This window comes from Plectrocnemia conspersa, unplaced genomic scaffold, assembly GCF_051122295.1.
Source record: "Plectrocnemia conspersa isolate PC_06_02 unplaced genomic scaffold, ASM5112229v1 ptg000008l, whole genome shotgun sequence".
Classification (NCBI taxonomy): Eukaryota; Metazoa; Arthropoda; class Insecta; order Trichoptera; family Polycentropodidae; genus Plectrocnemia; species Plectrocnemia conspersa.
This window is the reverse complement of record NW_028277172.1, coordinates 7565328-7687223: the sequence shown is the minus strand read 5'-3', so window position 1 is coordinate 7687223 and position 121896 is coordinate 7565328. Positions and strand designations below refer to the sequence as shown.

The window sequence follows — 121896 nt, the reverse complement described above, 5'->3', positions numbered from 1 at the left end:
CACGATGGCGGCGGAGGGCAGTACATTCTTTTTGTGGACCTCGGCGGGAAAACAACGGCTGGTGGAGCCTCGTCCACCGTTCACTCACATATATTTTAATATCAAAAAACGTAACTATATACTTTCAATAAAATCCTACTGCAGCGGCTCAATCTGTGTATAAATGTCACCCGTCACCATCCTCGACGCCTAAAAAACGTTTTCCTGTGTTTTTTATACTAAATCTACCGATTCTGTCATTTTGTCTGCCGTCTGTTCTATTATAAAAATAAATTACGAATTTTTTGCTGCCTTCATTATTGGTGCTAAAATTTTTTGTACTGAGCGACAAAACCTTGTGATTTTTTTTAAAACAAGACGCCAAGCACATGTTATCAGCAAAACCAAACATACTAAATACTATACAGTTCTTTAAACTTCGAGCTTGTTGGCTTTCAATGTATCGATAAGAAATATAATAATATAATTATTTTTTGTGTATTATTTTAAATATATATATTTTTGTGTATTTAAATAATACAATTATTGCTTTTCACCATCGTGACGCATTGGAGTAACCTAGTAAGTTACGATGGTTTTAATTTAATTTAAATAAATTAATATTTGTAATTAATTGTAATTTAGACGATGGCCGTCAATCGCCGCGTTACGGTCGAATGTTAGAGGTTAACGCCTACTGTCACTTTTAGATTTAAAATGGATTGGCATTCATGAGTGTTTCTCGCCCAGTTGTACCCCCGAGCGTATGTCCGCATACATCCCGGTCAATAAATAGGTTAGGTTAGGCTGGGCACCCTCGCCATTTTGTAATGTTGGCGCTCGCGGAACTGTTCGTCGCCGGCGTTATACGATATTGGCTGATAACTTCGGACTATCAGCAAATAATCGCCAACAGAGTCGAGCTGTCGACACCCCTCAACTCCTGGAAGCGACTTGTGGAAGGCGTTTACCTGTACGAAGAGCGGATCGACCCTTACCAGGGAGACATGTTCCACGAAACGCCGCTCATGTTGATAACCTTCTATAGAATAACGAAATCGATTCCGCAACTGCTGCCGTTGATATTCACGCTGTGCGATCTGTCGGTGGCGTGCTGCCTGTACTTGACCACCAAGAAGTTCATGTCTCTGACGGAGCAGAGTCAAAACGCGAACGGCTACACTATGCTGCTGTTGCGCAAAGACGATTTCGCGGTCGCTCCCATGTACGTTCTCACGTTCTACCTGTTCAATCCGTATTCGGTGTTGAACTGCGCCGCCATGACCACCACCGTCATAAGCAACATGTGGACGTCTCTGGCTCTCGTCTCCATGATCCACGGACACCGGATAATTTGTTGCGTGGCCATAGCGACGGCGGCCAACCAAGCCTTGTATCCCTGCCTTTTGATCGTGCCCGCCGCCATCTTCATCGAAAACAGTTCCAAAGGTTGCGCAAAATGCTCCTACCTCAGAACGCTCACCGTGTTCGTCTTTACGTGGGCCGGAGAGATATTCCTTTCGGCCTATCTGATGGACGGATCGTACAAGTTCTTGGAGAACACGTACGGCTTCATGTATGTGTGACGTTTCATATCCAAAGCTTACCTTTTTCTATACTTACTCACTTCTATCTTACAGATTGAACGTTCCGGATCTGAAGCCCAACGTCGGACTCTTCTGGTACTTCTTCACCGAGATGTTCGAGCACTTTCGGCTGCTGTTCATATGCGCCTTTCAAATCAACGCCACTCTGCTTTACGTGATACCGCTCACGCTGCGGTTCAGAAACGAACCTCTGCTCCTGGCGACGACGCTCATCACTCTGACGACTATATTCAAGTCATATCCGAGTCTGGGAGACGTCGCGCTATATTTGGCGATGCTGCCTATGTGGAGACATCTATTCACATGTTAGTATCGTGTCATTTTCATCCATCTTACTAAATTTACACTATTAAAAGAGCTCTGCAAAACTGTAAACATATACTATATCAGGTTTTTAATAATGAATTTTAAGCAAAAATACAGCACTTAATTTTTCTGGCTTAATTGATGCACCCAAATATCGAAAAAATTACCCGAAGTCTGTAATATGGTTTATATTTCATAAAACACAAGAATAATAAGTTTTTTGTAATTTCCTTTATATAATATAAAAATTATACTACAAATAATATAATAAAACAAGACTTAATTATCAATCGATTCTTCCAGCAGTATCGCCGTACATATACGGTGGTCGAGCATTCACTGTTTTCAAGTACCCTAGATAGTTATATACAGTAAATTGGTATTTGGGTGTGTGTAGTTGGAAGACTAGAAAATACTCATACATTTTTCTTCAATACGTACGTACGAATCAGACGCTTGTGGTGAGATTTCTTCCCTTTGGCTCACTCACACATACAGTAACAGATGCGAGTGAGACAGAAGTGCATGATCTTATACGGGTGACCAGACGTCCATTCTGTACCAAATCATTCTTAGCGAGCGAGTGTGACGTAGTTCGTGATCTCGATTATTGGGAAATTTGCTGTTGAGGGTATGGTCGCAAATTTTTTCTTTCATATATAACTGAAGAAATTTGATGATTTCATAGAAAATAATGCCAATAAATTAAAAAGTACGAAATAAATTAACATAACAAAAAATAAGCATTTAAGGCTTTATTTATTTATAGTTATATATTTTTTTTATTGAATATTTGTAATGTAGATAAAACACTCTTGATTTTGCAATATTTATAGTTTTATAGTGGTGACTAATTAAGTTCCTAAAGGAGTGGGTATTTTTTTAGTCAGTATCTTTATTGTATTGTAAAGCACCTCGCCATATCTGAAATTTTGCACCATGTAAACATATTCCAATTTCGTAACATTATAATCATTTTTGTGCTTGTTCTTCTAACATAATTTGAGTGTAAAATTATTTGTATTTTAACTTTTAGTCGAGTACATCGTTTGAATAGGTATGAAACATAATTAAAATTATTTTAGACATCTTAGTGAAATTCTGTTTATTGAAAATATTTTTGGAAAGCGCGTTTTTTCACTTAAAATGATTAAACAATTTAACACATCAAATTTTGACATTTTCTATAAAACAATTTTTTATTTCAACTAAGCAATCTTAATATTACTTATATCCCATAGTTTTTTATTAAAAGAAAAAGCAAACTTTAATTACATTGAAATTAATTAAATGGGGTAAAAATGAAAAAATATAAATATTGGTAGTTTGTCTAAAAATATGGAAAGCTACTATATTTTCTGGACTATAATCATAATACTAGAACTATATTTTTATATAATTTAATAATAAAATCATTCTAATATTTTTATATTTTATTCTCAATGCTAAAACCAGGCCTCGGCAACCTTTTTTAGCTGCGGGTCAAAAAAATTAAAATATGACTATTAAAAAGACTATTCGGGTCAGTGAATATTTTTGGTCCTAACAATCATATATGTGGTCTAGTCGTGACATCGTAAGACGTTAAAAAAATTATATTTGCAGAACTGAAATGGGTCACTTCAAATCATCAAACGGGTCACTTGGTGACCCGCGGGTCATAGGTTGCCGAGCCCTGCTATAAACGATGGAATATGTAACTGGATACAATTTTTTTAAATTAATTTTTACCAATATTCTAATTAAAAAAGGCAAAATTTGACTTAAACAGTATTAACCGATTTTTTTAATACTGATTCTAATATTGAAAACTGGTTTTCAAAACATACGACAATTTGGGGTGAAAACAGACTACGTTGTTGTCTGTTACTTTTCTTATAAGAATGGCCTTTTGTGTAACGGTCATAATTTAATCAGCTGGAGTTTTGGCAATGCTGTCACTGGGCACTTTCCACCGATTTGTACTTGTATAAATTCCGACTATCCTTTGTTTAGGTTCATTCGAGATATGTATATTCAAGTGTCCCTAATCCATCCGAGTTTTCGATTGTCACGTGTGCTTGTATAACAACTGCATGACAAATAAACTTGTCCTGCAAGTTCAAAATATTTATAGCAATTACTATTAATTATCCTTTTAACGAGTAATTGTGACAAATTTTAGTCTCATTTAAAATAAAGTAAATTCATACCCAAAAAAACTAAATATATTTCAAAAATAGTATTTATAAAAAAAATTTAAATTGTTTTCTTTAGGTTTATTTATATGTATTTATATAATAACAGATATTGTTTTATTATTACTTCGCAAAATAAATATTTTTTCAGACATGCAGCAGAAGTTCATCGTCGGGTGTTTCATCCTGGTGACTTCGGCGTTGGGTCCGACTGTGTGGCATCTTTGGATCTATTCCAGATCGGCCAACGCCAACTTCTTCTTCGGAGTGACGTTAGCGTTTGCCACGGCGCAAATATTCTTAATTACGGACTTGCTGTTCGCGTACATAAAGCGCGAGCACGACATGAAATACGGGTTGGGAAGAGAGATAGACGGAAAGCCCGCAAAGCTAGTCTTGCGGTAGTTGAACAATTTAAACTTAAACGAAACTCCGTCACTTAGTGTTTATGTACGCCATGATTTTTGTTATAAGACTAGATTCTTTAATAAAGTCTAGTTCGTATCGCATTCCAGGCTTTCGAAGTTTACCTACGCACGTGTTTTGTAAACTATATTTTTTGTATTCGTTTTTGATTTTCCGAAAGAATATTTACATGTACTATATTTTTATGTGAAATAGTTATCGATCAAAAATTTGGATACATCTCATACTACAGACCTATTTATAATGTATACTTTTAATAATAAAAAAAGATTAAACTATTTAATTTCGTTTTTTATAACTATATTAAATAAAAGACATGATGTATTTTTGTATATAATTACAATTTTGTATGGAATTTCGTGCTATTTTTATTTTAAAATATTATTATATACTTGTATAAATCATGTTTTGTTAAAATAAGTTCACACTGAAAATCTTAACAAAAATAAGTGCCTCTTTGCACCCAATTTTAATAAATTATATCGTTATGACTTAGTGATTTTGTACGTGAGATTCTTGGCTCAGTTTATTTTCGTCAATAGTTATGATTCAATTTTATTCAGAAAGACATTTATAAATAATCGCCTAGTTTTCATGGAACTTTCCCGATTCGGCATTTTTATCTTCCTTCAGTCAGATGATTATGAAATAACGATTTGTTTCGAGAGTATCTTTTCATCCACTCTTTGGAGTGGATGAAGAAATACTCTTATCGCCTATATAATATCAGCGACTTAAACGTCTGTGATGGTAAATCGTTTGTATACACAATACTATCGCATTAACATTTATTTATTAATAGGTTTTTATAACAACACACAATTACATCTGATTAATTACACCTACTTGAATTGAAATTAAAACGCGATTAGCCACAGCCATAGATGAGTTGGCACGTGGGGACATCCCATCAAAAGAGGACGCGATTGTGATTCACGAAGATGTTCTGGAACCCAAAACTGGAACCCCTCGAGCATAGCTGGATTGTCGACAATACCCTTTAGTAGTTTGAAGAAATGCTTAACTATATACAACTTTCTGCGAGAACTCGGCGAATCGTATCCCAACAGTTAAAAGAAAGGTGCTGAGATTTAAGAACGAATAGTAACCAAATATCCTTTAATAAAGGTATCTTAAAAACCATTTTTCAATCAATTCGACTTCTAGAAAATATTTGGTTATTCAGGGATTCCAAATTATAGATCCCAAATCAAGAATGCTACGAACTAAAGTGTCAGAAGATGAGAATAACTGACGGATCGTCAAAGTGAAAGGTGTTCCTCATAATAAAGACAAGCATCTTGGAAGAATTATCACATATGTCGTGTATGTGTAGAGAGACCTCCAGTTGCTCTCAAAAGTGATTCCGAGAGCTTTAGTGAAAGTTTCTCTAGCCAAAATGTTCCCACCGAGATCGTATGAATAGACTGATGGCGAACTGGTAAACGGTGTAATAAAACACATGACATTGAGGTTGATGAATATGCAAGAAGTAAATTTAAAATATCGAAATAATTATAAGTTTCCTAATAAGAAAATGTACGATCTATACAACTTTTTAACCAACTACCGGGAATTATATAAAACTAGCATAAAAAATATTAAAATTTAAAGTGAAATATTAATATTGGTAATATCATAAGAAATAATAACAAAGATCTTCCTGAAACGTTCAGAAAAGCTAAAATCATTTTCAATACAATTGCAGTAAGCTTTGTCACGAGCGGAACGAAAATTTTCGCTCATGAATACTATTTGCTCAGAATATATGGCAACTTTAAGTATTACACACGTATCGGACCTAATGACTATTAATTTGATAGGTTTGCCGCTGTCTTCATGGAACCCTCACCATATGTTCAATCATGGCTCTGAAGGCAACTTCATTCAGCTAATGATAAACGTGTGAGACCCAGCCTATAGCCAGCCGATTAATTAATAATGTAAGTTGGTGATGAAAAATACCTGAAAGACCTAAGTACAGAATTAGTGGTATAATATAATTATGCTTCCGAGCGATCATTACAGATATGGTTTTCCTAGATTTTCCTAATCTCAGGTTGAAAAAATAATATGTCAGCGCCGTCACAGTAGGAACACTCGTTACTGAGCGTTCCTACTGCGACGGCCCCGATACGATTTTATTGCTTTTGCCTTCTGAGAAGTGATAATTGTTTTTGCACCCTCCCATTGACCAAAATTCGGTTTAAATATATTTACTTTGACCAATACTTTCATATCAGAAGTCCATAGTAATATCGGTAAGAATAACTATCTTATTTTTAAAACATAGTGTAATATCGAAGTGCAGACTAACTATGGAACAATATGCGAGATGCGACGTCTTATAAATAAATAAAATAGTTGACACTGATTTCGGTCTAGTGTATCACTTGATATCCCATTGTAACGATTTGGGCTAACACATGTAATGTTGAAATGGAAGGGTCATAATAAATATATTACTACAAACCCTTTTCTTAATGTTTCGAGAAACGGCGAACAAAATATTAATGACCTCGTATTGAATAAATATGGTTTGAACTATCCTTTCTAATTATCTGACTGTTTCCCAACGCAGATGATACCTAAAAGCTAAAGCTTTTACAGAGGGTTGGATTTAGATATAGAGCTAAACACTAGCGCGATTGCTTTTTAATTTACTTATTCGAAGACGCATTATAAAATATCACATTACGAATTTCAAACTCAAACACAGTTAAACATCTCAATACACTACTTTTTGATGGGAGAATATTATGCAGAAAATCAGGTATAATTTGGAACAGATTATTTTATTAATTTATCTACTTCAACATTACAATATCTGTTCCATTAGAATTTTATGTTTCACTTTTAGTGATGATTTTCAGTGTAATCGCAAAAACACACTGTATGCTCAAAAATATGAATTAATTGCCAAATGTTGAACGTATTAAAAAAAATATGTACATAAATTACTATCATAAGAATTAACATTCATTTGCTTTTGTAAATATTTTTTTAAATAATTTTAAAGTGTTTCTGATGCAGCAGAAGAGTAAAACATCTATGAAAAATACTGCTCCGTGCTCCGTTATAGAGTTCTGGTAATATGCACTAGTTATTACATATTTATAAACCCAGAGGGAGGAGCATGTTATTGCATTTACATATACATATGTAGCTTAAAGATTTTAGGAAATATGCAAATTAGCCTGTATTTTTGTTATTTATTACAAAAATGCAAAGAATAATTGGAACGTTAGAAAAACAAATGGATATGTTAAAAATATACTTATTATAAATATGTATTTAAATTTTTCATGTAAACAAGTACCTTAATCCAAAATTACTTAATTACCTTAAACATACTCTAAATTTGGTTTTGTGAGATTTAATGTAGGCTTTTTATTTTAAACACTTATAAAATAATATCTAAAACAAGATTAAAAATACAGGATAGGGACAAACAAATATATTTTCTCTGTAAGCATAGAATTTTGAGTAACATCAAAAATGATAATCTTTGTACTGAACATTCTTCGGTGGAATCAACAGCAATTATGTTTAAAATTATCTTAGCTCTCAAAGTAATAGTTGAAATCTATTTATGTTATATATCTCTGCCATCGATAAAATCTCAAAAATTTATAAAAGTATAATATAAAAAAATGATAATGTGGAAAAAGCTAAAAGAAGTTCAGAAAGTCAAAATTGTATTACTATATTTTTTAAATGGTCAATTAGACTTCTACACCAAAACTCATCGAGCATCAAAGAGACAAACAATTTTCTATTTTTATAAAATTACATTCAATTTGTATCTTAAGTTATACCACTTTACTCAGCTTTTCTTGAAAGCGGTAGCCAAAAAATGTTGACGTTCTATAATAATGCATTCATTAAGATATAAATGGCCCAAGATTGGAAACAGATAACGACACAATGTGCTCAAGTTGAGTTTGTTATCTAATCTATGTCACAATCTATATTAGTTTAGTTGAATATGTTATTCATTATAGGTTACTCGTCTGCCATTTGCATGTCTCTCCCAGTTTTCTACAAATAATCGATAAACATGAATTTACTTAAAATATTGATTCTGCTTGTGACAATCTACATTAATAGTAAGTGTGACATATATTTGTGTGGATTACTTTTAATCAATATTAGATATGAATCATTCATAGATAATATTTGTTTTTTCAGTTAACAGCTGCATTAGTTCTAGACAAATTCCAGATTATTTGTTACATTGCTATAAAAATGGAGGAGTGACTATTACCGCTCCAAATAACGTCCAATTGTTGGTGGAATTGCTAACGAAAATCGAGAAAAACAACACAAATTATAACATACGAAGCATAAGCAAATCACTTTTGCATAAGTATGATTAATATAAAAGGGTGAGGCTTGAATATCGCTACAAAAATAAATGTAAATATCTCTTATTATAGCTTTTCTTCTATATCAATATTTATAGACATCTTGCTTACAATTTCCCATTATATAAAAATCAGGAGCAATTGAATCTTGCAGTGTATGTGTTTTACGGTGGCGTTTTTTTATAATAAAAACATATTTGAACAAACTTTCAGCAGAAATCAAACACAAAATGCTGAATATTTTTGATTGATAAGTCGCAAGATCATTGCTGTAAAGAAATAAATTAATATTTTGAATTAATTTAGTGCTGTTGTTAGCACGACTAAAAGTGGGAGACGAGGACGATTTTTTTTTTGTATTGCAATGTTAGGATTTACTACTTTTGAAATTATTTTAGTTTACATCTAACCATGGCTATTGAAATTAGCATAGTGTTAAATATATTTTTGTATATGGAGCTGTTTTTTTTAATATTAGAACAAAAATCACATAATTTAGAATCAAACTGTCCTATTTGCCAATACCTAGTTACTAGATAGGGACAAGGTATGAGATAAAACCCTTATTTTTATTGGTTCCTGTCTTATATAATGCATGTATTTTATTTTTTAAAGTACAGTCTATAATTATATAATATTTCAAAATCACAACAATATCTTCCGTGGTAGTGCATTATGTAGTATTTAAGTCGTCTCGAAGATTGAGTTAAACCTTCAGATATAAGTGACTGTTTAGCTGGATCTGATTAGTAGAGACGTTATTAGGGGAGGGGGGGGGAAGCGGTTACTAGCGTTCCCACTACGACAGTCGTAATATTGTTATAAAATGATAACAGCAAGTTTTCATTGCTTTTGATGTGAATTTTTGACTTCTGAGAGGAGATAATTGTTTTTAGCGCTCTCATATTGGTCAAAATTCGGTTTAGATCTGCTTCATTCGATTCTCGATTAGTATAAATCGTATTATTGTTATAAAAAGTCCAGCTTCCCTTTTCAGTTATGCCATATTCAGGGAAAGAACTAGATTCTTTTATGAATATTGATTCGAAATTTGATAAAATCAGCAGAAATACGAAACCGGTGGACGCTTTTTCGAGATATGCTTTGGCCCTACCTTTTTATTTGTCTCTCAGATACGCAATGATTTGTTTTACGGCCACAAAAATTTTTAATACTAATAAATAGCAAATAATTAAATTTTATAAGCTTTTATTTAACAAATCTTTGTGACTAATTTTGTTGCAACAATTACAAATTTTTAATAGTTTTTGCTGTTTTTCCTATATGTAAAAATAGTAAAATTTCTGACAAAAAAATTAGAGTGCGAATTAACAGTATGTGCATTAAAATAAATACTTTGATCCACAAAACGAATTGTTTGTGCATTAATGCAAGGTAAATATTCGGAAAGGGATTCATTGCAGAGAGTTATTCATAAGATGTTCACCGGTATGAGTAATCTATCTAACAGTAATGCACAAACAATTCGTTTTATGGAACAATTATTTTATATATTTCTCATTTAAATTGTCCTCAAATTATAATCGAATACATTTTCATCGGTAGATATATATTTCTACTAGCAAAAATATAAATATAACTGATAGGCGCTAGTGAAATTATATGCTGCTCTAAAATGTCAATAAAAAAAAAAATTTCAGTTACAAAATGTCCGTTTGCTATTCAAAACCCAAACCAAACCTAATCAAAATATCAAAATAACTCTTGATTTCAATACAATATTTTTTAAAGCACAATGGATAAGTTATATTTTAATTTGTGTAACTAAAAAATACAATTGCTATTAAAAAACATACTCAAATTGCCACAATTGATTGCTGAATGTAATTATATAGAAATGTATTAAAATAGATAAAATAACTGCAATTGTGTACAAGAGATGTCTCTAATTTAAAAACTTTCATCTTTACATATTTTAGCAATAAATCTGGTTTAGATGGCATGCATTATGCATACACATTTTTTTATGCAAGAAATCTTTTATATATTCATAAAGAACAATTTTTAATTTAATTATGTACGAGGAATTACTTATATGTACTATTTATTTTTGTAACAATATTCATACCTCATCATTATTTTATTAAATTTATTTGCGAGTTACGACTACTAATGATTTATGTACAGTTTAAGGCAAGATGGCATTGAAAGAGCGCCAAAAATTGTCGAATCAGATAACGTTATTCCATATAGAGCCTCGGCCTATCAATATTACAAATTTGATTTTGTATTCAAGCATTTGATACCTTCCAAAGACGTAATGAAGATTTACGACTCTCTAACGCCTAACGAAATATGCACTCTACATTTCCTAATTTCGTCTACCGTCGATCATAGGCAGAGGGGAGACGAGCATAATATTTGTCCGATGAATATGGAGAAAGGAGGAAATGGCTTGTAGGTAGTATTTATGTATATCTGTTTTATTATAACTTAAAATTAATTTTTTTTTGTAGTTCCGATCAAACAAATTCTACGAGGGGAAGTAAAACTACGGGAGTGAATAGTTGTCCGATTGAAAAAGGCGTTATTCAAACCCACTGGGGAGACGTTTCTCCTGGTGTTTTGATTGCCGGAATAGCAGCAGGATTGGAGCCTCAGAAAGTTAAATATAATGATTTGCTGCACGATGCTCTTTTATCTAAAAAATTAGATAGAAGCAATTTTGACAATGAGTTCAATGAGTTCAACGAGTTCAATGAAGATTCAAAAGTTATCAAGTTCACGAATGAAATTATGAAGAAAGCTTCGTCTGAAAAGTTTGTGTCGAACGTGCTGGCGGCTACGTTGACAGGTTAGTATTTATCTCGAGCACTGCAAACATCGTATAAAAAAAGGGTATTTACTTATGCAATTATCACACTCATCTCGGAAAGTTCTTAGAAGGTATTTAAATAATATTTTATTTTGAAGCTGTCTATTTAGTTTTTTATTTCTCCTGTTAAGTCAAATATGGAGTTAGCAGTTAGCGATATGATAAAATATATTTATCCTTCAAAATTCAAGCAGTGATACTCGTACTTTTTTTAAGATTTTTGAAATTTTAGCTAAGTTTAAAACCTACTTTTTTAATTTTATCATTGCTATTTATTGTCTTCCATTTAATTTCACAGAGATATAAAAAAATAGATTGTCTTTCTAAAAAATCTAAAATAATAGTCATTGATAAGAATTAAAACTATTTTAATCATATGTAAACAATACATAGAACTTTTATTTGTGGGGATGGTGTAATTTAATGTATCTCTGATTATTTTATGTACATTTGTATAATAATAAATTAGATAATAGAACAATTACATACATAACAAAAATTTGTTTAAAAATGCAAAAACTGTTTCCGCCCGGGATCGAACCGGGGACCTTGTGCGTGTGAAGCACACGTGATAACCACTACACTACGGAAACGCTATGATTGAAGTCGCAAAATGAGCTTTAAGCGCAAATTTTATACTTTATTTATTTTCAGGTGATTTAGCTGAATTGACCATAAGACAAGGTCCGTTGGTAAAATCTGACCAACAAAATTATACTTTTGGACCCCCCGGAAAATGGAACGATTCAATTATACCCAGAGATTACTATTTGTTACAAAAGCCTCCTCTGCGATGGGAGATGACTAATGCTGAGATCCTAGGGGGAATGGACGGTATAAAATAAATTGTTAATTATGCTAATTAATTAATAATTTTATTATTAATTTAATAACTTTGAATCTGTTTGTCCATCACATACAAAATATTATAACTCTGAAAGTACAAATCAAATATATATTTACAGGTTATATAATTGCTAATTACATTAGAAATTGGACCGAATTTCGATCTGAAATCCGACTTTCTCAGATAATCGAGATGTATTATTCGAGTTACGGAATAGCTTTCGACGATAACATCAGAGCCTGCCACCGGAAGAGGAACATTGTGAAAATCCTAAAAATCGACGAGATAAACGAACAAACGCTAAGCTTAGTCAATCTGCTTTGGTTGAGCCTTTCGAACCTTTACATGGACCCGAAAGAAATCGAGTACATAACGAAAGATGCCGTCAAAGCTTTTTCAGAATACTGGCGTATGATTTTTATTTTCATGTTAATTATATTGAATTATATGAAATTATATTACACACCATTTTCAGCGAAATTGGTCGAGAGTTTGCCTGGATGTGACGTCGGAAGCGATACAAGTCCCATGAATACTATTTTAGTTACTGATCAAACCTGGGACAAGTATAAAACTCAGCAATTAGTATCGTGCGTATTCATTTTTGTGTTGTTTGATGCACATTCTTTCGTTCACTGTTGATCTCGTGCGGACATGCATAACAAACCGATCATAAATGATTACAGAATTCTATCGGAAACTTTAGACGTATCGAATCAGGGCAGCTCTTTGAGTCTCATCCATGGAAATACAGGAGAATGGATATTTCATCCAACCAATAGTATTTTCGAAGTCTTCTCCAATATGACCAATTCTACTGACATATGTAAATATTTTAATAATTTATCATATGATATTCAATAATTAATCTTCGTCGATTTAGGGGTAGATCGATTGGATTTAGAGAACGTCTTAACAACGGTCGTTCAATACCTGGAATCTGAAAACCAATTAGAGAACACGACTATTAAAACTGCCGATCTTCCGAGGGTCGTGATTATCGCAGCACCCAGCTCCAAATTGACTCAATCTGAGCTGTCCAGATCGAATACCATAATGCAGACTTTGAGAAAGAATTATGTTGATGTTTACTTCGTTTATTATATACCGGACGTTCAAGGATTCGAAATATTATCCAATGATCCTTATCAATTCTCTAACGTACACATCCAGGGTTCAGATTTAGGCGTTTTAGAAGTAGCCGAGAAGATCAGGATGAACTTTATTGAAAAAGCTATGCCGAAGAGATTACTACCCAAGCCCTGTGCAAATATGAGTACTAAGAGTTTTTACGAAGATTACATAAGCGTCGGACAGAAGATAATTTATAGGATTCATCCTACGTATTTGATTGACTCTGATATGGTAAAAGTTGAGGTATGTTATAGATGATAATTGCTATGTTAGTATATTTGTGTAGCGTTATTATTTGCGCACGAACGGGAACGGAGTGTTGGCATAGTATTTCAAGCTCTGGCGTTGAGAACGTTTTTTTTTATATTATTTTTCAGTTTATGGGAACAGGTCAAGGGGAAATTTCTGTCTGTATTTCCAGACAGTATTCAGAAGATGCAGCTGAATCGTGCCGAATTATAAACGGAGATACAGAATCCAAATTTCAAGTGGTGTCTCCTTGCAACGACAAAGAATTTTGCAGACCTATATATTTCATAGTGAGAGCTAGAAGCTCATATATAAATTGTGGAGGTAAAATATCTGCATCATTATACTCTTAATATTTTTTTTTGTGTTTTTGAAGCCCCCCTTTCTTAAAACATCAGGGACGTAATTTAGAAAAGGGGGCAGGTAAGGCAATTTGCCCCCCTTGAAATTGGCTAGAAAAATTAATGGCATTTATTGAAATACTATTAATTTTAATTAAATCAAAATATTAAAAGAAACGACCACTGACTAGCAAACTCCTCCCCCCCCCCTCTTTGGAAAAAGCTGAACTGACATCCCTGATTCTAAACCAGAAATTCTTGGGTTATCCCTGAAAAAAATCTAATGAAAAACAGTCTCGAATCTATCCCGATTTTTTTTAAATATGTCATTACAGTAAAATTATATTAGAATACATTTTCATTGGTAGATATATATTTTTACCAGTGAAAATATAATTTATCCGGCAGGTGCTTACATATAGATAAGTACCATTATTTATTCACATGCGATGTATAAATGTTAAAGTGAATGGCTATTATTACAAGTTATATTTTCACTAGTGAAGTTCAAATACATTTAGATATATATTTCTACTAGCGAAAATATCATTTAACTGATAGGCGCTAGTGAAATTATATGCTGCTTGAAAATGTTAATAAAACTCAATTTAACAGTTGGCAAATGTGTTCATTTTCTGTTCTAATCCAAACCTAATGAAAGTTCTAAAACAGAATTTTCATTATGTCAAAGCCAAAATTTATACTAAGACATCTCATCTCTCACGAGTGCAGAAAGAGTACAGATAGATGTCGCGTCTCTTATGTTGTTCTATAGTTAGTGTTTGCACTTTGATATTACACTATGTTTTAAATATATTATCTTATAAGACTTCTGATATAAGAGTATTGATTAAAGTATATCCAAACCAAATTTTGCCCAATAGGAGAGCGCAAAATATGTCGGCGCCGCCACGATTTTTTTGCTTTTGACGTGAATTTTTGACTTCTGAAAATGGATACTTCTTTTTTCATCATTAAATTAAAGTACATCTAAACCGAAATTCGGTTTAGATGTACTTTATTCGATTTTCACTCATTGTAACTCATAATATTGTTACAAAAAGTCGTAGCCCTTTGATTAGTGAGTTAATTTAAGCGCATTTGCTTAAATTAACGTACTTTTCCATGGTTATTTATGGTGGAAGCTATTATTTTATATCGCAGCTATAGTAAAAATAGAAATAATCATTGATTCTCAATGTTTTGATTTATTTTACTCGTTACCGAGTGTTAACACTGCAACGGCGCCGACACAATTTTAATGCTTTTGACGTGAGTTTTTGACTTCTGAGAAGGGATAATTTTTATTTGCGCTTTGCTATTGGTCAACATTTAGTTTAGAAATGCTTTATCTTACTCTAACAAAATTTCGATTATAAAAAGTCCTAACATGAACACTTGATAACCGAACGTTTAAGCTGCGATGGAACAATTTTTTGCTTTTGACATGGAGCAGGGACATCATTTGGGGGGGCAGGTATAATTTGTCTAGAAAAATGTATGTCATTTAATAAAATATTATGCTTAAGCTTAATGAAATACTAAAAAAACAACCACTGACTGGCCAACTTTTGCCCCCCCTCCCCTATAAAAATCCAAAGTGTCGTCCCTGCTTAGCATTTGTTAGTAGAACCAAATTTTAAATGAATAGTTTATGAAGTTGTTTGTGTTGGATGTTTTCATGATTATATGCAGTGGTGGAACTATTAATCTCCTGAAAATTAATATTCTTCATATGAATTCGTTACAAAACTTTTAAACGGCGAAAATTAATTTAATATATTAGTTTTTTATAATATTTTGTAGTATAATAATAATATCAAAAAAATGTATAACCCAAGGCCCCGGCGAGATTCGAACTCGCGATCTCCTGTTTACTAGACAGGCGCTTTAACCAACTAAGCCACGGCGCCGATGTGCGGCGCTTCTAAAAATATCTATATGAGTATCAAAGGTACGATAAAAAAAATAACAATATTATCTTCTTTTTAGATAAAGATTGCAGATATCCCAATCAAATCAGGTACACAATAAAACACAGCGGTTTGAGATGCATCGGCGAAAGATCGTCGAGCGATACTTTGATTCCTCTGCAGAATGTAATAATTATATTATTGATGTCTTACATATTGTTGAGATAAATAATAAATGCTAATAATAATTCCATGTTTTATTCATTATTAAAAATACAGATCATTTGATATTTATAATTATTTCCCGGTCCTCTGAATGAACCAATCTTGCTGACACAGAGGGCACCGTTTGTTCTTTTTGATCCATTGTGACATGCAACAGTTATGGAAGCTGTGGTTGCATTCGCCCCATACGACTACGCAGTCTTGCTTTGTGGAGTCTTTCTTCGTTTCGCCCTGACAGCGTAGGCAGGCATCTGAAAGAAATAACGAAAAAAATATGAATGTGTGTCAAGTTACGTGACGTAATTGCGTTTGGGTACTTTAGTATGGTCGATTGATAATACGATCTCACGGACTCCGTGGCGCAACGGTAGCGCGTCTGACTCCAGATCAGAAGGTTGCGTGTTCAAATCACGTCGGGGTCAAGTCACTTTTTTGCTTTTTTTATTTTTATGGAATAGTTATAACAAGGAGTCAATTCTACGATTCTTTAATATCTTTTTATGCATGTAGAACCGACTGATTCTACGGAAGATATGTTTTATAAGTATGGGTTAAAAATATTCTCTCCGGCAAAAGCAGCCAGAATTAGTAGATTTCTGTATATAAAAGTATGTTAAAAAAGGTTGATTTTAAAATTAATTTATTAATTAGTAATATGTGTAGAGCATTTATGACGTATTTAATTTTTTCACTTTGACTTTTATAAGCGGAAAATAAAATTAACAAAAAAAATATATTTTTAATTTATACTTCTAATGTTATGAATACTCGCCATTTTGAAACAATATAGCGGATCAAAGCTGATGGTGAATCTTACAAGAGCTATTTTTAAAACATATTTCATATCGATATGAATAATCTTTCTTTTTTAATTGTATTGAATAGCCGCCATTTTGAAACAAGATGGCGGATCAGACTGACTAGCAATCTTAGTGGTATTATTTATAATATATTTTTTAGAACAAGTTTTAAGTTATTATGATTAAATTACGGAAGCTATCGTGTCGTTAAAAAATAGCATAAAAATATTTGTATTAATTTTTATTATATTTTCATTTATATTTTAACATAATTTTGATCTTTTTACTTTTCTATCTTGGATTTCTTTGACGGAGTTCGAATTTCTTAATTTATTTTAATAGCAGTTATTTTGAAACAATTTGTGTTATGGGTCTCTCTATAATATCTATATTAATAAACCATCAAAATATTATACTTTTTATCGATCAAACTAATAATATTATAATTTATAATAGCAATTGCTTTACACTATCTATTTATCTAAATTAAACATAAATTTATTGATTTTATTTTAATAAATAATTTCTGTTTCACTTTGCTCTTCTGAAATTTATTTAAATAAGAAATTGGTTTGCAACTTCGATAAGCATTTTGACAGAAGAGGAAAAACTGTATAAATTTCGTTTTTGAATTATAAAATGTTAAAACCATTATTCCCTACGCCTTCCTCGTCGATTTATTTTTTTATGAATTCATAATTATTGATTATGATAATTATTATATTTAAATATTAGATTAAAATAAAGTTTTTTGTAGAAAAACATGAAATTTCTTCCAAAATATGTATTAGGTAGATTTCTATAGTAATATTACATATTTTTGTTATACTCGATTTTATTGTTTTTACAGATACTTGTGACGCGTAATTTTTGTACATAAAGAATAAATTACCTGATTTTAGCACACAAATTATATCTGTATAAAACATAATATTCACTACATAAAAAATATACATTTAGCAATCTTTTCATTTAATATATCTTGTGAAAAATATATTTATTTATTTTTATTCCATTAAAATAAGTCACGCTTATTCATAAAAAGTATATACGTTAGTATATCTTCACAAAAGTATTTTATTTTGTGGTGAGAAATACATTTTAAGTAAGTTTAAAATGTATTTCTCACCACAGTAAATTATAAACTTTTAGTATTTATTCAAAGCAAAGGAAAAAAAAGTAAATCGACTAATTCCTGAAGAAACTGTAATTGAGGATAAATGTACACAAGTCATCTTGTCATTTTGACAAATATTCTATATTTTAGCTGCTTAGCGAGCATATTTTAAATTTATTTATTTATTGTAAATCTTTCGTGACATGTCCAATGCGTTACAACAATGTAAACACAATCAACAATCACTAAATAAATAGTGAGACACTAAACTAAAATCAAAGCTTGTAATCAGTCATTTTATTAATTATAAACTATTGTTACAGCTTAAAATGAATATGCACGACCTACTTTGATTTTGTTTTAATTATTCATTCGCGAGATGAAGAAAATATATGAAACCTAATTAAGTTATGATCAATGGGAATTATAATTACATAAAAATCACTAATTTACATTTCCCAGATACAATATAAATTGAAAAACTTTGTTATATGTGGAATTCGAACCCAGATCTTTCAATTATCAATCACTAATCTAGTGCAACTAAGAAATGCTTACCCAAGTTGCACACCATTTAAGACGAAATTTAATATTTTTAGTGTAGAGCCTGCAAACATGCTGTTATAAGTATTTTAAACTGAAATTAATTAAACTATGTATTATATATACACAATAATTAATCAGATTGATAATGCATTTTTGCAATAATACGTTTCACATATATTATAAATCTGCATTAAAACGCCCACAAATATAGCTCAAATTACAACTGATTTATTGTATTAATTACTCCCCTTAATTCGTAATTATTTACACCATATAACCCAACGAAAATAATTCAAAATTTTAGAAAAACATTCTCATGATAATTATTTTTAATTTATATATTATTTTAATTTTAATTATTCTATATAAAACTATTATTACGTGAATGGTTCTATTTTTATAGATCAACTATCGAGTTGATTTCACCTGTCTAAGGGCATTTCGCTCTTGGATACACAGGTAGGTCTAGGTACAAAAAGCTGCTAGAATGGTCAATGGAAAATCCCCACAATGTATAATAAGGTACTAGAACACACGATGGCGATTGTCAAACTGTTTCGGATTAAATATTTTTCGCATTGAACTATAATTGATAACACGATTTAAAATAAGTTCGTTCCATTCTTCTTAATCCTCTGAGTATCGAGAAAAATGTCTATTTAAAAATGGATCAGCAGTTTGAGAAGCTGACTATCAGACAGTTAATCGCACAGAGTGCAAGGTGATCTGTGCATTATGAGAATCGATTTGCATAATCGATTGTAATATGACATATTTATGTATTGTATATATAATAACAATATTTAATTAGGTACAATAGTTTATTTTTTAATTAAATTTAACGCAGTGAATTGCCACGTTGCACAATTTGATCGAGAAGGTGAGTTGTATTCTTGGAGACACACCTTCTTGGAACGGCTACATCAGGCAAAGCATTTTTAATGAAATTCGCGTCAGCAATGACGAAACGAGGCGCAGCAGAAAGTCGTTGGCCATGACAACATGGAAGCGCCAAGAAGCAGTAGAATTATTAAATTTAAAAAAAATATAGTAAAAAGTTTTCGCTGCGCGGTCTAGTGTATAGTATAAATTATTATTGATGAGTTTTACATAGTAAACAATTTCAGTACATTTACATTTTGAATCTAAATAAAATTTTAAGGGATAACTGGGCGATAACAGTTGTATAAACAAAGCGTTAGTCTTAACATTGTGTTTAATAAGTTTGGTGGTAATTACACACAGATTAGTTACACGTTGGAATATTCTAATAAAAGAAATCGACGGACGAGGCGCCGGCGGTCGTAGTCTTCCCGTCGAGACCCGCCAAAAGAACGCGCTGCCCTCCGCTGCTGTCACATCAGTGTTAGCAAAGTGCCGCCTAGTTTTAGCCATAATAATTAAATAAGCCCCCATAGGGTGAACGGTGTTTTATTTAGCTTTGGTAATTCTAAGAACTATATTAATAATCAGATAAGAAGAAACTGTTCCGCAGATTGCAAAAATGTACGGGGTACTTTTTTTCCACTGAAAATTTTTTAACAAAAAATATGATTCTATAAATAAAAAATCTGTTTCCGCCCCGAATTTTTGCATTGGTCAAAATGTCAAGAGTAGGAAGTACCTCCCTTATTTAAAAAATAGTATGCACATTTTTATGTAATCTGGGTCATTAGCTTGCTTTGTCTCGTCACCGCAGTAAACCTGCCTCTGCATTTTTGCACGATTTCATGCGATCTGCATCCGTTCGTTTCTTTAGCGGCCTCGACTAGTTAGGTCATGTTTTTTTTATTCGTGCGGAGGCACGTCGGTCTCGACCAATCGCCAGCGCCAAGACGAGGGCTCGGCTTGAGAGACGAACGTATGCCACAACGGAAAAGTGCGATAGAGAAGCATAAATGAAAAGTCAGTGATGCATGAGCAAACGGTAATTAATTACTTCGGTCGTCCTCGACCAACGCTAGAAATAAACTATTAACTGCATTTTATCGATAGTCAAAGTATAAAAAAACACTATCGAGTCGATCGACGCGTCCGCAAATAGTCTAGAAATCGCATTAATTTATTTATAAGACTATTTGCGTCGATAGATACAAGATTGCATCGAGCCCGCGTAATAAATATGGTGATCAGATTTAGAAGCTGATAGATTGCAAGATGCACATGTTTGGAAAATTGCTTTTAATTAACGAATGTGAATGCCTTTTAAAACATGTTGTAGCTTTACTCACGATTCTAAATTTATTTTTTTCCTAATTAAGACTCTTTGATTAATCATTTTTGTTATATTATAATATTTGTTAGAAATGAAAATGCTCACTTTTCATTCTTAAACATAAATGGAAAGTTTTCCAAGTATCAAATTAAGATACCAGGCACAACTATCATTACTTAGAAACGGAATTACACCTCAACGATTATATATTTTCTTATTACTTGTTTTTTTAGGTTACCCTTCAGAGCAGCTTAATCTAGTTCGTCGAACTTTAGGAATAAATCCTTGCCGAGTTCGTTCAAACTTTCGCAACTGTGACAAAATACTCAAACACGGCCCACTGTTCCAAAGTACAAGGGCGAGTGCTTGTTTTTCGTACTTGATGCTTAAGCAAATATTTTAAGGTTCGTCTGACGCAACACTGTGTCACCAGCCGGTGAAAATACGTCAAGTCTAGTTGGCCTTCGTCTCTCGATCGTCAATTGAGTCGATTATAAATTAGCTGCATCTACTACATCAATGTAGAAAACAAGGGGTGTGTCCAGATCTAAAGAACAAATTGGTCTAGAATAGCGAACGTGCCCACCGGCATGGCAATCGCACAAGAACGGATCAATTACCAATTGACATTGCAACGTGCAGAACACATTGCAGATTCAGGTCTTATCGATCAAATCGGAAAGAGAAAAACGCACTCTAACGACAAGCTAAGGTTTAGTCGCTTTTCGCTTGCACTTCTCATATTTACATAATAGATCGATCTAGGTTAGCAGATAAGATAACCGATTGAGTTGCACATCAACCGCAAGTGTTTTTGAGGCAAAAATGAGCTATAAAATTAGTATATGATTCATACCAAGATACTGAAATAAAAAAAAATAGGAATTAACCGATAATATAATTTATAACTGCAATTAATTGCAATTACACTGAAAGGCAATCAAGTATTATAGTAGCAATTAATCTAAACATATAAATAATTCGAAGGAAAATATTTATTTAATAAAATAAGAGCATTGTCTTAATAGCTTACTCCAACGCATCATAGTGATCGAAAGCAAACAAAACCACAATACAATCATAAAAATAACATAAAAGCATAAACTAATAAACTCAAGCCATACATAAATGATTGTTGTAAAGTATAAAAAAATGTTATAAAGTGTAAAAAAAATTATGTATAGTGTAAAAATAAAATTCTTTAATTTATTTTACATATATTATTTAATATCCGGTTTGTGATTTTTTTAGCAATACAGAGACATTTAATTTTTTTTTTTATTATATTATTATAAAATATATTTGTTATGTTAATTTATTTCGTACTGTTTAAGTCATTTACATTAAAATAAATTAGAAAAAATGTTTTATAAATATATTGTTTATATGTAACTATCTGTGGTACCTAAAACAGTGAAAGATCGACCACCGTACATGTACGGCGATACTCCAGAAAGGGTTAAAGAAGTTGTAGATAATTTAAATAATGAATTAAGTATAATAGAAATATGGTTTAAAAATGATGAAGGTACTTATATTAAATGAGAATAAAACTAAACGTATGTTTATTATAGAAATAGTAGATAATATAAAACATTTAGGAGTAATTGTTGATAAAAAAAAAAAATTGTATGGAACATTGTAATTACATATTAAAAAAAAATTGGTTTATTATCTAGAATGAGAAGTATAAATACAAAAAATACTACAATAGTATTATATTGCCCCACTTCAATTATTGTGCAATAATATTATATATGCTCAAATAAATTAGATAAACGATGTTGCAAAAATTACAAAATAGGGCAATGAGAGTAGTTTTAAATAAAAAATATTTGTAAAAGTATGATTAAAATTAAAAGATTTTGGCCGGGAGAAACACGTTTGTGTAAATAAATTAAATATTAGTCTTTTTATATTCTGTTTATGTTTATATGTATGTTTTGATTATATTTGTTTAGTGTATAAACGATTAGCTAAATAAATTAATAAAATAAATCGATATATAAATAAGTTAGTTACAATTTAGTGGGCACCTCATTTTCTGTTTATGTTTATATTATGTTTTATATGTTTTGATTATATTTGTTTAATGTATAAACAATTAGTTATATTAGCAAAATAAAATTAATAAATAAGTTTGTTCCAATTTAGAAGGCACCACAACGACCACTTGAACAACGAAAATAAATCTCCCGCATAGCATCATCAACCCATTACGAAAGTTTAGACACACAATGAAAGAAGGATCTCAGTATTACAAAAAAAAACATATGTGGGAGAATAGTATATTACTGTTCTTATAGAACTCCCTATAAGTAACCATCTGAACCTATTGCTCCCATCTGCTCCTTATCGTCGAGCATAGGCCCATTAGCAACCAGTAGAGATTAATGATATATGGTGATATTTTTGATACGTATTAAGGCATGCTTTTTGGCATTTTAGACATAAAACGGAACTTCTTCCCGAGCAAAATTATCATTGATTCGGCTAAAATACAGCTTTTCGAAGATATTTATTTTTGACAATATTTTTAATGACTTTTTGATCATAAATGCATGTGCTTATTTTTATATTAAAATAGCTATTCATGAGATTTTCAATATTTTTTTTTAAACCTATATTTTTTGGAAAACCTATCTTGAGTAAGTACCCCGTGTAACAAATAATGTGAAGCATTTGTAAAAAAACTTTCAGCGACATTTTGTATGCAATTTAAAGTAAAATATTTATGATGCATCGTATTAAAAATATATTTCACGTATGAAAAATGTTGAGTTATGATCAGCTTTAAAGAAACCTAAGATGACATCGTTACAATGTATGTCTTATTTTGAAATCTGATGGTTCTAGCGCAATGCGAATTGCAACAATTTAGCTGAATCTCAGATGTGCAAGCGACGAAAGTACAGTTTGACGCCAAGAAGTAATGAACTGTGTTTACGTATAAGACCGCATCTGTGATCGCTAAATGATGCGACCACAACGTCATCGAGATGCAAACACATGCTTCACATTATGGTGATTTATGATACAAATGTAATCATACACATTGTTACATTATACCTTGATACTATGAACTAGCCACGAGGAAGAGTTTTAGCAAAAGTTCAGTTGCACCGATATATTCCTAGGCTTTTTGGAGGGTAGCCAAAAACGTATTATATAACAAATTTAATTCCAATCTATTTATGCAGTCCAATAAAACATATGTTTTAATAACGGTCTGTTGAGCGCTTTGACCATTTGGTTGAAAAAATGGCATATTCATGAAGGGGTCACGCGGTCAAGACGTGACATCGAATACGTCAGACCTAAGGGTTCTGGCAATTGAATTGTATAACTGAATATGTTTTTAATCAACGAAGGTAACCTAGAATGTTATGTTACACTTTTTTTAGTATCTAACGTTCAGAGTACAGCCAGGCCCTTCTAGCGAAGGTCAGCGAAAACGACGAGGTCGTCTTCAATTGTCAGATAAGCCATAGCCGTTATATTAGATATGATTGCCAATTCCGCAGTTCGCAACAAGAGGCTCTAATTCAGAGGCATCTCTTTCTCAATTGAAGCCTAATAAGCCGACAAAACTCTTTCGTCAAAGCCAACACGCGTGGGCGACTAATCGCCATTCGCAAAATGCGATAAACAATACTGCGAATTCAATAAAAATACATTTTCAGTGTAAATAATAGATTATGATATTTGCAGCGGTGACTTCCGCGTTTGCGACAATATGGTGAAGGTCGATATAAATTGTATATTTTTAAATTATTCATTGTTATGAATTTATATTCATCACTCGAATGTATCGAATGCAGATACGTTATTACATATTTATCTTGAAATTACCCTTTAAAAACCTTATGTCATTCAAATTAGAATCAAACATCACAGTTCTTTTTATGGTAAAAAAATTTCGGCCGTGGAAAAAATTCTATCGTTTTCTGTTGATGTTGGTTTTATCGAGCCATTAAATTATCTGCAAATATTTTTTTTTCATATTTTACATATTTCTGCTTTTGAAGAAGAACTAAAGAAGTCATTATTTTTTGGTATAGGATTCTGGATTTTGCAAATATTTAAGGGTCTGGTTTCTTTGATTATATAAGAAATTATATAATATATATTATTTATATTTAATTGCCCGTTGAAATTTCAAGCTTAGATCAGAATTGATATTTTTCAATTGTTTTAACAAAAAAACTAAGGCCCCTTCGGCTGTCAACAATTGACAATTGTCAATAACAGCTGTTGCTACTTTACAAAAACATACAAAAAAATTTTTTGTCTTATCGATAAATAAAAGTAGTCATAAATTTCCATGCGTTTATTCTTATCGGAACGGATTCTTAGATCATCAAAGCAAAGATAAAGCCGCCGGCGGGTTAGAGTAATAAAAAATCGCCAAAAAATGTTGGTCATTCACATACTTTCGATCATCTGCCACGAATATTTTCGGAAAGGTTTCTTATTTGAGTGTCTTCTTTTATTACTTAAGCAAAAATAAGGCGAGTGTTGAAGTTGTCATTCCTAAGCCTTCCAAGTATGCATATTAGGTATGAAAGGTATGCAGCGTTATAAAAAAAGTAATAGATGTAAATCTTTTAAAAATATTCGTACAAATTAAATTTTATAAAATAAAAAAAATATTTAAAATTTTCGATGACATTTTTTACGAGAAATTTTCACGAAGAAACACTATCTCAATGACATGTATACGTAATTTTTGCAATGCCAAGGTATCTGAGCCCAAAGAGCATTTGATCAAAGATAAAATCCCAAGGGGAATGAATATGAATGATGTCTCTCTATTGACATTTTCCAAAGCTCAAAACTCAAGTGGGTAAGAAAGGTAGACAGAATAGAAGATATTTTAGATACGGAAAGTTCCAGTTGTTCGATAGACTTGCATATGAATAATTAGTATTTCTTGCTCTTCTTTTTTATATTAGTGTTTCTTGTTTTAATAAGAATTAAAAGATGTTGAGATTTGTTTTGAGTAGATCGAGGTACTATATGCTTTGTATAAGCACTTAGTTCGCAGTACCCTCGAGCATTTTTTTCTGGCCTGATTGCCAAATAATGCAACTATTTTAATAGTAAAGGTCCAATAAGGTTCATCAGGTAACTGTTCATTAGGAAATATAAATATTATCAATTTTTATTATCCACAAAGTTACTAAAATGTATGCTTGAATATCATGATTCCCTCGAGTCGCGTCGTCGAGTATACTTGGAAAAGTATTTCACAGTCCAAAAATTCTGGAAGAATTTTTTGTTTTGCCGCTTACGTTCTTAAATATTGTTTGAACAATAATGTAAAAACAGGAGATTTAAACAGCTCCCTATACAAAATTCCTACAAGTATGTTGGGATATTTTTTTATCGTTTATTACAATTCTTACTATCATGACAGTACAAGTTTCCTCAATGCGCCACGATGGCCATTATATTATACAATAATATATTAAAAAATATAGTGCACACCTAAAATAGATGAGCATCATCCCACATATTTATAGCCGCAAACAAAGAATCAGGAACGTTTTCAAGTAAGAATAAGGGACGTGATCGCAACTTTCTAGGGTCGGCAATCTATGGCGCGGTGCCAATCTTAATGCGGCCCACAACCCAAGAATAGATTTTATATTTTTAAACTCTAAAAGTTAAAAGTACGGGCTATAACGAAACTGTCAACTGTCGAGTTAAGGTGATATGACCGTACGTGGTGCTCCTATTGCTTCGAATCCCACCGTAACATTACGCAGTATAATTCAGCAGCATCTTCAGTGACCCATGCAATATGATGTTCTCATTTTACTATCATCATGTTATTTTCAAAGCCAGAAAAAAAACTAGTGAACTTCGAAAGTCAGGCTTTTAAAGCAGAATGGAGTGTAAATTATTTTAAGATCCAATTAAATAACAAAGCGTTACAGTAATTGTGAGATGGCAATATAATGTATCAGTCGATTTTTTTCATCGAAGCGCAGATTTTTCGCAAAAATAAAAATAAGGTTGTAACTGAAACAGTTCACGAATAGTTAAGCCGTTTACCGATAGTGAATTTATTAAGTCATGCTTGATTGCTGCAGCTGTAGATATGTTAAATATGTTAGCCATTAATCGAGAACAGTTGCTGAAAGGTTTGAGCACATTGTGAGTAACATCAATAGACAATTAAATAGCAAATGAGTACTTTGTGGGAAATATCTTAATCTATCATGTGTTATGCTACCAGTTCTGTTAGCGGTAAACTTGATTCACTTTAGTTGACCTTCGTTAACAGTTTAATGGCTCAGCCGCTTTAAGTTTAATTATGATTTTTAATCTTAGAGGAGCGATTGCAACACTTATTAGAGTTGCTGGTAGGAAATATGCACAAATCATATTATTTTTATTGTAAACTTATAGAAGTATATGATTGCAAACTAGTGTATGGAAATGCGAAACTTATTTTATGCGCAAAAAAATAAATTGTTCGTGTCTTTGTTTTTGTGCCATATCGTTACGGAATTTTCGCGAATGGAAAATGGAAAAAGACACAATAGGTCGACTGTTGAATAGCCCTGATGCCTTCGCTTCCAATACTCAGTACTTTTCCACTGAACGAAGAATGCGGTCGGCCACCTTTCCCTGCCTGCACCAGACGATCGTGCATATACATACATATAAAAATGCTAAATTAAACATTCCATTTTATGGAAACTATAAAATATAAACCCTTAATTAAATAACTATTTTTTGATTCTAAGAAGGCATTCTATAAATTAGAAAAAAATTAAATATGACATCAAAAGGAAATAAATATAATGTAAAATATAAAAAAAATCAGATTAATTGTGGAAGTGTAAGAAAAGTAACTAAATACTACCATCGTTAGTCAACGTCTAACAACACCAGCGATATCAAATCTATATGGTTAACTTATCGCTGGTAATAAAACTCACGAGGTCATCGTGCATATTCGCTAAGGCATTCACCAACAATTAACGTGATTTGATAAGAAAAAATAACATTCTACGGAATATCTTCTTTTTATTAAGATGTCGTCATTGTTTACAGATATCTTACTTTGTAGCGAAGGCAGTAATAGTAGTAGAAATTTATTTATACATAATAGTTTCATGCATTACTCCAACGCGTAGGAAACTGGATACTAAATTTAGAGTAGGAATAAATAAATAATTTAATTATGGTTGACATGTGATTCGTATTTTTTTTAAATTATAAGCTGTGTTTAGTTTCTGCAAATAAGGTTAGATATAGTCGATAAAATTCATCCAAACTTATTTCTATGGCAAAATACTTGAATATCAATTAAATAAAGAATCGTATGGTTGATTAGGATACAAATAATACAGGACCTTATCGCACATCCGCTGTTGATTGGTTTCAACATATCGTTGAAAACAAATACTTCTGATGTATGGAAAATTACATCAAAAGTGAAGCTAAGCTGTGATATGAGAGTTGGTGTCGATTTTATCAGCACCAGACAAAGTATTCGGAATCATATTTCATAAACATGTTTCAATCCTTATCGAAGAATACACGATTTTCGTGTATGAAGATTAATAACAACAAATCTATTTTTTGTTTTTCCAATTTTGTGACGATATAGGCAATCAAGTAGATGATTTTGAAAAGGCTTTTGATAAAGTTTGTCATGTCGTAATTTAAAAAAAGTGTATATGTTTGTGTTATGTTAACTCAAGTTTAATTCTAAATATATATAATTAAGATCACATCAGTAAAAAACGATAAAAATAAATAAAACAAAAAATTGCATATACTAGCAAAAAAATTACTACAGTAGTGTTTTGAATGTAATACTATACTTTATCAATAAAATATTTAGATAAACATTCATAATCATCGTTTTTAGACTATGAATATAAATATAGTGATATGTGTATTTTAATATGAATATCGGAAGGGGGGGGGGGGAAATAAGGTCTGTAAAGTAAATAAAATTATTTTTAAATTTAGTCGTCTTCCATATATATTAAGTGACGGCAGTTTCTAATAATTCAAAAAATATTATAAAAAATCAACACACTATATGGCAACACTGAGCAGGCAAAAAAACACGCATAATTACAGTTAAATATTATGAGGAGATATTAATTGTAATATTTTGCATAAAATATGATTTCAAAAAATATGTCGTAATTACACTGACTAACAAATATTTTGTAACTAGTATTGCCAATGTAAAAAAATGTTGCATAAATAAAATAGTTAATAAAACTATTGCATGATTGGTGCAAAAATGAAAAATTATAGCCTACATATACTTAACTAAAAACTGACGTGCTAATTTTTTTATTTTTGAATTTGAAGTTATATTATTATTAATCAGTGATATTATATTTATTTGTAGCATAAAAAGCGTTAATGAACATACTACAAAATAAGAATATAGTTGAATATATATATATATATATATATATATATATATATATATATATATATATATATATATATATATATATATATATATATATATATATATATATATATATATATATATATATATATATATATATATATATATATATATATATATATATATATATATATATATATATATATATATATATATATATATATATATTTAAATTTCTTAGTGGACCACCAAAATTCTTTCTTGAACTACCGGTGGAAACATGAATCCACGGACCACCGGTTGGCTGCGATCGCGCCCTTTATTCCTGCGCGTTGCGGCCAAACATCAGCGCTTGAGAGCGCTCCATTTGTACGACCCACCCAGGTTCTCAACAAGCTTGCCAAACATATACGGCGATAACCATAAGCTGGTAAAAATATGTGGGATAGTGCCTATTTATATGCCTTAATGATATAATAATATAATTCTTATTCTCTTGAATCCAATACAGGACGTATTAGATTTAAAATATAAATATCTAGCTCCCAATTATATTATTTATAGATAAATTACAGGATGCTTAGTCAAACTTAGATCGCATGACCCGACCCTAATATGGATCAATTTTGAGATTATATACATTAATATTTAATAGCGGATTGAATCAATGTAGTTCTCTTAATTCTAGTAGGGACTCCATTGTCGTTATGTGTAATATACCATTTTTTAATGATCTATAACGAAAAAAGACCGAACAAATTATTATTGGAATTTATCGCAGAAGTGTTCATGACGCTTTATAAATAGGAATCTAGAGGTCATCTGTTGTAGGATTTTTTTACACAATTTATTTATAGTAAATGGTAACTAACAGTTTTTTATAAATATATTATTTATTATATATATATATATATATATATATATATATATATATATATATATATATATATATATATATATATATATATATATATATATATATATATATATATATATATATATATATATATATATATATATATATATATATATATATATATATATATATATATATATATATATATATATATATATATATATATATATATATATATATATATATATATATATATATATATATATATATATATATATATATATATATATATATATATATATATATATATATATATATATATATATATATATATATATATATATATATATATATATATATATATATATATATATATATATATATATATATATATATATATATATATATATATATATATATATATATATATATATATATATATATATATATATATATATATATATATATATATATATATATATATATATATATATATATATATATATATATATATATATATATATATATATAATAAAAAACAATTAATTATGTAGAACAATCGATCTAATTGCAAATATGGTTATGCGCAAGATCATAAATGCGCAGGCGCAGCTCTACTGGGTATAAAAATGCATCCCCTTTCTCGCAGGGCTCATTACGATGCGCGTCATCGTTCATTACGGTCGCTCCTACGTCCGACCTTCCTCTGCATGTTTAATTCAAACACACAAACACATTCAAGCTATTATAAAATGTTTATGCAAACGTTGGTGCATCGCAAATCGATCAACATAGCTCACCAAACAAGTAATAAAATATACAAATAATAACAGCGATAATTTATGCATAAATTGTTTTCCTGTTCTGGGGGAAACTGGTGAGAAAAATCTTTAGAATTTTCTTGAATATTTGACTTTTGATTGAAATTTGCGAATATCCTACATTGAAGGTTCAGTAGTAAAAACTCAATCTAAAATATTTTTATTTTATTATAGCTATTTTTACCGATATTAGTATGTTTTTCTGATATATGAAGGCTGATCAAAGTATATTAAAATCAAATTTTGTTAAATAGGAGGATGCAAAAACAATTATCACTTCTCAGAAGTCAGAAATTCACGTCAAAAGCAATAAAATCGTGTCGGCGCCGTCGCAGTGGGAACGCTCGGTAACGAGCGTTCCCACTGCGACGGCGTCGACACGATTTTATTGCTTTTGACGTGGATTTTTGACTTCTGAGAAGTGATAATTGTTTTTTGCGCTCTCCTATTGGTCAAAATTTGGTTTAGATGTGCCTCATTAGATTCTCACTTATTTTAAGTCGTAATATTGTTATAAAAAGTTTGAATATGAATGCCAGATAAACGAGCGTTGCCACGGTGACTTTCCTGAAAAAAGTTGGAACGACGTCCCTACATTTGACACTTTGAGCACGCGTGATTATTGACAGCTGTCTGATTTACAGTGCTGCCAACATAGGAAACTCTACTCTCAAGAATAAAAACAAAGCGATGTTTAAAAACTTAGTTTAAAATCATATCTTTATATGGAAGATTGCATCGAAAAATATCATATGATGGACAAATATAACCAAGCATCAAGTATATAAATATGTATAGCCCATCTAATATGTTAGCGCATATCATCGTTGTGATGGAAATAAGGGTGCGTGTACCCATGCATGCATACATACATAGTTTTCCGCGAATTTGTTTACACCGATAGGAGAACGTTACAAATACTAAATCAATAAAAATTATAATGTGTTATATTTTTATTATAAATTATTGTCATGTTGTGGTATTTTGTAATCAATAAAACAATTCCTGTAATATTCTATTGGTATTTTTAAAAATATTATATTGAACAGATATTCAACCTGGAGAGTGATACCAAAACTGCTCTCATGTTTTTGAGGAAAATGTGTATATAAAAAAACAAAAAAAGTAAGAAAGTGATATTTTACACTTTCCACAACAAATTAAATTAAAAAAGTAAAAATTAATTACACTTGTAATTTCACATGGTACCTTATTATATTCTCTCACCAATACTATGACGATGAGCGTTCATATCTTGGACGGACTGTAAGTAAATGTAATGTATACACATTAATATATTTGGTGTTTCATATAGCAAAGTAATAAAAACAACAACAATAAATTCTGTGCGATTAAAAATATGTTGAGAGCCATTGGTGTTGTGTGAATTACAATAGTGAATAATTAACTAAATAGTATTTACAAAGATAGAGCGAAACATTGGTTCTTTTGTCATTGCATTCTTAGGTGGATTTTTTTCAGGTAGTGGTCCCAACATCTGGAATGGGTACAGGGTATATATAAATAATAAGTAAGAAGCATCATTTTTGTGTTTAAATACATTGCATTAATAAGAAAAAAAATTCGAACATATATGCGTTGTCCGGAATATGAATATTAAAAGCACGAGCGGTAAGTAGTTATACAAAATACACAGTGCCTTTGAGCTGTGATAGTAGCCAAAAACGATTTCCTGCGTCTTAATCATATTAAATTGAATGCTTAATTCTGTTATGAGATTGAAAGAAGATTATGCAATTGATATTCGCAACGTTGTTGCTAAGCGTCCAGGATAAAATTGGTCTTGAAAGCATCGCTTAACTGGACCTAATAGTTTCGATTGCCGCGATTTCTGATCCAGCGGCAACCTCCGTTTCGGGGATTTGATTATTGCGTAAATGAAAATTTTGCACAGCGAAAATTCTAAACATAGAAGATTGTTTGATTGTTAAATATATATTATTTTTAACTTCAACTGCTCTATATTTTTCTCTTTTTTAAAATAAAAAATGGGAAAAAAATAATTATAGGAAATGTATCATACCAATGTAAATTACTAATATAATTGTAAAATATTTTTTAAGTATAGTTTTAAATTAAAATCATATGGACATCTGTGAAATATATGCAGACAATATTTATCTTATTTTTAAATAAACGTATGATCATTTATGACTGGAATTTTCGCTATGCGCAATTTTCGTATGCGCAATAATCACCAAACCCTCAGTTTCCCCTCTCGATATCTGCTCTCACGTGAACATCAGGCTGCGATTTTTCTAAAACTTGTCCTCTATGACGAGTGCACATTATTGACAAAGGCTTATATCGCGTAGTTAATAAATTTGCAAAACAGATAAGGCCGTTGCGGCCCGCGTTGCGTTGCATTCGCATTATAGCTACGCGCTAAGTTAGTAGTGTGGATTATTGGATTTGATTTTTCAATTGTAGAAGAAATCCAAAAAACCATGGATGACCGCGGGAAGAAGAAGATGACGGTAAGTTTATAATAGACGTGTGCGTCAATTGTGACGCGCGCCCTGATTTTGCATAGATTGGCTCAATCAATTTGTGTATGAATGAATGATAGAGGTTTGAATTAAAAGGGTTAAAAAAAATTAGGACGCATATTTTAAATTTAGATTCATTCATAAAACAATATATCTATTATACATGGTATAAATTGTTATTATTGGTTGTTATAACAGTAATAATATAGTATTTAAAAATATTGATACAACACTGTGCAACAAAATTTTAGCTACAAAATATTGTATTTTACTTCACGCTACATTTAATAAGTTATGCTTTTTATTTATTATTATTTTTTTTAACCTATGTAGTGACAAATTACCTATAAACATATTTTGTTTTGAGTTTAAAAATATTTTTTTTAAAGTTGATTTTATCAATCAACAATCCGGTAGTTGAATGCCCTATTGCCATTGTACCGCCGACAGTTACTGTCCGGTGACACAACCCCTATACCACGTTTTCATCAAGTATATAGAGAGACGCTCAAGAACAATAACATTTACAAAGAATAACAAATTTCAAACCAGTGTTTCTCAGACTAATTTGTATATGAAATATATAACTTATGTCAGACACTATTTTAAAAAAATCAGGTTAGGCACTAATAATTATTTTACTTATAAATCCGATAGATTACCTTAACGTAGAATACAATGTTAGTTTAATTTATATTTTTATGTAGAAAATCGCATTAAATCTTGAAAATAAAATACACTTACAGTGATTACGACTGTTTCTGCTTAGTAATAAAAAGTACAGTATTTATTTTATATTTGTATACATTCGCAGCACGACTTTTTTATTATTTAGCATAAATAATTATCAAAGTATTACATCTGTGTCGTTATGCAACAATATAACATCAAAGTTAATTATGGGTCAATGATTTGTATAATATACACAAGAATCGAATCGTAATACGATCGATTTTTCGGTGATTTCAACGATCGGTCAGTGACGAAACCTATTTTTTTTAAGTTTCAAGTAAAAACGTATTATAATATGGAAATAATTGGATTGAACTTACGGTTAAATATAAGGTTTAAGGGTGATCCAACTTTAGTTACGAAAAAAAATCCGAAGATATCATTAAATTTGTTTTTTTAATATTAAGATTATATTTTGAACTAAAAAAATAATATTTAAGTATATTTTCAGATCTTTCATTTTACTAATCAATTATTTGATTTTAATAAAATTAATATATTATTTTGCAAGAAAAGATACAATATGATTATTTTATATTTATATTAAAATTAATTTATTTCAAATATTGAATCGATACAACCTCTTTAATAATTACATATACTATATCATATGTATAAATTATAACGATGCTTATTTATGAATTGAAAAAAAAATATAAGTTGAATAATTTATATTTCTTTTGCATTCATACGAACATATCTTAGAATCAATTACAATAAACAGTAAGTGTTTTACATTTTTAATTTAACTATAAATGCGCATAGCAATAATAGTTTTTAAATACGATTAATATATTCTTCTTTAGTATTTCCTTATATTAGATTATACAATAGAAATGTCTAAAAATTAATATATATGTTATGGTTAAAATGGTTTAATCTATATTTATAAATTTAGATCAATATGACTTATCTAATATTAATATTAATAATAGTATATTTATTAGCAGCATAAGAATCATTGCACAAAAATAATATATTTTTAGAATCTGTTTTTTTAACAAAGTCAATCGGCATGTGATTTACAAAGAAGGGGTTTAAATATATACGACAACAAATAGGCTTCTTCGTTAAAATAGGACACCAGCGTGAGAATTTTTTTTGCAGATTAAGTCAAAGTACCCGCCATGGATCATCAAATATAACATTTGCATTTGAAATTACCATCCAAATAGCAGTTCATAATATTCTCTAACGGACAGTGTCAATCTGTTTCGAAATAAATACCCAGCGGCCGTGTCATTGAAAGGGGCGGAAAACATTTTTTTCTATGTAGAAGGCCATGGGTGTAAAAACGAAATCGCAAGCAAGCTTACGCTTACGCTTTTAAGACATCGTAAATTCAAGAGCATGTATGTTCTCACCTGCTCCTTATAATCGAGCTCCATACCTATCGGCCCATCAGCTTTACATAGTCGACTATGTGCCAATGAGATGCTCCACCTCATTGGCACATATACGAAGTGCCAGGTTACGATTAGTATAGATGATTTCCCGGCATCACTATCTAACTTGATCTAATTACAGACCATCAAAGATTGCAGAAGCCGCCGCTTCTCTCTTCGCATCATCTGGTCCAAATCAACGTTTGGAATAAAATAACGCCTGGAACTTACGGACGTACCCATGTATAACATGTACGTGACGATTTCAATTGTTGCACCCAATTAAACAACAAGCTTTGTCGTAATTAGGACAGGAGCGATAAGATAATAATTTCGAGAATCAAATACCAATACCGCCCCTCAGTAATATAAGTTTTTGTGCACTGACTAAATATATATAATCTGGAATTTAAAATCAGAAGCGTTACACGAGTAAAAGATAATGCATTTTCTTGGTACATCAAAATAAATTGTGATGCATAAATATGCACACAAATTACATCAGATTTAAATTACAAATGTATTATATACCTAGACATATTAAACAATTTCAATAATAATCTAAATAGATCCATTAGCATCGTTTACAATAGCGAATAAACAACGCAGGCAATAATTTTGCCTATACGTAAACATCTGATGCAAATACTAATTCTTTGCACAATAAAGTAAATTCGCGGTTGGCAGTTTCGCTGCAAATTTGCAATAATATTTCACAAACTCCAAACAAAGAGAGCTAAGGGTGGTTTGTTTGAATAGCTCGAGTGACCTCGCATATAATCCCTCATAGGAGCACTTAACCTTTTTTCAATCTGAAAAACGCATAGAATTATACACAGTATTGTGCATGTTTTTACAAAAGCAAACATAATTATTTACGCACTTGTATTATTATTGTTTCATTAATAACCGTTATATATTATTCATGATATTGTGCGTGAAGTGAATCATAAACATGTTTCGCAACCCTGATTGAATCCGCACAACCGTATAAATATGGAATCTTGGATTGAAAGCTCGATCAGAAGTCAGTGGAGATTCAAGGGGTTGATTTCGATCTGATAGTGTATGTATTAGTAATTAGTTTAATATCTGTCAAGTATAATTAGTTGCATAATGTGTTAAATCTAGAGAATCAGATAATGAATTAAGTAAAAAAATTCACTATGGCAGCAATTGTAATAAAAATTTAATACATCGTACCATCTCTTATCTCTAGTACAGTATGTAATCATATATTCTGTAATTACTTTTACAGCATATAGATTTTATTTATATGTACACACATATACATCTCCATTCGTTTTTGTTGCACGAGAATATTTGTAATGTTCTCTAATGTTTCATCAGCATTTCTTCGGTGGTTTCTAAAAGCTTCAGCTTTAAGATTAAATAAAATGATAACATATCTGAGCTGTCTACAATATGTATTAATACCGAATTTAAAACTTGTTGAGCACCTATTCGTTTTTAATAGTATTCCTTTTCGAGAACTTAAATATAAAAAGATGATGCAATATTTATCCAAAAATTAAATATTTAAAAATATTCCTTTACAAATATGACAAATACGAGTGAATATATTTAGTATTCGAATATTCGCACTGGAGTCTAGCTGTAACTTAATTCATTCTCAACTATCATGTAAGACTACACACAATGTATGTTGCAGTGCCGAGTGTGTGCAGCACAAAAAAATCACAAGGAGTGTTTCAAACGATATCACACTGTGAAAAAATATTAGTGGTAGTTCTTCTTGTGTATATGAATTGTAAATATCTTTCATGTGTTTATATTTACAATAGTTCTTTAGAGTTTAATAGTGCAGTAAATAGTGAGTTTAAAAAATCAAATTTCACTAAATTATATTTTGTACATTCTAAGCACTTAATATTATTTAACTTTAAGAATCAGTTATTATAGCTTATATATTGCAAGCCTCGTGAAATCGATTAAATATAGCTTAAAATAACACTTTCGTGCGATTTTGTGAGACACGCCACATACGTAAAACACGTTGATTAAAATTTGAGGTTTTGAGTAATACTATTTAAATTAAGGTATGTTTAATTAAATTTACTTCTATGTACATTAATAAATATATACATATTATATATGTTTCTATGTTAAAGATATATACATTTTATAGAATAACAACCCTTTAATTATTGTATTATATTAATAAACCATCTATTTGACAATTTGTGTTTAAAGTTTTCATTCTAGTTTCCATATATACCATTTTGATTAAGTTGCAAATTTAATTATATTTTTGCGTAGCACGAACATTTTGATTACATTGACATTAAGTGAAATACGAGATGCAAAGCCAGTAAAAATCGGTGACTAACACTCGCAAGAATTGGGTTGAATATTATACTATATGTAAATAATAATACGTGTTATTTAATTTCTATCGTACCTCGGAGAACGGTATTAGTAATTATTATATAATTTTTCCTAATCTCACAGTGACATTTATTGACTTAAGCTGTAATTATAGTTTACAATTAATAAAATATGTATAATTTACAGACCTATAACTCACTACTATTTTAGTACTTGTTGATTGTGTTTACATTGTGTTGTCATATTGCAACTGAAGATTTTTTAGATTTTCTTTTTCTAGCGGATGAATATTATGATGATTTACACATAACGTTCTGCTATTTTTGCAGAATTTTAAATGTACATAGTACATATATACATTACTGTGCAAAAGTTTTGGACCACCTCATCCAGTAACATTATTTCAATAATAACATCACAGAATCTCGGGTTTTTATAACCAAACGATTTTTTTCTTGTTGTCGTACAATGAACACATCTGCTCAAAACATAAGAGCAGTGTAAAAAAACTCACAAATTGCGAGAAATTGCCGATTTTTTTATCACTTCTAAAAATGGAAGGCAGTTTTGAAAAGTATACAGATTGATATGTGAGGATAAAGAAATAATTTCTCTGAGAATGCACACCGCATTATTACTTATTAAACCCAAATATAGTGATATGTTTATTTTAAAAACAGTTAAATTATTCGAAATATGAATATCGGGCAAAAGGATATCAACGACTGTGAAATAAATAGTATTTTAAATTTAGTTTCGCCTACCATATGAATCAAGTGGCGGCAGTAAGAGATGTAATTGAAAATAACAAAAACAAATAATAAAAAAACTTAAAATGATTAGTCATCATTAGGTAAATATTATGTTTATTCATTTTTAATGCCTAATCGTAATATTTCGCAAAAATATGATTTAAAAAAATATGTCGCCACGGTGGCTGATTTTTATATTTATTTGTAGCATAGAAAGGGATAACTCATAATTATTCAATAAATTATATTACGATGTTAAAATGTACATTAAATTAAAAACATCATAGAGAAATTTTTAAATATAAAACTTTTAAATTCATATGAATAATTATTATTATTGTATATCAGCTTAAATAATATCAACGTACCATCGTATTATTATATATTATATATTATATTAGAGGACGGTTATATTTCTAAATAAATAAACTATTTACATAAAATAAATCTATGATACAATACAGAAAGCATTTCTTTCTATTGATTTCTAGCATATCTTTACATCACACGTTTGATTGATTAATAATTTAACTAATGCAATGCCTATAACTTCATTTAAATTGACACACTTCCTACATTACACAATCACTAAATAATTAAATTGACACGAAAGTGACTTTTTACTGTACATAAATATGGCAAACAATATATTATTATGTATTTAGTTATAAAATATTAATATTAAGATAAAATGACCAAATTAATTAAACCACTATTGATGTTTCGGCGATTTAAACGGTCGGTCAGAAGCGAAACCAATTGTGTTTTTTTTTAACAATCGTCAAATTTATTTGATAATAAAATTATATGAATCTGTATAATCTGTCATTGCATATTGTGATGCTTTATGAATTGGATTGTATATCATAAATAATATAACCGGTGGACAGGGTTCGGGTATAAATATGGACACATACGACTCGCTGCCTTCATTCAGTCGATAGCCCTGGGGCGGTGCGAACGTTTGAGAAGCGCTATTTTATCGCAACAAACTCGAAAAGACACTGACAGTTGAAAGTGTCGAAAACATAAGTCATTTGAAATATACAACTGAAAATCAGCGCCAAAAGCTGAAAGTGACAAAAGGATCGCAATACGACTTCAACGTGCCCTGAAAGATTTGAAAGCCAACTTTTAGCTGAAAAATCTCACCATGCCGCGAAATCTGATGAGCAGGCTGTTTGAAAAGCTGTCCAATGGGAACATGGTGAGTGTTGTTTAAAGTTTATTGAACAGAAAATTTTGTGAAAATTATGCGGAAGCTTCCAGAAACGCGATTCATATGGGTGCATGTATTCGCCGTATCCTGGACACCTTTACGATGCAAAAACTCCAGCTAGATATTGGATAGATTGCATACACGCAAAACCAATTAATACTAGTCGTGTTTCGAACCTTTTTTATTGTTTTATTTATAAAAAATATTTTAATTTTTAATTTTGTGTGGTTGGCTAAGATATTAAATAATTAAAAGTCGCGTTATATTTATATTTGGATAATAATATTTAATTATGGGTGTTATATAAAAAAATTGTTAGTTGAAGTTTTTAGATGGTATGATAATAATTATACGTAATATAAATTTATCTGATGTCTGTATGTCCGCAAATATTTCGGGAACTGTCAAATTTTAAGTCGCTTATGTTTTTTGTCAATGAAATTTAGGTGACAAACTAAAGTCAAAGCTAATTAAGTTGGTTAAATATTTTTTTTCATATACATATTATATGTATGTATATGTGAAAATTTTATAATATTTCAATTTTATGATAGTAGATAATATACTATATTGTTTTGTTTAGATACAACATTATTCGAGACGTTAATTAATATTTGGAATTAGTTTGAAATTTATTTATTAATTATAAATAAAATGATATTTCAACGGGCGCAACATAAATCGAAATAAATAGTTATTAAAAATAAATAAATGTTATATTCATAATAGATCTACGGCGGCCCGCGGGCCGAAACCGGCCTGCATTTTTTTTATATTAAAAACATACATTTATGTGTTGGTATTTGTAGCTTTTTTCTGGGCACAATATATACACACAAAAGCTACAATAAAATGCATTATTTACTGTTGAATAAAACAAAATGCATTATCAGCGTAGTATCAAAAAAATTTGATTAGTACATATGCACATAATTATTTATATTATTTTTATTTTGAATAATATAATAACATTTTATCTGAGGATTCTGCAATATTCCGTACGATAAAATTAAAATATTATTAGTGACACATATACGACAAAAATCTATGAACGTCTCAGATTTTTTATAAACGGATCAATTGCCCGCACACATACATCTATGCATCCTTTGTCGTTCTCCTTCACAGAGGTACCTGTTTTACATGTGTTCATTAAACTTTTTTTGTAAAAAATTTTCGAATGGTAAATAAACATAATTTAAAGCGCGACGAGACGACCACGGGTGAAATTTATGAATAATAAATGTTGATTAATAATTATTTTATAATAATTGTATTTAAATGATTAAATAAACAATAGAATAAATCAGAGAAGCGGCGCTTCCAGCGCTTGTATGTATACATAATCTACCGTTAGTATCCAATATCAATAGAAGTTTATTTTTGTACTATACATATTACAACATATCATATTTACAATACATTGTATATCACGAAAAACTTATTTTATAGCCTTTAATATAATTTTTAATGAAAATTATGTTTTATAATTTTTTATATTAAACATGTTATCATAAAATCTTTCTAGAAAGGTACATATCGATCCTTTGACTCATCCCCTTACTTTTACCACTGGCTGGCTCAAGGTTAAACAGACCTGTAATAATACACTGTGCATAACTAAAGACTTGACTCGACTATAGCTGTCATTAAATAATATTGATACTATCATATATGGCTGAATGTTTACGTACATTAATGAAGCAGCATAATAAGCTATATTTTTTTCTAAATAATTTTAATATACAAAAATAAAATATTACTAATTCTTCATTGGACCATAGAGAATATAAATAATATAAATTAACTTTTGAGTACCTAATTTAGAATCTAGAATTTATTACTAATTATAACGTAATTATATCTTTATATCGTTCAACTTTTAATTACGAGTACATAAAAGTGGTCATTCTCTGCAATCGAGATAAATATTTTGTAAATAGACCTCGAACCCTAGACCTCAAGGGTCAATGGCAGTCTACGCATTTTACCATTTAACACAAACAAAAGCATTTCACGTTGCAATATTATTTTATTTTCATAATGAAATTCTAAGAAAACTGTCGATAAATTAGTAAATAGTCATTAGTTGTAGGATGTTATACGATTATATTTTTTTCTAAAATGACACTAGATAAAGGGTTTTTGTTAATAATGATTACAGATACATATGTAAATATATACATATTTTAATTTAAAAAATAATGTTTTAAACAGGTACCAAGTTTAATTTTAATTATTATTACTGCCGAAAAGGCTCATTTAATTGATGTTGATATGGACTTTATTGCCAGTAATTTATTTCAGCAACTACAACTCGGTATGTTAAAAAAATATCTACTTCAAAATAAATTAAAATAAAACATCATTCATATTGATTTAAAAAGTAAAGAAAATTCAAAATATAATTAATAATATCACAGCTTTATATTTAACTCGGAAAATTGAGTAATTTATGGAATTTCTGCAATTACAAAGTGTTTTTCCCATTTTTTTCTATTTAACTGACTTAAATACTTAAAGATAAGAAGATAAATTTCGCAAAGCAAATTGCAAAATGTGTTATAGATACTGCGATGGTACATCGAGAGAAAAAATTGTAAAAACTATGATTTTAGGGTAAAAAAAAACGATAAAATATATTCGAATTTTTTCATCAGTTAGTATATGTTTTTAACTTTCCCGTATATTTAACGGAACGAATTGTTTTAACTTAATTGCACACTTTAGTAACAATTGTTGAACTATAACGTAATAAAGACGCGGTTGTGTTTACAATGGTGATAACATGAATATGTAATGGATATTATATTTGTTTTCTATAATAATTTATAGAGGTCATTGTTTATGATGCAAATGTTTCAAGAGAGTGATTAGAATCCATAATAAAAAATTCCATCAAGCAAAAGCCGCAAGAATTAGGTAGATTTCTGTATATAAAAGTGTAATAAAAAGTTTTTGTACATTTTCGAGCTCATTGTTTTTTTTCTAGTTTTTTTATTATTAAAATCACGAATTTTTATACTTATCTTTGAGAAAAATCTTTTTTTATTTTCATATATAATAAACATATTTGACATCTAAACTTTTATTTCTAGGATTATTTTTAACTACGATTTTTTGATTATCGTGACCATGGAGTATCACATCCAAAATATCTAACAGTAAATTCTCATCGCGATGAATCCCGAAATTAAAAAAATAAATATTCGTGAACCTCTAAAAAAACATATATAATATATGTAAAATATGTATAAATAAACATATATAAAATGTCACAGTAAACATATATTCCTAGAAAATTATATTTCTACTGGATTTTAACAGATCCGTGCGTACCGAATTTCATTCGGTACGCATGGATCTGGTTGTTTATACATACTAAAATCGTACCCTCTAAAAAATAAACAAATACACTTAAATGACGTCATCGCGTCGACATGTGTGTCATTTAATATTTACGTTCTTTATCAAAACACTCATACTTAGACATAGATTCAACGTTTTGACAAATATGAATTAAACATAAAAAAAAAATATTATTATCAGGCGAGCATCCATTCGTTATAATATTATATAAAAGACAATGGTAAACCTTTACACTGCATTCCATTTTTATAATAATCTCGTACAGCCATTTTTATTTAAAAATATGCAACCTTAAATTGTATTATTACTAGTTAACTTAAAAACGGTTTAAGTATTATAGTAATAATTGAAATAAAAATAATTTCAACCTAGAGTAGAATAAAACCTTTCCAATGCTGCAACAACAAGCACTGAGGGTTAAGGGTTATCACTCAAACAAAGACTAGCATAAATACGGAATCAAAAATCATGCTCTAGCGTCATGAGCGTCTACATAACATTAAGGAAACGACTCTGATAAGCATAAATACATCACATTATAAATACAACCATTATCAAGAAATTGCAAATAGTCGATACCCAGATTCCAAATCAAGAACTCGCCTCTAAGAATCCTAGTGCGTCCAATTCGTCCGGTTTTTGGACAATCCGATGGAAGTGTGACTAAATATTTTGTTGTTGTTATAGGGCGGCGATCAGAAGAGGGACTCCGGTCTAGCACCGAGTTCTGGGGGTGGATATCTAAGGGTACCATCGCACGGCACCATTTCGGCGAGCACCACAAGCGCCAGCTTAACTGCAGACTTTGAGCCGCACAAGAAGGCGTTCGTGGAGTATCCTGTCGAAGAGGAGGAAGATTCGCAGAGTCCCGACGAAGAAGAAGACTTCGAGAAGACTAGACTCCACTTCCAGAAACAGAAGCAGATCAGCATCGGAAGCAAGAGTAAATACAATATGGAGATGGATATAAAGGGATGCAACAAGAACGAGAACCTAAGGACGATGATTCCGTTCGTCAAGACTCTATCCTCGGACAGCATCAAGATCAGAGACGAGTACGAAGATGACGCACATTACAAACCGCAGAAGATCAATTTCATGGCTCAGGTGACTATCGTCAATACCATAAATAAACTATCTATAGATAAAAATCTAATATTTTAAATGATTTTTTTTCAGCTACTGGCAGCTATAGCTGTATCTTTGGGGTCTATGGTAGTAGGATTCACGACTGCTTACACATCTCCTGCTTTGGCCACCATGTACCTGAATACGACCATATCGGTTACAAAAGATGAGGTGAGCAATGTTTCGCACATCACGCTCCCATTAGGTGATCTTTAGAGTGTAGTTAAGCTAATGATAGTATTAATTAGTGATCTATGTTTATCTAGTTAGAACACGCGCCGCGTTTAAATTAACCATTAAAAAATCCGGTCATTATGAATATACGATTATGAACAGATCAAAGCGACTTTGTTCTTGTTTGATGAGAGGTTTTGCCCAACTGCGCTCGTCAGATCAAACTTTCGCTTGAAGTAAAAGTTTGGTTTTAAAAGTGAATTGTGTGAAATCAAATTTGATATATCAAATGCTGTTAATAAAATTAAAAACATTACACATATGGCATCCATATTCATGACATTTAACGGGTACCCGGTTCGGTTCCGGGCAATTTTTGTTCACTATTTTATACTGACACAGAGATATAATTTATATTATATACGTATATTTATAATTAAATTATTTGATTTTCGTATTTTGCTTGAATAGTATTTAATTAAGAAATAAAAAAAATATTTAAATAGAAAATTAAAATCGGTGTATAATTGTTAATTTTTAATTCCACAGTCAATTTTATTAAAAGGGTAATTTATTATTGTTGTTATTTTTTCTACAAATAATATTTTATTTATGAAAAATTGTTTGCAACAGAAAAATTATTATTAAATTTAATATATAATTAAAATGAATTGCCTAATCAAATACCTATTTATATGTAATTGTTATCAACAACGTATGATTTAAACATTAAAACAATAATATAAATTTTATGAAATTGAATAATAGCTGTAGACACTGAAAATTCTATAACTATGATTCTATGATTTAAATTAAATCATATTAAATATTTTTTCATAATAGATTTAAAAAGTTAAAAGATTAAAGATCTATTTTCTTATCGTAAAAACACGTGAAAGGGCTCACCCGTCTCAATATATTGTTGACACCAAAAAATGTGTTTCTATGAGTCATAGGATTACCTTGAAACTTTATGAAATGTCGATCATTGTCAACTCTCGCGGATTATAAACTTGAAAGCATCAGATAATTTTGAATGAAAATTTTACAATCTTCTATTTATGAATCACTTAATTGTATAAGCAAAATTTTCTCTTTGCATATTTCCAAAAGTGAAGAAAAAAGTAAATAATAACAATAATCTTAGATCCTTAAATTGTCTCTTTTTTTAGTATTAAATCCATGTACATTTTTATTTATTATTAAATACTGGTATCATATTATTTTCTAACTTATTTATAAATACTAAAACATTCATATTCAATATTTCTTGAACATCCAACCATTCCAATATTTCAATCTTACTTCTACAATTAGTAAATATATTTTTAATCACCTTAAAACTGTTTCACTTATACCTATAATTTTTTATTTCTTATTAACATTATACTTGTCTATTGTTTCGAAACCTCTCTTGAAATTCAAATTGCAGTTTAATGTGACCAAAATAATAATTAAATCTGTAAAATAAATAATATTGAATAGTATTTTATTATTTTTGTTTTAGGGTTCATGGATTGGAGGTTTGATGCCGTTAGCCGCTTTAGTGGGAGGCCTCCTCGGCGGTTACCTCATCGTTCACTTGGGAAGAAGAAACACTATTCTGGCTACGGCTATACCGTTCAGCATATCATGGCTGATAATAGCGACGGCTAGCAACGTTTACGTAATCTACGCAGGCAGAGCTTTAGGAGGATTATGCGTAGGCATCGGATCTCTATCGTTCCCGGTATATTTAGGAGAAGCGCTCCAACCGGAAGTGAGAGGACAACTGGGACTGCTTCCGACGGCTCTAGGAAACGTCGGTATTCTAGTGTGCTTCATTGCCGGAAAGTATTTGGATTGGTCTGCCTTGGCATATTTGGGAGCTGTGCTGCCGCTTCCGTTTTTATTCTTGACCTTCATGGTGCCAGAAACTCCTCGCTGGTACGTCACGAGAGGTAATCACAAAGGAGCGAAAGACGCTTTGAGATGGTTGAGAGGAAAGGACGCCGATATAGATAGAGAACTGAAAGACGTAATCGACTCGCATGAAGAAGCCGTACAGAGTTCTTCTAATTCTTCAATCTTCGATTTATTCCGGGGGAATAATATCAAGCCCGTATTTATCTTATTAGGACTCATGTTCTTTCAACAGATGAGTGGTATTAACGCTGTGATTTTTTATACCGTATCCATCTTCCAAAGTGCAGGAAGTACGATTGACGAGAACCTGAGTACGATCATTGTCGGTATTGTGAACTTTGCTTCGACTTTTGTAGCTACGTTCTTGATCGACAGATTAGGAAGAAAGATACTGTTGTATATTTCTTCGGTCGCCATGGTTTTGACTTTGGGTAGTTTAGGAGCTTTCTTCTTCGTCAGACAGATGGGGTATGACGTAGCCGGATTTTCTTGGATTCCGTTGGTCAGTTTTGTAGTGTACGTCATCGGATTCTCTCTGGGTTTCGGACCGATCCCTTGGCTCATGATGGGAGAGATCCTACCGGGAAGAATCAAAGGATCTGCCGCTTCTTTCGCCACTGCCTTCAATTGGACTTGCACGTTCATCGTGACCAAAACTTTCAACGACATTCAAAAATTGATCGGAGAGAGCGGAACCTTCGGGATGTTTGCGGCTATCTGTTTTGCTGGATTGTTTTTCACCATTTTCTTCGTTCCGGAAACTAAGGGCAAGTCTTTGGAAGAGATCGAGAGAAAACTGAATGGCAAGAAATGAGACTGTTCCGAAAGATTAAAAGGACAACGCTGTGATGATCTAGTTAATATAACTGTTATATAAATGTGTAGTACAATTGTATAGCAAGCTAAAACCCTATGCGGTTGCCATTATTCTCAACGATATAACTATTTTTAACATGACAACCGATTTGTATACGGTTCGAACATTACTATGGTAATTACTTTATTTATTGTAATAGTAATGTAAACGATGCTAATTGGGATCTGATACCACTGTGATAAGTTATATTTTTAGAGCGAAATGTTAATTAATTAATGCATTTCAATGTTTAGAAATCATTAGGTGTATATAAAGTAACATTTTGTGTATGTTAATTATATAATAAAAATATATTTTTAAAAAAGATTTTTTCTCTATATTTGTAACCTGTGGAAAATATTATTTATTAATTATATATTAATAAATTAAAAAATATTAAATACGCATGAATTGCTATCCTATATTTGTATTTTAAAAATTGATCATTTACAATCCGAACAAACAATCATGAAAATAGCAATGTATTACTACATACATGAATATATGTAGACATCCATTAAATAACAAAAATATTTGCTAAATGAATTTAGCCAAGTTTAAAACCATTAATAAAGTATAAAATATTTCACTTACGATTAATTTGATGCTTAGCCGATGGATCACAATAATCAAGAACGTCATTTAGGGAAGGGGAGCAGATGAGAGCATTTGCCATTCTTTGAATTTGACCAGAAAAATGCTTGTAATTTAATGAAATATTATGAATCTTAATGAAGTCAAAATATTAAAAATGAGACCACTGACTGGCCAACTTTTGCCTCATCCCTCTTGAAAAAATCTGAAATGACGTCCTTGATCTAAACTAGAAATTCTCAGGTTGTCCCTCAATAAAAATCTTAAGAATCCAAGAGTATTGGTTAAAGTATATTCAAACCGTATTTTGGTCGATAGGAGGGCGCATAAACAAATAATCACTTCTCAGAAGTCAAAAATTTACGTCAAGAACAATAAAGTCGTGTCTGCGCCATTGCAATGGGAACGTTCGGCAACGAGCGTTCCCACTGCGATGGCGACGGCACGATTTTATTGCTTTTGACATGGATTTTTGACTTCTGAGAAGGGATAATTGTTTTCTGCGCTCTCCTATTGAGCAAAATTCGGTTTAGAGATGCTTCATTCGATGTTGTAATATTGTTATTAAATTTTAAGGTTTAAGAACCCTAGGGGATATGACTTCGTAGCCAGTGAGACGCTTAGTGGAATCTAGTTGTATTAGATTATATTACAATTGCGGTAGACGATAATGGGTGCAATGTTTTCTCCGAGCGGTGGTGAAGAGGCTGGCCCAGGTACGATGTCCGTGGGAGGTCCTCAGAGGTCTTGTAGGTGGCGTGGCAGCGACAGTAGAGCGAAGGATGATGCCTCTCTGCTACGGTGGTGCTCGTATGGAGAAGGTGAACGCCCATGACAGTATGTTGTCCACGGGCGGCCAGCGTCTGGTTTCTCCTAATCGGAGTCCAAGCTTAAGTATCCAGGGCTGCAAACCTTGCTGAATAAATAACAATCATGCAGCGATCATCCAGCCAATAGATGTACTCGCTTCTTAGAATAACGAAATAGGTACACGCCTTTAGAAAGCGATATTCGCTTGATGGGCATTGTCCAAGGTCGTTTACTGCAACGGGAATCTTGTGGATCCAGTGATTTATTATATTCGTGACCGTTTCGCAACAAAGAAATATTCTTTCAATGACGGAGAATATTTACAGTGAGAATATTTACTGTAAGAACATTTGCGTGTTATTTTTTCTGGTCGTTTTCTGGTGGCTTTTGTGTGGTCCGTCCTTTATGCTATTGTCTATATTTCAATACCTACAATTTTTTTAAATTAACTATAGGTTTTCAACTTTCAATAAGTCAAGTTAGCTCGGTTAATGTGTTTAGGTTAGGTTTGAGTTTTGAACAGCAAACGGACGTTTCACAACTGAAAAAATTATTTTCATTGACATTTTTAGAGCAGCATATAATTTTACAAGCGCTTATTAATTATATTTATATATTTGCTAGTAAAAATATTTATCTACTGAAAATGTATCCGGATATGATTTGAGGAAAATTTAGATGAGCAATGTATAAAATAATTGTTCTATAAAACAAATTGTTTGAGCATTACTGCTGGACAGATTAGTGAACAGCTTATGACTAACTCTCGATGATGAATCCTTTTCGGAAGATTTGCCTTACATAAATGCACAAACAATTCGTTTTATGGAACAAAGTATTTATTTAAATCCACATATCTCTTAAAATAATCCTTTGTTAAACTGCGCCCAAACGATTTACTAAAACAGTTAGTGAAATTATATCATATTTATACTAGTGAAAATATAACTTTACTGAAAAATACACATTTACTGTAACATATATAAGATATTGCTATCGTTACTTTTTTGACAATGTGTATAGGTTTTTTGTAATAGTCAATTTTATAATATTTGAGAATGTTCAAGATGCACACTTTACTTTTTTATGATTCGGATATAAATTCACTGAAACACAAGTGAAAATATATCTTCACTGGTAATACAAATTTACTGTAAGATATACAATATAATTCAATAAATTTAAAAAATATTTTTCAATGTATTGGAAATGCAAACGCAAAATAAAACCGATGATATTAAAAAAAACCAAAGAAATAATAATGAGCTTGTGAGTTTAAATACAGATTGAGTTATATCTTTGGAAGTTAAATTGTTGTCTAAAATAAAACTTTAGTGCAATGATAAACAAAAAGCTTAGATTTTGTTTTTTAAAAAATTTTATGTAACAATCATATTTTACTGGTAATTAGATAAAAATTAATTATAATTAAAGCAATTTCATAATATTGCAATATAGAATTTCATTGGTAAGATCAGAATATTTTTCTAGTTTTAAGATTAAGATGGCAGTAGAACCTCGATTATCTGGATTATTCAAGACATTACATATGTATTACGTAAAATATAAGAGGTCTCACAAATTCATATGATCATCAGAAGTAGGAATGGCAAGACAATAAATAAACAATAACATGAAAAATAATATTATCCGGATGTGAAATACTACATATTTCTATTAATAAACAGGGAAAAATGTTATTATTTTATAATGAACTTTAACAGAACGTTTAAACCAGATTTTCTTTCAAATAATGTTTCCCATCTGTGATACAATCACTTAATTAGAGTAAAATGGAAACATTAGTGTTTTTCTGTAAGTGTTGTAGTAACTATAAAATAGATGAATATAAAAAATACAATGAGTCCAAAAAATAGTAGAATTGTGGGTCAAAATAGCGTAGGAATGATTATTGTCACAATTAAAATTCAAAAATGATATTATGGGGGCCGATTTAGAATTGTTATGGCAAAAACTGGTCGGCACTTGAGTAGCACTGGCGTGACACCGCCCCGCAAATATAATTTCAGTTATGTCGAGCAATGTTAACGCTTATAATATAAAATGTACATACTAGTTTAATACAGATCTCGACAAATTTTGTCGAAAATCACACGGTATTAACTTTCTAATATTAAAACATGCATTAACTTCATTGTTTACATACTATATGAGATTTGTGGGTTATGTTTATGTTTTGTTTTGTAGTAAAATTGAAGCATTTTATCAAAATAGTGCAACAATTAGAAGCGTATGGATCTCCTCGATGATTTAAATATCATGTTGGTTATTTTTAAATTTGAGTTCGATGGACAGTTAAAATAAAATACATCATTTTGTCTTTTAACTTACCCATGAGCTGAACGCGGCAAATGGCGCACGTGTCGCACTCCACGTCCCAACTCCACATAGCTACGGCGTTCCATTTCTTGAGTGTGAACATCTTGTCCGGACGTCCGCCTTCTCCGTCGCCCCATTCGCCTTCTGATGACATTTTTCAAACGAGCTGTCAAACAGCCGTATATTAATGTTGCCACTGATAAAAAAGATAACGGCTTTGACGTTTGCAAATCAATATATTTTTCAATTATAGTTTAAATTAAATTAAGTATCAATAATACTTTTAAATATTTAAACAAGGAACATATTCAAATAATGATTATATAATTTAATTATCATTGAATTTTTATTTAAATTATTTTTTTCATCGCAGATTGCTTCTATGGGAGTCATCAAGAAAATCGCCAGTACTTATTAAGCACCTAAATGTGCCATATATCTCTGAGCCTAATAATATGATTATTTGGTATAATTTAAGGCTGTAAAACACTTGAATTTATTGAACGATAATATTTTTTAAAATATGGCATGAATATGTGCCCCATACATATTAACAAATTTCGAAATACTGCGGTGAAATATTTGTAATTTTTAAACTATTCACGCAGGGATGTCTTTGGGGAGGAGGGCATGTAAGCGCATTTGCCTTCCCTTAAGTTGCGCCAGAATCATGCATGTCATTTAATGAAATACTATAAATTTTAATGACATCGAAAAATTAAAAAAAAAACGACCACTGCCTAACCAACTTTTGCTCCCCCCCACCTCCTGGAAAAAAGCTGAATTGCCGCTCCTGACCAGAAATTCTTGGGTTATCCCCCAAAGAAAATCTAAAAGAACAGTTGAATCTATGCTGAAAATATTTTTTAAATATATCAGTTCAATGAAATCATATCGATATACATGTTCACTGGTATGTATATATTTTTACCAATAATATTTTGGGACACTATCTATTTATTCATTCATAACAGGCAAAACTTGGCGGCACTCTGGTAACACTGACGTAACGGCGGTGGAAGACAGAATATTATTTTGGTCGATCTTTCACTGTTTTGAGGTAGCCCAGATATTTATATATTTACATATATAACTGAAATAATAACAAAAAAAAATATTATATTTTTGTAATATTTTTTAAAATTTAATTTAATGTAAATGATTTCTATAGAAAATGATACCAATGAATTAAAGAGTACGAAATTAATAAACATAACAAAAAATATTTTATATCAAATTTATAAAAAAAATATTGGGAGCTTCCGAATTGATATAAAAAAATTACACAAGTTCCGAATAATAAATAAAAAATATGTAAAATAAATTAACAAAATTATAAATTACAATTTACTATAAATACTATATAAAATAATAACAAATATAAAACAAGAAAAATAATTATAAAAAATTACGTAAAAGCAACTTACTTCCAGATGTGCATTAATAAATTAACAAATGTGTTTAAATTAATTTACTTTGACAAATAAACCACATGTATTTTTTTCAAGCGTTACAACTTAGCAATTAAATGAAATTCAATACAAATAAAAAATATGAATCAAAATTATTTTTATATTACTGTTCGCAAATTATCATATATAATTATGAACAGTCTACGTTGTTTTTTTTTACAATATAGCAACAAGCATTGTTTTTTTTTAGAAATACTTCATGTTTGATAAATAATACGATTTACGACAAAGGTTACCTACCCCTGTCCTAAACTATGAATGAAGATTAAATTATTATTTTATCCAATATGCTGATATGGCTGTTGCAGCATTGGCAAAATATCTATTAAAATTAATTTAGGTAGGTAATAAGATTCTCATCCAATTGTTTCTTTTTAATCAAAGTTTTTCCTAGACGTGAATTAGTATATATAATATATGTATATATATATATTTTAAGCAATATTATTAAACTAATAGATTTATGCTTATTTCATAAAAAAAAACAGCATTTTTTTGCGTTCATGCCCGAAACGCAGAAGAGAAAAATATTTACAAAATGACAGTGATTAATTTAATATAAATTGAAACCCTTCCAAATTTCACAAAATCGTCGTTTAACTGTTCATAAACTTATGGAAAAATATGGGGTCCGCGCCGGCATGACGAGGTGGCCGAGTGGTTAAGGCGTTGGACTGCTAATCCAATGTGCTCTGCACGCGTGGGTTCGAATCCCATCCTCGTCGATAAGTATTTTGTTTTTATTTATTTTTAATTTTCACTATTATTGTTTTTTGTTAAATTATATTTAATTTTTTTATTGTTATCGCTAAACGTTTAAATAATAATTACTTGTATAAGGCTAAAGTATAAAATTTGTAAAGTATAATACATACTCATATACTTATCTAAGGTGAAATAAAAAAAATAAAACTATAATACTCATATACTTCTAAGGCGAAAATTGTTTTTATCTATGGCACTCATTATCTTATCATTATTTAGGGTGGGGTCTTTTGTAAGCGCTCAGTTAACGACTACCTGTAGCAGGTAAAGTTCTAGTCTTTCCGACGTGTTCACTAATTAGTATAAGTAGTGATCCTTTTTTGTTTCGCGTTCTACAATACAAGGTATTCAAATCATTTATGTAATGCTATATTCAATAATTATGAACGACATATTACAACAATCGTTATCGATTATCAATGTTTGTGCATATAATACGTTTGCAAATCTAAATATGATAATAAGAGAACATATCATTTAGAATATTGTATAAAATCAATATTGGTTGTATAATATCAATAATTTGTCCAGTACATAAAAAGTATTTCATTTTGCAATAATGCCCCACCCATGAATACGTAAAATGCTTACTCAATATTTTATCTTATCTATCATCAGATATCTGACAAAATTGAACAAATACACAAGTTTAATTTAATTTTACAGCCAAAGATGGAGAGGCGTATGATATTAGTTTTATCCATATTGGCACTGGTCGCTGTGAAAGCGCAAGAAAATGCTCAAACTCGTATTCCACAAACTCTGATGGAATGCTACAGCGATCACAATTTGATGCAAAGAGAAAACAGGCTACCCATGACAATGAACACCCTGATCGACTTGATTCGCAAGGCTGAAAATGACGTAAATGGAAAAAACATGGACATTAGAATGATGACCGTCAGCTTGTTACACAGGTAAAAAACACTAGAACAATCTTCTCGTTATTATTTTTAAAAACCTATGTAATCTAATCGATTTAAACACTTTTCAACGACTGCTTATAGCTCTAGATATGTTGTTGTTTAAAACTATAGATTATAAATTATGGTCTGTATAAAAATCGCCTCAAATAACTCTAAAATTATTGTTTCTGTTATTACAGTTATGTATCACATATTCTACAGTAAATGTGTAACATTTTATGCTGCTTTAAAATGTCTATGAAACAGAATTGGACAGTTGGAAACATACATTTGCTGTTCAAACCTAAACCTAACTTACAGGAATTAAGCAAACCCAACTTAACCTAATGAAGGTTCTAAAACTAATTATAATTTTAGAACTTTCATTAGATCAAGTCCAAAATACAAACTAAGCCTACTCAACTCTCAGGGATAAATAAGCGAAAGCAAATGTACAGACTACACTTTTATAATACACTATGTTTTAAAAATATGATAGCTATTCTTACCAATGTTACTACGGACTTCTCATATAAGAGTATTGGTCAAAATATATTCAGACCGAATTTTGCTCAATAGAATAGCGCAGAAGCAATTATCACTTCCCAGAAGTCAAAAATTCACATTAAAAGCAATAAAATCGAGTCGGCTCCGCCGCAGTGGGAACGCTCGTTACCGGACGTTATACCGAACGTTCCTACTTCGGACGGCGATGTATAGTATGTTTAGTATTATTGTATATTGCCCCATTTTAATTATTGTGCAATAATATTAGATATGTTTAATAAATTAGATAAAATTATGCAAAAATTACCAAATAAGGCATTGAGAGTAGTTTTAAATAAATTAAAATAGTTTTACTAGTTGTAGAAGTATGATTGATAGTTTGGAATGGTTAAATGTTCAAAAATATTTTAGATGACTGTTTTAGTATTTATTTATAAGTTAGAAAATAATATGTTATTAGTTTTTTAATAAGTATTTAATAAGAATTAAAGATGTACATATATTTAGTACTAGAACTAGAGACATTTTAAGGTTTGTTAGGTATAAGAAAACGAGTACATTTGTAAATAATAATATTCCTAGGACAGTCCGAAAAAATAAAAATGTAGTGGGTTTCCTAAATGGAAAAAAGAAACACCCTTCTACATTAAAAATTGAAATCTTCTATTGACAAATTGAAAAAAATTTGTTTAGTGTAAACATAAGCTATATTATCTAAATAAATGAATAATATAATAATAATAACTAGAAAGACAAATACATCTTTCATTATCTTAAATTATAGATTCAGACTTGATGGTATTGTTAAAGCGTCAAAGATATCGCAGTCGGCAAACGTAGTTCCATACAGCCCACAAGGTTACCAGTTTTACAAGCATAAGCTATTGCTAACGAACCTCATACCGGATGATAGAACAAAGTTTCCAAATGCATCTTTAACTTCGTTGGAAAAAGTAAAATATATAATGTAACTTTAATTTTTTGTATGAACTTTTAATTATTTTTGATGTATTTAGTGTTCGTTGCATCATATGATTTCTAATACGGTCGAAGAAAAAGTCAGAGGCGATGAAGGACAAGTCTGCAATAGATTATCGCAGTATCGCACCCTGCGTTTACCGAGAAGTGCTCCTACAAGGCGTGATGTTGAAGTTTTAGACAAAGATTTAGTGTAAGTATAAAGAATATCTTCTTCCTTATTTATTTTATTACATATTATAATGAATATTGTAATTATGAATCTAAGTTTAATTATTGTTGTATTTTATAAAAATATACTGTTTTTGAGAATAATTTTTAATGTATATGTACATCTAAAAATATTTTTTTTTAAGAAATAAAATGAACTTAAGAGGCAATCTTAGAATGCTCAGTAGCGACGAGGACAATGACAAAACAATTCCAATTATACCTAAAGATGTAGATACTAACATTCAACCGGGAACTTACAATAACAATGAACCATCTGAACGCAGTCAATGTCCGGTGGAAGACGGAGTAGTTTATACATTATGGGGTGCAGTTTCGGCCGGTACTCTATTAGCCGGTATAGCAACAGGACTGCAACCACAGAGAGTGACTTTGAGAGACATATGGCTACAGTCAGGCACTGGCCCTGAAGGTGGTTCCGAAAGAGATAATTTAGTGATTGATAATATATACGGAGCTACGTTAGCAGGTATAGGATCATAAAACATTACTTTTTAAACAATTTACTGATCGATTTTGAAACTTCAGGTGACTTGGCCGAAGTCGTTTTGAGGCAAGGTCCGACTAAGAGTTCTCAAGAAGGGATGAACATCGGCGGTGCTGGAGGATGGAACAGCACTTTAATGCCCAAATGGTACTTTTTGTCGAAATGGAATGAATATGAAATGACTGATGCTGAAATAAGAGCAGGATTAGACGGTCTCGTCCTCGCGACCCATATGAGGGAATTTACTAGTAAAGCACCGAATCTGAAGCTATCGCAAATTTTGGACATGTACTATTCACAGGTGAGACTAAAGTATTGATGCGTTCTTTTCCAATCTTGGCTTCCTTTAGAAATATAAGAACCACTTATAGAACATATGCAATTGTATGCATATTTCAAAACAACGTTGTGCTGTCCCTTCTATTTCCTTGAATTTCTAATGACACTTAAGTATTTAAGGCTATCAGGTTCATAGTAAAAGCCCTCTTTAAACAATAACCATTTTGGGAATATAATTTTATGTTATATTCCAATACATTTCATGTGACTGGCCAGATAATAAGTATGTGGGCCTTTACTTGGTGTATACATATATTTGGTGCAAGATTATCCTAGATCAGATCTATATAAGTTTACAACTTTATATGTGACTTTAATATCCGTGATCTTCTTTTATCATATTATTTGTTTATAAAATAAAAACACATGCATAAGGGCATTTTCACTACCCGGAAAACCTTAAATACTATATCATAAAATAAAATAAATTACTATTTCAGAGAGGAGTTTATTCGTCGGAAACTCTGAGAGCATGCAATCGTCAATCTTTATTGAACCAAGTAGCTCCTCCAGAAATACTTGAAGTTCAAACCTTAGGATTTTCCTACTTACTTGATAAATCCATGCAGATGGACGGAACTATAACGGCCAGCGGCTTCAAAGAGTTTACGCTGCGGGCCGCCAACAGTCTACGAGAATATATCCGTATGATTGTGTTTGTCTTAGATATTTTGTTCATTTTAGTGTGAGGTTTTAACTTAAAATGTATTTAATTTGTAGCAAAGACATTGAACGATCTCACTTGCTCATCAACGGCCGTTTATTCGACAAATTATAACGTGGACACTAACGTCGATCTACATGTTGTCCTCGATGCTTCTTGGCCGCACAACTCTATAGCTAAATCTATAAGTTATTTGGTGGATAATGTAAATGTGGCTCATTTCGGATCAAACATCACATTAATGAATGCGAAAGACGGTAGGGCAGCTTTTGACAGCACTCAATCTTTGGGAACGTTCTTTGAAAATTATAATGCAACTGTCCAACAAGCCAGTGAGTATCTAGATTAAATATTGAATAAAATAGACTGAATGCATTATATATAATATATTTTCAGTGCCGACCGGAATCGAGCTACCGAAAGTAATGGAAAGATTAAAGGCTAACATAACCGAAAAAATGGAAAGAGAGAAAGAAACATCATTCCATGGTGGAAAATCAATTGTTATTTTGATGGTACTCAACTCAGCTTTCATCAGCGACGCCGATATTAATTATGTGGTTGAAGATCTTAAGATCTACAGTGAAGAGATGCCTGGTATGATACTTAAAGATTATTTGATAGGATTAAAATATTAAAAATATTAAGGAATATTAATTTAGAGTGTTTCCATTTAATCGGTTGGTTTATAGATATTTATGAACATATACAGGTTTTTATTTCAATCCAGTCCTTGTATTCTATCTCACTTTTCTTCAACATCTAACAGACCATGTATTTACAATTTGGTTGTTCTAAGAATATATTACTAACTGTTACATTTTGCTGAAATGTTTTAATTTTGTCATTTAAAAAGACATTCAGTTTACCCTGATGACTTGCGAGTGATCGATTTACTATAATGACATAATCGGTAGTCATGAAATATCAAACAATACATTCTTAGATTAACCAGAATATATGTATGATATATTTATATCAGTGGCGTGCCGTCCATACATGCAGTAGATTCAAAATGTTAACTCGAATGCACGGTTGATCGACTATAAGCACGAGCATGTGTAACGGCTGAATCGCTCGCCATCAACCGTACATGCGGTTGACATTTTGAATCTACCGTATGTATGGACGGCACGTCAGTGATTTATATATATATACTTTTTAACATAACTAATTTTGTTCTAATATTTTAGATGTGAAATTCTTGTATCTTGTTAACGGCAATAAAGAAAAGTTCAACAGCTTAGTGAAAGATGCTGGCAGAGACATATTTTCTATTTCACTATCGACTGAAAACACAGCACCCGAAATGAATAAAGTGATCTCAAGAATCAAAGAGGGTTAGTATTGAAGTTCCTTACCATAGCTATACTTGAACTTTATAAGCACGTATATTTATGATTATAGTTCCGAGGAGGTTAGTAAACAACCGTTGCGGTTCCAAATGGGACAACACCGACTTGGGAGTTTCTACCCTCTCACAATCCGTCGCTCCTTCGATGATACATTATTATCGTCTTCATCCAAACTATTTCTTCAAATCTGATAACGCCAAGATAAAGGTTAAAGGACAAGGAACGTTGAACTTCTGTTTCTCTCGCGACGTAGAAAATCCAAAGTATTATTTTTAATTTTATTAATTTGGTTAATCTTTTTAATTCCTCTATTACAAATCGTTAAAACTAAACTTAGGAGATCAAATATAACGTCATCAAACAAAGGGGTCGAATGCTACTCTGTAACGTCCAACGAGCAGGAAGTAACATTGTCTGGAGCATGTAATAGGAAATCTTACATACACAAATGTGCGCCGTACTACTTTTCAGTCGAAGGTGTAACAACTTCGACTTCTTTTAATTGTCAAGGTTTGTTTTGACTAAAACCATATTTTCAATATAAACTACAATCTAATAATGTATACTTTTTTTTAGATAAGCATTGTCGTTTCCCAGATAGCATTAAATATACAATAGATTTACAAGATTTGGGATGTTACAGCAGCGGCAATAGATATCTGATCAACGCCTTTGCTTTAATTGCATCTGTAGTATTTACAATGAGACGAGCGTTGTTTTAAAATATTTAAAAATAATAATATGGAACTCATGAAAATAAATATCGTTCTATCAAATAGACAGTTCCATTTTTTTAATTTTATATTATTGTATTTATACATGTATTTCATATTATAATTATATAAAATTCAGTAATTTAATTAAAAATAAACTATATATAAATTTTATTATAACACTTTAATGTACTTTTTTTAAATAAATTAAAACATATCATTACGTTATTTATTTTATATTTTTAATAATTAAAATTAAAATTTTCTTTACATCAGTGGTATTTATTATTAATTTATGACAAAATATTTGTTAAATATTATTGTGCAACAATTGGAATTATGTTCACGTACAGTTTACGTATTTTAATTAAGTCTTCTTTTCGTAAATACGGTTGCTTTCGAAGCGGGTTGAACTTTGGATTCAAGACGTCGAATATGACCAGGAGGCGTGAAGAGAGAAGCGGCTGCTTCATCTTCTTCTTCGTCTGAAGTTGGCAGAGTATGTAAAGTTTTAAAAAATACTCAGCCAAGTTGAAAATCTTGACGTGATGTCTGGAGTAGGTCTCCAAATCCAAGTTATCTGGGCCCTGTGTATCAGATTTTATACAGATGGCACATCCAGAGGGATATTTAGGGCTTTTCCACAATCAATAACTGGCACGGGTGTATATTAAAGTGACCAGATTAGCTAGGTTGGAATGCAGGACGCATCAAAAAAAGTAATCTCGTAAATTTTTGTTTATTTAGGGATGCTGCAGAAGCTAAAAAAAGGTGAACTCAGAAATTTGCCGGACGAACAAATTAAATCTGGGAAGTCTGAACACTTTAGTATACAAAGTACAACCTTTTGTTTTTAAACGGATTTCACCCGCGTAGGATTGGAACGCTAATGCATTCCTGGCAATAAAACATATTGGCACTTGTATTTCTTAAGATTTTGAAAAACTATTGTGATGAACGCTAAGCCATTAATCTTATGACAGACACTTTATAGGTCGGTACGACGAAAAGGTTTACCTACCTGCCGACGCTTACGACCTAATAGCGTAAGATTTATTTCCCACACTGGTGCGTACATTTGACTAAAACTATTTTGTCTTGTATTTTTTGGGGAACTATTAATTTAATCCGTCCATTGTATGTAAAGGATCCCGGAGACGATCAATCGTTACGTGATTGACTGTTTCGAATGATGAGCGATTGATGCTGCGTAAATCGCTATGACTCATTCGGTTTGTTGCGCCGTCGAAGGAAGTCGTATCGAATCTGTCAAATTTTTCTGATACAATTCCGGAATATCCGGGACAGTTGATAACCCTGATTTTAGTACCTGCCGATCTGTCAAGATGATTTCGGACGCAGATATGACATTTCTTGCAATTACTATTGCGGTTTCTACTCAGGAAAAAATTGAAAAGAATCAGACGTTGGTACAAATTGAGCCCAATGATTATAAAAATACTATTGTTGTACAATAATCAATAAATAATAAGTTAGTAATTGGTGTGAATTTGCTCCTCGTACCTTGGAAATGATAATAATTGAAACGTGTGAGGCCATATTTTACAAATTAAAAGAGAACATTGCTTTTATTAATTTATTTAGCTATCGTTACCGTTTATCAATGTCATCGATAACACTGAATAACACATGACGATAAAACGTTGTTGGCCACTTTCGCAGACGTTAGGACCAAAATCAGAACAAATATTCATAACCATTGGTTTCTAAACGTGGTGCCGATATTACTAACATGTACCAATAAAAATAGCGTTTTTAAATGTATATAATATAATTTTTGTGTATAAAAAATATTTTTTAAAGGAATCGACGCTCTTTTATTTTTGTACTGGCAGCACTGATAAGCTATATTTTGACAGCTCTCGTTTTCGAACGCCGGTAAATCAATTGTTGATAGCCATTTTGGCTCTATTTCTCATTAATATAACATTACAACGCTTTTTATCATAATTATTAGATTACATAACCTGAAAAATGTCGAAGAAAGTCTGCTGCGTCTTAGATAACGGCGCTCACACGGCTAAAGTTGGATTTTCAAACGGCCAACCGAAAGTAATACCCAATTGCGCCATGAAAGTTAAGTCCGAACGACGGAGACACTTTATAGCCGATCAGATAGACAAATGCAGAGATCCAGCCGGTATATATTACATGCTGGCCTTTCAAAAGGGCTACATTTTGAACTGGAGCATTCAGAAGATGACCTGGGACTACATATTCAGTAAAGATTGCTTTCCGGTCAAGTTCAAAGAGACTCCTTTCATCGTAACGGAGCCTCTGTTCAACTTTGAATACATCCAAGAAGGAATGCAACAGATTTTATTCGGCGAATACGGTATACACTCCTTATTGACCGTCAATCCGACAGATTTATGCGATTATCATTACAGAAAAACACACAAGAATACCCTATGTACTATTATAATCGACACTGGATACAGTTTCACTCATGTCGTCCCTTATATCAAAGGCGAAAAGGTGATAGAAGCCATCAGACGATTGGACGTCGGCGGTAAACTGTTGACTAATCAATTGAAAGAGATCATCTCCTATCGGCAATTGAACGTCATGGACGAAACGTTCGTTATGAATCAAGCCAAAGAAGACGCGTGCTTTATAACGCAAAATTTTTCACAAGACATGATCAACGCGGCTAAAAAGGCATCTGAAAATACAATTAAGAAAGAATACATATTACCCGATTACGTGAACACGAGACGTGGATTTTTGCAAGATCCGAATCCATCAGAACCGAAGAAAGATGGCATACAATGCTTGGTTTTGAATAACGAACGATTTGCTGTTCCGGAATTGTTGTTTAGTCCGGCAGACGTCGGCATAGATCAGATGGGTATCGCCGAAGCCGTCGTAGATGCTTTGAAATCTTGCCCGGAAGAGACTCGGTCTCACTTGCTGAGCAACATAGTCGTAGTCGGAGGTTGCGCCTTATTTCCCGGATTTAAAGATCGGCTCTATAACGATTTGAGATCCAACGTTGTCGATTATTTGCCCATCAAAATAATGATTCCTGAAGATCCCGTAACGTACGCTTGGCACGGAGGAGTGCTGTATTCTCAAGATCCGGAAATACATTCTAAATTTATGCCTTTCAAAGATTATAATATTGAGTGATTTGATATTTTTTTTTTAATATAACAACTGATTTGTAAATATATTTGTTTCACACTTTACTATTGTTTTATTTATATCTATTATTTTAAAATTTAAACTTTTTTTGTCCAATTTATTTAATTACAAAATTAAGCTCCTTACCTATAATGTATATATCATTTAATTAGGGTTACCCTGTACCAGTTCCAGATGTTGGGACCACTACCTGTAAATAAAACCACATAAGATGCAATTACAAAAGAGAGAACGTTTCGCTATATCCATGTAAATAGTATTTAGTTAAATGTTCACTTTCTTAATTCACACAGCACAGATGGTTCTCAAGGCATTTTTAATCACATGGAATTTATTGTTGTTGTTTTTATTATTTTAATATATGAAACACTAAATATATTTATGCGTGTATATTATAATTATTTATATATTTTATTTTAAATTATGATAGTTCTCGAAACCATCTTTCATATGAAGATATGATTTTGGATTACGTTTATAAACAACTTTTTGTTTTTCTTTCACAATTTTTTTTACATAATATTGGAATTTACTATATGGGAATAGTACCTATTTGATATGCCACGCCTAGTTCACATTGTGACGATATTTTTGTCCTTCCGTTGCAAATACTATAATATTATTGTTCGTTCATTCATAGGTTACAACTTTTTTATTTCTTGTTAAAAAGCCCACTTCTGTTAGACATTATATGAGTTAAATATCATTTTTGGAAAAGTAAGTTATCAGCAAGTATTATAATCGTCCCAGGCCCTGGGAAAATAACGATTCCGGGTCTCATGACAAAAATGGCATTTATTTATTTTTTAACATCGTAATATAATTTTAAATAATAATAGGTACAAGTTAACTCTTTCTATGGCACAAATAAATATAAAAATTAGCCAACGTTGCGACATATTTTCTGAATCATATTTTATGTGAAAAATTACATTTAGGCATTAAAAATATCTACTCATAATATTTACCTGATTTACATATAGTGAATTTAATTGTTGCACATTACATTTTTTATAATACAGTTTTTTTTAAATTTAAAACATTGAAAATAATTTTAAAATACTAATATTTATTTTATAGGCGTTGTTATCCTTTTGCCCATTATTCATATTTCGAGTAATCTAATCAAATTAAAAAAAAAATTGTATAAATATAATATTTCATGACTTATATATGTAAGTATATTACTATCTGGGGTACCTCAAAGTAGTGAAAGGTCGACCACCGTACATGTACGGCGATACCGCTCAAAGAGTTAAGCTATATTATGTTTGATGTGTTTTAACTCGTCATAATGCGACAATAGCAGCTAAAAACATATGTAATGTAATGGGCAGGGATATGGAGGCAAATGCCCCTCCCCTAAATTATGTCCTTGACTTTGCTTCCGACTTGGAATAATGAGAGCGTAGCCTAACTCGCACCATGCGGAGCTACGCTGAATTAAAACTTGATAAAGTAGCAGCTTTCGTTTGATCATCCGTTCTGATTCTATTAAAACAGTCATCTGAATCACAAGAGTTCAACTCGATCTTCGAAACGACTCGAAACTACGTGACGCTGTATTATGGCAATAGCAGATACGTATATATTAATTTATTATTGCACAGACATTTTAAGCTGCACTGAAAGTGCATGTTATGCTACTCAAATCAATATTAATAATCATACGTTAAAAGATTTATGGAGTAGTAAATTGTCGGTTAGGTCAGCTGTTAATATAATATTACGTTTGCATGTATGCATATTTTATTGCGGGCAATATTAGCTAGTATGCTATAATTAGCACATAATTAATTAATGTTTTTGCTGTTTCCGCGTGGGCAATTTTAAAAACCGTGAATTTCAGGATTTGCGAGGGTGTCTCGAGCAGCCACTTTGAAAGACCCTTGGGTCTGCGGGAAAGATGAATAGACAAGGATCCAATTAGCGATGTGGGCAATTATTTCCATCTCACGGCACCTTGCGTGACACGCTGACTTTCGCCACCACCTACCCTCACCTCGCCTCTCAAACGGACATAAATGAATCATATAATCGACTACTCTGAAAGTCGACTTGTTAGATGAAGACATTGAACCGAGGGCAATTTGCAAACAAGACAAATATTACAATTTGTTCCTATGGGGTTCCGAAATATTAAGATCTTTGATCTACTATCAATTTCTGACTTACCATTGACTTATTGAATAATATTTTTAAGAAGTCAGCGGTTTTACTTCGTCTTTATCTTATTAGATATAGAAGTATAATTATATAAACAACGTCTTTTTTTGCGCGGGTCTTTTTTGTTTTTTATAAAAGGGAATAAACATGTTAATTTACACCTGTAGTATTTTTTTGTATTAATAAAAATTGAAATATTTGTTGATCATTCATTATAAATCGTAAGTGGCATGCATTGATCTGCAGTGAAAAGGATATTAGAAAAAGTATGGCAAATAGCTTATTGAATATATTTAAACGTATGTACGTAAACGCCAACTCGAGCATTGCACATTTACGCACGCTGAAAAATATGTGGAGGATAAAAACAGCAACAACACATACTGAACGTCGCATCTGCTCTATAAGTGACCAGCGAACAAATACGCAATTAGTAAGACTGGCCAACGACCATGACACACAGCGCCACGCAGTGGATGATTCTGTAACTAGGTGAATAACGGTATTCATAAGTGAGTATGCGCAAGAGAATATCCGTATTCCAGTGGCGTAGCTAGGGTATGTGCCTCCCAGGGCGATCTTTAAAATTGCCGCCCCCCCCCCATACATTTTTTGCAGGGTCATAAAATCAGCATTTCTTAAAATAATAAATTGGTTATTATAAAGATCTTGTTATTCGTGGATTTATATATGTTTTAGTGCATTCAGGGTTAAGAACCACACTAGACGTCCCATCGCGAATATGCCGCCCCCAAGCAAGTGCCGCCCGGGGCGGCCCGCCCCCTCCCCCCCACCATATTCCCTTTATGGCAGGGATATATAAATTTTAAGAATGGAGTAAAAATCAACTTAAAATCATGCCACAATCGACTGGCTAGCCCAGTATTATCTATTATAAACCATTTTGATTATTTTTAATTATTGATATCCTTGTAAATAAGCTACCTCCATAATTGTCAATTTCCAACATCATACTGTAAAGTTCACTTTCATTCATAATATAATTGTAATGTATCTCATATTATTTTCATAGCGTCAGTTAATCTATATAATTATCAATATACTTTTTATCTTGAAAGATATCTAATTGCCTTCAATCAGAAATTTGATGAACGGAGTTTGAGAATATTCGTAGGAAACGTTATTTTTTTAACAAATTTGAGAATTATTTATTCAATTGCTTCACATAAATGAAACGACCCTCATTTTCAGCGTTAAAGGAAGATAAAGATCTCGGTTGCAATTAAGCTCAATCAACATTAATTTAAGGGAACATTTTTAGGCGAACAAATTGCACTTTCAAATATGCTTTAGACACGATTCTTATCCATTATGCTCCTATTTATATTTGGCTAACAAGCAATTGATCAAAAAATATTGTACCATGTATATAAAATATAATTAATAATCACGTGACTGTGAAACTAAAACCCTGTCTAGAAAAGAATAGGAAAGCTAGGTTTATTTTCTGAACGACGAAGAAAGATATTTGAGTCAGATTTTTAAGAAAGCAGTACATGGTTAATGTTATAACAATATTGAGCACATAAGTGCGATAAAATAGTTGCATATAAAACACCAATTGCTGCTAATAAATATCAATAAAAAGTAAACCAAACCAGCGTCATAAAATGACCATGAGAAACCAGAGATCAGAGAGACTCACGCCTCTTACTATTACTACTTTATGCGACTCTCTATAAAACTCACATTTAATAAATTAAATTAAAATGTGTAATAAATTTGATATTTGTGTAATAAAAATATATATTAAACAGCTCTTCAAGCGACAAACTTGCTAAAAATATCCGTTTGACTGATCGTTGCAATTTAAAAACACTCAATGACTCCAAACGACTGTCAGTAGAAGTACCCCTTCCTGCGGATATTTTAAATTGAAAGCCAATAAAGAAGCAAAGAAAGAAATTGGATTCGCGCTTTTGTAGTCAAGTATAACTTGAGCTTTTTGTATCACCAACGTATCACCTTATTCTCAACTAGTACAACTAATATTGTATTAGGAATATGTGCTATTTTTTGATGTTGGACATTGAAGGCAGTTGAACTTTGATGGTTGCGTGCTAAGTATAATTTAATTTAAAACTAAATTTAGCATTAAAACTTACACCTTTCGACCTACATCTGTTTCCAGCTGAAATCATGAGATAAAGATAAGGTGTGCTACATAGATATAATCTGGGGGAGGGAGGTGAAAAATCATTAAAGTACCAATGTAGGTCGCACCACCATCATAATTGTTTTAATTCAAACCGACCCCTCCTTCTATTCCAAAACCAAACATCCCTACGAGTGGCGTGTCAGATTGAATTTGGAGCTCTGGCTATCAGTTCGGCGGTAATCGCCCTCCTAATCGCTTTCCAATTCGGGTTCAAAGTCCCACGTGTGCGAATCGTTAAGGCTCTATTATATGGAAAATGCAAAGAGGGTGGAATATTTTTCGGCGTCGCCCACGTGTTGCTCGCTGGTAATAAACACTTTAAATTTAAAAAAATGGGCATAAAGGCGAATTTTTTCGGCGGTGTTTGGAAATTTTGCGTTTTTTAATTTGGCCGCCTAATTGAACCGTAATTTCCGCACCGAGCCCCGAGTAAAATCGACCCACACAAATTTAATATTAACGGAAGGAGCGAGGAATGAAAAAAATGAATACATATATAATATATACAGAGGCTGCTAAACCACAATGAAAATACATTTATTTCAGGGAGAGTAATGGACCGCTAGAAAACGGAACCCAGCTCCATTTTAAAAAATCATATTTCGTCACAATTAAAAATTGTATATACTAATTATTTTTTATTCATCTTCGTCGTTTCTCAACTTTAACTCAAGCAAATTTTCATTACTTTATTTATCGCAAATTTTCTTATGTCACATGACAGGCATTAGCTTAATGCGTTACAACAATGTCAACACAATCAACAACTACTAAAATAATTGTGCAACAAAAGAACAAAATCAGTATATTAATTTTAATAATTAATAAATATTATTACAGGTAAAATTTAATAAACGTTATAAAAATATAGGAAAACCACATCTCTGTTAATCGATCGAAATTATAATTATATAATTGTACCCAATTCCAAACTCTCAGACACAAAAGAAATTAAAAGAACTATATGAGATTTGTCTTTGACAGTAATAAGTAAGATGGAAGACAAGATAAGAATAGTAATAAAACGACAAAAATGTGTAGTTATAACTATTTTTTATAAATCGACTCATGAAGTTGCAGACTAACAAGATTTATATTACAGTAACTAAATGCTTATTTTTAGTAATAAATCATCGCAATGGTCAGACGGCTTAGAACTGGAAAATACTTATTTAGAACAATACCGAACACGACTGAACCAAATCACTTCAATCAGAATTAAACTTCTTTCAGACACATTACAATCACCACTTCGCTTTTGACTTGGAATAAGCAAGAGCCAAACTCACCATGCGTAGCCACGTCAATCGAGACCCGAGAAAACAGCCGCTTCCCACTTCGGCCGTTAGACATGGTTTTAATTATTTTTTATTAATTTTATTTAAGCGTTTACTTAAATCCCGAGAGTTCAACCCAATCCTTGAGACGACTAGAATACTACACGTATATATGTATATTTACTCATAAATGCGCAAAATTTAGGACTGTTCTGATTTAAAAATAACTTTGAATTAAAAATTTATAAAATATTCGAATCAGTTTTATTGAGCGTTTACTTTACCTCCCCCGTTTTAATTCTTAGGGTTTGCCCCATCAATGAAAATAAGGAGGAGGGGAGGGGGGTTCAGGAGGCAATAAATTACCAGCTTACTGGTCCTTAATGCCCGAGCGTCGAAAATTAACTGTAATGTGCTTATAATGAATTGGAGTTTTGAATATACATATATTATACACAGAAAACGTTAACAACGTAGGAAACTTGTCTTCGAATAATACATATATAGTGTACCGTCGAGGGGTTAATTGTGTAACGCTACGGTCTTAGCAGACCACAGGGGAAATTGCCTCGCGTAGCCTACTAATTGCTAATCTGTTGCCAAATAACCCTATTCAAATTTCATATCGATCAACATCAAACGAATTCAATGGCGTTTCAATTTAATACAGACATGTATCAAAGTGGCAGATTTTGTTTAAATATTATCACTACAAATATAAAACGCGTATAGTATTATAGTTCACGTACAATTTATTCAGTAAGGAATAGTCTCAAAGTCGTCTTGAAGATCTGGTTGCACTTTTGGATTGCGGTGACTTCTGGCCTGGACATGTTTTGACGTGGAGTGTAAAGCGATTTCTTCTTTGCTCTTTTACTGGTAGTCTCGGTTGATACGGTTGATACAAATTCGGTTGCACTCTTGCCTATTCCAAGTTGAAAGCGAAGTGTTGAAAGTGTCACTTCTGATTGAAAGTTTAAAATTAATGAAGTATGGCCAATGACATGATTCAGAAATAATGTAATATACATGAAACAATTAATTTTAAAACTTCCTCAGATTCATACAAGAATCATTGCTTAGTAAGCTTAGTAAAACGGAAGGATTTTTCGGATATCGCTTAGTATCGTGGCATTTTGTTGAGAGCAATAACAAAAAGAATCTGTTTCGCAAATTTAATAATTTATTTATATTATAAATCTTCCATCGTATTATGACAGGCGTTAACCCAATGCGTTACAAAGAGGTAAACACAATCAAAACCTGCTAAGTAAGACTGAAATCAATCTGTAAATGAATGATATTTATTTTATTTTGTATAAATTCTATTATTATAATTATTTATAATGATATTCATAAGTGGGATTAGGAAAATCTAGGAAGAAATAATCTGTGCTGAATGACCGGATTTATATTTATATATTAATGTTAATCAAGATCTCTCGCACAAATATAAAAATGGAAATAATCTCGCACCTATACCACTGGTGTATCGTGCTTGTTAATACAATATAAATGTGATGTAAACCAACAAATCTGACCTAAAATTCTCGGCACTGCCTCTCTGATATTCAAATTACCATAAAAACATTTTTGTGAGCTGTCAGATGAGATATTATAATATATAAATGAAAACACATCTCTGTATGTTGATAGTCTATTAATACGAAAGTGGTCATTCATTCGATTTAATAAGGCTCTCAATGAGTCTTGAAAAATGTTTGAGATTCATTATTCTCAGGGGTCGGCTATCAACGTTATCATCTTAATTTTTCAATTTATGTTTGTATGGTGTATGAAGGATTTTTATTAAATTTGGCAAGGGAGAAGGGCCGGATCGAATCCGGGGATGCGTGCGAGGTATGCCCTCTCGGATCGGAGGGTAGACTGTGTGTTGCCAAGCAACGCACAGTGGAGGTACACTTGCTCTGCTCTGCGTCCCTCTCTCGACAAACTTTCTGATATTGTGTACGTTTTTCTGGCAGCAGTGACGTGGAGTTAAACCGCAAAATGCATTTATATAGAACGGGTGGCTAAAAGCTTGTAACTTTACATTGAACCATAGAAAAAATATATTTAAAAATATATTTGAAACATCCCATTAATTTTTGTGATTTTTTAACGATATTTGATTCCAGTATTATGATAAGCTACGAACATCTCACATAGCAAAAAGTAGCAAATAATTTTAAAAAGCGTCTCAATTTTTTTCAATACTAAAATATAATGCAATTTTTTTTAAAATCAATGACAATTTTGAATTAAGTGGACAGAAAATAAATATGTATCTTTTTCACATAAATGTAGTTTTTTATATATAAAAGGTTTACATAATTTAAAAATAAAATACAGATGCAACGAAAAATGTAGAAAAACTTAACCTAACACAAAAAACAAAATAAATTCGTTAAATTTTTTAATGTTACATAAGTTTAGGTAATTTTGAAACAATACTAACTATAATACTAAAAATTGAAATTAAATATAATAATAATAAAAAGTATTAATATACATATATATTATAGTATTAATAAATAAATCAAACACTTTTTTCTTTATAGTAATAATTTGGAGCCAAAATTAAATATTTTCTTAAGACAAAATTTCTTTACAAAAACATAATTTTCTCAAACGCGTCTCAAGTCACTAGTAAAAGAATTCCGCCTACGGTTAGGAGCGTTTCTTGCTAATTTAATGTTGGCAGTGGAAACTACATGTTTATGATAAAATATGCACCTGTCTGATTATGTTTTGATATAATATAAAAAAATGGATTATTACATTATTGCATAACAAATAAATAATAAAAAAACATATTTTTATATTAATAGATTTTTTGCGTTAAGATTTTTTTCTCAACGTTTCGCCGAAAATATCTTTCGGCATATTGAGGACAAAAACTTTATTTAGTTTCGCACGCAATTAAGGATTCCGAAAGACATTTTCAGAAAAATGTCGAGAGAAAATTTTCAACTGAACGCAGAGAAAAAATCGTAAATATAATATTTAATCATTTAAACCTGCATTATCAATACAATAATAACATGATCAGACATATTTATAATAAAACTAATACTACAATAATACTGGCTCTTTAGAGTAACTACACGACAGACGAGAAAAAAATCCTCATACTGGAAAGTGTCCAGATTTTGATAAATAGTGATGTGAAATGATATGATATTTTAAATATAGTATATATAATGGTGATATGAACACAGTAGTAGCTCAAGTCTAAACTGCTGTTTGTGCGGTCGTTAAGGGGTTAATAAGCGAGGCCGTTCGACGCACGTGCCACCACTGGTTACTTATTGCGCTATATTATAATGGAAGATCCCCTTGTTATTACGGCGCGACGCTTTCGCCCATAGTCTATACGCATAGCCCTTTTCGTATTACCTAATCCTATCGATTCGACTGACGAAGTCCTTTGAAAAAAAATGCAATTTAACTTAGAAGTAAAACACTTTTTATATTTTCTCGCCAGCTGGAGAGCGATGGTGTGGAGAAAAGTGACGGAACAATGGGCACGCGAGTGCGAAAGAGCAACGGTATCATCGGTGGTAAAACACAAAGGTCGCGTTCTGCGTCCTTTGTGTATCACCACCGGCTCAAATCCGGAGAGGAAGTCGGACATAAACAATAACCTCGGAGCTGCTCAACCGGCGCAAGTTCACGCCCGGATCCGGATGACTGGCAAACTGCGATCATCTCCAGTTATGCAAGCTCGGTGACGCTGGAGGAGTGCCGTGCCATTCGATGTGTATCACCAATATGTATTTATTTAAATTTAATTAGAACCATCGTGTCCTAACAGGCTATCCCAATGCGTCATGATCAGGGCAAGATTTTTTAGGACACAACTATTTGATCTTTTAGAACTAGCAGCAGAATTAAATTTATTTTTAAATGCTCATATCAATCAGTATGGAAATTCATGGCACATGAAGTTTAGGATGTGGATGACGTAAAGCACCTGAAGATGGCTTACCAAATGCTAAATAAAAAAAAAATTCCTCAAGCTGAAATATCTCTCAGGCGAAAACATGGTTGACTCAGTGTTTAACTATCTCACTACGGAGCTTGACATTGACTTCCGAAAATTACGACAATGAAGCAAGTTTAAAGGTATGTAGCAAAAAATTAGCAAATAAAGCAAATTTGCAAGATTCATTCCATGCGCTGGTCACTCTTTAAATTTAGTTAGTTACACAGCTGTTGATTGTTGCCTTGATGCAGTTAAAGGAAATATATTTAATTATAATAATAAATAAAAATAAAAATTGAATTGGCTCGATTATGCATTCTGTTGTTTCAACCAATGAATATTAAGCATTCAAATATAAAACAAGATGGCCGACAGTAACATGGCAACAGTTTCAATCATTTTTATTAATATGTCATGTGCGTTGTTCGATTTGACTGAATATAAATAATCGCATTGCAAATTAACTAGGTATGTTATAACTATGAAAATGAAGTATGTACACAATGTGTGTAAGGATTATATATGAATACATTGATTAAACTAGATAAACAACCATAATGAAGTCTTAAAATTTTGAATTCCCGTCGACGGGCTCCGAGGCCGAAAAGTGAGTTTTTCCTTTTACTATACATAAAACTTATCATTGCTTCCGATTTAATGCACATGTACGTTAGATTTCACTGAATATAATTACTCGAATTCCAAATAAACCAGGTACATTTTAAACGTGAACATGGTATGACGATTGAGGTTAATGTCGATCGAACCATATGCTAGTAAGGTGTAACAAAATATTTTTTTCAGTTTCAATCATATTTCTAAGCGGATGTGAAACCGTTTCTATATATTATTATTATTTATTTAATCATTAATAATTTTCATAATAAAAGTATTGTATTATACTGAAATATATAAATATACAAAATATATTTCTTTAGTTTAGGAAAATGTATATTTTTATGGGTATTATATTATATATGCACATATATATTAGATAGGTATATAAATCCTTTATTCAAATTAGTAATATTATGATTCCGTACCTCCGTCAAAGGTTTTTCAAGAGAGAAAGAAGGGTAAAGTCCTTGACTATTACCCTCCAAAATTCGGAAGGTTGACGTTTGGGCACGGCGATATATCATTTAGGCTCACTAACTAGTGACATTTCGTGAAATAAGTTCGTTCACCCCGAAGGATAAATCTCGGCTCTTGAATATATGTATATTTTTTCTCATTCACGAGGGCTAAACAGAAAAACCACCCTTTCCTTTTCACTTTCTACACTCTTTTAGCAAAAACTTGTTAAGGATTTTCACCCGTCCCTTGGCGAAGGACAATGGAAACGGCCCAAGTGGGTAGTATCCTTAATGCTTTTCCTTTGTGGTTTAAGCGCTATCTGCTGACCTAGGTATTGCACACCGATGAATACCTTTTCATTGAATCCGTTCAGTGACAGTGTGGCTCAAATATTGGCTCAAATGCCTTCCCGTAATATACAATCATCCCTAAAATATTTTTTTTGGGACTTCTTCGTTATGTATACATATATGCTTCTCGACCAACAACATGGTTTCCGTAAATCTCGATCCGCTGTCACTAATCTAATGGTTTTGTCTAACTATGTTTCAAAATCATTGGACTCTGGTGTACAAGTGGACGTCGTATACACAGATTTTGAAAAAGCATTTGATAAAGTTAACCATGCTTTACTTGTAAAAAAGTTATCTAATTTCGGGTTTTCTGAAGATCTCATAAATCTATTCTCAAATTACTTGACCAATAGATATCAATTCGTCAAATATAATAACTCCTTTTCAGAACGATATAAGACCCCTACTGGAGTACCTCAAGGATCCAATTTGGGTCCATTGTTGTTTTTATTGTTCATTAATGACATAGAAACAGCAATAGAGTATTCAGATTTTTTATTATATGCAGATGACTTGAAAATTTACAAGAAAATGCATTCGATTTCTGATTCCCTCGACCTACAGGAGGATCTCAACTCTATATGGAAATGGGCTTGCTATAACCAATTGCCTTTCAGTGTAAAGAAATGTCACACAATTTCATTTTGAAGGTCATTAACGCCGGCAAAATATTCATACCATCTAGGCGGATATTTTCTGGAAAGGTTTTCTTCAACTAAGGATTTAGGAGTGACTTTCGAAGAACGTTGGAAATTTAGCCAGCACATTGCAGAGACTCATAGCAAATCCTTAAAAATGCTCGGTTTTATCTTGAGAAATGCGCGTTACTTCAGGAATACTTTAGTATTGCGCGCTCTTAATGATACTCTAGTCCACAGCATACTAGAAACTAGCTCCATCATTTGGATCCCAGGCGTAATGAATCAATGTAATGAATTGAAGCTGGAAAAAGTACAACGTAAATTTCTTCGATATTTATACTTGAAGGAATACGGGTATTATCCGTTTTTGTTTCCCAGTGCTTTTATTTTGGGAGCCCTGGGATACGTTTCTTTGTCGACTCGCATAAGTGTTTATGTAATTAAACACTTCTGGAAATTGCTCAAGGGCATCGTAGACAATCCTTCAGTGCTCGAGCAGCTTCAAATGTGGTTTCCTGAAGGTGGTTATAGTTCTCGGCCGCGTCCACTATTCTTACCTGTAAAGTCTAGAACTGGAGCACTTGCCAACTCTTCTCTGGCTAAGGCTATTCATCTGCTCAATTCTGTCCCTAGAAATATTGACATTTTCTCTTGCACATATGGAGTTTTGGTTCAGTTCGTATGGGACAATGCACACCTGTTGAGGTGATTTGTGTCTGTTGTTTTGTCTTGTTTATATTTGTATGTATTATGATGTATTAGTACTTTTGACTATCGTGACGCAATGGGTTTGCCTGTCAGGTCACGATGGTTATAATTTTAATAAATAAATAAATAAATAAATATATAAAAATACAATATTAGATTGTCGAATAAATTAAAGATATCTGCTGCATATTCAATCACTCACTTGATAAATATTTTAATAATGTAGTAACAGCTCATATTTTAAATCAAAAACGCTGTTTAGCATATTCGAATTTGAAATATTTCTAATTCTTAGCAGTGTAAAAATCAAATCGCTCATCAACTAAGTCTAAAAAAATGAGCTGGCGGGAAAAAGTTGTTTTGCGCCAACTAGCAGAAGACGTCCTTCTGTCGCATTGTCAAACGAGTAAATCCTCACTTTCCGCGTACAAGGGTACCAACTGTATTGCTTTCTCCCACGCTTAAGTTATATTGTTACAAAGTAAAACAACGCACCAAATTTCCATAAAAAAATCATATAAAGTAATGTTATTTTTGACAATTCAACATAACTTCAGAAAATACACAAAATAGGTTATTTTTAATTGAATTTATATTTAATCGTTCCTGAAATTTCATGAGAACTTTATTTTATTACAGGAGCGGCAATAAATAAAAGTAACGGCCATTGTAGATTATTTCTCATGGAAATCGCGCACTTATTATAAAATATTAAGATGAAGCAAGATTTTAAGGGCGTCGGGCAATAATGGCGCTATAAAATATTCGCAAAATCGAATTTAAGCCTCTGACAAAACGCTTGAATAAATCAAATTTGTTTAATTAGATTTCGATGTCTAGATTTATAATTATTATATTCCAATTCAATGATTTATTATTTAAGCTACAATGTTCCAGCGTCCACTTTCATAAGTTGCATTCGACGTTGAATTATACCCTTGCATTGCAGATGACACGTGCTGAATTCGGTCACGATATTTATGCGACCCAGGAGGGTCGACATGTGGCCAGCGCTGAATCCAGACAATAGACAAACTCGGGAAAAACAATTTTTGCAAAGTCAACTGCCTTTGTGTCCATGATAACTGTCCGAACATTTCTATTTATACAGTTCGCTTGACACGCTCCATTTTTTGTGACAAAATTATTTTGTCAAAAACAGAGGTCAATTCGTCAAGAATGAAGGACTTTTACTAAGGGAGATTTAAAATAGAACTATATTTTATCCCGAAGAAATTGTATTTGTTAACCCTTTGATTGCCGAAATTCGATATATCGGCTATTGCAATGCAACTTTTGCGAGAATTTCCTGATCCGACGTACGTTTTAATCGGTCTGTTTCAGCGGTCTAGTTTCAAGCGAAACATATTTTTGTTTTATTATTTAATACATCAGTATTTAGATAGTATTCACAAAAAGTTCGGTAACAAATGGGTTAAAAATGTAATGATTGCTGCAATATTATTCGGCATGAAGCGTACCTTTGAAAAAATTAAAGAATCATTACATTGTTTATATATTTCTTAAACAATAGTTTATAAGCATTAGGAGACAACTCTATATTTTCTTAGACTAGCATATTATTTTATTATTGTATGGTTCTTATTTTTGGTTGATTGACAATTCTCTTTTGAAAATTAACCTTTACCAGACAATAACTTTTTTCTTATTGAATCCACTGCAGTCCAATTTATTTAATCCCAAATATTAGGCTTCTTATCTATTATTTAGGGTATATTCTGTACACGTTCCAGATGTTGGGACCACTACCTAAAAAAAAAAACACACGAGAATGCAATGACAAAAGAACGAATGTTTTGCTCTATCCTTGTAAATAGTATTTAGTTAATTGTTCCCTATTGTAATTCACACAACATAATGGCTCTCAACATATTTTAAATCGCACGGAATTTTTTGTTGTTGTTTTTATTACTTTGATATATGAAACACTAAATATATTTATGTATGTATATTACAATTATCAATCGTACGATAATTCTCAAAAAAATATTCCATATTTTTCTTTCACCAGTTTCTTTTACATAATATAAGAATTTACTATAGTATAGTAAATTCTATATTTTTTGGCCATTCAATGCAAATACTATAATATTATTGTTAGTTCATTTAAATGTTACAGCTTCTCTATTGCGTTTTTATTTTTATTGTTTGTGTTAAGCCTAATTGTACTAGTTAAATATGTGCTTTGAAAAATAAATTAGCCATTATATGAAATAATCCAATTCAAGTTTGCTATGTTGGCAGCACTGTAAATCGGCCATCTGTCAATTATCACGCGTGTTCAAAGTGTCAAATACAGGGACGTCGCTTAAACTTTTTCAAGGGTTAGGGGGGCAAAACTTGATTCGTTAGTGGTCGTTTTATTAACATTTTAATTTCATTCAGATTCATAGTATTTTATTATATGACATGCATTTTTCCAACCAAATTTAAGGAGGCGTTCCTGTTTAGAATCAACGTCAAAATCAACAAAATCGTGTCGTCGCTGTAGCTGTAGAAACGCTCGGTTATCTAGCGTTCATAGTAAGACTTTATAACAATATTACGACTTATAATAAGTGATAATCGAATGAAGCATATTTAAACCAAATTTTGACCAATAGGGGAGCGTAAAAAACAATTTTCCTCTCAGTAATCAAAAATCTAATACGACTTTTATAATAATATTACAAAAAAAACGAGGAACATATAAACCGAATTTTGACCAATAGGAGAGCACAAAAAACAATTATCCCTTCTCAGAAGTCAAAAATCCACGTCAAAAGCAATAAAATCGTGTTGGCGCCGTCGCAGTGGGAACGCTCGTTACCGAGCGTTCCCACTGCGACGGCGCCAACACGATTTTATTGCTTTTGACGTGAATTTTTGACTTCTGAGAAGTGATAATTGTTTTTTGTGCTCTCCTATTGACCAAAATTCTGTTTGAATATACTTTAACCAATACTCTTATATCAGAAGTCCTATAAGATTATAGATAGAAATACGTCAAATGTTCGAATATCAAATCATATTAGTGGTATCGTCGAGAAGTACTGACCTAAGTAGTCTCTTGCATCTTTTTTACACATACATATATTATATAGGGTGTCGTATACCAGAGACATGTTTAGATAATAGGTGTCAGCTGTGAGATATGAAGTGCTTATGGTCAACGCGTCATTTTCCTATACAATTTATAGCATCGCAAACGTTTGCATAGCTAAGGCACTTATAACTCATTTCGGTTCGCCAAATCGGTTTTGCATATCGCGTACTCCTCCTGCGGGGGCTTAGTGGAAGAGGCGATGTCTCCAGCTCGTAAATAACGGCTTTCTTACCCGGAGTCGCTTAAGCCGGATTGCATTTGTGGGCTTCGTGGGTAATTTGCCTTCAGGTCCGACGCAAAACGAGCCATAATAGCGGCCATACGAATATATTCATGGACTCGGAGAAGCTTACTTATGGAAGACATCAGCGGTAAAAAATATTATAATTTTTTGATCATAATCATGGATAAAGGCAGATCATCACTAAAACATTAAATATAGATTTAAGATTGGGTAATTTAATGGTCTTGACTGATAATCCAGAGACCGCGGGTTCGAGTCATGACAGCAGACTCAAGTTTTATTTATAAAAATGCGCTATTATTTAAAAAAATATATTTCTTTGTTGCGTAACGGTTGCGGAAACAACACATTATCGGAGAAGAAAAAAAGCACCGTTAAGACTTAGCCCGTTGCACAATTCGACTTTCGAAAATGTCATTTTCTAGAGGCGTGCATTCGTCGAATAAACGATTGGTTAAATGGTCACTGCATTATTTTGATTCGTCAGAGCTTTCTTTCTTGTCTTTAAGGTACGAATAGCCAAAGAGGAACAGACATCGAAGGACATCGCCAAATTACAAGACCTCAAAGGACCATCCACTGGACATCATCCCTCCGCCAGCATCTCCACCAGCGCTCGAATAAAAGCAATTCTCACCCACAATTGCTATTTATATTCTACAATAAAAATCCGTAGTTTTTTATATCAGCATGAAATTATTCATTCAAGTAAAGGGGGAAAATGTTATATTTTAGATCCTCTGGTACACCGTTAGATATTATTTTATTTTTTTAAATAATTATTAAAGCATCTTAAAACTATTTCACTTACAAAGATATTGTTTAATTCAACAGTATTCATATATAATATTTCGAAAGCTCTCTTATAGGATTATAGGAATCTTATAGGAATTAGCACAGATTTTTCCAAAACAATCGACATTTAAAAGTAAGCATTGTTATAACATCAGACCGAAACTGAATTACATACATTTTACTTTTTAAACTTATAGACAAGTTTTTATTAGGGCAAGCATCTATATTATCAATCAACGTCATCAAAGCAACTACCGTATTTATAAATGAACGAGATCAGAGAGCTTAGGTTGCACCCTTGAAGAACTCCTGATAATGCGAAATATTCTTGTAACACAACTGTCTACGATCGCTCAAATAACTTTGATCAGCTGAGTTTTATAGTATTACACAATAAATCTATAAAAATAATCAATCTGATTGAGTCACTAATGTTAATTGACTTTTTCTATAATTAAAACTATTAATAGCGTATAAAACAAGCCATCAAAGAGCACATCCGTCGTGAACCGTACTTGACCCGTTTTATCACAATCGATGTGTCAATCGCCCGGATGACCCCGAATCAATGTCGGTTCATCTCTAACTATCGTGGCTTACATTGAACCCCGAGAGTCGTTTTACGTAACAACAATGTCATCGAACCGTGTGATTTCTCAACTATTCCCAGGTTTTATCAAACGGAATGTTTTTAGTGGTCATTTCGGTGATGGAGATAAGAGATCGGTAGGAAATAGCAATAACCATACATCACCGGGTAACGCGACACCAATTGCTCAAAATTTTATTTATGTTAAGCTAAACGTTGCCCAATTTAAGTTTTTAATCGCTTGGTGGGTTTCTTGTTTTGTTGTTGTTCCAAAGTTAAATCCGATAGTGAAACCTTAGAGAGAATATTTTTAATTTATAAAAAATCTCACAACGGTGAGGTAAAAAGACAAAAAATAGACAGCGGAAACACTCAACCGAGACCTTTGTCTTTTTCAAATAATAAAAACAGAATGTTACATAGCAAGATATAATACTCGTTCAATACTATATGTCTTATTGTATAAAATAAAACAATATTTTTTTCGCACGGCATAATCGATTGAAATATTACTATAATATCACTCATACTTTTTACCTCTCCTTTGTATTTAACATTAATAACCATTTGCGAAGCTGACGACATATATATGAACTATTTAATTGATCTACATAAACCATTCAATTGGACGATAAATAGCGATAGATCTTCACAACGGTTGCAATATTGATGCGCCAATAATAATTTATGCTTTTGCTTCACAATTAAATCATCGAAGTTTTATTGAAACTATACTTTTAATTCATAGTTCATAGGGTCAGCGTTGAATATCGCCATTGCATCGTCCAGTTTCTTTGAGTTCTTTTCCTATTCGATCTCATATTTTTTTCCATTCGACCCTTTCTGTTTGCTCTCGCGGTGCATTTTAATGAACTGATGCATAATGCATTACTACCTGGGGACACTTCTCCACTTTTGGTTCATGTCGAATTTATTGCGATTTTGCAAAAGAAAAACGCTTTGAATTATAAATGAAAACACTCGAAGCTGTTCCGGAGTGTAGTCGATGCGGGAAAAAATAACTACGTATGGTATCCGGATGCCTTTGTTGCACCTTTTTGCTACTTTTGAATAGGTTCCAATCCAAGTTCTATTTCAATAACACTATACAACTAAAATATAATTTTAAATTACCTTTCGAATATTCATATTACTGTATGTATATAAACACATTTAATTTTTCGGGGTTCAAGACCGAAGGGGTGTGATTTTGTACCCAAAATAGACGCTAGAAAAGCTAGTGACAATATACTTTATAAACATGCCACTACCAAGCAGTATAGTTGAAATGGCAGGTCTTCGCAGCGTGTCGAGTTGTATTATTGTCGGTTGTGCTTTCGTAGATGATCCACTGTTATTTCTCGCGTTGACCATTAGCACAATCTATATCTCACAGTTGACGCCTATTATCTAAACATGTCTTTGGTATACGACACCCTATGTAATATATATGTAAAAAAAGATGCAAGAGCCTATTTAGGTCAGTACTTCTCGACGATACAATTAATAGGATATTTTTTTTTTGATATTCGAACATTTGACGTATTTCTATCTGCTATCTTATAGAACTTCTGATATAAGAGTATTGGTTAAAGTATATTCAAACCGAATTTTGGTCAATAGAAGGGCGCAAAAACAATTATCACTTCTCAGAAGGCAAAAATTCACGTCAAAAGCAATAAAATCGTGTTGGCGCCGTCGCAGTGGGAACGCTCGGTAACGAGCGTTCCCACTGCGACGGCGCCAACACGATTTTATTGCTTTTGACGTGGATTTTTGACTTCTGAGAAGGGATAATTGTTTTTTGTGCTCTCCTATTGGTCAAAATTCGGTTTATATGCTCGTAATATTGTTAAAAAAAGTCTTTATATAAACGATGGATAACCGAGCGAGATTCTAAACAGAGACGCCTCCCTGAATTTGGCTAGAAAAATGCATGTCAATTAATGCTATACTATGAATCTAATTGAAATCGATAATTGAAAAAACGACCACTGACTAACCAACTTTTGCCCCCCTTCCCAAGAAAAAGTTGGAACGACGTCCGTGAATTTCAAACTTTGAACATGCGTTATTATTGACAGATGTCTGTTTTACAGTGCTGCCAACATACGAAACTCGAATTGTATTATTCTGTAAAATCGTCAATTTGCTTTTTTTTTAAATATATTCAACTAGTATAATTAGATCTAGCACAAGCAATAAAATAATATGCAAGGGATAACTGTAACATATTTATGAAAGAACAAAAATGCATTGAAGGACAAAAAAATCGTCACGATGTGGACTATGCGTGGCTTATCAAATAGGTAATATTCTCATTCAGGTAATTCATATATTATCTATAAAAAAAACTAAAGATTTTTAAAAACTTAATTCAAAATCATATCTTTGCTGCAGATTGTTTCAAGAAATATCGTATGATGAACAAATGTAACAAAACATCAAGTATATAAATATGTAAGTAATTGTAATTTAGTGTTTAATATAAAAGTATTAAAAAACGATAAATTCCATGCGTTTAAAAATATGTTGAGAACCACTGGTGTTGTGTAAATGACAATAGTGAACAATTAACGAAATACTATTTACAAGTGAAACATTCTTTCTTTTGTCATTGCATTATTGGTTGTTTTTTTTAGGTAGTAGTCCCAACATCTGTACAACCTAAATAAATTATATAAAAATACTTTGCAAGAAGCTTAATTTTTCTGATTACATAAACTGGACTACAGTAGATTCAGTAAAAAAAAGAATAATAATAAAAAGCAAATCCATAAAATATACACAATTCAGGCTAACTATAATTACATTAATTATATGCTACTAAAAAATATGTAAGCAGATGAAATTTAAATCAATGTATAATTAAACATAAATCCCTAATAATTAAAAATTTTACAATTACACTTAAATATATTTAAAGCACTAATAATAGTTGGTTAAACTCACGGTTATGGAGCACAGACTCTCGGCGACGCGCCATCAAGGTCACCAAGGCGATGAGATAGTTGTCATCAGGTTGACACTTTATTGAGGTAGATTCAGCATCACGGGGACTATATAGAAAATTTTAAATGACGTTAGACCAGGATTGAAAACTAGCCGTTGGGTGATATGCAGTAAAATATTTAAAAGGGGGTGGTCGGCCAAACATGAAAGCTTGCCGAACGAAGGCACATTAAAAATCTTTCAACTACGCTTTTTTCTCTACTCTAATCCACTATCTAATATATACTCTATTATACCTGGTAGCTGGCGAACGGAGGGGGTTTCTCGGAAGCACTCAGAAATATGTGTCAAAAAATCAGTTATAAAATGGTTACAAGAACTTTGACGAGTAGTTTAAAATCTAGTTTTAAGAAACGTTATTTTGTTTAGTGAACGATCACCAAAAATAATATTTTTAATCTAAATCAATAATAAAAGATTATTCAGTATTTTTTCAAAGTAATGACATATAATCAGCGTGTAATTTGATATAAAAAGCTAGTAATCATATCTATCTAAAAAAATATTATAATGTATCACGTGTTTAAAGATAATAATATATCATGAGTTTTATTGCGAGCAAAGTAATAAAAATTTAACATGAATCAAGAATTTGTGTTTTATTAAAAAAGGTTTTATTTTAATTGAAAATCATTTCAAATAAATCTTACTCTTTGGTCAATCGTTTTTCTTAGATCATATACAATGAAAAATTTCCACTAACACAATCAAACTCACTTTTAATCGTCACAATAATTAGTTATAAAAATATTAAGGTAATACAAATCAACAAAAAAATTACCATAACAACAATGATTTATTATTAAAAAACAGTTGATTTTTTTGTTTAATTGCAATATTCAAATTATTATCATAGATCAATCTTAATTGACTATTTATGATAGCTGAAACTTATCAGGATAATTCGTGCTATATCGGCGTAATTGATTAGTTTATAAATTGGTACTCCAGTTTCGCAACCTAGCAAAATTCCACAATTAGATCAGAGAGACGGTTTATTTACCTTCGTCTTCAATCAAAGTGTCTGTGTGTGTGTGTGTTCAATTCTGTAAACTCAACAGTCAAATTGGCTCAGAGCTAGCGAAATTAATTAAAACTTTGAACTGGATCGACGAATTAAAAGTTTGATTTAGAAGGCTTTTGCGCTAAAAACTAGTAGACCTATCGAAAATCAAGCCGATGGAAATTCGAACTAAATACATCAAACGCGTCGTAGTTTACATTTCAACCTTTTCCAATCAAGAGAAAAAACATAGGCATATATATAAAATAGGCATATTAAATTCAAGGTTTTTTATATAAAATATAAAATAATATAAAAAAATGACAATCCCTATATTAATATGAAGCTATAAAAGGAATCATTACTATGCTAAACAATTCTATTTAACTCTCTCAAATTAGCGATTGTAAGATTTTGATAATGCTGAATTATTAACCATTTCAGCGCAATTGCTTGACATTAGCGCTGAAACGACACTTTGATAATCTTCAACGAGCAACAAAGCTTTAGCTTCGTTCCCCGATCGAATCTTTAGATAAGTCACTAATTTTATCAATTGCTAATTTTATATGCCGGATGCATAATGGATTTAATTACACTTTGGTAGTTGGAGCAAGTGTATAGGAAAGCTAGAGGGAAAAGTTTTACTGGCCGTTTCCAAACGCTAACAAAATAAGCGGAAAATTTCCCCGGGAAAGCCACTGAGCTTACAGCAGAGCACGTATTAGGTATTTCCCTGAGTTCCCGCTCCAATATATTCATCGGTCAACACGTGAGAGCTGTTATATTTATATATAACGTAATATATAACACACTTTAAATTAAATTATATTAATGAAAGTAATAAACTTTGATAAACAGTTAAAATTAAATAATAAAAAAATTCGTCCACAAAGGCCGCAAGAATTAGGTAAATTTTTGTATATAAAACTGTGTAAAGAATATGATGTCTATAACTATTATATAATAAGGTACATAAATAAATTAACTAGTTCTGGTGAGACCCTTTTAGCAAGTCTTTCGTGACTAATTTCATCGCAAATTTTGGTCAAAATATATTTTATCAATTTTTAATTGTCTTTCCATATAGCGTATGCTTTATAGCAAAGACTATTGTAAACAATATGTGATTATGATGTTTTATGATTGAAATCAATTTGAAGCTTACTTCAAATGCTGTCAGAATGTTTTAAATACACGTGTCTTATATAGAGCTGTAACTGCGAGTGTGACGTATCGATCGGCGTCGATAAAAAATGTTTACGATTTGTATTTTCGGAGTCTGCGTTATTAATTCTGCGCCGAGGTACATAGACGCGCGCAGACGTGTTTGAGAATAAAATAGCAAATTGAATAACTCAACTATTCAACTTTGAGAAATTCGAGTTTGCGGCCGGTGAACTCTCCGAAAAAAGTGTCTAGACCTGCTTGAACTGTGGTTATGTGTGCTTAACCGTTTTTCATTCTATTGTGTCCAATGTGTATCTTCAAAGGCAATTGATCGTTTATGTATATTTTTCTGCTGGATCAAAAGCCTGACGCGATTTCATATAAAACATATTCAGAATCTTTAGTTACATATGTTGCCACTAAATAAATAATATATTACAAATTTAATATTTAACTACGTCTCTACTCTTTATAAAATAAGATATGCGTTCGAGTAAGAAAAACGAGCGTTTGATAACAAGAATGGTCTATATTACAAAATAATTTGTTTTGTATAAAGACTACGCATATAATTTAATTATATTAATATACTATCCGTCGTTGAACGACGACGATACGCGGCACACACTTGCGAATAGAGATGGTTTCCTGTTCTAATTTTTTAGTATTTTTTATTTATTTATTTACGATATGTTTATACATAAACAATAAGTAATTTTTATTATGATATTGGCATGAAAAGAAAACATCCCATTGGATCCATCTACATATGTATTATTACAAAATTTAATTTATTTTTAATATGTCAGATGGTCTAAATCTATTTTTGGTTTATTTTATGACTGAGTACATCAGTAACGATGAATTGCCTTCTCGCCACAATTAAATTTTAACAGTTTCTCTCGCGCACAAAATAAACAAATAACCAAACTATGTAACGTCACATTAACCATAGCGACAACAGTAATATCAACTCAGTAAAACAAAACTTTTATATGTAACCAATATATTCACAGTCTTTGTATGGAAATAATTTGCAAAATACAGCTGTAAAATGCATACCTCAATTTTATTAAGAAGTTTTTACAGGCGTGATAAACAAAAAAAAACAGTTATGCGTATCTACGTGGTTCTGAAGATATTGTATAAAAACCGCTGGACCTTACTTTAACAAAATATATGGATCTGTGCCAATTATCTCAGCCAAGTAGGTACTCCCAACTTCAGAGGAGCTACATTGCCAAATGTGCCTTTTGTCTGAGCCGTTAACACTGCAAAAGTTTTGACATGATTTGTATTAGACAAAATCAAAAAGTCTAGTTCCACCTAAAATCACTAAAATTGTTCAAAGGATCGAGAAGTGGAAGGGAACTTATACTAGCTTGAATACTGCACTACTTAATCACTTCAGTCCTCTTCACCAGAACTTCAGAATCACTTCGCTTCTAGCTTGGAATAACAAGAGTTCAGTCAAACTCGCTCCAAGCGGAGCTATATCAAATCGACCAAGTCGTCCCATAGAAGCCAGAGAAAATAAGCTTCTTTCACTTCTATAACTTTTAAAAGTTTAACATAGGGTGGATCAAGTTAGTTATCATTAACTAAAACTGATATTCGTATAAGCTACTGGAATATAAATATGCATCGAAATGCGTAGATGTAATCGACATTCTTCTATTGCCAGATGCCCCACAAACATTTTTTATAAATAAAGTCTTCTACCATTAAATTTCTCATGCACTTTACGTTGTTTCTTCAACCTCCTGACAGTTGCAGATTTAATTTGTTCAAATCATGTTGCCAAATTGACCGTATATTCTTTGTCTTCATCTGAGCGAAGCATAACAAGTTTTGTTGAATTTAATTAGGTACCAAAACTAAATCATAATAATCTCACCCTAGCCGTTAATGGACGAGGTGTGAAAAAATTAAATATTGGCTCAAAGACTTATTTCGGTTCGCCGGTGTTTGTACAAAGAGGCTCGAGCGAAAGCTCCGAGCTTTTTGTTGACACTGTCCTAAGAAGATAAGCTCGTCGAGGCTATTTGCGGTTGGGAATAGACAGGGTTGCGGGGTGTATTAGTTTTAAACGCCCAAAGGATTAATATCGCGAGGTTTGTCTTTCTTCTTATTACACATTGTACTGTGATTAGTACTTTAGGTATCATAGTATTTTTTTAGTAATACTGTTATATAATTTTCATGATTTTATCATAATTTTTACTTGATAAAAATCTGATTTTTGCATAAATCTTTGCTCGCAATTAAGCCAACATCAACGGAAAGCGATTAAGTATTCTCAGCGATAAAACTATTCATTGCAACAATTAGAAAAAGTATCTGATTCGTCTTTTAATATCTCGTTTTTTCTAAAAACGTATTTTTCCCAACAAAATTTAAATATGTATTCTTATTTTTGTGTTAATTGATAAGCAATAATCTTGATTTTCGGGATTAAGAAAAAAAAAACGAAAATCACTTATATTACATATTTATTTTAGTATACTCGTAGATTATATGCCACTTTAATATAAATTTTGTCTTGAGTGAGAACTTTTAAGAATCTCAAATCTCGATTATTATTTAAATATATTTCCCAGGATCTCGATCTAAAAATCCCAGATGAGACTGCGAATCTATAAAAAATATGAAAATAAGATAATATTTTTCCATCGCAACCCACAAAAAAATGTAACCAAATCTGCGAACAATCTAGCGACCCTCTACCGGAAGAATACCCTTCGCTACTTCATTTTTTATCATACATATTCGTGTCACAAAAAAGAGAGCAACACGTGTCTGAGCATCTCTCCAGAAAGCAAGTGTTTCCGGTTTGGAGATGGAGAGAAGTAAGAAAAAAACAAGCGTTCGTTGTGTCACCTATACGAAAGTTGATCATAATTCCAAAACGTGCGAGTGCCACAAGCAATTTCTAAGTTGATTTATGTAATCTTGTGGAAGCATTAATTGCCGAAACGTGCTTCGTGCTGTGAACTACCCATGCCCAGGAGCGTTTCAAACAACGATTCACAAATTATGTTTTAAAATAGAACTAGAGAAAATTATTGACGTGCAGCGTTCCGTTTTTAAAATAGTCTTGACGCGTCTAATTATTTTTTTAGCTATTTATTTCCAACTACTGACACATTATTTTGACTGGCTCGAGTAAATCCGGCACAGTTCCTAGAATTTTTTTATATGATATAATATAATATTACATAATATACTGTATATTATTTATTTATTATTTTATTAATTTATTTAGGTAATATACACTAAATAAAAATTTAATCAAAACATACATATAAAACATTTAATAATATAATTAGTTTCATTATTCCATTTAGAAAGCCCGCTGTATTTATTTAAAGAATATTTACAAATTCATTATTATTCCCCTGGCCGTACTCATTTTCTCATATCTATCCCTAAATTGTCTCTATTTCTAGTATTAAATATATGTCCCTACATATAATTTTGAATTAAATACTCTAGTAACATATTATTATATTTTTATTTATATAATATTAATTCGTTAAAGATCATCAAATTACAATTTTGATTATGTTATTATCATTATAATTTATCGAGCGCCACTTTTGATTACATTTAATATATGTATTTATTATTATAGCCCGTATAATTATATTTAATCGTTCGCGAATCGCTCGCCTTTATTATGGAGTACCTATATCTACTATAAAAAAGCAATTAAGTTCGTTACTGGGTGAGAGCCATAAAGCTACGCGAAAATTACGAGCGAGTATGGCAATCGGTAGCCGCTATTTTATGGCGACCCTCGGCCGATCGTTTGTCCCGAAAGGTTTATGGCAATTTGGGGATGAACCTGCACTAAAATATATATTTACTACACCCTTTCTCGGCTTTACGGCAGCTGAGCACGCTCCGAGTGTCTTAATAATCGAAACGAAAATATGTTACATCAGATTTGACATTCACTTTTCATTTATAGTTTACGGGATTTGCTTTTATATCTGTGGTCCAGCTGCTTGAGAGAGAGCATGTATGCAACTGTGCGATAAGAGTTATTGTCTCATAGATATTTGCATGGTATAAAATACGCATACAAAACACTGATGGACAAAGCGTATTGTCCTTTTATACTTGTTAAAATTTAGTTTTTTGCTCTGGAACACGCTCATGCGTTGTGATTTTTCACAGTTTCATATTATTTATAAGATAGTTAAAATTTAATTTTTGTGCAAAATTTTTATTTAAATAGGGCACAGCTGAACTAGGGGTGTAGTTTATTTTTTGTGAACATTTTGGTGGAAAGTGAGGGAGAATTTATTTAAGTATATTACTCTCTAACGACAGGACAAGTTTTATTTATTTTTAATGAAAATGTTTAATGCGTAGATGATGTTATAATACATCTGTGTTTCAACAGTATCCATCATTCGAGAGACTCTGTTTCACAAAGCAAATAGCTATTTACATTATAATGAGAGACACGCGGTGGTGGTAGTTGTGCGTCGGAAGTATTTTTATTTGAAGTGGGTTTGTTTCGGATTCGAGTGGATTTGGTTCCTCCATTCATAAATTCGTCGGAGCATTGGAATTGCTCCCCTCAAACCAGCGGCTCTCAACGCTCCGCCAGTAATTCTTGTGTAAACAGGTGTGAATTTACGACGGGGGACAAACCAAACAGTTATTCGTAACAATGTAAATAATATTACGTATTGTGGTTTTTATTTCGCCCTTTTTTTTGAAAGCGCTGAAATATGTTGTGTGTAATCTGAGGGATTATTATCGCGTGTCCCGAAACCATAAACGTGCTATGCGGCTATGAAATAAATACGAGTAATAATAATAATTGTAAATGACTTTTCTTAACTTGGATATGGATAAACATTTCGATAAAGTCATTATATTCTATAGATAAAAAAATAATTGATATTACATACATAGCTAACTGATAATCTGTATATATAATAGGAATTTAATTCTCTTATGTCTGTAATTATTTCAAGAAAAAGGTTTTCTTTTTGGCTTGTCGGGCCTCACAGCAGCAGAGCTTCATACACAGAGAGCCTGCCAGGATTCAGCGCCACTTCGCTGAATACCATACATCACTAGTTCTATTCTGTTTTTTAATAAATCAATGTATCAAAATATATTTTTAAGCTTTAATTTTAACTATAGCATATACATTTATAAATATAGGCTTCATAGCATGGAATTTACCATAAGACCCGCTTTTGACCATTGAGCAAGGTTTCAATCTATCTACCACATGGTATATGCGCGTTTATAAATTTCTAATATTAAAAAAATAATAATGCGTAGTACTGTGGCGCTGGCAGGATTTTCCGAAGACCCTGCTTTCAACCACTGAGCAAGGTCGGTTGCTAAAAACTGCAATTTTTAATTTTCACAAGTTTAATTAAAATCTAGTCAAAAAACGTTTTCAATTTCGATATTATTTTTTACGATAAACTAGTGGTATAAGTCAGTGACTAGTCCCTGAAAGATCTAGGTTAACATCACATATATTTCAATCATGTCTGTGAGATTGGAATTAATGATTATTATATAATTATAATTCAGAGATGAGGTTTTTCTAGATTTTTTTAATCTCGTGGGTATTTGAAATAAATTAGAGCTAACTCATGTATAGTAATATCAACCAATTGTGAATTGAAATTGTGAATTGAAATTGTGAATTCAATACCAAGGATTAGTAATTTAGTACAATATAATAATAAAGCAATAATTGTAAAATTTAGTAAATTTAAATCAGTATCATTAGATGAAATTCATAACATAATATGTAAATTTAAAAAAGGAACTAGTACTGATGAACTAGATATAAATATAATTAAAGAAACATGGGAAATAATAGGAACTAAATTAAATTATTTAATAAATAAAGCACTCTTCTTAGGAGAAATGCCTGAAAATTTAAAGATTGCTACTATTGTACCTATACCTAAAATAAAAAATAGTAAAAAAGTTGAAGAAATGAGACCAATCAACATGCTACCGTGTATAGAAAAAATAATAGAAGAAGTAGTAATCAAACAATTAAAGGAATTTATTACTTCTCAAAACATAATATGTGAACAACAATCGGGATTCAGAGAAAAGCATTCCACTGAAACTGCATTACAAGTAGTGATAAATGATTGGCTGTTGGCTAAGGATACAAACAAAATCATTGGAACAGTTTTCTTGGATTTCAAGAGAGCCTTCGAAACAATAGACAGAAAAATAATGTTAAAGAAATTGGAGAGTATAGGTATAAGTGATATAGTTTTAAGATGGTTTAATAATTACTTATATAAAAGAAAACAAAAAGTTAAAATAAATAATGTATATTCTGAAGAGAAATTAGTGTCTTATGGAGTACCACAAGGGTCTAAATTGGGACCATTGTTATTTGTTTTGTATATAAATGATATAGTTAATAACGTGAAAAAATGTAAAATTCATCTATTTGCGTTTGACACATTAATGTATTGCATAGGTGATAACATTAAAGAAATTGTAAATAATTTAAATAATGAATTAAGTATATTAGAAATATGGTTAAAGAATAATGTACTTAAATTAAATGAGAATAAAACTAAATGTATGTTTATTAATTATAAAAATGTGTCAGATAATAGTACCAAAATAGTAATAAATAACTCTAGTATAGAAATAGTGGATAATATAAAATATTTAGGAGTAATTGTTGATACAAAATTAAATTTTAAAGAACATTGTAATTACATATTAAAAAAAATTAGTAGAAAAATAGGTTTATTATCTAGATTAAGAAATATATTAAGTATAAATACAAAAAAAAAAATTTACAATAGTATAATATTTCCCCATTTTAATTATTGTGCAACACTATTAAATATGTTAAATAAATTAGATAAACAAATGTTGCAAAAATTACAAAATAGGGCAATGAGAGTAATCTTAAATAAAAATAGATTAACTAATTGTAAAAGTATGATTGATAGATTAGAATGGTTGAATGTTCAAGAAATATTGAGTATGAATGTTTTAGTATTTATATATAAGTTAGAAAATAATATGTTACCAGAATATTTTAATAAGTATTTAATAAGAAATAAAGATGTACATAAATATAATACTAGAAATAGAGAAAATTTAAAGATAATTAGGTATAAGAAAACGAGTACGGCTAAGGGAATTATGTACGGAGGTTTTGATTTATATAATATTTTTCCAAGAGAAATCCGAAACAGCAAAAATATAACGGGTTTCATAAATGGAATAAAAAAACACCTTCGTACATATAGAAATAAATTATAATATTAAGTCTTTATTATTGTATATTTTTATTTTTTCTTTCTGTTATGTATTTTTTATATATTTTTATATATGTTTACTAAATTTGTTAGATGTAAAGATTAGCTATTAAGCTAAATAAATTAATAAAATAATAATAATAATAATAATTGTAAGCTGTAAAAATATTATGTTTATAATTAATACAATAAATGTGACTGATATACAGAATTTAATTGCAGTCTAATGTCACTATTTTCATTGTAGTTGATTGTGTTGACTTCGTTGTAACGCATTGCGGTAATAAATTAATAAATATTAAAAAAGCACTACTAATAATTATTTTTTAATAAATATAATAAGGAATTATTTGATTGAAAAATATTTGTATAAAAATATTAAGAGTACAGATAGATTAAATTAATTTTTATTATTATTAAATAACCTTCAGTTTACTTGCGCCACTTTATACGACACACTCATCTCAATGTCTTTTTATGTATTGTACATTTTCCAGCACAAGTCTGTAAAAAGAGCTATTTTTTGTAGACATTTTTCAATGAGACAAGACAGCGCTACACCGGCGATAATTTCCACATAAGCGTTCATTGTTCGTAGAAGAGAACGAGTTCAGGCATTTTTGTTGAAAACAAGGCATTCCGAACAATTGCGCGAGGCCACGTTTCGAGAAACGTTTAATAAATACGATTTGAAAAAAATAAATAATGCTAAAAGAAAAGAAGGAGGCGGGGGGGGGGGAATTTACATGAAATGGAATACGCCGTTAATGGGCGCTACTAATTGCCGCCGTGAGAAACTAAGAGTATTATATGTATGTAGTTGTGCTGTTTTTGGGTTAGTCGACCGAAGAAGAGGGAATCTTCGACTTCCGCTCGATGTTAATAAAGGTCGTAATCGACAACAGTATTGAGTTACGCAAAGGAAAAACAATACTCCTATAATATAACTAAAGTTTAACTGCATAAATATTTACCGCTTGGTATTATGGCTGTATTAATTTAATTTAGATTTATGGTCTGGACGAGGCGAAGTGAAGAGTTTAGTCTTTGATGTCGGATTTGGTGATTTATTTTGAACCAGAAGCTTAAGGAGATGTAAATGTAAATCATTTTTTATAAATATTTACAAGTATCTAATAATAACATCAAAGTATTTTTTATTATTATAAAAATTATATTTCAGGATAGGTAATGTATATTATGATTATTAGTATTCCAATAACCACATTCTTTCTTTATTAGTATTTTCGGAAAATAAAATTAGGTGAAGTAAAAAAACTGTAATTGAAGATTTTCGATTGACAGTCGACTTTTGACTTATCATCGATTATTCTTTCACGCTTTTTCACCAACCAATCAAAGTTTCTTATTATAGCGCTACACGGATAGAAACGTCAGATTTGTCACTACTACATAGATCATAAAAGCAAGTTTATTCATTATTGCCAACTTTTCGATGGGCTCCACCTTCATCCTGTCAGATTTTCGTCTTGATAAATTGGACGATAAGACGCCAAGTGGAAAACTTTTATAGACGCTCTCTCCGAGTACACTTCTCTATCTAAATATAATATACTGTAACTTATGTTATGTAGTTCGTTTATATTTTTTATATATAGTACTTATATATGTGCTTTATAGATAGTTGAGTGGTAATATGCTAACAAAAGACCTTCGATAGTTATTCTTTAATTATAATTAGAGGATAGATGAGACTTTAATTTATTTTATATTGAACTATTTAATTAAAAGTATTCATTGTTTGTTAACCAATATGCTTTGACATTAAAATTATGTTCTTATTAATGCAAAATATTTATTTTACGGTTATATAGTTGCTTGTTATAAGTGTATGAACGTTACGCGTCTTCAAAACACGTGAATCCTGTTACTGCCGCTTCTTCAGTGTTGTCAGCGGACCGCATAGCTCCAGGATGGCCAAATAAATCGGCCCCTACATAAGAAGCAAAAAATATTTTTAGATTTAACCACATTTATTTAATAGTTATTTCTTTTAAATATCCATTATTGTCCCATAAGATAATTAAAACTAATATTTTTTTCATATTGATCAATAAATAAATAAAAATATACAAATTTAATATTATAAAATACAATATTATTAATTTCAAGCGTCATTTTAAACACCGTTTTCTTCTATATAATTGATAAATGAATATTTTTTTTTTCAATTAAATTGTGTAATAATAATGAAGTATCACATACATATATTGTTAGCTATGGTACCTCACGGTAGTGAGAGACCGACAGCTTATATTTGTATGTATTATATATATAATAATACGTTTAATTAATTTTAACTATTTTTTTCTAATTATTTGCGATTAAATAATACATATATTTATTAATTAATTAATCTGTACAACTATGCAACGTTTATTATCAAACTTTTTACGAAATCTGTGCACAGAAATTAAGTCTAAGTTTTCAAGATGTAATGAAAAGAATATGTTGTACTTTTAAATTAGTTCAATATGTATATTGAAAATGCAGTAAGCATAAATTGCTATTAAATTTAAGTTGACTTAAGTTACAATATTTAATAATAATATTTTAAAACATTTTATAAGTTTAAAATGTTTATCTCAAATCAAAGTTTGATATAAGACAATTTTATCTAGACACGGTACAAAACATTAAAATCCATATTAGATTTCAACCTAGGTATTTCAGGTATTGTTCACTGACTTATACCGGTGATTAAATACATATGTCTCAGCAAATCTTTGAGAATTTAGATGAAACATATTCACATTGACTCAGATACATACATATTTATAAACATATTATTAGCATTTCTAATGAATATCATATTATGGATCCATACTATAATATGCTAAGCACTAAAGTGTGATATATCATAGAATAAGTACAATATGATATAAAATATATAGTTGGACTAATTAAATATTTATATAATTGTTTGCAAAGCATTAAGGCAAAAATCAGTATGTAAGACAGATATTTATTTAGCGACACGAGTCACTGGCGCTTTTGCATTTTTGCCATCAGTACTCATTTTTTTTATGTTCTAACTTTATTAATATTGGAGTATACAAAAAGTTTTAAAATTAAGCTATATGTTGTATTTTATTAGTACGGCTATTTTACCTGGCTTTTCCGATGACAAATCCAATTATAGGCAGTCGATAAAGTATGAGAGCGTTTGGTTCCCAAGACAGGTGCGCCGTCAATTTGAATGACATATAACAGAGGGTATTTTTGATTCATAAATAAATTTAATTAGAAATGTCCCTGTCCTTATCTACATTTTTAACAATGATGTATCGACAGTAAACATTTTCACGAAAATGTTTTATAGGATCGATTTTCCATCAATCACCTGTTGATAATATTTTTTCGGAAAATTCAGAAGAGGACTTTTATTTCATTTTATTACCATACAAAATAAAACATGAGTTTATATATTAATATAGAACATTTATATATACATACAATATTTTATTATTTTATTATGCAAATATTATAAAAAATTATGAAGTGATAAAAAAAAAGTAATATAAATTCAAATTAAACTCTCCTATATGTTTCTATGTTATCTGTACCTATCTACTACCATACAACATTGTCGTCATCAATAACGTTTTCAAGAAAATTGCTATTGTATCAATCACCTGTCTATAATGAGCTTTTCGGAAAATCCAGTGGACATTTTTTTCTGGTCGATCGGTGGGTTTTCCAGGTTTTCCGGTAAAGCAACCGCGTGAATAATTCACGGCGATAAAGGTAACCAAGACACGCGACCAACTTTTATGTCCGTGTACATTTTCATGTGCACGACTTACACTCGGCGTTTCGTTTGTGTAAAAACAGGCTTTTATTGATTTTTTAGAATATATATGAGTGGATAAGTCACAAAATATGTATATGCTTTACATAATATATAAAGATCGGAACTTGTAATGGCACTCTTTGGCAAAGTTGGAAAAGTGACTGTAAAAAACTTGGGGCGAAAAGTTTTCTTTGAACGGTTTCGAATTGGCTTCATATCGGAGATGGAAGTTGATAAGGGTATTATTAATTATATTTAATGCAAATAGGTTTTTAACTTTTTTTCCTGTAATGTAATTATAAATAATGAAGTAATTATAAATAAAATATCAGACGATATAAAAAAAATATTAGATGATTACAATAAACTTGAATTTAATATTATTCTTTTTTGTGTGGAAATTTATGCAGAAAAGTAATGGTTGAAAATAATTTTTATAAACGTCACAAATATTATTTCCATTTAAAATTATGCTTTTTTGCTCATTATGTATTATTCTGAAAATGAATATAGCTCATTGTTCTTGAACGGTGTAAGTCGCGCGTAAGAATTCTTAAGAGACGATAATTTATTCACGGTTCGTATATATCGGTGTGCGACTGTACAATCGCAGTCGTTAGTAAAAAAATAAACGATCTAAATATTCAACCACTTTGTCATGGGAAACAATAAAATAACGAAATTCAAAATAAACTCAAACCAAAAATCTGCATAATTATTATAATCAGTATTTCTTAATATTATTTATTAAAACTTCAGTTTATAAAGTGTTAAATGAGAACCTTATATAAACATAAAGAAGAAGATGTATGTATTCTTAAATATATATAAACCTTATATTGAGAAAATTTAAATATATTATATTACAAAACAAAGAGAGTAAGATAAACATATTTATAATATGGACGAATAAATTAAAGAAAGTGTAATTAAAATTATATAATAGCTATAAAGATATTTTTAATATCAAATTATTTTTTCAATAGCATTTCTAACCCAATAATCATCGGCTGATGTATTTATGGTGTTTTGTATTAATAAATAATGAGAAAAAGTAGGACACCAAATACGAACCCCCATAAGGATTGGTTCCCATACAATTTCCAATTACAGTCAAAAGGGAAGAACCCTCGATCGATCATTTGTGTGGGTGCGATGCCAAATAAAGGGGAATGCGTACTTTTTATATGGTATGTATAAACTGTCGCTCAAATGTGACTATAGGGTCATTAGTACGTTTGAGTTTTAGTTTCGATATTGAACGCTCAAATTTTTATTTTTTTTATTTATTTTTATATATACAAATTATACCTACTATATATTCGATAGGCAATTGTTTTTATAAGGGTTGCATAATTTAGTAGTTACAAGTATTTAAAAAAAAAAATTTAACAATTATATATACCCTGTTTCAACATAGCATGAACAATGTATAAAACAAGTAAACACAACTACTAAGAAAGTAGTGAAACACCAGACTGAAATCAGTGTTAATAAAAATAAATATATGTTAAGCTATTGTAGTAAAAATTGAATTAAATGATTTAAAAACCGTTTCTTATAAAACTAAAAATAAATAAAATATGTTTCTAGTAGCTCAACTATGAAATTGTATCCAAAACTTAGTAAGTGAGGCATGTTATATAATACAATTATTTATATATTTATTTAGATTAAATTAAGATCATCGTGACCTGACAGGTTATCCCAATGCGCCACGATGGTCGAAAACATGTTATCCTAATCCCAAATATTTGCGTTCTTTTGTCGATTTCACGCGTTTGTCGATTATATTTTTCATACATTTTAGTATATTATTTTTAAATATTTTATATTATTTATTAATATAAATTAATTTAGTTATTACTTAATAATAGAATAAATTAGTTAAAAATATATTTCTTTGCGGCCACTGAGTCATTATGGCTTACCACCCCTAAAAATATATGTGTTATTTGGTATTAAATACACAAAAAACTGAAAAATATCATACGTGATTATTGCTAAAAATATAAAAGGCCGTATACAATTAACCACAATATGATTATTTAGGCATAGTGAGTCATTATGATATTATTAGATGATTCTAACTGATATTATTAGATGATTCTATGTACGAATGAATACTTTAAACCTTAAAGATGTGTCAACGGGTAGTAATATAACGTTTCCAATCAAAATAAATCACACGTGATTCGTAAAATCCGATAAAAATATAAAAGGCCGGTAAACACAATATAAGCACAATTATAACTATCTACAACTCAAATAAAAAATATAATCAAACTATTTTATAGAAAATACAAAGTCATTGTAAATAATAGACAGCTATTACGTACGTTTAATGAGTCAAATATGTAACGAGTCAAATTTATTTAAGTTGTATTGTATGAGAGTCATAAAAGTAAAGAATTGAAGCGGTTTTTAGTTTCAACGTAAAACGATTAACATAGCTATGTATTTTTACTTCAAAATCAATTAACGGGATCAAAGGCAAAAAAATGCAGTAAAACCGTTAGGGTATCCTGACAAAAAACGGTCAACCCCAAATATCAGCACCTAGCAGGTAGTGAGAAATATTTTTATGTCTAACCATAATTGCCAGATTTACACTATTGCAAACGAATTTTAGATTGCCAAAAAGTGTAATAAGAAATGCATTAGACGAATCCAAATATTTATTCCCCCCTTCCCTCGAATCATCTGTATAATATGACTGGAAGGTATGTTGTACTTATATATTTCTCAATGAAACGTAAGTCACAGAACTAATATATGGAATTGGACTTCCGAGCCCGAGAAAAGCAGCCGCTTCCACTTTATTCACTCGATCTTTTACAGCACTTCGGCAACATGTACATAATTATTGCTGCAAAGCATGTACTAACATATTTTAAACTTCTGTGATTATTAAATGAAATTTAATTCGTCAGTTCAGTTCAGATAAAATCTAGATAATTTTAGTGACAACCCTGAATGATTGGCCGGCAGTCAAACTCCGAAACAAATTATGATGCAGTGGCGAGCATTGAATCAACCCCCCAAGCTTTGAATTCCACCCCAGCATCTTAATGGGGTACGCGTGGTGCTAGTGTGTCGGTCACGAACAGACAGTCTAAATTTGGCACGTACGCAAATATCGACGTAATTCACGAACGTAAAAAGTTACTGCCGGCTAGGATTATGATAGTACTTTACGGACCGTTCGCCCTTTTGGAACATTAGGGACACATGCCGATCTGCAGAATGTTTAATAATACACGAATTGGGCAGATGTCATAATTTCTGAAGTGGAGAATCGTTCGAGTTTTAATATCAGGATGAAAGCAAATAATAATACTGTGTATAAAAAATTAATGAAATCAAAGCTAATAAAGTTTTTTTATAAAATCAATATGGGCACAAAAGATTTCTTGGCGACTTTTAAGCTCTTCTTTCATGAATAAGAGAGTACAGCTATTTTTTGAACACCAAATTGTGCTCTTGTGTATTTTCTTTGTATAGTAAAAGTAATATCTACTTCTAGAAATAAAGTAAGATATCTCGAAATGAACAACGGACGAAAAAGCAAAAAACACTCGAAAGCACTCACGTTAATTTCCTTTTATGAATTAGAGCTTTCCGCTGAAAACACGCCAAGTTAACAACGCGTAAACAAAATATTTATGTTAAAATTTTAATCACACTTACACCGTAATTAGATTCGTTGTGCCCGAGGTGTGCAATTAATTAAATTACACCTAATTTTGAGCACCACCGTATAAATACACCTAGAAATGGGCCAGGCCACTCTAAAAATAATTTAGATGGAACCTAGGTTTTTGCCCTCTGCTATAATACATATGTATATAGTATATATAATATATATACATGTAAAAAAATATGTATTATTACTGGATAATACTGGATTATGTCGATCATGGTAGGCCAAATGTAGGTTTTTCTGAATCGTTTGCCATTTTTATCTTATCTCTGTTAACTAATTAGACTTTAATTTTATCTTGAGATTAAACCTCTGTAATTCGTTGATTTTTAGGGATGTCAAAAGCAATCTAATTTTTATATAAAGTGTTTTTAGGTTGTCTTTTTCAGTCAGATAGACGCCGAAAAAACTGAACAGTTTATTATACAAAATATGCATTTAACCGAAGTTTTGAAAGTATTTTAATTAATCGCCAGATGGAGTATATTCAATTTGGTCGTCGATGATTCGATTTCCGTCAGAGAGTCGCCCATGATTCGTATTTGAGAGTAGGTACTGTAGTCGTCGTTGGTTGTCAGTATCGCATATTTTATAATGCTCTTGTAGAAAGATTAGATAATAAGAAAACAAGACTAATTAAGAGCCAATCGCATAAGGGTGTAACCACATCTTCACTCTATACTGTGCAACTCTGAATGTTGATTTGACGATTTCTGATGTCAGTGTTTAAGTGTTAGTACTAGAATGCAAATCTTAATTTGAAAGCTTTTTAACGGTTGTGATTTATAATCCAGAAATGAATATATGGAATATATAAATAATGTTCCATTAAATCATAAATACCAGTGACAATATCAATATGTGACATACAAAGATGGATTTTAAACGCCTTAGAAAAAGAAGCTTCTTTGTTGAAATGGGACAATGCCGTGAGAAATTTTTTTGCAGATTAAAAGTACAAAGCCACGAATCAAAAATGTTAAATATATCTGTCGCAAGCCCCTTGAGAAAGGATAACACGTGCATTTGGAATTGCCATTTAAAAGGCTGTTTGTTATCTGCTCTAGTGACCTACGGCAATTAATTAAAAAAAAAGTACATAACGGCCACATGTATAAATACGGAAACATGGGCAACCAACAATCACTGCCTCTTGACTTTTTCTGACATTCACAATTAGGCACCCATTTCAGTATTCAATGCATCAGAACTGCAAGAGCTTTCCAACTTGAACTAATCATGTTCTTACGAATTTCAACCATGAGAAGGCTGACCTAACTTCAGACCATCGAAAATCACAGAAGCCGCCGCTTCTCTCTTCGCATCCTCCGGTCCAGTACGACGTCTGGAATCCAGAATTGAGCCTACTTCGGAGATGTCTGGAGCCAATGGACACACACACGGAAATATTTATGTAAAACTAACATATACGTTAAAAGTTTGCAAAAACAAACATGTTTACCAGACATTTCCATACATTTATATATGAATTTGTTGCATGTATGTGCGCATTTATGTAAATTGTTATGATGGCTATTTAAATAATTTGATTAGAGCATGTCATATACACGAACATATTATATAAATCATCACATTGATGCTCCCATTAAATAAAAAAAAATATTTACAATATAAAGTAATGTTCTGAACTATTTACAATATTTTTTCGAAGCTTCTCTTTGAGTAGCAATTTAATACTACATACATATATATTGTAATCTATGTTATCTATAATATAACGATAAACAATTAATTCTAAAGTCACACACGAGGTTACCCAAAATTATATCAAGATTCTGAGGATCATCCTGTTCTTAAAGAAACTTTGGTAATTTATCTGGTTAAGCCGGTCATAACTTTGCAGTGTAATAACTCTGTGAGTTTTCGCAGTTTCGCTGGTCGTATATTATATTGCGACCCAACATTTTTAGTTTAGGTTAATAAATAAAATATACGAAAACAAAGCTCTCGGTTAGATATTGTGTAAATATTTCAAAATCGCGTTTGTGAATTTTCGCCGAGATTTATGAAGATCCTCGCAGTGGGCCGAGAAGATTTGGGTCGTTTTAATTTCGCAAATTTAATATTCTCCCGGCGCCGTTGGTGGGACGCCACTGGAATAATTAAATTTCCTGTCAGCCAAAGTTCACTGTCTCTTTTATGATTTGTTCGTTGTGTGTATATTATTAGATTAGATGGTGTGCGTTAATTGTTTTCTAAGATGCTGCTAATGAAAAAAACGTTCCATCTATTTGCTCGAAAAATTTTAAGCTTTCTAATAATACAATACTCAAGTACTGCGCTTTTTTATTTTGTCATGACTATCAATATTTATAGAATAATATTATATTTTAATTTATAATCAGAACGATAAATATATAAATTATTCATAAAAAATACACAACTCAGTGGCGTGGATTTACTATCAACTTCAACACTTTACAACAAGATTTTTGCCACAAATATAAAATAAAAATATATTTGGTTGAATCTCATTGATGCTATCGATCAATATACATACGTCCTATGGCCGTAAAAAATTCTATAAAACTCGGCGATTCTTCTCAGCTTTTAGGTTCATATATTTAAGGAAGGTTTGAGTTGAGCTGGTTCTAATTAAACTCCCCGTAATTTCAGGTTTATTAATAAAAAAATATTGACACTAGTATAATAAATATATCATCTTCCCTATATTAAATATAACGAATTTTCAGTATAACGAAATTTTTGTGTACTTCGCTATATTGAGATTTCACTATAAGTACAATTATCTACCGCAGAAAATGATTTTACTGAATTGCTATTGAAAAAATATTTTCACTGCTAATACTCATTCACTGAAAATATATACTATATAAAAAATTAGGTTTTAATCTAGATTTTGATTTGTTTTCAGTAAAAATAAATATTTTTTTAAATATTAAAATATTATTTTTCATTGAATTTTTTAAAATTAATATAATAAAAAACTTATAAACTTAATATCTTCGATTTAGCATAGACGAGGATATTAAATGCAATAATATGAAAAATGAAAAAATATTAAAATAATTATATTTGTTTTTCCTTATATACTCTACTTCCAAAAAGTCTGATAAACTTTTTAAGACGATTTTTCACTATAACAAGGTGCTGTGAAAGGAATTTAATTTTGAAAGGTATTGTGGATAGTAAACAAGATCTAATCTTGTGGCACAGCTGGGTTAAAAGAGTGTCAGATGCAACTGGCAGAGGAGAACTTCGTCATTGTGCTCGAAATTTATCTAATTACTATATCTTACCCCCAACTAAATTGTGCGCCTAAATTCTATTATTCTCATCCAAAGATATACTGGGGTGTTGTTAATTATCAATTTAAACTATCCCCATTATCTCACGGTGTAAAGTATACATACACACCTATGTTAAGGTAACCTACCCTACGAATCTTGATTAAACATCCCTCGATCCGATAAGCGGCCATAACGGGGGCGCATTTGAATTCGCCTCCGATAGGGGAAAAGAGATTTCTCTGCGAAATATTTTCAAATTTCGCAAATAGTACATTTAGGTAGGGCGGCTTCCATATAAACAACTATAAATATTTGGTACAGAGATATTATCGTATTCTAAAGGGTGGGTTACATTGTTTTCTATTTTTGTATATACATCAAGAAGGACGGGGAAAGTACGCAAACTATAAAAAAGACTTGTTTTAGATCACAAATAAATTATTATTACCACTATATGTATGCTAATTTATCTTTATTTTCTTGAGAGTATAAGTTAATTTACTTCTTGCGGCACAAGATTTAATTTCCTCGTCTATTTTTATAAATAAATATTATAATAATAGCAACGTAGTCTAAGTTCTATTACTGTGCCCTTTAAGAATCATTGATACAAAAACATCTATCAAGGAAAAATATAAATGAGTCAATATGTCACGATAAGAGTGAGAGATTTTTAACTCTTTTATTTTCGCACTTTTTCTATAAAATATATCTTTGTAATTAGTATTTTAAGTATCTGTTTTGAATAATTTGGCATAAGCAAAATTAAAAAAAAAACGATCTTCAGAACTCAAAATCAGTTGAAATGCTTTAACTGACATTTGGTACAGTTGAGATTCTGAGTCATCGCTGTGTGACTGAATGTGACTTATGTATATAATTAAAATATGAAACAAACATAGGATGAAATCTATTAACATTCAGACTATATATATTATTAATATCGTGTCGTTAAAAATCACAGTTACTATCGATATTTTTTTTTTCTAGTTATTAAATAGTTATTTTTGTACTATAAAAATAACCCACTATTGTGTGTATCGCATGAAGTAGTCGAGTATTATATAATAATTATTTTTATGATGGTTTTAAACTTAGTTAAATTTATTTAATAATATATATAGATGTCTACATATAAAAAATATATAAATATTTAATTTTGCATTGATAGTAGATCTTTGTATAGTAAAATACTGGTTTTAAAAATATAAAAATAATTAGAATTAGATTAGAAATTTATAAATTAATTTATGTGTTATGAATAAATTATATTTTCCATGTATAATAAATATAGAAAACGTTCAAAATATTCGCTTAAAAGACCATTATTAATCATGATACCAATCGCCGAGCTATTTTATTTTACTGCTTATAACCAGAAACAATTTTAGATCGTTTACAGTTTTGCCCACAAATTATACAAAAGTACTGACATTGTCGTTAATTCAGAGCACGATAAAGGGGTAAAAAACATACCGCACAAGCACACGTCATAAACCGAACATTTTAATTAAAAATGTTTACGTTCATCGAAGGGTTGAGTTTTAGAACATGTTTTCGGTACACTCGTATATGGTTACATAGAGCCGTTGTATTAATTAGTGGTGGGAAAGTACTCATGGTTCGTTCTCTGCATTTAATGAACGAACCCTGTGAGCGCGTGAATAGACTCTTTGTACAAATACAATTTTGGTTTTGGCTTATTTTAAAATAAATACACATTTGAGCACATTGTATGTGTACACGTATAGTGCGCTCTGAAAGAGCCAGACGCTTTTGTGTGCATTGGAGTGCATTGTTATGCATTTGCCGTCACAAATTGTGGAACTCCCTTTCCTGTGATGTTGCATCTCGTCTTGAATGTCAATCGAGAACGAAACGCATTAACACCTAGCGAATAAACCATCGGAGGATTCTTCTTATTATTAATATATCGGTATAGTGAGGACGTTATCCTATGATAAATCGTAACGAGCTCTCAGTTGCTGGGGGTGATTCATCTCTCGACGCGATGATTCACCGGACCAAGGGAGTGATTCATGATTTTAAAACAGTACTTTAAATTTGTCCATTGTCCGAAAACGAACAAGGAAAAAGTTTTGTTGGCAGCTCGCCGTTACGAGACCCTTCATTACCCTCGTTTCCAGGCTGATTAAATCTTCCGCTTGTGCATTATGTTACGTATTAGGGGCACTAAACATAAATTCAATGTGAAATATGTAGGTACAATTTTTTATATCATGAACGAAGGTTGAAAACTTGGCTAACTATGATTTCATAGATCAAAGGTCAAAATTTGCATTTTAGAATTTATTTTATAACAGTAATTTAGTTTGCCACTTGTGTTGTTAAAAAGATTTTTGCCAAAATATTCAGACTCATTTTAAATAAAAATATTAGCAAACGCAGTTTCAAGATATATAAACGTTACATAATTACACGACTATGCACTTGTTGGCTGTTTAGCTCCTTACTTGACCTTAACCAAGTTGGTCTTAACAACTAACTTAATGGTCAATATTTTAATACTACATTTAGCTGATCGTTATGGATTTAAAAAAAAAGGTATTTCGAAAAAATTGCGTGTGTTTTAATTTACATACATATGTCAGACGAATATAAAATAATAAAAATTTTATAACGCGATGAGCGGACGAGATAAGGGATGACTCATCGATAAAAATTTTTGTAAAAAATATAGCCAGAAAAGGAAGTCTGCCGCAATTGACTTTTGGAAAATATGTATTTGATTTCTGTATTTAAAAATCATTGTTCGTTAAAATATGTTATTGCAAACTGCAGCAACATTTTCTTTATATTTTATCTGAAAAATGCAAGAAATGTTTTTTTTTTATTCTTTGGATTTTTAGTATTATTATATGCTGATCAAGGAAAAGATCAATTAAAAATTGTTATTTGCAAGTTGAAAATAAGTGTTTCTTAACTTACAGATAGTGCTGATTCTACCGCCCGCTTGTTGACCGTTAAACCATTTTGTTGGCCTTAACCATGTTGGTCTTAACAGCTTACTTAATTGCTAATCTTTTAATACTACATACAAATACAAGTTTAAAGGCGTCCTGGACTTTAAATACTTTTTAAGGTATTTCGCAAAAATTGTGTGGGGCAATTAAAAAAGCAAATAAAAAATCAAATAGCGCAATGAGCTAGCGAGAAAGGGGATGACTCATCGAGCAACTTGTTTATATTTGAAAAAAATGTTCTTATGGGACATTAAATAATTTATTTGTCAATAAATATTTAAGTCAATTATACAGACATTTCGTGTAAGGTTCATCTCCCTCCGTCACTATTTGATACTTTTTAACATAAAGGCAATAAACATAGTATTCTATAATATAAAGGCAGTGCTTAAAAATAGTAAATCAGTGTAACATCACTTAGGCTAAATAGTAATATATTATTTATAGTAACTAGAAAATTCATAGTGCACTTCCCACAGTTGCAGAGGCGCTGTAATTAAACGGCGTACAAGAGAGTGACGTTCGTCCCCCGTACATGCCCAAATGATCCCATTGTGACCGAAGGAAACCTCGAAACCCTTGAATATGTATGTAGCGACAACACTTCTCGCCTCACGAGATGTCCGGTGATGGATGCCGCCGAGATCATCCTCGCTGATAAAGCAAAAACACAATGAGTTCACTTCGCGGCTCACTGGCGTTCCCGTCAGCCGTAACACCCAACGGACGCCACATAATATAGTATCGAATGTCCATTATCAATATTTGATCCAGGCTAACAAAAAAGGGTCCTATCCATTTGCTGATTGAATTTATTTAACTCTTTAAACTCTTTCCTCTTTAGAATGCCTCTCGGGAGACCGAAGCATCCGACTGGTTGACACATTGGAGTTTGGTACTTGACAGCTGACGTGAAGCATTTCCGGAGCTCGAACATTTCTCCAGTTGATCAAAGAGACAAAGACTTAGTGAAAGCCAATTTGGCAATCAATATTCATTTTATTTATAAATTTATTCAAAAGTTTTGCATCTGAGTAATTTTAAAATTTTGGAATATCGTGTTGAGAGAAATATATTATAACATAACCAAGGAACTGAAATAGTAGCAATATTCACGAACATTATATAATACATACTATACAATACATATTATACAAGGCCAGACAGCTCGTTGATGACGTCATAAAGAAGAGGGATAATAATAATTTATAGTAAAATTAATTGTTTATATTGTAATCATATAATATTTACATAACTTAACAATAATTGTTTTGAATATAAAAACAACTATTTAAAACAAGGTTTTATCAATATAATTTAAAAATATATACACTGATACAAGAAACATAAATCTGTGCAAATCTAATGCAAAAGGTTAGTCGCTAGTGAAATAGTTAGAAAACCTTCATAATGTTAGATTTAGGTTAGAACAGCACATGGACGTTTCGCAACTGTCAAATAGAGTTTTATAGATATTTTGAAGCAGCATATAATTTCACTAGCGCCTATAAAATATATGTATATATTTACTAGTGAAATTATATTTGAAGTTCAATAGTGAAAACTTTACTAAAAAACATTAATACATCGCGTGTAAATAAATAATGATAAGAATGTAAATATATTACTACATATGGAAATTTAAAATTTTTAAATTTTACAAGTAACTGCCAGGTAAATTATATTTTCACTCTAAAAATATATGTTTACCGGTGAAAATGTGTTTCGATATAATTCCACCAAAATTAAATATTTCAAAGATATTTTTTAATATTTATGTAAATTAAATTGAGCATTTTTTGTAGTGTATTTAATTCTGAAAAGCTAATTAAAATTTTAATCTAAAGACTAGCTTTAAACTATTTAAATTTTATTCAGTACATTGTGGATTTTAATCTACTATGATATATGAAATTTTAACAATGTGATTCTTGCTTGAAGCTTGTAATGTGAATGAAAAAAGCCAAGTCTAGCTAATTTTGACTGTCAGTTGTCACGAGATCTCTTTTCTATTGTTGTCGCCTAACTTTCGAGACTTTTGATCTCTCTTTTCGTTGTTCGAACTGGTCATTAAAATGACCTCTAAATTATAATAAATTTTGCAGGTCGTTGAAACCCCACAGAACTTATTGATTCATGCCTAATTGCTTTTAAGATAAAATACATATTTTAGGACTTTAATCATAAGGTATATTTCACTTTAATATTTACTCTATTAAAATGGTAATTCGACACGTTTTTTAAAAGAGATAACTGCGATGCAATAATACTTAAATTTTAACTGCTTTGATAAACTTACATACCAGTTTATCGCGATGTTTTATACCCAAATAATATAGAATATATAAATGAGTTCAATGCCATTGCAATATATGTTCTGCAAAGGTATGGTTTCAACAAATTAATGTCAAAAATATGTGCAGGGAGCGAAAAGTGAACGTTCCCATTAAGAGCGTCTGGATGCTGCATTTTGGCCGGGGGTTTAAAATACATCCAAATAAAACGAAACTTATCTCTCCTAATGTCTCTTATTCAGAGTGCCGAACGGCATCGAGTACGTATGCAATAATACGCGTGACTAAATTGAAAAGGCGCATCGGATCGTCACAAAATCTGGTATTCAAAAAGCGTCACTCGGAGGAAACATCCTTCCAAACGAATGATTTTGGTTATGTATTATAATATCTATACGCCAACTTTGTAGCAAATTCTCCTGCGAAAAGGTGTGGGAGGTGAGATTCGATCGACTTTTTCTCCTCACTACTCCTTTAACCCTCGAAGGAGGCTCAAATATTTATTATGGACTCGCTTTTTTCCTTCCCGTCATAACTTTTACGATATTGTGCTCTATCTACATATGCTAGAGTGTATTGAAATAAAGCATAAAAAAATCGCAATGAGATATCATGTGTGGTCGTGGAATTTAATGAATCACCATGTGGAAGTGACATTATCAAGAGTTCAACGGTTGGAGAGCTTATCTCGCCGCGTAATATATAATAAAAAACAATAATAAAAGAAATAACAATGAAAAAACTATGAAACAACTGTTCGGTTGTGTCAAATGTCTCTTCGGTCACAAGCTGATACCAAATATTTATCTGAGCGGCATGCGTGTGTAAGAATAGGGACAATGAACCAAGGGATATAAACAGTGACAAGATTCTCCGCGAAGAGTAGAAGGATAAAAAGGGAACAGTCGTTTTTTTTACGTATTATAAATTTAAGATAAACGATTAATGACATTCTTAATCTATACCAAATTTAAAAGATGTGCCTCATTAAGCATTAATAACCAATAAAAATATTTACGATCACAGAATAATTATTCTCGTTAAGATGTGATATTCTAAAAATAATTTTGCCATTTTGTTTACAGAGAATTTCAATTTTAACTCTTATATGGTAAATATTTATAAAAAAGCATAACAATACTGGTATTTGAGATGCAAAATTCAATGCATGACTATTACTATTTTCTCTTTAAATATCTCATAAAGTTTATGTTAGAAGTATTATGATATGATTCACTTAGTTTCCTTAGAAAGATCAAAAGTAATTATTTCTAAGAATAACAAATGGACCTTGTTAATATATTCTCGTTGAACGTTTTGCTCTAAGACACACTCATTCTTTACGATCTGCCATATTGTTATTTTATAAGGTTTTAGAGATTTTAAACGAACCGATTTTTATGTCATATTATTTTGTACTACTATTAATTTTATATTTGATTTATTTCATTCTCATTTATTTTAATGTTTTATATGGATAGATTACTCTATTTAAAAATGTGTGAAAAAATTAATTTTTTTTAAAACCAATATATATTTTAATTGTAATTTTTTGCTTTAATTACATTTTTTCGTTATTTTTATTTTTAATAGATATACATTTTTTATTTTTAAAAAACAACTTTTCTGATACGAGATTTATGTACAATATCTATAAATATTTGAAAAATATATATAAAAATTGTACATAAAACAATATTTGTACATTTGCTATTTTTTAAAAATTGCAAAAACTATTTTTTTATTAAAATTTTTATTTAATATTTTTAATCAACTACTTTTTTTTAAGGTTTGAGAACCCTAAATGGTGTGATTTTGTAACCAGTGAGACGCAGGTGGAATCTAGCTAGTTTTATTAGATTATATTTATATATGTTGCGACAAGTTATTTTGGCGAGATGTTTTCTCTGAGTGGTGGTGGAGAAGGTGGCGTAGGGATGATATCAATGGGAGGTCCTCAGATGTATTGTAAGGGGCGCTGGAGTGGCAACGGGTGTACAGTGAAATTTAGTCCTTCTCTGTTATGGTGCTTGTACCCTTGTAGTCCCTCTCAGGATGTGTGCATCCATGACAGTATATTGTAGGCGGGCGGACAGGCGTCCGCCGGAGTCTGCGAATGACTGCGAGTGACTGTCCTTTTCTCATCATCGGTCTCCAGGGCTGCAAATCTTGCTGACCAATCACAATCATCCAGCCAATAGATGTACTCGTTTCTTATAGCTCTAACAGCAAAATAGGTATACTCATTTAGAAAGCGACATTTGCTTGATGGACTTTGTCCAAGGTCGTATACTACAACGAGAATCTTGCGGAAAATAGTTTACGCACCACTGAAGCATATCACTCACTCAGATATAAAAATATATTCTCGAAGTTAGTGCATTAATCGTGAAAAAAACATTTCGCATAATACGCGTTAAAAGCGCAATAAATTTATTATAATTTTTTTATTTTAAATCTGACTATCATGACTTGACAAGTTTTTAAAATGCGCTATGATGTCTATTAACATTTTTTAAAAAAAACTTGCAAATTTTGTGTTTGCAAGCTCGTTTAGAAGCTGGATGGTTCGTGCAAAAAGGGCGTTCTTAAGCGCTGATATCCTGGCTGCAACGAACAAGAATAAGGAACGCGATCGCGGCTATCTATGGCAATTTAAATCTTGTAGCAGAAAGTCCCTGAGCATTGACAGTTTGTTACCACTGCTCTTCAACTTTAAAAAGTGATTTATTGAGTAAAAGCTGCGCCGAGAATGCAATGAATTGTATGTATCCTTACGCTTCTAGCAAAAAAACACTAGGATACAAATACGGATAGAAGAATCGTTACTTTATCATTGAACGACATCCCAAGTAATCGAGGGAAATATTTCTGATTAAAGCACCTCCGCCTACGCTCTAAGAGAATTACACCGGACTAGAGAGATCTATAAAATGTGATAACGTAACGCCGCCGACAAGTGCCATTGTGCATTTCATACGTGATGATAATATAATCCAATGAATTAATTAAACATATCCTCAACGGGGTACTTTACAAATATTGTATTACATTGCCAGACGGAATGAATGCGAAATGACAAGTGCAAGGTTGCCAAATATTTAACGGTCATGCTATGCTAATATTTTAATAGAAAAATCTTCTTGCAAAATTAATGGTAATATTTAAGTCATGAACATATATTTTAAAAATAAATAAATATATACCACTCTCATTTATTATGAAAAATTAAGCTATTATTTTAGAATACTTAATATTACGAGTCTCATTATTTTAGAATAATAATCAAAAGCTGTTGATGTTATTTTTATTTGTAGTAATTTATCAATAAGGCATATTTTGTTCGCCCTTTGCCGTAGAACACCCAAAATAGACACAGGGGCGCTAAATTAGTCACTCATGTTGATGAATGACTTCTTGTCCCCTTTTCCCAAAACCTTGACCTAGGCTTTGAAACCGTTTCAGATGACTTCAAAGTCAAGCGGTACATCCCTCGCGGATTTGCAAATACACATTCGGGACTGTGTTTATTTTGGTGATTCGCTTTGTTTGACAGCCGAGTAACACGTGTACCTCGATGAAGATGAAGGTGAACGCACTTCCTCCTCCTTCTACACGCCTCCTTTTCCACCTCTCGCGCTCAGCACGTTCTTCTCGCACTTCAACTTTGCCTCTGTCCAACAAACCAAAAGCGGAATACCACTTCAAGCCGTGCGCGAGAAAATCCCACAGCGCAACAGAATTTAATTACATTTTAAAACTTTTACAAGGCGCGGTTTCTAATGGGATCATAATGTTAAATAGCTTCAGAACGAATCTGATCAGGTGTGCGAGATAACAATGACGATAATGGTTCGCCTACGTGTGTAATAATAACACGTTATGGATGTGAGACTATGCTCATAATTTGGGTACGCCCTTGGGGTTATCTCGATCCGAACCCTTTGTGGGTCAGATCTTCATTTACGTACGAAAATAATGTACAACAATTTGCCATAAAGATAGCTACATGTATTTCTATGTATAATCACATGCCACTTTGAACTGTATTGATAGTATTTTGTCGATATTAATATAAATTTATTTATTTAAAACATTAAAAAACGTCATGTAAGTGTACAGCGTAGACAAACAAGTCTTGCTAACATTACGATGACACCCTCGTTTTTGCACTATTGCATTTTTTATCGGCTCACTGATGATAGTGAAACACATTTATTGCACTTTGCACAATCGACCTGTCCACACGGGGTTTCCCTGAGGCGTATCGCGTATCAGGTATATACTTTTCGAACCCTCCTCCATTCGACAAACAAATCCCAACATTTCATCATTTCAACTCACCCACCCCTCTCACTCCCTCTACATCTTTCGTATTGATCCGCTCTTGATGCTTTACAAACAATACGTCACATTCCTTTACACCTGTAGTTACACACTTATATACATACATACATATATTTACAAATGCATAAGGCATTAACTATTTTTTTTATTTATTTACTTTTTACTTAACACTCGAGCTTTCATTAACCATGTATTTTCCAATCTCTCACTAGTTCTAAAATTCAAATTTCCATTATCTGATTTTTGTAAAAGAAACGTCTGAACATACTGTATCTCCCAAGCGCATATTAGTACAAATTAAAAATTTATAGCGTAACCTTACAAGCCTTCCAAAATTCTTGAAAATTGCTCATATATATGAAGCAGCGCGGCTTGTCTTTATGACGAATAAAGACAAAACGAGGATAATCCACAAAAATAAAAATGCGGGTTTCCTAACAGAATAAAGAAACACCTTCGTGCATTATGAAATAAATTATAATATTAAATATTTTTTAATACTTGATATTAAAAATGAAATCCTAAGAATAGCAATATAAAAAATAAAGCTCCGTAGCTACATTAAGTATTAAATAAGAAATTATGATTTACATAGATTTAATATAATTAAAGAATAGTTATGTAAAGGTGTTTTAAAATTAACGCAGGATTTGAATTAAACTCTTCGCAATTGTACTTAAAACACTATTCCGACCATATTTTATATTGAATTTTCGAATTGCGGCCACTAAACTTTCATTATTTTTGAGATATTGTTTAATAATGAAAACATGTTGTATCGTGTAACGCTCCATTTTTACTAACCCTAAACTCTCAGCTGTCAAATTTTTTTTCAGGGCTGCCAACATTTACCGCACAAATCTTGCGTAAATTTTGGGACACCCTATATTATGTAATTTATGTATGTTTAATTAAAATTTGTTAGGTGTAAAAATTAGCTTAATAAATTAATAAAATAAATAATAACATACCTATATACACCAGTGCAGCTCTACAGCTTTAGACCAAATCACCCATGAACTGTAAACAAAAAAATAATAAATATAAATACACAAAAATATTCAAAATTATTTATTTATTCGTTTATTTAAAAATTATTATGATTTCTGACGTTGAGACAAACTTACAGCTATTTAAAAAAAAATCAGTACTAAAAAATTGGTACAAGCTACTTTTAATACACCATTAAGGTAAGATTTCTATATACGTTTTTTGCATATTTCATTTTAGAATAAGATGATTTACAAATATACGTTAAGGCGAACAATGCCGTAGGTGGAAATAATTTTGAACAGCTTTGTATTATTCAGGTACCGGTTTCTAAAATTCAGCATATCCCATACACTTTCTCCCTGTTTTCATTAAAAAATGTGTTCAGATTCGTATTGTTTTTAAGCTCGATGAATTCGTCAAAGAACGTTGCATAATCAAATTTCAATTCTCCTAGTTGTTTAATATTTTCTGTTTCCTAGTACTGGGGATTTTTTATAATATATATAAGCAATAGACATTTCTTGATTTTTCTTAAATCCTGAAATCTGGTTTTAAATTACTTGGATATGGCAGCTATAATTAAAATTATAATATAGTTTTCCGGAGAAATGTCAATACCATATTGTTAAGCTTTTATTAAATTTATTCACGATATTATATATATTTATTTTCTCTTCAAAAGTAAATATTTATTAGCCATTTGCGAAATGATTTTATTTTCACCCTGTAAAGTACGATTGAGATTATCAAGTTTTTTTGTGATGTTACTCCGAGAGACTAAGAGACACTACCCAAATTTTATTGTTCTCTTGTAAACACAAAAATCAATTTGCACAATATACTTTTATATTTATATATTAAAAAGTGGCAATATCAGTTAATATAATTATTTTAAATAATAAGAACCAGAACGTACGAATGTTATTATGAAACTAAACTGTTATATTGTTTTTAAGAATGATAAAAAAAGTATGTGATATTCAATTGCATACAAAATAGTGTGAATAGATTTTTTTTAATCTTTTAAATTGAAAACATTTCGCAAAATAATCTTTTTCACTTCTTTCTTTAAAAAATTGCTTCAATATCTCTAAAATATAATCATTTTTTATTATCACTATAAATTCTACTTAATACAAGATAACAATTTTATCATTTTATCGATGGTACGCAACAAAAAAAATTAAATTCTAAATTTACTTTAAAATTTGATAATTATGACTTAACCGGTTTTCCCCAATGAGTCATGATCAATATTCATTCACATACACTTATAACTAGGTAGTATTGTATCCGAAATATTAATTAAAACTTATTATTTTTTTTATCAATAATAGAAAATCAAATTTATTGATTTAAAACTATATAAACCTTATAATAAATATTTACTAATTAAATAGTCAATGAGCCCGAGAAATCTGTGATATAAATCAAATGTTTTGCAATGTTTTTTTAGGAAGCTTTAACGAATGGAGATGAAGCAAATCGAGAGACAATGGCGTTAGCGTTAGCTCAACCACCTCAGTCCTGATTTTTTCGTGGAAAAAATATTTCAGGTAAATTATTTTATTAAGTTCATTAAAAGGTCATGAAAAATATTTTTTTTGCATTTTTAAATAATATGGTGTATTTTAAAATAATATGTTGTACACTATACAAAAGGTCCCGGAAAAAATAAGTCGAAAAACAAGCATTAAAGTTGTTGTACATGCTGTGCAATGAGTCTGAGGAAATTAAGGTGTTCGTACGATAATTACAAAGTATAGTTAAAAGAATGCTTATTTCATTCAAGTTTCGAAGCTTATAAAGAAAAGGGTGTGGCGACTGTCGACCACCATGTATTGTAACGCACAAAAAATGGCAATTGTCTCATTGTTAATGCCCGTAACCAAGAATGTTCACCATTAACAATGAGACAAACATCATGGCACAAGAGGGATTTCTTTTGACCACACAACACGGGTCGTTAAGAGTATCCTTTTTGTGACTAAACGGTGCGGATGCAATCAATCTTCACAACGGCAAACCCTTTCCGTAGAATTCGAAAGTCGGAGCAAGCAAAAACTCACCACCAAATATGCAACATCCGATTTCTCGAATTCTACGAAGCGACTCCAGCGATTGGCTAGGAGATCGACGCACAAGCGTGATTGGCCAGCAAGGGTGCATCCCCTAAAGTAATATAAGCCCGGACTCCGACGAGGAGACGGCAGTTGATCCGCAGTTGGTACACAAGACCTTGGCAGAGAGCCCAAGGACAATCCACGAGAGTGAAGCGAGAGAGCTGAGGCTGAGAGCTGAGGCACGAGACAAGAGAGCGGAATCTGCGGCAGTCGAGCTACCGGAGCCTTCCTGAGGAACCGGCCACGCGCCTCCACCAGACGCTCCTGGCACCTGTCGCATGCAGCTTGAGCCATCCTGAGCATCATCAACTGCACGAACTCTGACACCACGAGAAACGTCACGCCATATTCGTCCATGAACAACTTGTAATTATAAAATAAATAATAAACTCTCATAGGATTCGACCAGGAGTCTCATTGGCCGCTAGGTCAACCACCCCTAGGGTTACGCTCCCTAAAAGGGTTTAAATAATTTTGAAGCATACAGATTGTACGTATCGATAATAGATTTTTGGTTACTTCGGTAAGTCGTTGATACTTATTATCGAGCGCATTTTGCACAGTAGTATTCCGAGCGTCGAGGCGTAGTGGAGTCAATTGTGTCTATGTAGTCGGTTATATACACCGTCCTGTGAGTAAACCGTATCCCCACACAGTACGTTAGAGGGGATCATAATGCGAGCATATTTTTCTACGACTGCTAGATCCGCGGGCACTGCTCGCAGGACTTCAGACGCGCGTAGCCGTGCTTATTGACTGTTGCTATTATGTATGAGTCGCTACAATTTTTATGGTAAATGGTAGTGTTCGAAAATATGCCTGGCTATTGTGAAATTCTGGTTGTTCAGACGATTTCGAATATTTTTTCATATTATTAGAAACCCACAGAATAATAGTTAATATTTATAGATCTGCTATCAATATATAATTCTATAATTTTAATATTTTTAGCTTCATGAAAACATATATTTATAAATTAGATGAACTTTTTATTAAAATATTTGCTATCTCAGTGGCAGCTAACAGATTAGCTTTATTATGTATGGCACAAATGTATCGATATTCATAAATATAAAAACTTAAATATTCATAGTGAGATAAAAAAATATAGTAATTCGACCAATCGGTATAATGCTGAATGGTCAGAGTCAGAGGAGAGTGATTGCAATTCAGCCTTTTTAACAGAAACAAAGGACGTGATCAAATGATTAAAAAACCTTACATTTATAAGTGTATTTCAAAAAAATAAACTAGATATTATACTCAAAATGAACGCATACCTCCAGGTTTTAATGCATCATAATAGAATGTGTAAATTATATATTTTTTATTAGATTTTCAGTAAAGATTTGTATTATGTTTTTATTGAGTAATACATATTTAAACGTTTTTAAAACTAGTAATATATTTGTATTTATATTTGTGTATCTAACACATTGACAATTACACAAACAAGAGTAACTCATGAATAATAGATGAGAATAAAATTGCACGTATGTTATTTTAAATTAAAAACGAAGTGCAAAGGGTGACTAAGACACCCTACGAAAGAGACCGAATCCAAAAATAATCCTTCGTTCCGAGTAATGCGATTTTGGTCCTTTAGCCCAGCATCCGCCGCCGTAAATAAACCACCTCTGCGCATTGTTTGTTGATTCCGACTTATTTATCAACACTCTTGGCTCTTTTGAACTTCAAACAAAGGGAGATTAAAAATAATAATCAGCCAAATGCATCAGATTTCTACGCTCATAAAAAAGGTATACATAATACATTTGAAACACAATTACATATGTTATTCTAACCCGCAAAAAATAATATAAATAAATTTCATTGCGGGGGATGTCTAGACGCACATTCATCAAAATATTGCTATAAATGGTACTACATATTAGAAAAAACTTAATACGATGCTTTTCCACACTTTTTCTTTAACAAAATATTTTTAATAATATTTCAATGATTGATTTTAATTCGCGAAAGTAACTTTATGTATATGTTTCACATTGCAATAGTTACGCATAACGCAGTTTTAATTTGTCTTTCAACGACTGATTTTGTTGAGTATATATAATCACGTCGAGCTTTCACCACTTTGCTACATATATATTTATATATCACTATCTTGCATTTTAAACTTAGAACTGTGGCATCACATGGATATAATAAATGTACCGGATATTATAATACAAAGTGCAAAGCATGATAATTCGGCGAATGGTAATGAAGCCATTGTTCCAAATTGCCATTGTGTATTCGTTTCATTAAAAACAATAAAGCAGTATACAAATTGTCGTATTCTCAGAATTGCCAGGAAAAATTTGATTCAATATTACAGGATTTTTTCGTTGCGGTCAAAACAAAGGTTTGACATTCACACATTGACATATTAAATACAGTTATGCGTAATTGAGAGTAGCCTAGGGTGCGATGGACAAACATATTCGGATCGAGAGGCACATTTCCAGGTCCGTCTTATAAAATATATTGAACGGCACAAAGCTTTGTCGGTCATATCCTCGGGGTGAAGCACTCAATATCCTTCGTGCGGTTTCCTTTTCTCCGGGACGAAAAATCAAAACAGCGCTCGTATCGTAGCGAATGCAATTTCGCTATCTTATTTTATTGTTATTTATTGCGATTGAAAGGATTTTATATGAGAAAGCATAAAATAAAAATTCAGTTTATAGATTTGAAGGGAACATTTAGTATTATACAACAAAATCTTATGAATTTTATTTTTTTATTACAAATAAATAAAATTTGTTTTAAAAACAAAATTTTATTTACACATATATAATTAGTGTTTTTATCCGAAAATTTATCAAAAAAATTCCATATCAAAAATTCTCATCTTCAACCTCTATTAAAATCTATCAAGAAAGCATGCATATTTTTAAACAACTGGCACGGACGCACCCGTTCCTATGCAGCAGTTGTAAAATACTGCTACAATTTAATTTTTAAAATTCATATAACTATTTTTTGTTGAAATTAAATTTTTTACTAATATTTTACAATGTTTTATTACCGCTGCATAAGAAAGGGTGGATCCGTGACAAATGTTTAAATAAATTTACGTGTTCCTAAAAAATTTTAATAGTGGTCAAAAGTATTTAAACTGCAGAAAAATGTATAGCACTTTCTGAACTACTCTAATCGGCTTTATCTTTGCTTTAATATTTTAAGAACTGCATTAATAAGCAGATAAAAAATAACCTCTCCGTGTAAAAATCATTATATAATTTTTTCCTGTCGGGCAACTTAAATATCGTTTTTTAAATAATCCAAGATCTTACTGATAATTATTTTTACATAATCTTTAAATAACTTTAAGTAAATCTATGCTCAATCGAAGTAGGTCTAACTGTTTTGATAGCTTGATTATTTACATCCATTGAAACAAATTATCATCATATTAATTTTTTTCTCTGTAATGATCATCCCCTTCTCTGTTAATTAATAATATAAATAAATCTACAATAATATACTTTAAATATACAATTATATTCAAAACACAAGGATAGAAAATAATAAGTTAATTAGTGTCTTCCAAATATATTTAGTGAAAAATATTATTGCCACTACTTTAAATTGCTCTCGAAGTTTCGAGCTTTTTTCAATGTCTTAATTTAAGTTTTAATGTTTAATTTTACTTATACATTTAAAAATAAAATAATTAAATTGCTACTGCGAAACGCTACACTCAAGATAAGCAAAATCATAATGTGTAAAACCCTCAAGATATATTTAGAAGCCATTAAAAACCCACAGCGAATTTCATTCTAATTGAAAATTCCACATTTTTTTCCTCGCAGAGTTCGTTCTCCCTTTTCAAAAATATAATTCGAGGTGGCATCTGCGAATGTAACATAATCTTGAGTCTCCCTCGTGTCCTTTCAGCAGCCGGCACATGTTGATTACACTTGCTGCACATCTGAATGCATAAAAAATGCACTTGTACACCATTTGTCCCTTTTGTGTTTGTGCTTCTCCAGACTACTGAAAACTAGACAGTATAGAGAACAATGAAACGGGTAACGACCAAAACACGAATAGTAAACAAATAATATAAGTCTGTCTCGCTTTCTTTTCATTTATTCACTTAGTTCGATGTAGAGTTCTAGACTCTACTTAGTAAAAATTTGTTTATAGTTAGTTTTAAGTTAAACCAATTTAACGACTTCTTTTGAATATTTTTACTACTCATCATATATATTTATTAATCGCCAAGCTTAATATATAATTAATATGATATGAATTATTAAACCGAATTCAATAAATATTGATTATAATAATATTTATTTCGTGTTTTAAAATCACTGTAAAATTGAGTGATTTGGCTGTAGACCACCATGTTCAGTCAGGAACATACTTATACAATTTAGAAATGTGCTATTTAAAAATTAAGAAAAACCTCCTGTTGAACAAAATTCGATTCCAATACACTTTGCCTAATATTTTAATATCAAATGCTATTATATTTTTAGGCATAGTGAAATATCCAAGTACTATTTTTTCTGCTTCTTTTCCCCTGAGAGATAAATTGGCACACATACTAGGCTTAGTTTGGGTTTGAGTGTTAAGCACATTGTGAGTGACATCAATAGCCAATTTAATAGCAAAACAAATGATTTCTAATGATTTTCTTTGGCTTTGCGCAGTGTTTCCCAATTTCTTAGGCTCTCAAGGCCCTTAATAAATTCAAATTTTTCAAAGCCGCGTTATGTCAATTATATAATACAATATAATTCATTGCTGTTGGTAATTTAAATGATTTGTTTAAATCGACTAAAGAATTAGATTCTACAAATAGTCTGCATGAAACTACTACATAAGAATATATTTTAATTAAATTGAGAATACGTTATTAACTAAAATCTGATGATAAGGAAAATATGTGCAAAGCGAGTTAAAGCTTAGCTAAAAAAAATATGAGACTTGTAAAAATGCAATGTGTTCAGAGCCTCTGATTATTCATTGTAATACCATCAGCAGGTACTTTGTGGGAAATATCTCAATATATCGTGTGGTATTGAACCAGTCGTGTAGCGTGACTTTTTATCAAAAATAGAAGTTGAATATCTTGACAGTCATGGTAGTGTTTAATTGATATTTTTGGACAAAATATCAATTAAACTTATCAATTGAATTTTTCTCAACAAAAAACCCGCCTTTATCTAATATTTTCAAATACTGAATAAATTTATAAACTAATCTTTGCTGCAAATATTATGGGATTTCTTAACGAATTTAATTTTAAGCTACAGTGCAACAACATTGTCAATTGTCATTGTGTATTTTCCATTGTGTCAAAAATTTGAAAATTAATATTTGATAATATGACGTTTTTTTTAGAGAATTCGTATCATAAATATAGACAAATTTAAAACAAAATATGTTTTTTGTTGAAGCTCACTATAATTTCACTGAGCGTAAAATATTAATGAACTGTTCCTTTAGAACAAAAGTTTGCAGAATTTTAATCTAAATGATTCGGATATAACGCTCGTGCGTACCGCCTTTCCTCGTCGTTCATCGATGAACAATATAATTATAATAAATTATCAAATTAAAAGTATTTTTTTTAAAACAAAAAATATGTTAATATATAACGCCTGTATATCACTTCCATTTTCGAATCGGTGATTAACCTCAAATCTGACGCAATCAAGCGATCGCTTCCCAAAAATCCATCCCATAAACATTCGAGTGACGAAATACCATTGGGAATAATTAGAAGCTTCCAATCGTACGCCTACGCGAAAGAAACGAAAAGCGGTAGTCGATAATGAATGGCTTTCGCTTTTTCGACAAAAAGTCAAAACTACGCACATCCGTCTGAGTCCGTTTTTATTTTCATCCGATATACATCATACTCTGGTGCATAATGGCCGTAAATGAT

General features: G+C 31.2%; 6 protein-coding genes and 4 non-coding genes across 11 annotated transcripts; 7 read left to right on the top strand and 3 right to left on the bottom strand.

Annotated features, from left to right (window-relative positions):
• Positions 1-617: 617 nt before the first annotated feature.
• On the top strand, positions 618-4775 carry PIG-U (phosphatidylinositol glycan anchor biosynthesis class U). Its single transcript, XM_088190023.1, has 3 exons — positions 618-1555; positions 1620-1891; positions 4221-4775. Exons 1-3 carry the CDS (start codon positions 810-812, stop codon positions 4472-4474), a joined length of 1272 nt encoding a protein of 423 aa, XP_088046149.1. The 5' UTR covers positions 618-809; the 3' UTR covers positions 4475-4775.
• A 2780-nt stretch (positions 4776-7555) lies between these two features.
• Positions 7556-16435, top strand: LOC148232872 (uncharacterized). Its single transcript, XM_088190002.1, has 12 exons — positions 7556-7584; positions 8500-8604; positions 8687-8864; positions 11011-11280; positions 11340-11677; positions 12353-12532; positions 12664-12954; positions 13021-13135; positions 13232-13371; positions 13429-13922; positions 14057-14252; positions 16262-16435. The coding sequence occupies exons 2-12, from the start codon at positions 8556-8558 to the stop codon at positions 16408-16410; spliced, it is 2400 nt and encodes a 799-aa protein (XP_088046128.1). The 5' UTR covers positions 7556-7584; positions 8500-8555; the 3' UTR covers positions 16411-16435.
• Positions 12219-12291, bottom strand: TRNAV-CAC (transfer RNA valine (anticodon CAC)). The gene has a single exon. It is a non-coding gene; the product is annotated as a tRNA-Val (tRNA).
• Positions 16109-16182, bottom strand: TRNAT-AGU (transfer RNA threonine (anticodon AGU)). The gene has a single exon. It is a non-coding gene; the product is annotated as a tRNA-Thr (tRNA).
• On the bottom strand, positions 16427-51478 carry Roc2 (Regulator of cullins 2). Its single transcript, XM_088190006.1, has 2 exons — positions 51293-51478; positions 16427-16658 (listed from the first exon to the last, which is right to left on the bottom strand). Exons 1-2 carry the CDS (start codon positions 51432-51434, stop codon positions 16480-16482), a joined length of 321 nt encoding a protein of 106 aa, XP_088046132.1. The 5' UTR covers positions 51435-51478; the 3' UTR covers positions 16427-16479.
• On the top strand, positions 16758-16829 carry TRNAW-CCA (transfer RNA tryptophan (anticodon CCA)). The gene has a single exon. It is a non-coding gene; the product is annotated as a tRNA-Trp (tRNA).
• On the top strand, positions 33561-47790 carry LOC148232870 (facilitated trehalose transporter Tret1-like). Of its 2 annotated transcripts, none has more exons than XM_088190005.1 (4): positions 33561-33655; positions 44161-44580; positions 44653-44772; positions 46283-47790. In XM_088190005.1, exons 1-4 carry the CDS (start codon positions 33626-33628, stop codon positions 47492-47494), a joined length of 1782 nt encoding a protein of 593 aa, XP_088046131.1. In that variant the 5' UTR covers positions 33561-33625; the 3' UTR covers positions 47495-47790. The 2 variants fall into 2 exon arrangements, with proteins under 2 accessions (XP_088046131.1, XP_088046130.1); XM_088190004.1 differs by lacking the exon at positions 33561-33655 and adding an exon at positions 39837-40092.
• A 1917-nt stretch (positions 51479-53395) lies between the features above and the next one.
• On the top strand, positions 53396-53477 carry TRNAS-GCU (transfer RNA serine (anticodon GCU)). Its single transcript has one exon. It is a non-coding gene; the product is annotated as a tRNA-Ser (tRNA).
• Positions 53478-53744: 267 nt separating this feature from the next.
• Positions 53745-59916, top strand: LOC148232867 (uncharacterized). Its single transcript, XM_088190110.1, has 13 exons — positions 53745-53861; positions 54184-54434; positions 55714-55882; positions 55946-56100; positions 56264-56607; positions 56667-56926; positions 57405-57609; positions 57685-57960; positions 58025-58225; positions 58822-58968; positions 59036-59246; positions 59321-59493; positions 59560-59916. Exons 2-13 carry the CDS (start codon positions 54190-54192, stop codon positions 59703-59705), a joined length of 2532 nt encoding a protein of 843 aa, XP_088046236.1. The 5' UTR covers positions 53745-53861; positions 54184-54189; the 3' UTR covers positions 59706-59916.
• Positions 59917-61375: 1459 nt separating this feature from the next.
• Positions 61376-62906, top strand: Arp6 (Actin-related protein 6). Its single transcript, XM_088190111.1, has 2 exons — positions 61376-61595; positions 61675-62906. The coding sequence occupies exon 2, from the start codon at positions 61692-61694 to the stop codon at positions 62847-62849; it is 1158 nt and encodes a 385-aa protein (XP_088046237.1). The 5' UTR covers positions 61376-61595; positions 61675-61691; the 3' UTR covers positions 62850-62906.
• The last annotated feature ends 58990 nt before the right edge of the window (positions 62907-121896 follow it).

What these genes read in the sequence shown, in the direction of transcription:
- LOC148232870 (XM_088190004.1), top strand. Translation starts at nt 40,039, where the DNA reads ATGCCGCGAAATCTGATGAGCAGGCTGTTTGAAAAGCTGTCCAATGGG. An exon ending in AGATCAATTTCATGGCTCAG is followed by an intron (nt 44,581 to 44,652) that starts GTGACTATCGTC and finishes ATTTTTTTTCAG; the next exon opens with CTACTGGCAGCTATAGCTGT. An exon ending in TATCGGTTACAAAAGATGAG is followed by an intron (nt 44,773 to 46,282) that starts GTGAGCAATGTT and finishes TTTTTGTTTTAG; the next exon opens with GGTTCATGGATTGGAGGTTT.
- PIG-U (XM_088190023.1), top strand. Translation starts at nt 810, where the DNA reads ATGTTGGCGCTCGCGGAACTGTTCGTCGCCGGCGTTATACGATATTGG. An exon ending in GAGAACACGTACGGCTTCAT is followed by an intron (nt 1,556 to 1,619) that starts GTATGTGTGACG and finishes TCTATCTTACAG; the next exon opens with ATTGAACGTTCCGGATCTGA. An exon ending in GTGGAGACATCTATTCACAT is followed by an intron (nt 1,892 to 4,220) that starts GTTAGTATCGTG and finishes ATATTTTTTCAG; the next exon opens with ACATGCAGCAGAAGTTCATC.
- Roc2 (XM_088190006.1), bottom strand. Translation starts at nt 51,434, where the DNA reads ATGTCATCAGAAGGCGAATGGGGCGACGGAGAAGGCGGACGTCCGGAC. An exon ending in TTGCCGCGTTCAGCTCATGG is followed by an intron (nt 16,659 to 51,292) that starts GTAAGTTAAAAG and finishes TATTTCTTTCAG; the next exon opens with ATGCCTGCCTACGCTGTCAG.
- LOC148232872 (XM_088190002.1), top strand. Translation starts at nt 8,556, where the DNA reads ATGAATTTACTTAAAATATTGATTCTGCTTGTGACAATCTACATTAAT. An exon ending in GAGAAAGGAGGAAATGGCTT is followed by an intron (nt 11,281 to 11,339) that starts GTAGGTAGTATT and finishes TTTTTTTTGTAG; the next exon opens with TTCCGATCAAACAAATTCTA. An exon ending in GCTGGCGGCTACGTTGACAG is followed by an intron (nt 11,678 to 12,352) that starts GTTAGTATTTAT and finishes ATTTATTTTCAG; the next exon opens with GTGATTTAGCTGAATTGACC.
- Arp6 (XM_088190111.1), top strand. Translation starts at nt 61,692, where the DNA reads ATGTCGAAGAAAGTCTGCTGCGTCTTAGATAACGGCGCTCACACGGCT.
- LOC148232867 (XM_088190110.1), top strand. Translation starts at nt 54,190, where the DNA reads ATGGAGAGGCGTATGATATTAGTTTTATCCATATTGGCACTGGTCGCT. An exon ending in GTTTTAGACAAAGATTTAGT is followed by an intron (nt 56,101 to 56,263) that starts GTAAGTATAAAG and finishes TTTTTTTTTAAG; the next exon opens with AAATAAAATGAACTTAAGAG. An exon ending in GATCTCAAGAATCAAAGAGG is followed by an intron (nt 58,969 to 59,035) that starts GTTAGTATTGAA and finishes TTATGATTATAG; the next exon opens with TTCCGAGGAGGTTAGTAAAC.